Below are 119,349 nucleotides of genomic sequence, written 5' to 3'. Positions count from 1 at the left end.
TTCAGATTTCATATTTGTAGAAAATGGAACTAGTTTGCTCGTGGAGAGCTAACGCCTTCAATTTCCTGCTTTTCTTGCATCAAGGCATGCGTTTCGCCTCTTAGGATGTTTGTTCAGTTGTCAACTTCTTATGCATGCTGTTCTTGTTTTATTTTTTTCCACGGTGGCAAATTTCTATTCGCTAGAAAAAAAAAATGATTGCTTAATGTGCAATACGTTTACTTCCTGGGACTAGATGGTTAATTATTTTTAATACAATCACTTACACAATGGGTACACACGCCATCCAATTCATATCTGTGAACCTGATATCATGGACGAGGGAGGAACAGATAAGCCATCCTGATTCCTCTATTCAAGTGTACACTTTGTGACATTGTTTTATCAAAGTGCTGCCACATAAAAATCAAAAAGTTTGATTAAAATAATGGTTGTGTACTCGACAAAAAAATTTCATTTTTTTATAGTTTATGCTAATTTCTCTTGTTCTTCAGTTTCACACCTGACTGTAATGTTTATAAACCTCTGGAGACCTTTGTCATTTCCTTCTTAAGAAAACAACAACAAACTGCTCATAAAATGAGAGATGGATGTTTTCTGAGCCCCAGATCGTCCCGAGGAGCCATTATTTTGTTTTTAGTTTAGAAATTATGATCAGAAATCCTTGATAAATGGCTTTAGTGACATTTTTGTCCTTAGGTCAAAGTTTTCAGATACTTCTGGACATCCAAGATTGAAATACTTTTCGAAGAAAGTATCTTAAAGCTTGTGATAAACAGTCGATGTTTCTCAGATGGCAAATTACGGCCAAAGTACTTATGTAATTTGACCAGTGCGTAAACAGTGCAAGTGGACAGTTGGATTATTTTTTTCCAGTAGTGCCAGAAATAAAAGTTTAATGTTTCTAACTCACTGCCAGTGTTCCATGTTTTGGTGTAATATATAGAAACAACAAATCTTCTTATTGAGCCTAACGAGTCCTCCAAATTAGATTAATCATAAATCATTTTTTTGAAAATCTTAGCTGAGCGCTCACCATAAATGATTGTTTGTTATTTCACTAATGCGTTCAGTTATGTTTAACACTGTTACGTGATATAACTCAAAAACGTTGAAACGTTATTGTCGAATACAATACAGAGAAGTCGCAGCGTTTGTAAATATAAATACTGTTAGGAGGCGTCTTCATGATATCAAATAAAGTAGCTCATTCCATGTGTATGGTGAGTTGGGTTCCCCCAGATACAAAACAAACATGCTTAAATGTATAAGGTGTGACTTCACTTATCAAGGTGTTAACAAAACTGAATTTAATAAACAGACGTAATATGTTTGACATTTCCCATTAATTTAAATAATAGGTCTTCTTAGGCGCTACTTTTTACTACCAAGAGTCTAGTGTTTAATATGATTTATATTGTGCTAACCTTTCTGTTTATATATACTTAAAATTTATGTAATAGTTTGAAATGAAAGTGTAAAACCAAAGCTGTTTCTATGTATGTAACAATGATAAGGTAATACTGTTTAACTGTTTCCTTGAATTCAAAATACTTAAGAACATGTATACAGAATAAAACTGTTTAAAAATAGAGAGTTAATGAAGAAACTGTTTAATACGAGTCAACTACAAGTATTTTTAACTCTTTGGACTCATTGAGCTATAAAAGTACTCATACCAGCTACTTATTAAAACAAAACCTGTTACCAAACGAATTGTGCGAACATCTGTTAACCACACACTTTGTTTTGCTGCATTATCAGAAAGTTGTAAAACATCTTTTTATAAGAGAATTTGTGTTAGCACTTCCTTAGAAAAAGGTGGAGATGTCTTTTGAACTTTAACCCTTCTCCTGTATTCCTCACCAGTTAACACACACACAGATTCGTGTCCGAAGTTTTGTCAGAGTCTCATGAAGTGCTGAGGCTTGCTAAATTTTACTGTTCTTATTAGTAGAAAAGAAACGATGAATAACACGGGAATAAACGAAACAGTTTAAACTAAAAGAAATAAATGGATATCAGAAACTATTAAGAGCTTGCATGCCTATGATACATTACAATGCAATAACATCGTGAATCCAACATAACTTTATATTAAAAGGAATAAAACAGGTTTAAAAAGAGATTTTGAGTCTTTAAAACTTTAACATCCTTGTCATGTCCTTTCTTTCATTACAATTCATTATCTACAAATAGAAAAATAAACTGAAAACTGTCAGGAAAATATAAATGTCAATATTAAAAGAGAGCTGTTTAGGGGAAGATTTAGAAACAGATTATTTTTTCTTTTCATTCTGACGTATGGTGCTGCGCATGCGTACTTTTGGAACGTTTGTTCATCCGTTATTTCTGGCCAATCACACCAAACGAGTCGATTTCAGGTAAAATTGAAATTTCTGCTGACGATTGGATAGTCTAACTTATATTCTCACTTGACCAAGAAGTAGTAAAATAATTTTTTTCGAGAAATTAAATTAACTTTTTATATAAAACTAGTAAAACTGTTTCTGTATTCTGCCTTTTGATAAGGTTTAGTTTAGTTTGTTTTGAATTTTCGCGCAAATCTACACGAGGGCTATCTGCGCTAGTTGTCCCTAATTTAGCATTGTAAGACTAGAGGGAAACAAACATGAATGCCTTCTGGATATAATTAATAATATAATGTAATTTAATGACAACGAGACATGTTCAATAACATCTCATCTTATAAAGTTTGTTAATAACTAACTGAAGAGCAGCATAATAGACAATTTGCACAGTGTGCGTCGCAGGAATCAAAGCCAGAATCTTAACACTATAAACTCTCATGTTTATTATTGAGCTGGGCTCGGCATGGTCAAGCATGTTAAGGCGTTTGACTCGTAATTCGAGAGTCGCGAGTTCAAATCACCATCGCACCAAACATGCTCGTCCTTTCAGCCGTGGGGATGTTATGTGGCGGTCAGTTGGTCGATGGTAAAAGAGTAGCCCAAGAGTTGGCGGTGGGTGATGATGACTAGCTGCCTTCCCTCTAGTCTTACACTGCTAAATTAGAGACGGCTAGCACAGATAGCCCTCGTGTAGCTCTGCGCTAAATTCAAAACAAACCAAACCCAAAGCGTAGAGTGCGTTTTTTGTGGCAAGAGTTGGGTAACAATGACCATCCTTCACAAATTAAGCCTGTTAATGACTAGCTACTCACCTATCCCTCACAAGAAAGGAGGAAACACTCAGAGAATTGTCTTAAATTGACACCACTTCTCAACCAGAGCTTTGTAGAGAACTCAAAGAACACTTCTAGCACTCGACTGATAAATACGACAAGTTTTCACACACGTCACTTCTCTGAACGTTTGGATAATAGGTGTCAACCAATGAGCATTTCTCATTTAATTATGGACTATGGTTTGTTGAAAACAGTCACAGTGATTATGATGAAACTGAATAATTATTGTACTTGGAAGTTGTGAACGTATACACAGAAAGCTACTGTTAGCCAAAACAAAATGAACCCGCAGGGCAGTCTTATTGGAGAAGAGAGTGAAACCCAGAGGGATATTGAGGAATACCCCTCAAGTGAATTTTTGTTCCACAACACACGGATTTTTTATTTATCATCAGCTTTTGACGATTTAAAAAAGTAGATTTCCTGGCCATTGTGTGTGTAGGGGGAACAACTGCGCTACTGCTACTACAGAAATAAAACTTGGAAACTATTAACCAATTTATAAACTGTTAACCAGTTTAATATCCAGTTTCTGGAAATAACTCGAGATGTCAAACTAGTATACAGTTACCCGAAATAGATTTACGCGTAGTATAGAAACACTTGAATGTACGTATATCTAATGCGTGAAAAACGCATCCAGAAAAAGCTAAATACAGCTTTTGAAATCTACATATACCTTGAAGAAAAAAAATAATCTATCTATGTATTAAATGGAGAAAGTTTCAGTGGCCTGCTGTTTGACCAGCTATTATAGAGCGTTAATCTAAAGCTATAAGGAGTATATTTGTTAACTGTATATCAGTACAATTGTCCTTATCCTAACACTATAAAACTTATATATATATATGTAATGCTCATTATCAGTGACTTGTTTTGATGTTAACCAAAACGTCTTATTTTAGTAAAAACACTATCTTCGGATCAAAATGTATTCATTGATATTATAAAGGCTACAAATCGTAAAGTCTTCATTAGAAACATACTTTCTTAACTTAATAAAAATCGCATTCTTCAGTTTGTAAGCCTTAAATCGATGATATATTAAGGTTTTAAATATACGTAAAGTTTGTGTAACAAAAAGTCGTAAGCAAAACGAATGCATTGATCGAACACTTAGATAAATAATTTACACCAATTTATCCAACTATTTCTAACAGTTGGCTCTACAGCAATCTTCCCTTGATGTATCTGTTATGATAAAGCATTTGACAATATAATTATAAAATATAGCACATTGAAAAACATCTTGGATGGACTTTGCGCGAAATTAAAAACAAAAATTACTGAGCTGCCGGAAGGGGCGTTTCTAAAACAAAGTTGATATATTTTTTATTAAGTTTTTGTAACTAGCCATCTCTTTTAGATGGAAAATATTATGTTGCTTTACAGCCTTCCTTCCCTTAAAACTAATCTAACTGTCTGTACGAATACCTGAACGAATGAGATTCTAAATAGAAACACACAGAAGAATACCAAACAAAGTGTCATTAAATGATATCATAACAAAGTTTGTTTTTGGAATTTCGCGCAAAGCAACACGAGGGCTATCTGCGCTAGCCGTCCCTATTTTGGTAGTGTAAGACTAGAGGGAAGACAGCCAGTCATCACTACTCATCGCCAACTCTTGGGATACTCTTTTACCAACGAATAGTGGGATTGACCGTCATATTATAACGCCCTCACGACTAAAGAGGCGAGTATGTTTGATGTGACGAAGATTCGAACCCGCGACCCTCAGATTACGAGTCGAACGCTTTAACTCACCTGGCCATGCCGAGCCCTTAATGGGAAGTTAAAATAAAATGAAGTTGGAACAATTTTTGAAGTTAACTAAAGTTTGGAAGACACGTCAGTTAGGTTAGAATTACCAATTGTCACGACTTACCTACATTTGTAATAATTATTAAGCCTATCGACTTGAGTTAATGCGAATGAACTAAAAAGTCTTTAGTGAAGAACAAAACTCAAAATGCACATGCGAAATTTTACTATGTATCGGAGGTCACTGACCTACCAACATTCCCAGTTTTTCTCTAATGATAATTTATCTCTACAAAGCAGAGATATACTTTCAGAACAAAAATATGGTACTACTCAAAGAAATATATATATTCATTCAATTTCTACTATCTCATCTGGTGTATGTTTTTTTTTATTAATGCCCCTGGCTAGAAACTAAGTATCAAGCGTTAATTAAAAGACTACTGACTTACTGGAGGTTAGTTAACAGCGTATTACAACAGTTAATTCGTTGAGACTGCACCGACCCACTTGCTGGAGTGTACCACATAACTTATTTGATGGTCACTTACAACTCAAAACTTGCTAACTAACAACATATTAGCAATTTAAGTAATTACGATTGAATCGGCTCATCTGTTGGAAGCTATTGTTAAGTGCACCAGGCCAACAGGTTATAATTATCTGTTAGATAAATCTATACCAGCTCATCTACTGACAGCCCGGATAATCTAGTCATTACATTATGATTGGGTTATTCGGATGAATATACGTTGGAGACTATTTGTTAGCAGAGAAGTACACCAGACTAATTAATAGACGATAATTACACATTACGTGAAGATGTACGAGTCCATATATCTAAGTCATTTCTTAGCTTATGGTGTACAGAATTAACAACTGATTATTGAATTCCACTTTAAACTGTATCAAATTGTTCCTTATCAGCTTTTAAATATCGTACATTAAAATATGCAAAAGCAAAACCAAAAGGTCGTACTCGCGAGATATCTAAGGACAGTTGACACAAGCAGTTACTTCAGAAGATTTTCAATTCACTATCTCAAACACTGAGACCCCCACCCTCATCCCCTGTGAAAAGTCCAGATAACTGTTTTCACGACACAGATATTGTCTACAAGTAATTATATTTTTCACTCTTCTTTTTTCACGAATGATATAAGCAGAATAATAAGAAAATCACATGTGTGAAGATTTCAGTTACATGACCGTTAGAAATTTTGGCACGTTGCCAAAAAACGACCTTGGCTGAAACTAAACGTAGTTGCTTACCTATTGCATGTGAAGTGTAAACTGGAGGAGGTATCTAGGGTGGAAACACCTGTTGCTATGATGCAAGCAAAGGTTACTGCCCCAGTTAATATACGTCCGACAAATTTTCCTCATCTTCAACACAGAGGTGGAAGATGAACGTGGGTCTGTTAAAAGGTATGGGCGGAAATCGGCAACGAGAAAAACGTTTACGAAACCTTAATTAATAATCGCAAATTTTTTATATAAATGTTTTAAAACTATATTGATTCGGTTTTAAGTTGTACATAACTAAAACACATCCATCAACAAATTCCATGGAAGAAAATACTTTAGCGTATCACATTTCGTAGATGGAATTCGAATTGTAGCTTTATTTTAACAAAGTTGTTGTTTTCGATAGATATTGAAGTGCTAACTGAGTAAATACTGTAGTGATGATGACGTGCTGAGTAAATACTACAGTCATGTTGAAGTGTTAACTGAGTAAATACTACAGTCATGTTGAAGTGCTAACTGAGTAAATACTACAGTCATGTTGAAGTGCTAACTGAGTAAATACTACAGTCATGTTGAAGTGCTAACTGAGTAAATACTACAGTCATGTTGAAGTGTTAACTGAGTAAATACTACAGTCATGTTGAAGTGTTAACTGAGTAAATACTACAGTCATGTTGAAGTGTTAACTGAGTAAATACTACAGTCATGTTGAAGTGCTAACTGAGTAAATACTACAGTCATGTTGAAGTGCTAACTGAGTAAATACTACAGTCATGTTGAAGTGCTAACTGAGTAAATACTAGTAAATACTACAGTCATGTTGAAGTGTTAACTGAGTAAATACTACAGTCATGTTGAAGTGCTAACTGAGTAAATACTACAGTCATGTTGAAGTGCTAACTGAGTAAATACTACAGTCATGTTGAAGTGCTAACTGAGTAAATACTACAGTCATGTTGAAGTGCTAACAGTCATGTTGAAGTAAATACTACAGTCATGTTGAAGTGTTAACTGAGTAAATACTACAGTCATGTTGAAGTGCTAACTGAGTAAATACTACAGTCATGTTGAAGTGTTAACTGAGTAAATACTACAGTCATGTTGAAGTGTTAACTGAGTAAATACTACAGTCATGTTGAAGTGCTAACTGAGTAAATACTACAGTCATGTTGAAGTGCTAACTGAGTAAATACTACAGTCATGTTGAAGTGCTAACTGAGTAAATACTACAGTCATGTTGAAGTGCTAACTGAGTAAATACTACAGTCATGTTGAAGTGTTAACTGAGTAAATACTACAGTCATGTTGAAGTGTTAACTGAGTAAATACTACAGTCATGTTGAAGTGTTAACTGAGTAAATACTACAGTCATGTTGAAGTGCTAACTGAGTAAATACTACAGTCATGTTGAAGTGCTAACTGAGTAAATACTACAGTCATGTTGAAGTGTTAACTGAGTAAATACTACAGTCATGTTGAAGTGTTAACTGAGTAAATACTACAGTCATGTTGAAGTGCCACTATTTTCCTTCAAAAACCAGCCTTACAGAAATCGAATGTGTGACTTTGCTATAACTTTGACATTCTTCATGACGTTATTCAAATTAACTTGCATTTTCTAGACCCTCGTTTCATTTATAAGTTCACTTTTCATTCTTCAATAATCTGTATCTTAGAGAAGTAGACTGTTTTCAATCTAGGGTGTCTTTCATTCTCGTTCATTTGATGGTCTTTGGTAACGAACCGGGTAACCCTGGTGAGCCACGAGCTCGACAATCGCATGAGAAGATGGCGTGGTCAGTACCTTTATATGTGACTATTTAATTATAGGCAAATATATTTCCTTTTGTAGTTGTATCAAGTATATTCTTTTGAATGACAATAAAGATAATTCATGGAAAATAGATCATAATAAAATAATTTAATATTTAAATAAAATAAATAACGTAGTGCCCAAAAATATCTTCTTTAATTCGATTCCTTAATCGAAAAACTACAATTATCCCAGTTCACATTAAAATGGTTATTTTTCAAGAAATTTGCTAATATAAACAGTATTTCTACCACTAATATATATCTTGTATCCCAACCGGACTTAAGAGCCCTGGTTGGTACTTTGTACTGGAAATAACAGGAACGGAATGTTTGATATATTACTGTCTATTTTTTTTTTTACTTTCATGTATAAGTTATTATTAATAACTATACTTACTTTATAATTCATACTAATCAGTATAATACCAGCTTAGTTCGAGCTCAAGCTTTTGCCCAATGACAATTATAGTAGTAAGTTGTATTTGGTTAATACAACTGCAGTTCAGATTATTTTGGAGCTCAATCCATCATCCACTGACAGTCATAAAAGTAAGTTACGTTTGTACAGTATAACAGCACCTTCACTGCAGTCAATACCACTCTGAAGTCCAGTGTTTGATATGGTAGAGTAGCTCAAGCTCTGATCGGTCGTTGGTTGTAGAATGAATAATTGTTGCTTCAACGAGTCACTTTTAATACTTGAACTGTGGTAACAACTTTAACCTCTTGCGTTTAAAGTGTTCGGAAAACATGTAGATTTCACAGTTTGAAACAACTTTACGGACGCTTTTATTTATTTTGCTATGTATGCACAGTAGTCTAAATATAGAACGCAATGCATGCGTATGTGTTGAGGGTGTGTTCGAAGAAACGAGATTTTTTGTTTGGAAGTGGGTGACCAAGCGGGAGGGATGACCTCTTACTGCTAGGTCTTACTTGAAGATCGTGACGTTTTCTGATGTTAATGGAAGTGTGCTCAATTGTTACACATCTAGAATAAGTCTTGCGGATGAGACGGAACTTACAAACGAAACAAACAAAAATAAGTGCATACGACGAAAACAGGAGTAACGCAATGGGAAACCCCACCCTTGTAATCAATCAATCACGGATAAGGTTGACCAGATAAGCTACTGGATGGCTATCAATAATTTTAATGCATTTGACAGTCATCTTTAGTCAGGTAGTTGTTGACATGGCAACCAATTATAGAGGAAAATTGCCCTACTTAGATGTGTCAAGCTGATAGATTAATGGGTGGAGACGGCACATTCCTGTGGTTTTGGAAAATGGCTAACCATGAGATATGTGAGACAATAAAAAATATTGTTGTCGCATTATTGCAAAAGGATAACAAAGAAAAACAACAACAACGCCACCAATCGGATTTTCATTCAACCTGATTAATAATCCTCTTAACTCTTACTGTTTACCAAAAACCCTAAACCGAGGTTTCACTAAGGTTATGCTGAATTGGCCTTTTCTTTATTGTATCCTAAAGCCATAAAAACTATACCAATTGTGAAACTGTAACGGATTGTGTGATGTATCTGTCAGATCAAAACTTTCGTCCTTAAATCTGAGCTTGCTCTTGTATCCCACTTTATTTTACTCAAGATCAGACTAAAAATAAACAGTTTAGAAGACATTACGTAAAAGAAGAAACAAAACTGTTTCTGTTCCTAGTCATTACGTACCTTTTATTATTGAAAAACGTTTAAAATTGCATATTCGGAAGGTAATTAATACAATATTGGACAACAGTATTTGTAGTGAAGCACATTTCTTGTGTTCTTATTGTTTTCATTTCCATAAATAGCTAAGGCCCGGCATGGCAAGGTGGGTTAAGGAGTCCGACTCGTAATCTGAGGGTCGCGGGTTCGAATCCCGGTCGCACCAAACATGCTCGCCCTTTCAGCCGTGGGAACGTTATAATGTAACGGTCAATCCCACTATTAATTGGTAAAAGAGTAGCTCAAGAGTTTGCAGTGGGTGGTGATGATTAGTTGCCTTCCCTCTAGTCTTACACTGCTAAATTAGGGACGGCTAGCACAGATAGCCCTCGAGTAGCTTTGTGCGAAATTAAAAAAAAAAACGATAAATAAATAGCGAAAGGTAAATAATGCCCAGGTTTTTGATTATAGATACATAATAGTCGCTCTTGTGACTGAACATTATTTAAATAAAGCAGTGATTGTTATGATTGAATTATTTTAATGACTTCAAAGATCTAACTGGTTTAATATGCTTCAGTTTGTTTGAAGGCGACGTTAAGCGCTACAAGGTCTGACGTAGCGTCGGTGTACCCTCTTCGTCTGAAGAGGGCTTTTCTTGCCCCGCCCAAACTCCACAGACCTTGGTCAGTATTTATCTTCCCAGTGGCCTTGACTTTAATATTTTTTTTCTGTGGAATAGGAACACTCTAGACCATTTAGTGGTTACAGTTAGTTACAAAATAAATAGAGACAAGGCAAACCAAACCTCTCTCATAATTAATAAATTCCTGGTCATGTCACCAAAAATGTCCTGTTCTCTTATGCTGTTTCGGAGACTCTAATTTATGATTTTAGAATAATGAATCCACGAAAAAAATCAAAAGTTCTCGTATCTGACAAGTTGGTTGGAAAGTGATGACACAAACTATAGAACAGCATCTACATTTATCCCCACACCCCAGTGAGTCATTAGCAAGTCTGCCCACTTATAACACTAAAACTCGGGTTTCGATACCGTGGCGAGTATAGCAGGAATAGCCCATCGTGTAGTTTTACAAATAAACATTTGATTTCACAGGCAATAATCTTTAATATTTAGTAACATGAAACAGTTAAAAGACAACTGTGTGCTGAAAAGTGAAAAACAAATGGCAGAAAATTATTATACAATGTATTTACGCACATAAACACACACACACGAATGCAGACAAGAGTACACTGGAAAGTGAACAAACCAACTGGGAACTGGATTGATTTTACTAAATTAAGCTAAACACTGAGTCTATATAATATCTACAGCGATATGAATCAATTTCTGATTATATTTAAACGTATTATGAACCAACGTAGCTAACTGGTCTGAGTCTTAACTGAGATTCTCTGGAACAAAAATTGAGTCTAAATATTGGCTTGTAAGTCAGTATTGAAATAAGTCACATTTTAGTCACGGCAACTAAGGAGAAGATGGTAAGCAACTGTTGCATCCTCCAACTGCAGATAAGTAAATATATTTTTTGTAATGTAACCACATAAATAAAGAATGGACAAGACCAACGATGTGTCTTATTTGAAATAAGCATTACACCAAGTATCCAATTTTCAGGGAAACATTATTAAAACACTTTTTGATCAGACGTATGTCATTACAGTCTATCAACAATAAAAACCAAAACTGAATATTCTGTCACGAACAAAAACTGTAGCCATCAACTACTGCTGAAAAACCGAAGGAAATGATAATTGGACAGTCTAACAGATGACGACTAAGTTTCACTTGACTAATTTCTTCAAAAGTAAATCATATCCAAACTGTCATATGGCAAGCGACACCTGATACATTATCTGTTTATTTCGGATGTAAACAGAAGATTGCAGCTTTCGTATTTTTTAGAACATATACTGTGAACAAAGGATTGTGACTTGTAACATATATTATGCATCTTTGTTTTGTGAAATTCGCGCATAGCTACACGAGGTCTATCCGCGCTAGTCTTCCCTAATTTAGCAGTGTAAGACTAGAGGGAAGGCAGCTAGCCATCCCCACCCACCGCCAACTCTTGAGCTATTCTTTTACCAACGAATAGTGGGATTGACCGTCACATTATAACGCCCCCACGGCTGAAAGTGCGAGCATATTTGGTGTGATGGGGATTTGAACCCGCGACCCTCAGATTACGAGTCGAATGCCTTAACCACTTGGCCATGCCGGGCCCGGATATTTAGGAATTTGATCTAAAGTAATCACTAAAAAATAGCTGCCAGTTGTCTAACTGAAACTTCTATGATCACGTGTTAAGGGATATGATATAAGCAAATTATCAAAAAGACAATTCCCAACTGTCCAACTAACATTTACTATGATATTCTCAGAAAGATAGTACAATAAACACTTCGAGAAACAATTCCTTTTAAAATCTTATTGGAAGCTCTGAAAAGTGATAGAAATAGATATTCTAAAAACAAGTTTCTAATGTCAAACTTGAACCAATGAGATGATCTGTAATGTGATATTAGTATCTTAGTTGCTACAAGATACAATTTCTTAAACCTATATTATCAGATATAAAGGAATATGATATAAATAGATTATCTAAGAAAACCTTCCAGATGTCTAACTGAATGTTGTAATATCAGATGCTCATAAAGGTTATATAAATACGAACTCCAACAAACAAATCCAAAGTGTACAACGTTACTTTGAATATGTGATGTTAAATAATACGGTAGTAGCAGACACCTGAAGAATTACTTCCAGTTTACTATTCCTATATTCATACCTTAAAGAAATACTTCCAGTTTGTTTTTCCTATATTCATACCTTAAAGAAATACTCCCAGTTTGCTTTTCCTATATTCATACCTTAAAGAAATACTCCCAGTTTGCTTTTCCTATATTCATACCTTAAAGAAATACTTCCAGTTTGTTTTTCCTATATTCATACCTTAAAGAGATACTTCCAGTTTGTTTTTCCTATATTCATACCTTAAAGAAATACTCCCAGTTTGCTTTTCCAATATTCATACCTTAAAGGAATACTTTCAGTTTGTTTTTCCTATATTCATACCTTAAAGAAATACTCTCACTTTGCTTTTTCTATATTCATACCTTAAAGCAATACTTCCAGTTTGTTTTTCCTATATTCATACCTTAAAGAAATATTTCCAGTTTGCTTTTCCTATATTCATACCTTAAAGAAATACTTCCAGTTTGCTTTTCCTATATTCATACCTTAAAGAAATACTTCCAGTTTGTTTTTCCTATATTCATATCTTAAAGAAATATTTCCAGTTTGCTTTTCCTATATTCATACCTTAAAGAAATACTCCCACTTTGCTTTTCCTATATTCATACCTTAAAGCAATACTTCCAGTTTGTTTTTCCTATATTCATATCTTAAAGAAATACTTCCAGTTTGCTTTTCCTATATTCATACCTTAAAGAAATACTTCCAGTTTGTTTTTCCTATATTCATATCTTAAAGAAATACTTCCAGTTTGCTTTTCCTATATTCATACCTTAAAGAAATACTTCCAGTTTGTTTTTCCTATATTCATACCTTAAAGAAATACTTCCAGTTTGCTTTTCCTATATTCATACCTTAAAGAAATACTTCCAGTTTAATTTTCCTATATTCATACCTTAAACAAGTATTTCCAGTTTACTTTCACTATGTTCATATCTTAATGATATGAGCATTCTGGAATGAATAAATGTTGGTTAAGCTTGTCTAGTAAACATACGCTATTTTTATTTTTTAAATTATACATTTTGCACAAATCCATAAGTAATTAATTTTTACTATTGTTTTTTCATCTTTTCCCATTACTTAAATATCTAATTTTGAAACTATTTATCTTTTCCATTAAGATTACTTCCTATCTTTATATAGCTTTACGATACACAACAAGACTTCCGTTTTTAATTTTATGGTATTCTCGTTTTTGTTTGTGTCTGGGAGTTTAGTTTGGTCTCTAATCGAAACTAAACTTTCCTTCAAATGGTGACATTTAAAACAAAGACAAACATGTGTTTATATGGGAAACTATTCTAGCGAATAAAAATGTTTTACCATAATGGCCTGGCATGGCCTAGCGCGTTAAGGCGTAATCTGAGGGTCGCGGGTTCGCGTCCGAGTCGCGCCAAACATGCTCGCCCTCCCAGCCGTGGGGGCGTTATAATGTGACGGTCAATTCCACTTTTCGTTGGTAAAAGAGTAGCCCAAGAGTTGGCGGTAGGTGGCGATGACTAGCTACCTTCCCTCTAGTCTTACACTGCTAAATTAGGGACGGCTAGCACAGATAGCCCTCGAGTAGCTTTGTGCGAAATTCAAAAACAAACAAACAATTTACCATAATCTTAAAATACAAGTTAAAAGTTCTCATAACGTTCTTGTATACTTCGTAAGTCGTTAAACAACATATTTATACAATATGCCAGTCAGGATAAGATATTGGCTATTGTTTCATTCCTCAGTTATTAGTTTTGGCATTTCTTTAGCACCAGATGAACCAGAATGTAAAGTATGGCTTGAACAAGAAAATGAATACTTCGTAAAATGTGTATCTTCTAACTTCTGTGCCAGGGTACAGGTGTCATGCATTGTCCTATATTCTGATACCTCCTAAGTTAAAGGTAGGTGTAATGCGGTGTCTGGACTATATTGTCCACCTAACCACCTCCAAGAAACCTTTAATTAAGCAACAGAGTACTTACTTGCAAGTTATCGCCTTATTCAAGTGAAACTAGGAACAGATAGTACGTAAAGATAACACGGCCTCCGTGGCTAGCAATTGTTGGATGCACTTAATATCACGAGACAACAGAAGGAATGTTTTTCTTTCTATTTTTTTTTTTTTTTGTAAGCTAATGAATATCAGTGTTAGTTAGTAGTTGGAGAACGAACAGGTTAAACGCGCCTATCCTGAGCTAGTCAGTGTTTGTTCATTCGGGTTTAATTGCCTTCTGGGTCCGGAAATAGTGATTAGTATTTTTGGTATATACGAATATTCACCAAAGCTGAACTCGTTACGGGCCAGTAGCTAAATTCAAAAGACTAACAAGTACAAAAGTGCAGTTTATATGCACCCTGTTTTAGGACTTACAAGGTAGCTAAGCCTTATTAATGTAAACAAAGCGATAACTTTCGTGTTTATGCAGTCTTTTTCAGGTGTTGTGGGATCCCATACATCAAATATCACATTAGTAGCATTAATGAATAATCATCACGTGCATTTAATTTTCAAATTCAAAGACAGTGAACGTATTAGAATGAATCGTATCAGAAACTCATTTTACTATCAAGTCGTTTTTTTTTCTTTATTTTTCTCATTCGGAAGAAAGGTTTGATTTGTTTTGAATTTCGAGCAAAACTACACGAGCGCTATTTGCGCTAGCCGTTCCTAATTTAGCAGTGTAAGACTATAAGAACGCCCTCCGCTAGTACAGCGGCAAGTCTACAGATTTACAACGTTGAAATCATGGGTTCGATTCCCCTCGGTGGGATCAGCAAATAGCCCGATGTGGCTTTGCTATAAGAAAAAACACACACACACAGATTGTAAGACTATAGGGAAGACAGCTAGTCATCACCACCCACCGCAAACTCTTGGGCTACTCTTTTACCAACGCAGAGTGAGATTGACCAAACATTATAACGCCTCCACGGCTAAAAGAGCAAGTATATTTGGTGCGACAGAGATTCGAACCCGCGACCCTCAGAATACGAGTCGAGCACCATAACCACTTGGCCATGCCGGACCCTCGAAAGAGAGATCTCGGAGATTTGGTTGTTTTAGAATTTTCGGGCAAAACTACAAAAAAGACAAACTAATTTTACACCGTTAGATTAGAGCAACGGATACCAAATACCAGCATCCACTGACAGCTCTTGGACTACTCTCGTACGACAGGACAACAAACAAACGAAGTAAATTTGTGGGAGGAAATTAGATTTACAACAACAAAAAAATTCAAGCCTCAAAAAAGATTTTGGGATCTGAAAGACAACCAAGGGGATGTCAGAAACTTTGTTTGTCTTCACCCCTGAAATAAAATGTAATTTGATCGTTACTCTTATAGGGCACCCAAAGCGTGATTTTGCAGAAAAGGAATACGAACATGCCCCCCACTTACCCATCCCATTCACAGTTCTGGACATTAATTTCTGGACTACTTCCTGTCATCTTCCGTTTAAACTAACTGAATGTTATTTTATCACAAACAACTGAGTTAAAGGTCAGTTTTACTTCAAAGTTTCATATCAATATCAACTGATCAAAAAAGGACAAGTCGATATAGATAATGGACTAACGAAATCCAACTCATCCACCGCCAACTTTTCTTTTTTACTTTCTGGACAAATTGACCTACTCAAAGTTCAACAACTTACTCGTGCCCGAGTTCTAAATTTTTTTCTGTCATATTTCTACAATTTTAAGTGATATTCATGCTTTTTATACCTAAAATTAAATACATATTATTTCTAAGGAATCTTTCTGCCAGCACTTAATTAGAAATTACCATATTCCTGTACACAGTTACAGCTAACTTTCCTCTTTACATAAACATTTATTTTACAAACAGAAATTCATTAGTAACGGATAAACAGCTGCAGACGAATTTAATTTTAAAACATTTCCCTCTAATTTCCCTCTAAAACATAATCAGGATGTTTTTTTAGCAAGACACCCAGTTCGGCACAGCGTTATGTGGACTTACAATGATAGAAAATACACAAATTATGAACCTTTAAGCTTATTAACAAAAGATAATGTGAGTGAAGAATTACTGACGAGTTTTTTATTAATAAACAATCGTATTTAATTTATTAGTATCTCGTTCTAATCAGTTAAACTTTTATTTTTTACAGATAATTACATTTTGACTTAGAGAAAACCCTATTTAAACACTACCTTACATTCTTCATTTTAGAAATAAATCTACTTTACTGGGAATGTTTGTTTTTTGAATTTCGCGCAAAGTTACACGAGGGCTATCTGCGCTAGCCGTCCCTAATTTTGAAGTGTAAGACTATAGGGTAGGCAGCTAGTCATCACCACCCACCGCCAACTCTTGGGCTACTCTTCTATCAACGAATATTGGGATTGACCGTCAAATTATAACGCCCCCACGGCTGAATGGGCGAAGAAGTTTGGTGCGACAGGGATTCGAACCCGCGACCCTTGGATTACGAGTCGAACGCCTAAACCCACCTGGCCATGTCGGGCCCTACTGGGAATGTAGCACTGTGTAAAAAACAGTATGATCATATGTCTGTCTATAGTTTAGTCGAATTACTAATGTTAAGATTTATCATAAATATACTAACCGCCCCTAGCCCGAAATTATAGCTTCGATATGATCACCGCTATTACCTGAACACGTATTACAAGTCTTTTTATCACGTAATAACTGTTTGCGGATACATTTTATGATCATTTTATGCTAATATCAGAGGAATGTTTTATACTTTTTTTTGTCTGAAGACAATATAATGTTAGTTTTGCTGTAAAGAACCTTTCACATTACTTTTATGGTAAAAATACCCTAAACCTATTTTCAGTCTTATCTTTTGCGTTACAATTAATAGCCTAGAGTTGTCGTTATCGTCTTAGCAGCTCATAAATTTATAAAATATTAAAATGCCATTCCATTCAAATAATTTTTAAAGAACAATATACATATATATCTTATTTGTACGGCGTTTCGATGCCGTCTCAAACGTTCCATTGCTCCTTTCTATTAGGATAATTAGGTAAATAATATAGGATTATACCAGTTAAGTGAAAATTGTATGTTTGTAATTAAGCCCAAAGCTACACAATGGACTATCTGTGCTGTGCCCACCACTGGTATCGAAACTCGATATTTAGTGTTATGAAAGTCCTAAGTGAAGATTTGAAGCTGTTTTTTAAAAGACGGTAATTAATGCTTTCCCTCTCGTATCAAATATTTCGTATTTAAAAGTTGCACCAGCAAAACTTTAAGATATTAAAGCTTCTGTAACACCTGAAAATAATTATTTAAACATTTTTGATAATCGTAGACAATATGTTTTATAACAGTTACAATGAAGATTCTGATAAATCGTAATTTTTTCTCCAGTTTTTGTTTAAAACAATAAATATATATATAAATATATAATTATACATTATTAAAGTGTTCTTCTAAGAAAGTAGTGTAATATATACAAATAATAATAGCATGATATTCTACGCTCGTGCCTTGTTTACTTTGACGTATAACTTAGGGGTGCGTATCACACCGTCGTATTCAATACAATACGTGTCTGGGTGTTAAAATTTTACCAATGGGTTGTTACAAAGTTTGCCAGTCTTGTCTGGAATTCATTATCTATATTAATAACCATGTTTTATGTCAGCACTTCACACTTTATGGTGTTTTTCCAATTATCAGTTTGATTAACTAAATGGCAGTTGGCAAGAGAAATCATTATCTGCCTGTATATTCTGTTATTGTTAATTTCTTATGCTACTTTGAATGTAACGTTTCTAGTAAAAGAAATTAAGACAACATGTAAAACCAAATACACATCTTCCTTTATTACATTATTAATTTTAATTAGAAATTATGATTTTTTCTTTCTGTACAAAAGACTTATAATGTGTAGTGATATCTTGGCAAGTTTCTTGAAGATACAAAAGTCGTATCGTACGGACGATCTATCGATATAGTCGTATCATGACTCGTATCTTATAGTTACATCGCCAAACCTTTAATATGAATCTGGGCTGATTACTGAAACGGGTTAAACTGAGAGCTAATGGTAGGGAAAAAAGATCTGGAGTTGAAATAATGCAAATGTACACTAAGCACGTGAAAAACGCTTATTACTTCATTTATGAGAGTAATAAAATACAATTAAAAAATAGCAGTATCTCATCTCAAGTGATAAATACTTAGCCGATAAATCTAAACAGATATATCTATGTGAACAACAAACAAAAGTAAGTATCTTGTCATTTGTTTTGTTGAAATTTCCATGTAAATGTCGATTGTACAACGTGGTTACGAGCCAACTGATCGTTTGTGATGTTCCTGTTAACTTGTCTTTAAGAATCAGATGGTTCGTGGTTTGTATCTCGTTATCGCAAAATCACACTTCGTACGTTGACTTCCCTCAGTGTAACAAACGAAAATTAGGAACGGCTTGTGCAAATTGGACGAAAGAAAAAAACAAACAAACTTAAACTATCTTTAAGTAAGGTTAGTCTACGTTCGATAAATAATAGACGAAATGTATTAGCTTACGAATAACTTATGAATATATTTTGGAACAGCCCACGTGGTTATCAAGTTGTATTACTAAATGTGTCCTTCCACGTTCTTTTATCAGACTCCACGCTTGCTTTGCATTATTTTGATTTGTTGTAGCACATTTATCGTGATACTCATTAGTATGATCTCCAATAATCTGCTGAAAAAAAGTGTCTCTAATAACGATTTCATAATCACATTGCTGCCGGGTAAACGCTGTATATAAAGTAAGCTTTAACTGCATCCAACTATATGTTTCAGAGCCGCTGACGGACGCCAGGACACCTGGTGTGGATGCCCGGGTGAACGGAAGTAGACCTTGTCGTTATCATCTCATCAGATTGTACTGGTTCATTGCCGTCCTGATGAGAGTAAAAGTTGGTTGTTGTTTTTTTTTTTTTAATTCTATGTGTACTGTTGTACTAAAGGATGCAGACACTATCGAGAAGAACCGACGGGAAATGGCACCTGTACTCGGGTGTGGCTGACCGTGAGAATCGTCTCAGATACTGAACTCACGCTTAATTAACTCTCAGTAGATGCATCTAAACTGTGTCTTCCAATTAATCTTTTAGTCATAAGAGAATAGCCTTAGGCCTATAAATAGAAAATTTTAAAAATATTATTATTACTGTTTTGCTGAAGAAAAAAAACGTAATAAACTGTGCATTACATTCTGGTTTTTACTTAATACATTTCTACTTTATATCATTTATTGAATTTCATTAAGTTCCCTCGAATACGGAATTATATGCTTAGAAAAATTGTTATTTAATAACAATTTATTTTTTACTTTAACTGTACAAATAAGTTATCGTGTTGTTCATCATTACACTAAAATAATACAATGTGATGAACAACTACTCTTATGTAGCACAAAACGTTTCCTAGTAAATACGACTTGAAGTTATCACGTTACATGTGTTGCTTGTTTTTAACTCTTCTTTTTGCTAATAAGTGAAAGATTTGGTTTGGTTTGATTTGAATTTCGCGCAAATCTACACGAGGGCTATCTGCGCTAGCCGTCCCTAATTTAGCAGAGTAAGACTAGAGGGAAGGCAGCCGGTCATTACCACCCAACGCTAACTCTTGGGATATTCTTTTATCAACGAATAATGGGATTGACCGTAACATTATAACGCCCCCACGGCTGAAAGGGCGAGCATATTTGGTGTGACGGGGATTCGAACCCGCTACCCTCAGATAACAAGATGAGTGCCTTAACCACCTGGCTTTGCCGGGCCATAAGCCAAAGAAATAATATTGTATAATTTCCAAAACCTACGACTAAATCAAACTGTTTAAATTCCTTAAAATTAGTTTCCAATTACTAATTGATTTTTAGGGCTGGTATTAGTTTAAAGGTGACGTCACTAGGCTAAGATAATTATATCTCACGAGTCTTTTTCGTGAAAATGATAATATCTTTAAATCTACCCAGACAATAAGTGTCAATATTGTTAAATGAAACTACACTGTAAATACATTAAATACCAACGATTTCAAGGCATTAGGTGTAAATTCTGTAACGGATATACTGTCATATATTTATTTTAATATCGATGTTTGTTTTAGTTAAATATGTATTTAGAAATGCATGTATCTTATAGTGTAAATATATGTTGCGAAATTCCTTCCTGTTCTCTAAATTTGTAGAAACTTCTAGAGTGTAAGAATCAACAATATATGTTTTACATTGTTGCCAACAGAAATTTCTAGAACCTCGCTTTAGCGTTTATAAACTAATAAGCGGAGAGACAGTATATATTGTTAGTTTACTGTAGTTGGTATACTGTAAACATCGGAAGCTGTAATTGTGATAAACGCTTATTAATCGGGAATACAGATATTTAACCAGGAGCGTATACAGATTTCGAACATTACAAAACGTTTAATTTCAGAGAATTATCTTCAAACTTTAGCATTTATACGAGGATATTAATTATTCTCGTCGGAAAAAACTCACGTATGAAGGGATAGCTAGTAGCTTCCCGTTAAGCGTACTGTACTGAAATTAACTGAAAGTAATTCGCTCATCGTAAACCGTCGATAAAATATTCAGTTTCAGACCGGATAGAATATATAGTATTGTTTGTAAGTTTGCAGACCTTTTGTATGTAAATCATTATTTGTAATAACTAGCGGTAATAACCGTTATTATAAATGTTATTGTTGTATGTATATTAAAATATGTTTGTGTTAAGATGTACACTTGGGTATATCAACACTATTGGCAAATATCATAAATTTGATACATATTGACATTCGCTTAAATTCTAAATTAAATTTCAAATTTCCGGCCATTTGAAATCATATTGTGTAACATACGTAACATAATAAACCGGAAATTCTTACGAGATTAAATATAATACGAAAATAATAAACTAGGGGCTCGTGTCCAAGATATGAATCAGAAAAAAATTGAAAATAATTCAAACTAAAATCATAAAAATATGACTTATATTTTTCAGTGCCAATAAGATTTAATCATATCTGATTATCAAAGTTTTTGAATTGCCGTTTCTCAAACAACTAGAGAAAGTGAATTGCTTGAAATTGCCAAAAGTTTAGAATTAGAAGTTAAGAAATCAATGAGAAAGAAGTGAACGGAAAAAGCGTGTTATTAAAATGATGATGATTTGTTGTCTGAGGAAGCATTAGGATAATACAATAGTGTCTCCACTAGCCAATCAGAGTTGAGTGATAAAAATATGTTAGAAATCTAGCTGAAAGGGAAACAAATCGAGCTTGAACAAGCCCGCATCGAAGATGAGAAAGAGCAAGCCTATATCGAAGCTAAAGAAAAATTAAGTTGAAAAAAATGGAAATTAGACTCAACTCCAATCGGCAAAGGTAAAATGACAACTTTGGACTTAATCCATATTATTAAAGTGCCACCATTTATTAAAAGTGAAGTTGATAAATATTTTCAACATGTTGATAAGATAGTCTGGACCATTCAATGGTATTTTAAAAACACAAGAATCTTATGCAGCTCTCTCTCTGGATGATTGTACAGCTTATGATAGCTATTCTCAAAGTGTAATTAATTCGTTAAAATAACAACGACATGCAAGACACTTCAGTGTAAATCCTGTTAAAAAGAGTATTAATGTGCAAGACACTATGGTGTAAATCCGTTAGAACAGCATCAACATGCAAATTAGTGTAATTTAAATCCGTTAAAATAGAATCGAATTTTAAGACGTAATGCTTAAAATAGCAACAATTTCCAAGGCACTATGGCATAAATCCTGTTAAATATAGTATCAAACTGTACGGCGGTATTGTTAAAACAAATTTAACTTCCCAGGCACTTTAGATATCTATCTTTTAAATCTAAACTGTTAAAGAAAATCAAAGAATCAACTACCACCTCTGAATAGAAACAAGTCTGTCAACATGTTAAGTAACAGTAAACCACGCCATTAACTGTTCAATAAAATACATAAACCAAGTCTTAACCTTGCAAATTATCATTCTGTGTTTCATTAAACAAGAATCTATACTTCAAGCTTAAACTTAGCTAGATTCTTGTCAATCGAACGATAACCCTGCAAGTCCGAAAGTAATATATATTAACTTTACGATTCTAAGTTATTCAATAAAAATATGTGAAACAGTCACGAATTTGGTGAATCGGAACTGTATGTTCCATCATTCAACTATACTATTACTACAAGTTTGGAATGTTGTACAAGTCCATCAAGTATTAATCTTGCCAGACTCAGTTGCCCTGCGAATCCAGTTAGAAGAATACCAATATTACACGTCCAAACTGTGTAATACCAGGTTTATCAAACAGGTGAAGCATTGTGATGTAAATTCCATCAGACAAGTGTACACCAATGTCAAACTTGTCAAACTAGTATCATCTTTACAAGGCACTGTTCCATAAAATAAGTAACAAAAAGTAGGCCTGATTTATAATGCAAATTCTGTCAAGGAACAATCAACTTTAAAAAGTCCGGTGTTTTAAGCCTTATGAAGGATTAACTATGCTATATATACGTCAGTGTACATAACAAGCAAGAAAGCGAAATGAATACTTATGGAGTTCTTATTTTCCGCAATAAGCTTGGCATGGCCAGGTGGGTTAAGGCGTTCGACTCGTAAGGTCACGAGTTCGAATCCCCGTCGCACCAAACATGTTCGCCCTTTCAGTCGTGAGTGCGTTATCATGCGACCGGTCAATCCCACTATTCATTGGTAAATTAGTAGTCCAAGAGTTGGCGGTGAGTGGTGATGACTAGCTGCCTTTCCTCTAGTATTACACTGCTAAATTAGGGACGGCTAGCGCAGATAGCCCTCGAGTAGCTTTGCGCGAAATTCAAAACAAACAAATATTCAACAAGGTATAAACTAATGTAGCGAATGATCATGACTTGGACACTTCTTGTGTATTACATTAAATAACTATATGTATTTATAAACTATTTATGAAACTTTTAAAATCAGTCTGCTAGCATTATATCTAGAAAATATCTAGGTCGTTAGTTTACTTAAATATGCTGAAACATTAAGTTTTATTTTCATTTTGTTACTTCGAAATGTTCCCTTTTAAAACAAAGATACGGGTGTATGTCAAAGACACTGACTTTTATAAAGAAAAAAGCTCCTTATATAAGTGTTATATAACTATATCCTAATAGGGTTAGGAAGTCTTCATAAGCCACTAGATGAAGGGTTAAACAACGCTGGCTGTACAAACGTGAAATCAATGAATAGAATCATTGAAGCATATAACCGTGTTAATTTCTGAGCTAGGGTAAAATGCCAGGCTATACGCTTAGTCAACTTATTGTACACAAAGTCAAGCCACACTACTTGCGTGACTAACAAACCGACTTAGTGATTTTATGTTGTCACTTTTTTCACAGGTGAAGTCAGCCAGCCGAGACAGCTGCTCTACTTAATTTGTTCCCCACGTGTTGTGTTAAGAATGAGAACCTCAGAACAGTGCTTGATCAGAGCACAAGGGCAGATGTTTGGTGATTAATCTTCTCCGCTCTGGCTTGTTCCCCACGTGTTGTATTAAGAATGAGAACCTCAGAACAGTGCTTGATCAGAGCACAAGGGCAGATGTTTGGTGATTAATCTTCTCCGCTCTGGCTTGTTCTCCACGTGTTGTGTTAAGAATGAGAACCTCAGAACAGTGCTTGATCAGAGCACAAGGGCAGATGTTTGGTGATTAATCTTCTTCGCTCTGGCTTGTTCCCCCTGGTTCGGTTGTTGTTTTTGCTATCTGAAGGTTTATCAGTTTTCTCTTGTGGTGGATAAGTTCAACCCAGTGAGACTGAGATCATCTGAAACTTCAGGTGGACAAGAAGATAGCTCGGTTTTTTAACGTAGTTCCTTCAAACGTATATTAATTTAGCATAAAGTATACAAATCAGATGACGTCTTAGAGGTTCACTTACGGTCACATCCTTCTAAGTGCGGGTGTAACATAAGAAAGAACTATTATATATACAAATAACAAGTTATTTTTATTGCCGTACTATAGAGTATATGTTGGATTATTGAAGAATTCACCAACATAGTGAATAACAGTAAAAACAAACAAGTTTCTAATTTCTTGGGCTCCAGAACTATTCATTTATATAATGTTTGAAAAACACCCAAAACAGCGACAAGGTACTAATATGTATAGAAAGAAAGTTTGATACAAACTGGCTTTCCTATAGACCAGTTCAAAAGAAACTACAGTAATAAGTTTTTAAAGCCTGTGAGATGAAAAAGTACAGTCAGACAGTGACTAACCCTAAAGTAAAAAAACACAAAAAAAACTGCTAATAAGTTAAAGATTAAAATAAATAAAAATTAAAAGTGATTTATTTAACAAATGGCCATTAGTCAATTGTGTGTATGTGTTTAGTGCCAGTTGAGAGATACGATTGGCTATTTAAACAAAATGTAACATAAGGAGGAACAGATTTTGCTTACAATAGATAACGTTTTCATAAACTTCATTGTTCTTGACGAGAAATAGTTCCTTATTTAACTGCATTTGAATTTTGTTATTTCGGTGTTCTTAAACACAAAGCGACAAAGTAGAATATCTGTGCTCTGCTTACTACGGATATCGAAACCCTATTCGTGGGGTTCGTGGACTCGCAGACTTACCTCGGAGCCATTATGTGGTTAAATGAATTTCCAAACGTATTATTTTTTATTTGCTTTTGAATTTCACCCAAAGTTACCAACGAATAGTGGAATTGACCCTCAAATTATAACGCCTCACGACTGAAAGAGCGAGCATGTTTTGTGTAACTAGGATTCGAACCCGCCGCCCTTAAATTATGAGTCGCGCGCCTTAACCACCTTGCCATACCAGCCCTCGCACACGACTTTAAACCATGCTTAAATAAATTATATATTAGGTTTTAGTACAAAGTTTCTACAGTATAAATATTTAACACGCACTTTCTGACTCAGCGGGACCAGTAGTCTTTTTTTTTTTTTTTAATGCTTACAGGAATATGCATTATTTTGTGAGGAATCCAGAGGATTACGCTAATCTATAGTTACACGACATTCAAAGAACTTCTATTGTTTATTTATCAGGAGAGTTTGATGAATTTTACCATAATGAGCACAATGTTTTTGTCGTTCGTTACCTATGGCACCTCACCGTTCTCGAACTTTCTGTCAGATCTGTCAGAAACTGTTAAACCACCGTCACAGAATCTCCAAGTTTTTATTTTCGTCGAGGTGGAAACGAGGTCCAATTCAAAGCTAACTTGCAAATGCAAAGTAGAAAAAAATGTCTCACGTGTTAAGAATGTAGCACGTGCGGATACAATCATGGCGGTACAACAGTTGCCCAAGAAAATTTAGCCATAAGCAAAGTCAGAACGTTTTAGTAGAAACAAGTGCTGGCAAGTGCCCAAAGAGAAAAAAATAAAAATTATTGGTGTTTTTGTTTTGTTTGAACATTTATTACGCTGACCTATAAGTGACCAGATATAGACGTATATGTGTGTTCTACTATACTGAACATTAACAAAGAAATAAAGAATGTTAATACAAAAGTATGTGTAGAACATGAGAAACAATCACTCCCCCTAAGCCTTAGTTGTTTACTCTTTGTTAGGGTTTTAAAATTATTATGTATATTGTTTGATTAATCGAGTTATCAGTTTCTGAATAAAGTAATATCCCTACGGTGATAAATATTTTATTAACAACATAGTTTTCGACTCACAGAAGCCCACAGGCAGGGATTATTTAAATATTCTACAAATAACTGATATATTTCTTAGACAAAAACATCTTAAGCAACAATTTCAGTGACGTCAAAAATTATGAGTAATAATTGTTTTTTGTACTTCCACGCTACTTCAGTTGGTGACTCAGCACTAAGTTTACTGAGTTTCAACGTTAAAATCGGGATTCATTTCCCTGCGAGATAAAGATAAACAATCATACAGTATTTAACTGAGAATATAAGAGCAACCACTTTTCTGCATAGATATTAGACAAAATATTTACCTTTCTTGTGAATTTTAGATCGGGTTCAAACATTTCTAGTTAGATCTTTTTAACTCCTTCAGTTTCTGTGTGAAGAAAAGAAACAAACAAAAATAAAGATATCTTCGTCACTCTGCCGATGTTTATCGCGTATATTAGAGACTGTTTTGAATGTGCCTCATTATGCTTGTTTGTTTTTTGTAATCAAATACTAGTACTCTTATACAGGTGGTTGGTCGTGTTTTATTTAAACAAGTTGTATATCCCAAGGTAGTGTAGTGTCCATGCATATGCTAGCCGCAACGTCATGGGTTTATGGTAATCCCACCATTCGTTGGTAAAAAAGTAGACCAAGAGTTGGCGGTGGGTGGTGATGACTAGCTGCCTTCCCTCTACTCTTGCACTACTAATCTAGGGACTGCAAGCGCAGATAGCCCTCGAGTAGCTTTGTGCAATGACCAATGAAGAAGAAAATACTTTAAAGGGCAATACAAGTTATTTTAAGGTCATTCTTATAAGTTGTAATTACCATTCAATGTAAAAGATTCATGTACTTAATAAATAACTTCAACAGTTTTACAGCTTCATGAAAATATGCCCCAAGTCGTCAGAGAGTAGTATTTCCAGTATGGGCAGCAGAACACCGCAGACAACTCTTTCTGTGACTTCGTGCATAAGACCAAAACGACCAAACAAATAATAATGAAAATATATCGACAAATGCGGTTAAAGTTTGAGGAAAATGTTAGAAATTGGAAAATTGTAAATAAAAAGAAACACTAGGCTTAGCTTATCAAATTAAGCCAAAATCTGTGTATAAGAAACAACTTATGTAGTGTGGTTGAATGAATTACAGTGTGATAAGAAATAGGTAGCGATAAATATACCGATCCCATATTTTGCTGAATGATAACATTAAAGCCACACATGATGTCTTTATTTTATAACACTATGTTATCAAATAGTGGTGATCTCAGTCTAATGACTTCAAATGCCTGATCAGAGCCGTTTCAGAAGAGTAGTCAGCCATAACAAATGACGTTACTGACACTCTGGTTTGAAACAAATAACATCAGTGCAAGTGTTTCCATTTGCTACGTTCTATATTGATCAGGGTCTTATAAATGTTAACGAATAAACCTATAATTTTTTAGGCACTTTTCACTCCACGAATGACTGGCTCATCAGAATTGAGGGGCTCATCTAAGGGAAAACATTTTTGAAATTATATATAATTTTGTTGTTATTGTTGTTGTTATCCATGAGATGTGCCACTCAAATTGTTGTGCTCTGGGTCTAAGTGTACTTTAAAAGTGCATCGGTTAAGACACGCCCATGCAATTGATATGAAATAGCCATTTACTGTAAGAATACAAAATCACATTTAGAAAATGTTCGTTTAAAATTGTACACTAAGCTAAATTACAAGTAGTATATACTTCAGATAATACAACTGAAGACCTGATAATCATAAACCTCACTTACATAAAAAATAAGTTGTTTTTTATTGGTATTGTTTTATAACAATGGTTTTGCCTTTACATTACAAATTATTTGTTTTTAACATTGTAATTATCTTACGTTTCACGCAGCTGTAAATACTAGTAAATCATCATATCCTATAATAAAACATAATTTTAAAGAAAAAAGGTGTTTCCTATTGTTATGCCACAAGTAAGTGTATTGAAGTGTTGTAGTTGAAAATGAACAGTAAATATTTAGAAACAAGTCATGTTATAAAACATGCAGGTAGTGACTGGAAACGAGACATGTTAAAAGCTGCACGCGAGCAAAAAATAAAATTCAATGGATTAGAAATATGTGATAGTAAAGAATGGGTAACAAATAATATGAAATATACTTAAATGTAGGAAATAAAACCTCGAGTCACTGAGTTATAAATAAGTATTTTTTCCACAAGTTTAGAAGACCTAACTGTGAACTAAGAAGAAGCGCTTCTCAAATTTATCGAAACAGTTGAATAAGCATATTGTACAAATTTGAATTATTACAGCGGAGTCTGATAGATTTCACTTATATACATTGACCATTCTGAAGGATAGAAGTGTAAACGATATTTGATTGAAAGAATTAGGAAGAAATAATGAGATCACCAAAAAAAAAGGAAACAAGGTAGGAATGGGCGGGTTTACATTACAACACTTGATTGTTTCTTTTTTACACGGTACAACCCCAGAATGGGTGGGACCATCGTTCCTTACTTTTTGAAAATACAACAAAACATGTATTATGGAACAGGTATGTCAAAGATAAAAGCAAAATATTTTCTTCAGAAAATATGATACATCATAAATATGAAGCAGCTAGATCCAATCGAAAAAAACAACAAAAACTTTACGATCACACAGTTCTACAGGATGTATATAACAAACCATGCACTGTTTTAACTTTATGTCTAGGAAAATGAAACGTGCTTTATTACCATATGATTCAAAAGAAAATATAAGGATATATGTATTGCGAAATAGTTCTGTTCTAGAAAAGGATGTTTTATGATAGTAAAACTGTGGAGCAAAATATCACAAGTAACGTATTATGAAATGTTTATGTTTTTAAACGGTTATGGAGCATGAAATTGAGTCTGTTATAAAACTGTATATATTATAGCTATTTTGCTATTTTTTCAACATACATGTCACAGAAAGCCAACTGTGGAAATGAATAACTATTATATCTATGTAAATATAATTGTTTAACACTAATTAACAAGAACTAATGGAAACTATCGGTACCGCTTCAGGATGGATAAAGAAGAAGATAAGAAGTCATATGGGTGAAAACGACCATAGATAGATTTTGGTTTTGTCCTTTTTGTAGACTTGGGGTTTACGTAGATCTTTTTGTGTACGGTTGTTGTTTTCTATTATTGTTCTTCTTCATCTTAACTCACTTTCTAAGCAATGGTTGTTATCTAAATTTGATAACATTTCTGTCTCCAGTTAAAGTCACTTAGAACTGTATACACCCTCCAGATATAACAGCTTTGGGATAAATACTTTTCCGATTGTAACGTAATAATTAAACCTCGCATAACGTCCTCACGTTTCCCACAAGTTTCAAAGGAATTTCTGTTTGCTCTATTGTTTTTGACACAAGTCATAAGGTGAGAGGAACTTTTGCCATTCAGGGGGTATACTAATTCAAGAAGAGGTTAATTTCTTTCTGTAGTTAGTTTGTTTGTTTTTTAAATAAATAATATGTTCCCTAATTTGCTTCCTGTGTTTAAGGTTAATGAGTTTGGTTGAAGTACGAAGTTGTTTGATCTGGTTAGTTCAGCTATGATTCTGAGGGCTCTCAACATGCTGTTTTTATAGTACAACGTATAGTTACTATTCCAGGAAGGTCTTATTCTGTAATAACTTCTTTATACATTTAGTGCATTACTTAAAAATACTATAAAACTTCCAGATTTCTCGTAATATCTAGTTTTACAGAATTTTCTAAGTTCGTGTGTATTAGACAAATATAATTCCTCATCCAGTACCCATAATTTTGTGGAATTTTAAATATAAAAGGAAAACAAATTACTAACTTTTTACTTAAGCTACCTACAGTTACTTGTAATAAATAAATTATACTTGAACCAGGAAAACTGTTGTTATCGGGGTTATTAATTATTTTAAATATAAAAGGAAAACAAATTACTAACTTTTTACTTAAGCTACCTACAGTTACTTGTAATAAATAAATTATACTTGAACCAGGAAAACTGTTGTTATCGGGGTTATTAATTATTTGATTATCACGTTGATGAAAATATTTAATCTATCATTACTTCAAAATGTATTTTTAATTTAGTTAAATCTTGTGTTTTTATTTTCACATAGGTATTATGACTTGTTTAATCCAAATAAATTTGTCATCGTTTCTCCTAGGATCGTTTTTGTTTTCGGATAATTTTTGCCCTGTTCTGTTGCAAGGCGTTTACTTATAAATATAATACCTTTTCTACAGCGGTACCTGATATTAATCGTTTAAAATAACTTTCTTCGCTCATTAATTTCTGAGTTATCTATTCATAAATACCATTCCAAGTGGCCTAACTTCTTTTTTTGTGGTGCCTTGTAATTCCATATAAGCAATCGGAATACTTTCTCCCTTCATGTTGATATTTGGGGACCTGAAACTTCGTGGACGATTTCCGCTACAGTCTGTCCTTATAGCTTTGGTACTTTTCGAATTTAACTATTCTTATTTTTTCAAATTACTAGTTTCTTCCAACATACAACATAATTTCTCGATTTACATTTCTACAAATTGTTTCAATTGGTAACCTTTTTTTTTTCTAAAACTTTTATAAATCCATGAATTTTATTTCAATAAAAATTTTATTCACTTCTTTTTTTATATAAATACACATATTTCTTCTTTGATTTCACTCAAGTTATGTTTATTTGTTTGTACGATATCAAATTTTATTTAAATCTAATCTCTGTGTTTCCGCGTACTGACTTCCTTACTTGTTTAACTGTTGTATTGTCTCACTGTACCATTCACTTCACGGCCATCTTGAGCAAACTCAGTATAAAGTTGCGAAGAAATTATCACTACTTTTAGCTTATACGGGTGTGTAGACCCTAAAAGGTTCTCTTCTCTTGTAGATTGGACATTTGTAACCTCTTCCTTAGCTTTCTATAATTTATTTCATTTACAGCTACACTGTAACAATAATATAACAATCTACAAAACACACAATCATTTTGATCTTTATATTGCTACATAATAATAATACAACAATTTACATCATCTAACACTGTACACAATTGCATTGATCTCTTATCTCGTTAAATATGCTGCATGCGAGCGACATCTCAATACACTGGCAGCCTAGCAATGGTGGAAACACCAATGACACTATCTGAACTGGTTGGTTCGTTGTTTAGGTTTATTGGCGCAAAGCAACTGGGCTATCTGCGCCAAGCAACCGGTATAAAGGTAAAAAGTAAAATGATTAAAATATGTAAAAAAGGAATAGAGTTAAAAAAAACCAATGGCTCTGAAAATTTCTAAAATACAACTGAGGTGGACAGTGTCACTATTTCTAATGACATTGTCCAACTTCAAGGGTGAACCCATGTTTTTAACCATGTTTCAAATGGTACTGTTGTTCGCGGCAGTAATAACAGCATGACAGTGAAATATGAACTATTGTGACCTGAGTGTCACACAAGCCACACATTAGTGCATCAGTACCAATTGAAAAATGCGATGAGTTACAAAACTGTGACCAATGTGTAGCTAAGCTGGGACAACATTGTTCTTCAACTCCTTATGTAAACAAGACAGCCGAAGATCAACAAATGGTTTGACCTAAAAAAGCTTGTTATCACGTTGCTCACTCCAAGTCAACTGTCAACTGATGTGGAGCCGAGCTTTGAATACAGAACCATGATCCATGTATGGGACAGATACGACAGTGATAGTACCAGAGCAGACAGACTTAGCTGCGATGTCAGCGAGCTCGTTCCCGCGAATACCAACGTGGCCTGGTATCCAGAATAACTGGATAGAAGTATATGATAGAGAGAAATGGTCCAGTCGGTTTTGAATATCGATGAGAACAGGGTGAGAACTAACGTGAAGAGATTCCAGGTCCAACAGAGACCTAAGCGAGTTGGTATAAATAATACAGCTGGTGTACTGCATTAGCTTTTACATGATCCAGGAAAAGATATATGGCATATAAGTCGACAGTGAACACAGAAACTGTAGAAGGGATTCTGTGTGCAACAACTGAATCACAACAAATCATGACAGAGCCCACAGAATCATCTCATTTCGAACCATCCATATAAATGGAAATAGAAGGATGGTTCGAAAGATATTCAGCAAATAGAAGGCGATGCTTCCAATTGGGAGTATCCGCCTTCCTCAGATGACTCAAAAAAGGCCACATTTGGGGATGATAATAAGCCATGGTGGAATAGAACGATCAGTAGATACAGCAATGTTATCCAAGATCAGACCCAATTCATTCAATATCACCTAGATACGAAGACCAAAAGGAGCAATGACGGACCGTCTATTGTGAAAACTCATGGCTCACTGAGGAAAGAAAGCACAACCCCAGGTGAGATGCTGTAGTAAAATTAAAGGTTTGAATCATACAGTAAAGAAATTTGCAAACAGCTAAGGTGTAGAGGAAGCTCATGAGACTCAGAGTACAAACTCTGAACTGGAGAAGTGTGGAAAGTCCCTGAGCAGAGCTACAGCCCCTGATGGTGAACAAGGTCCAACACCTTTAAGATCGAGATCCTGGCAGAGCCATAGACCAGAGATCTATAGTCCAGTTTTAATCAAATAAGAGCACGATAGACTTTTAGCATAGAACATCGATCCGCTCCCCAAGAGGTAGAAGAGAGGACACGGAGGATGTTCAGTGCCCTTGCATACTTGACACGTAGCTGCTTGATGTGCTTAATGAAGGCGAGTTTATGATCTAAGATAAGCTTGGCCTCAGGGACCACGGGCCCTTGCATACTTGACACGTAGCTGCTTGGTGTGCTTAATAAAGGCCAGTTTATGATCAAAGATAAGCTCTGGAAACTTTGCCTCAGGGACCACGGGCCCTTGCATACTTGACACGTAGCTGCTTGCCCAGTTTATGATCAAAGATAAGCTCTGGACACTTTGCCTCAGGGACCACGGGAAGCACAACTTATCCGAGATGAAGCTCGGGATTTGGGTGAATACCCTGTTGGCAGCAGAAATGCATGCAAACGGTTTTGGAGCGAGAAAAGGTAAAACCGTTTGCTGTGGTTTACTTGAGGGTTAAGCAATTGAGGGCAGTCTGTAGCAGCCATTTAGTAAATCTCATGCTGGACGACTGACACGAAATGTGGAAGTCGTCGGCATAGAGACCGTTTTCAACTGTAGGGGGAGAGTTGTCCACTGATGGCATTAACCTTTATAATGAAAAGTGTAACACTCAAGACAGCCCTGAGGGATTCTAAGTTCCTGTGAAAAGAACAGAAAAGTGTCGAACCCACACAGAATATGAATTACCAGTTCATTAAAAATATTTAACGAAAATGGGTAAATGGTCACACAACCCGTACGAGTGGAGATCTCGCAAGATGCCAAACTACTAGAAACAAGATGTTGTTGCTTGAGAAAGACTTTCCTGATTGACGTTTCAAGTAGAATCAGGTGGTTCATGGTGGAACTCTGTCATCGGAACCCACAGTGAATGGGTGAGGGAAGTTTATTTGAATTGAAGAATCAAACAAGACGAGCATTAACGATCCTCTCTGAAATCTTACAGAGACAGTTCCTCAAAGCAATTGGGCAGTAGTTTGAAGGAATCTTGGAATCCTTCCCAGTCTTGGGAAAAGGAGGTACAATAGCATGGTGCCAAGCGTCAATAAAGACATTCTCCTGCGAGATCCAGTCAAAAACAGTCAGATGAATAGCAAGAGAGGCAGGAGAGAGATTGTACAGTATCTTTTAATGTATATCATCAGGTCCAACTGATGCACTGCTAAACCGATGAAAAAAAGGCTTGAATTCCACCAGAGTAAACAGGCAATTATAGTCATAGAGACGATAAGCCGAAAAGGGAAGAGGCGATTGCTCTATCCATGTCTTGATGGTTAGGAATAAGAAGGTGGGGGATGAAGCAGAAGTGCTAGATACACGAGAACAGCTTTCACTGAGAGTATTGGTGATGGTCTCGGCATCAGCAACTTTCTGGCCATCAGAGAGCGAGATCGAAAGAGAGCAGAAGTATACTGTTCACTAACCTTTCGAATCTTATCCCATATGTCTTTGGAACTGGTAATAGAAGAGATGCTAGAGATGTACTTAATCCAAGATTCCTTCTGGCTTTGACGTCTGACTTGCCGAGCTTGGGTTACCTTTCGTAGGTATTCTACGCTTTTAAGCCGCATTGCATTTCAGTGGGCCTGTGCACATAGACGACTACGTGGCAGTTTCCCACAGTATCCTCGTCTATCAATGATTTACAGACAATGGCAGGATCAAGACGGCCAGTTTGTCTGGTCCAACTTCCATTGAGACACACAGGTCGAGTGGCATCGGCCATGGCCAGTCTCTCTCAAAATGATCATTGTCCCATAGATTACTGTCAACCCTCCAAAAAGTAAAAGAATAGTGAAGGGAAGGAAACTGAGAGATCAATAGTAGTAAAAGACAAATTAGGTGGATGAAAATAAGTATAAGAACCAGTAAAATCCTCAGAATAAAAAAGGAGACAGAAACTGCTCAATGAGGGCATCAATGTCTAATTGATCATAGGTCTCTTCGAAAAGTAAGATAAAAGTGAAGAGGAGCAGATAGAAAGAGCAATAGTAGTAAAAGACTGACTAGGTGTATGAAAATAAGTATAAGAACCAATATTGAAGAGAGAGGCTGTGATCCAAGAGCAGTGCTCTATGGAACGGCCCCTCCTATCAGTATCAGTAATACCTCAATACCACAGAGGGAATTATGTCCATTAAAATCCCCAGGATTAAAAATGGAGACAGTACCTGCTCAATGAAGGCATCAAGGTCTGACTGACCATAGGTAGAGAGAACAAACAGTGATGGTACGACACAAGGAAGCACGGTTGCTAAAAGCTTCCAAGGGTGTACCAAGAGGCAAAGCCAGGGTGGCCACATCCTGATAAACCAGCAGTGCCACTACCCCACCATGCACTCATCCATCATACAACCTGTTATTTCTGTACAATGAAAACTGCCGGAGGGTGTCTGTATCAGCAGGTTTCAGAAACATTTCCTATAAGAAGAGGCACATGGGATGTTAAGAATCAATTAACTTCTTAATGTCATCAATATTTGAACGAAAACGAACAAAACCCTGACAGTTCCACTGGTCCAGAGTAGCCATCTCTTTTTACACAAAGGAGAGCATGGAGGGAAGCTCTTCTGTCTTCGATCACTTTTATTCCTTTATTGGACAAAGGTCTATCGACCTCCATGTGTCCTGCCCTGAGTCAAGTCGACAGGTCTCTGTCTGTGGATAAAGATTCCATTGACTAAGAGCGTGAACGAATGGTCTTTCTACTTCTAGAAACTGTAGAAGAGGATGAACCTGAGGAAACACCCAAATCCAAAACTAAAGGATTTAGAACCTGGCAGTCACTGGAAGAAATGGCAGGGACAGAGATAGAAGCAGATGTAGATTTGACAACTCTTTTAATCATGGAGGACAAAATATTTTACTGATGTTTTGTAAACGACTTTACTGGAGGCAGGGAGTGGTCTGTCTGCACTCTCACTGTGAGAGTGGAATGGAGTGCAGAAGCATATGTCCACAATGGCGTTGGAAACAATAATTTCTGAGCCTTTGGGTAGGAGATACTTATAGTCTTCAAGGGTCGCACGTCTTTCTCCTCCACCCACTTAGAGCAAGAAATAGAGTAAGAAAGGTGTGAACCACTACAGTTAACACAGCATGGTTCTAGTTTGCACTCATATGCGTCGTGGTCCTTGCCACCACAACAAGCACTTTAAAGAAACACGACATGATGTGGATTTGCAATGATAAAAACACAAGTAAACTAATATTAAACAGATTAGGACACAAAAATTATAGTGTAGGTAAACCAATACCAAATAGATTTAAAAACTTACAATGCAATTAAATAAATTACGTTAATGATTTGCCCAATATTAAATATACGGTATTATTTAAAGATGTAAGAGTTTGGTTTGGTTTGAATTTTGCGCAAAGCTACACGAGGACTATCTGCGCTAGCCGTCCCTAATTTAGCAGTGTAAGACTAGAGGGAAGGCAGCTAGTCATCACCACCCACCGCCAACTCTTGGGCTACTCCTTTACCAACGCATAGTGGGATTGACCGTTACATTATAACGCCCCCACAGCTAAAAGGGATGAGCATGTTTGAAGATTCGAACCCGCGATCCTCGGATTACGAGTCGAGTGCCTTAACCACCTGGCCATACCGAGCGAGTTGTAAGAAACATATGTTCACGGGGGTGGTTAGTCAGTACTAAATAATTATCTTTAACAATTTATATATATTTGATAAATAGTCCTTTATACTATTGCCTTTCTGTAACTAGTATTGAGAAAAATAAAGTGGCGTAACTGTATTAAAGTTTTTTTATTAGTCCAGCAAGGTATACATACAATTATATACGTTTTACATAAGGCATCTTGTTTGTAAATGTTATAACTAAACGTTCACACCTTTATTATAAATTATCGTCCTGTAATTATGTTTGTCATCGAATATATTATCACGTGATAATACAAAATAACAACCAGAAAAATACAGTAACTAGGCGTATTCTTCCTTATGAACAGTTATAAAATACATTTTCTGGCTCTGTATGTAGATAAAACGTTTGTCCGCTTTCCTCTTGGCCTTGTGACTTGGTAAACACTGTAACAACGTCTAAACCAGGCCGCAGTAATTATTACAGCATATAGGTGGACTAGTCCGCCTCTAATCAGCGTGACACCGAGAATTTGTTTTCTGATAACGTTTATTTTCTTGTTGTAGCAATCATGCCCGAAAAAACCAAAAAAAAAACTCCCCCTCACAACGAAGGTGAAACCACTCCATAGATGAACGAAAGTGAATTAATGTGAAACAATGAAATAAAGAGTTGTAGAGACTCTGCAGTTCATGGTCGATTGCGAATAAAGTTGATGTCTCAGAACAATAAGCAAGGCTTAACAACTCCATGACCTCGTTTTGATATGACACAATGGTTTATCCAATGCATAGAATAAGAACTCTTTCCTTTTCACTAAAGCCTTGTCTGCTATAAAAAAAAAAAAAAAGCACAACCAAAAACTAGGCCTCGTTTTACTGCTGGTAAGGTGTCGCTAGTGTCACGGTTGGCAGGTCACAAGGACCTGCTGTACGATATTCTCGGAGAGAAACAATCGGCACGAAAGGTAATTAATAACAGGAAAAAAAAAACTTCTCATAACCCAGTTGATGGCTTGAAATGATAGTAAATTTTGTGAGGAGATCCACCCTCGCTGCTGATGTTAGACCTTACAAACTGTTCAACGGTTGTTCAGAAGATGTCAGCACCTCGACCTATATCAGAAGTATCCTGGTAGTACCGCTCGTGCGTCCACTGCTCGACAACTGGGTCAGTCACTTCTATGACACTCAATAACTGTTGGGTGACAGAGAACACTGTTTCCTGTTTTTCTGCAAAATCCCAGCATTATAAACACGATAAACAAAATTAGTTTACTCAACAGATGGCTGCAAGATAGACCTCAGTCAGAGGGCTTTCAGAGCAAAAGAAGGTGAGGGTAAGATACAAACATTGACAACTCCAATTCTGAGTTAACAGAAATATTGTAGCGGAAACTCTTAGGCGATAAAATAATAAATTTTATTTGTATATCTACTTCACTTTCGTGGAGTTTCACACATATTGTTTTGATTATGTGGTTTTATTTTAACTTCTGGAAACGAATGTAAAGTAAGATATCTATTATTTAAAAGTGTTTTAAGTAAACTTGTATGATTAAAGGTTACGATAATTTCAATTATATTAAAAGCGTATTTTGACTGTGTTTAAGAAATCGGTTTTGAGCAATTTGGTTTTGACATTGTATTCGAAAACATTCAGTACAAAAAATATCGACGAAAGACGTGGATATGAAACACGAAACGTTGCATTAATTTTATAGAAATAAAAGTTACTAAATACCATAACTATTGTCTGATACTGACAGTGCAAAAAGAACTTGATTAAATTCTAAACATATTTTAAATATAAATTTATTTCACCAAATGTCAATAATACAAGTAAAATAAGCTTATAAAAGGGCGTAATTAACTTGTATTTGTATGTAAGGCAAAGCCGCTGAGTATATCTACTGTCAATCGTAACTTTAAACTACTAGCCAAAGGGAATAATCTACTGCCCCCTCCCAATTCGTCTACGTTAAACAACTGATAACCACTCTTAATACCTACCAAGAGCTTAAAATGCGTGGAATTTTTTTTGTATTATTGCGTGAATTCAAACTAACTGGGTCTGTTCCCCTCAGTTAACTAGAAAGATAAAATTCTGATTATCTAGAAAGATTTATGTTTTAGTAATATAATGTACTATTTAAGTATATAATAATGTATAATATTTTTAGTGTCATCATTATTGAAACTAATTTTAACTTTTCTTTACAGTACTGTTGTCGTGGATATATTGTTGTTTTGTTAATATCGGATTTATTGATTTATTTTCATTTATTGAATAATGTATGCTTGTTTGAACGATTTTGTTTCTCATCTCAGAGAAGCCTGAACTGGTCTACGTTAGTCTTACTCATCTCGATCAAAAATCAATGTTGCCTGCTCGCCGAAATCAAGTTAATGTATTTTAAAATATAAAGGTCGTGCAAAACCTTCAACTATAAACTGTTTGTTACGATGTTAAACCCTAGCTGAAATTTACTTAATCTCCTTTAACGACAGGTCAAAGAAGAATATTTTCCATCTTTAGAACGGAAGCGACATTACGTAAGAGTTCGTGTTAACTTAATAGTTTGTTTGCTTGTTTTTGAATTTCGCGCAAAGCTACACAAGGGCTATTTGCGCTAGCCGTCCCTAGTTTAATAGTGTAAGACTAGATGGAAAGCAATTAGTCATCATCACCCACCGCCAACTCTTAGGCTACTCTTTTACTAACGAATAGTGGGATTAACCGTGACATTATGACGTCCACACGGCTGAAATGGTGAGCATGTTTGGTGTGACGGGAATTCGAACCTGAGACCTTTAGATTTCGAGTTGAGTGCCTTAACCACTTTATTTATAATTATAATTATTATTCTTTCTTGCACTAACTTAAAGTAGTGTCTTTTCTCTTTATAATTATAATTATTGTTCTTCTTTGCATTAACTTAAAGTAGTGTCTTTTCTCTTTATAATTATTGTTTTTTCTTGCACCAACTTAAAGTAGCGTGGCTTCTCCCTTTGTACAACTTGTATAGTCTTAATAAATGTTTTTGTTCAGAATTTTTGGACTAGTCATTTTCCAAATTTTTCTCCACAATACGATTTTATTCTCATTAGACGTGTCTACTGTAAGTAACGATAGGTGTAACAGAACGGACTTGAAAACTTATATCAAACTATTTTCAGAATATTATTATTATTATATATTTTTCGCGAACCTTCCTCAACATACATTAAGACCATGATAAATATTTACTAATGGCTGTAAATAAAATGGCAAATACGATTACTTTGGAGACACTTTATTTTTCGTTTATTAATTAAAGTAATCGCCTAATAAAAAATCTAGTACGTCTAGCAAATTGCTTTCATGCGCATGGACACAGAAATAGAAACTGAGTAAGTTAAAGCACTTTGAAGATCAGAGCGCTTTAGCAACTATTCTTGCTCTGTTCGAACAGTGAATCCTTTTAGGACACTCATGGGTAAGTCTACAGCGGTAAGTCTATGGATTTACAACGCAAAAGCAGGGGTTCGATTCCGCTCGGTGGGCTCAGCAGATAGCCCGATGTGGCTTTGCTATAAGAAAAAAACAAAACACAGCAGTGTATTATTGCTGAAGGACGCCTACTAGCTGGATGTCACTAGTATTTGGCATGCTCGGATTACGAACCTGTGGGTTCATAATTCGCAACCCTTTGCCACAAAAACAGTGTTCTATGAAACTTACGAACAAAGTCTACTATTAGATCAAACAAAAATAGTCTCAAAATTGGAGATGAGCGCTATTGACTAGTTGTCTTTCTTTTTGTCTTCCAGCTATCTTTATGTTGCTTTCCAAGGAATTGGTAATCACAAAATTAGAAGACTCAACGTTATGATTTTTATGTATATAGATCTCTCAGTGGGTGATTCCCCTAGTATATTAGCAACCTAAGAGGTATGGGTTATAGGAAAAACGTTCCCATAATTCATCGTTTATACTTTCACATACGGCCCGGCATGGCCAGGTAGGTTAAGGCGTTCCACTCGTAATCTGAGAATCGCGGGATCGAATCACCGTTTCATCAAACATTTTCTCCCTTTCAGCCGTGGGGGCGTTATATAGTGACGGTCAATCCCACTATTCGTTGGTAAAAGAGTAGCCCAAGAGTTGGCGGTGGCTGGTGATGACCAGCTGCTTTCCCTCTAGTCTTACACTACTAAACTAGGGACGGCTATTGCAGATAGTCCTCGTGTAGCTTTGCGCGAAATTAAAAATCAAACAAACAAACATAGTTTCACATATCCTGTGGAAAGGACTTTTTTTTATCTTAGCAACTGATATTACTTTAATTAAACCTTGGAAATTTGTGTCTCATAATTTAGAAATCATCACTAGTGTTTTGACAATGTAAAAAGGCCCGGCATGGCCTAGCGCGTAAGGTGTGCGACTCGTAATTCGCGGGTTCGCGCCCGCGTCGCGCTAAAAATGCTCGCCCTCCCAGCCGTGGGGGTGTATAATGTGACGGTCAATCCCACTATTCGTTGGTAAAAGAGTAGCCCAAGAGTTGGCGGTGGGTGGTGATGACTAGTTGCCTTCCCTCTAGTCTTACACTGCTAAATTAGGGACGGCTAGCACAGATAGCCCTCGAGTAGCTTTGTGCGAAATCCCCAAACAAACAAAGACAATGTAAAATAAAACCAAAACAAAAACATCATGTGGATTTATATTTTAATACAACTGTAATTCGAATACATATTGAAGGAAAAAGTAACATAAACCATTATTCGTTTAACAGTCCAGTTCTTGCAAATATCAAACTTTTTGGGACCATTTATTTCCTTATGCTAGTTTTATGGCGAAGAATAGAATGAACTCTCTGGGAAACAAGTTCATTTTCAACACTCAACTCCCACCTAGGGTAAAAAAAAACTTCAGCGTATCTCCCTCCTACTGCTAATGTTACGTCATAGACCACCAGCACACAGCACGAGAGCGCGAGCATTCTCATATCTCCTCTTAAGAAATGAACTATGTGTCATTGCCGTGACCTCAAGAAGATATGTGTCAAAGGGTAGGACAGAAATCCTGAAGTAATGGCATAAGGTACCTGTTCTGGTGCCTCCTTTGACCAACGGAGAATACAAGTAATTTTCAATATGGTATGTTCTGTCAGGTGCAACCCAGGGGTGGTTTCCAAATAAACACTGCTATTTTCTCAAGTGATCCATGAGATTTCTGTCTGTTTCCCATGGACGGGAAACACCAAGAGCGACCTCCCAGGTACGATAAAAATTAGGGATCTAAAACACTTCTTTAAGGTTCTTGTGAGTGTGACGTTTTCGAAACACACCCCCGTATTTCACCATGCCGATTACCTGACAAACATAACTCATAACCACGAAGTGGTTACGATGTCACACCCCTTATCTATAAATGATTCTAAGACTCAGTAATATAGATCTGACGACATGGTGTCATTTATATTATTTCGGGTTATTAAGATGTTATTATAAGCACACCTTTTTTTTTTTCAAAGTTAATCCCATCAAATTAGGAGTCGGCCGGTATTTTTGTAAGCCAATAAGTTTTACACCCTCTTGACTAGCCCAATCAACAAACATAAAGAACGAACATGCTCAGTGACGTCGATTCGAAGTCGCGACCCTCACATTGCGAGTCGAACGCCCTACCCACTAGGTCGTGCCAAGGCCCTCATATGTACACCATATCCAAATAATACTGCACAGGATATTTAGTGTTATGTTTAATGTTTTATATCTTAGTATAATTTAATTTGTATGTTTTAACGTATGTAATATGTTTTAAGTTAAGCTATATCTGTTTGGTTCCAAAGCAGCACATCTTTTTGCCAAGAAAACGTGCTCCTCACTTTGGGATCTGGAATAGGGGATGGCATAATAAAAATCGCGCAAGAATCAAAAGAAACAAAGTCCAAGAGGTGGTAGTGAGTGCTGTCGACTAACAAACTTTACTACAGTCTATCAGCTCAAAGGGACGGCTGTTCTCCAGATAGCCTTTTATGTAATTTTGCTCGAGCAAAATAATACCTACAGGGGGCGTAGAACAAAAAATGGCCCCTTGAAAATGTTAATTTGTTATATCTTTGTCAGATAACAGAAAAATGTGTAAAACTATGTGTTTTTAGAATGCACTCGACGAGATCTGTTCAAATATGATCTCAAATTCTGATTTTAACACTGGTTTTCGTAAACACCTGAATTTTTCATGATTTTGGTTACATTTTATCATACAAAGTGTTGTGCCCCTGCTGTAGTTTCTTAGATATTCTTATGCCAATTAACCTACAAAATGATCAGACAAGTTCCTCTGCGATAACCGAACTTAAAAATGAAACTCTAAGTAACACAAACCAGTTTCGCAAGTTAATATTTAGTCAGCATTCTCTTGGATTCTAGTATTGCTTCACATCAACATGACATGCTTTCAGTAAGTTTATACAGATATTCCTGAATGAATGACTGCTATACTTCTTTGAGTACTTCAAAAAGTTCATCTTCCATATTTGACTTGTGATCTTTTGTTAATCGGTTTAACTCAGTCCATAAACATTCAATTGGATTGATATCAGGTGATTGGCCTGGCCATTCCATAACATCAGTTCTCTTGTTTCTAGGATATATTTAATGAATCCACAATTTGATTATTTTGTAGTCTAATAGGAATAAAGAAATCTGAGAAACTACAGCAGGTTTACTACACTTTGTATGATAAAATGTAACTAAAATCATAAAAAGTTCGGGTATTTACGAAAGCCAATGTTAAAATTAGGATTTCAAATCACATTTGAACAAATCTCGTCGAGTGAATTCTAAAAAAATATAGTTTTATATATTTTTCTGTTATATAATAAAAGATATAACAAATTAACAACGTTTTCAAGGGAGGGCACCTTTTTTTACGTGACAATTTCTCTTACGTGACAAATCAATTACTAGCATAATTTTTGTTTGTTTTGTTTTTTTCCAAATTGCCCTCATTTCATTACAACTGTAAGAACATTATATTAGTTGTTGACATCAATGGCACTGTGGACTCCATACGAAACGTTTTAAGTTATTTAAAATAATGTAATATCAAACAAATATTTTGAATTAATTATCCATGTGTATATGTATAAGTGTGTGTGTTTATGTTGCTTCCCGAAAAAACAGTCTGCGTTAACACAAAGAATAACCACCCAACCATGCTGTCATCTAATACTTTTAATTTGTAGTCGTTTTCACTTACACAAAAGTTCCTCGGGTACAGTTTACATCGTCAATGCCTAGCGTAATTAATTGGTTGGTTAAAACTCATTACCTCACTATATATTTATAATACACACACACGTATGTATATATATATATAATTCTTATTTAAGTCAACACTTATGGTAATTTTTCAATCTGAAAAACCTAATATATTTTCTTATATTGAATGATTTTGACATTAAATGACTATTAGTTTTTTTTAAGGCTAAAATACACCTCAATCACGCATTGGATATTTACCCTAACGAATAAATTTAAACCTTGTTTGTTTGTTTTTTTGGTTTTGGATTAAACCTATATACCATTATCTAGAATTTTACAGTGATTTAGTGATACCATTACCTTCAAAATCTGAGGAACATTATTTTGATTGCTATGAGTTTTCAATCGTATAATGCGGCAGTTGAGCTAATTTAAAATGCAGAATTAACAATTCGATTATTATGATAATTTAGAATTTCCTCACACTACTTACGATATAATTCATCACCAGTGACTGCATCATCTAATTTAAAGGGTTACTGTCACCTTCCTTAACATACTGAAATATCTAATCACGCGTCATAAAATATGAATTTCAAACCCAAACTGCACTAATTAACAGTATTATATAATACAGTTAGCCATACTTATATTTGTTATGTATTTTAACACGCTTAAACAGTAAAAACTTTTAATTTACAAGCAACACACACACACATATATATATATGTATTATGCACTGCTGGCTGTAGTAAGTAAAACTAAATTATTGATAATGTCATATATTTGAATAAATTTGTTCAAAACTAGCTTTTCAATTTATGCATAATATTTCTATAAAAATAAGCGCGTGTGTGTTGTCAAAGTAAAGCTGTATTCAACAAGAGGAATCAAACCCCTGATTTTAGCGTTGGTAATCCGAAGATTTACGGCTATCCTACCGAGAGATAGATTGGTTTGGTTTGGTTTGAATTTTGCGCAGAGCCACTCGAGGGCTATCTGTGCTAGCCATCCCTAATTTAGCATTTTAAGACTAGAGGGAAGACAGCAAGTCATAACCACTCACCCGCCAGCTCTTGGGCTACTCTTTTACCAACGAATAGTGGGATTAACCGTAACTTTATTATGACGCTCTTACCGCTGAAAGGGTGAGCATGTTTGGTGTAATGGTGATTCTAACCTGCGACCCTCAGATTACGAGTCCAGTGCCTTATCCATCTGGCCATGCCGGCCGGGCCTTTAGCGTTGGTAATCCGAAGATTTATGACTGTTCCACAGAGAGATAGAAATAAGCGAGATAAACTAAATGAATCACTAAAAAAAATTGAGTCGCGGAGTCGAATTACCGACGCACCAAACATGCTCGTCCTTTCAGCCCTGGGGGCGTTATAATGTTTCGGTCAATCCCACTATTCGTTGGTAAAAGAGTAGTCCAAGAGTTGGCGGTGAGTGGTGATGACTAGCTGCCTTATCTCTAGTCTTACACTGTTAAATTAGGGACGGTTAGCACAGATAGCCCTCGTGTAGCTTTGCGCGAAATTCAAAACACACAAAAGTAAATTGCCCTTAATATCTTGGAAATATTCATTTAATTGGAATTTAAGTATATGCATTTGTGTTTGACACCAGAGTTGTTGTTTGTTGGTATTATGTTTTTGAAAATGAAAAGTTTTGATCGCACTAACAAATTATCACAGTTTGGTATAAGTTAAAAATTAAAACACTTCTTTTAATTATATACTGTTTATTATTTTAAGAGTAGGAATTGTAATTTACAACTTGAATGTCACCTCGTGCGATATGTAAGCTAAACAACTACGGTCAAAAACCCTTATTGTCACGTGTCCATAATCTTAAACATTCTCCATAGAGAAGGCAGTCGGTCCGCAACATCCGCCTTCACAGGGGCCTTGTTTGGTTATTCGAGTCAACTAATAGACTGACTATTGTTTTATGCCGCACCCGCAGCTTAAAGAGCGGGGTGTATTCAGTGGCATCACGACTCGAATCTTGAACCCTCCGATTCGCAGCTCGACCACGTTAACTACTAGGCCACGCCTTATTATATTCTTAAAAATAGTTGCTGTCAATCTGTACTGATTTTTATTAGGAACTGGGTAATATTATAATATAAAGATATTTTGCATAAAACAATAAGCTTTAATTGTAATATATCATTTATTAATAACTTATGCTGTTTAATAAAAGAATTACGAGTGACAGAATAGACATATAACACAAAGGCAAAACTTTGATCCTTGAATTAGACTGGTTTTAACAAAACCGAATTCTTCAAATGTGTGGGTTTCTAACTTCTTTAAAAATGACTTATTTATACACTATCTAATGTAGCCTAAACAAAACTAATGCTTAAGTAGAGAAAAGTTTAATTTGTTCCTTTCTTCTAGTTCTTTCAATGTTTAAAAACTTCAAAGTGAAAACTAAATGAGTCTAAAATTTGACAATGTTACAAGATATTTAACACCAGGTTTGATGTACTGCAGGTACAATTATTTAAATCTTTGGTTACCAAAGAATTCAGGCGCTTCAAGATTATTAGTCAACGACTTGACAAAGCTATATCTAAAGTGAGTCCAGAAAGGGGGTATCTTCCATCATGGAAACTTATTTTGAGGTGTTTTTTTTTTTGCTTGTTCTGAATTTTGCGCAAAGCTACACGAGGGCTGTCTGGGCTAACCGTCCCTAATTTAGCAGTGTAAGACTAGAGGGAAGGCAGCTAGTCATCACCACTCACCGCCAACTCTTGGGCTACTCTTTTACCAACGAATAGTGGGATTGGCCGAAACATTATAACGCCCCCAGGCCTGAAAGGACGAGCATGTTTGGTGCGACGGGAATTCGACCCCGCGATCCTCGGATTACGAGTCGAACCCCTTAACACGCCTAACCATGCCGGGCGACGTCGTCTGTCTCAGCAATTGTCACGGATATCGTTACCAAGCAACTGAAAACTATGTGTTCGATAAAAATAGTTGCTGATAAGTAAACAACAGTAAACAAATCAATATTTCTCGCTTTAAAAAATGAGCGCTTTACGAAGTTTCGAAAGTTTTGAAACAACGTGGTAGCGAGTAAAACAAAAAATATAGTGTTTAGTGGAGTTTGTGGAAAGTTCATGAACTTTATTCTTTGAGAGCTGTAACACAAATTCCACCCAAAATTTCAATCAATGTTTGACTTTGTTCACATGGGGCTAGCATAATGGGCTGCTTGGTGTGTGTGTTCAAACTATAAATCTGAATATTCATGATTCGCTTCCAGTTATTTTAAAAACGTGTTCCGCACTTTAAGCCCGTGGCTGCATTTTATGGGTGTCAGCCGAATACCACTGGCTGGTCAGAGAACAGTTAACGGTGACTACTGGTGTTTGATTATCTGTTTCTTCCCTGGCCTTTAAGATCAAAATTAAGGAGGGTCATGTGCAGCTAACCTTTTATGTAGCTTGTGTGACAACACTGAAATAAACAGTGAGAAATGTTTTATGTGAATTAAAGCGATTTGTTGTTCCTTTTCTAAACTGGTATAACTGTAGTAACACTTGGGATGGGAAATATTATTATCCTTTGAATCACTTAGTAAGATAATTAAAATATCGTGTTTTTGTGTATTCTGAGATTGTCAATATTACAACTGGAACTGAAACATGATGTTCAGACAGATTTTGCTACTGATGTCCAGATGAGGCACTCTGACAAAAGGTCCGTTTTCTCCAAAGTGTATCTTAATGCACTTTTGGAACAAGTTGAAAACACGAAGGATACATAAAATATAATGCACTTGGTAGAACTAGTCAGGTACCATGTTTTTCCATAATGTACTTTCTCAGCACTTGATAGTACTAGTCAGATATTATGTGTTTTCCATATTCTACTTTCTCTCTATATTCTATTTGCCTTTGTTTAATTTATAAATAGATACGAATTTCTTATTCCTGAATGTGTGCTTACATTTTTTATATCATCAGCGAAGACGGGACCAGCATGGCCAGGTAGGTTAAGGCGTGCGTCTCATAATCTGAGGGTCGCGGGTTCGAATCTCTGTCGCACCAAACATGCTCGCTCTTTCATCCGTAGGGGCGTTATAATGTGACGGTCAAACCCACTATTCGTTGGTAAAAGAGTAGCCCAAGAGTCGGCGGTGGGTGGTGGTGACTAGCTGCCTTCCCTCTAGTCTTACACTGCTAAATTAGGGACGGCTGGTGCAGATAGCCCTCGAGTTGCTTTGCGCGAAATTCAAAAATGAAGCAAAACAAAAACAAACATCGAAGACAAAAAATACTTATTCTAAAAAAAATCCTTACTCGAATATATAAATAAATAATATTAGCACAAGTAATTTGAAAATAAGGTATTTCCGTTTCTCATTAATTAGGAATGATTATATATATATATAGTTTACGTCCATACGTAACTTTTGGGTAACAGTCACCTCGTGGAACTTGCGAAAACGTATCTTTGAATTGTACCAATTATTTTCAAATACTCTCCAGTTTACTACCTCCCCCTAACGACATGTTGCGTAAGGACCACACGTAGCTTGAAAAGTAACCACCTGTTCTGAAATATTTATTTAACGTACACTGTTTTAAGAGAGACATTAAACTGTCTCATTAGAAATTAATTATTAACCGTAGATATAAGTAACTTCAGGTTGTAACATCCTGTTTTCGTCTTATTGACAAAAAACTTCCTCAAAGACCCAATTAAAATACTTCTGATACAAATACACTTTTTATTTGTAATGTATATTTGATTAACAATTTATTTCTTTATAATATATTTTTGAAACTAATTCGTGATGACAAGAAACCTATTTGTAGTAAAAATTTATTCTCAAGCCGGTTGGTATGGGTATTATTAGAACTTAATACCCATACCAGTCGTCTTGAGAATACATTTTTAAAACTAATTACATTAAATTAGAAAACACACTTTAGATTTATTGTGAATATGTGGAAATATATCATCTAATGTTTTTGTTATCGGAGCGACGTAGCCTTTCCAGTCTTTAAGTGGTATACGCGTGTTACTCTCGTGTGGTCAAACAGTGAGATTTGACCGTTACTCTTACAGCGCACTAGAAACCCAACGTGCGGAACATGTTTTTGCAACAAACCACAAATCTTTCTCAGACTCGCATCCGATTGCGCAAACCTCTAGACCACGTCTAGCTCGAAACATGCGATCTAAACATGTTGTTCTTCTGAATATTAAAACATAACCTAACTAGATTTATTTGAAAGATATATTTATTTCTTTGTTTTTGTTACGGAGAAATAGCTAAATACACTTATTTGAATATAAAGAATGATCAAAAAGGTTGGATAAATAACACACCAGATTAACTTCACAAAAGCAAAAGGTTAAATATGTCACTATTATTTTAATTGTTTGTATGAAGATAAACACAAAACTACACCATGCGCTATCTGTGATCAGCCAACCACGGGTATCGAAACGCAGAGTCTAGTATTGTAAATCCGCAAACATAACGCTATGCCAGTAGAGGGAGCATTACTTCAATTAAATTGTTTGTGGTTTGAGAGTAATTTTGTCTTGTGTGTCACAAAGAAAAACGTTTACCCTTATTCAGAATAATAATTTAATCTAATGTTTGTTTAGTAATGAAGTTATAATCTAGATAAACTTAGCTACTAGATATATATATTTTAATTTATATTTAAGTGTGAAAGTATAAGTTAAATAGATTTTCAAAAATCGGTTTTCCTTAATTTTCTTCTTAATATAGTTGTAGCAATAACAACACATTTAAATTATCCAATGAAAAGAGTAACCTGGTCGGTCAAACTCATGCTTGAAACTAAAATAACTACAAAACGAGAACTCGCTGTTTCGCTTAAGTTAATTGTATTTCCAAACAAAATGGATTAACAAAAAAGTGAACCAAGTTCACCAAATCTACATCCCAGTGTTGGCAGGTATTTGCACTATTAATATGCCTTGTTAATAAGTTTCTTTTTATCATTACATTAGCAGTTATTTGCTTCAAAGGAAACAAATATTACAAAATAGATATAAATAGTCAGTAAAAAAATTAACCACGTTCGCAAATATTACTCCATAATTATTCCGAAATAATTTAATATTTTCTGGATGTTTATATCAATTGCTGTAGAGACCTTAAGCTTTAAAAGGTATATCACAAAGTTAAAGTACTTACTATTAGTTGATATCTCATTAAAGCACACAAACATAGATAACATTTCAACAAAGACTCTGTGTATTGTATTACCTCATAAACAACGTGTAACAACAATGGTGGTGTAATAAACATTGTATTAATACTATTGTCATGCAACATCTACTCTATGACTGAAAAATTCTTTAGCATACAACAAATAAGGTAGAGATGAAATACCACTAAATATTTTATTCTCTAGACACCATATCGTGCATCAAACAAACATGCTATTAGAATTAACTATGAACAATCTTTTAGATTTCTTCCGACACTAAATTTTTGTATTGTTCTAGATTTAGATCTAGAACATACTCAGTTTCCAAACGAGTAAGAAATTAGTGATTAGTATTAAACTTTTGCCCACGGGCTACGTCCTCCCTGAAAACAAGTTTCTTTATAGAAGTGTCATTTCTCACATCGCTTTTGCTCATTGTTTTCATTATTGTACAACAAACGTAGGCCACTTATAGATTAGGCCTGAGCTAAATGACGTCAAACAACCGACACTTTATATTTATTGACATTGTCTAAGGTCATTAACGTAGATTTACTGACACAGAACCATTGTGAATGAACTTTATTCACATGACAACAGAGAAACTTTAAAACATTGATGTTCTGAAAACCATCGTTTGCAGACCTAAACTACTTGAATTTATCTGTACTTCCATTAACTTTTATATTTAAGCCTGAAGTACGTCGAATATCGGTGTTGTTCATTCCACTTTAGTAGCAAGTATTCTGCAGACTCTTTCACTGGTACTTTAGCTGCAAGGCAATAGAAGTTTGTCGTCTCATCTACCGTTGTATAGCTTTACATTTTAATACTATAAACTTCACCATCATCATGAATGCGATTAGTTTAATGTTTTTGTGACAGTTAAGAGCACATAGAATTATTAAGCATCGGCGTTGTTTCTTTGCGTTTAGTTATACATTCGTAGTAGTTGCTAGCCCTAGAATTCATCACGTGTTATCAAGTTAAGCAACTGATTAATTTTGTATCATTTTCAGGCCAGCTCTGTAAGAATATATAAACTAAGTGAGCCCGGCATGGTCAAGTTTGTTTGTTTTTGAATTTCGCACAAAGCTACTCGAGGGCTATCTGTGCTAGCCGTCCCTAATTTAGCAGTATAAGACAAGAGGGAAGGCAGCTAGTCATCACCACCCACCGCCAACTCTTGGGCTACTCTTTTACCAACGAATAGTGGGATTGACCGTCACATTATAACGTCCCCACGGCTGGGAGGGCTAGCATGTTTGGCGCGACGCGGGCGCGAACCCGCGACCCTCGGATTACGACTCGCACGCCTTACGCGCTAGGCCATGCCAGACCCCACATGGCCAAGTGGGTTAAGGCACTCGACTCGTAATTCGAGGATCGCAGATTCGAATTCCTGTCGCACCAAACATGCTTGCTCATTCAGCCGTGGAGGTGTTATAACGTGACGGTCAATCCCACTATTCGTTGGTAAAAGAGTAGCCCAAGAGCTGGCGGTGGATGATGATGACTAGCTGCCTTCCCTCTAGTCTTACACTGCTAAATTAGGGATCTCTAGCTCAGATAGCCCTGGTGTAGCTTTGCGCGAAATTCAAAAATCAAATAAGCAATAAACTAGCTGTAACTCGTTATCATTATGGAATTAAACCATCTCAACAGTGAAGCCTGAAAAGCCCAGATATACTCACGTTCTTAATTTATCCCAATCTTTCCTTTAGAACCTTTCTAGGAGTGTATAACATCCAGTTATAATTCCAGGCCAATAACCACAAGATATGGATACTCGCAACAACTCGGGCCTGAAGGTAAATTAAATTTTATTATAGATCCGCTTTTATAGAATATGATACTCGTTGAGCACCCATTTGGAGTCTCATCTAAAAATAAACAATCTAAAGCAAATACATCAAATCTTCAGCTAACGGTCGCAGGTATTTAGACCTTGCGAGTTGCACAAAATGATGAATATAATTCATACCATGTAGGGACTGAAGTAAAATGCATTCACGAGATAAGAGCATGTATGGAGAATTTGGTAGTTCGATTTCATTCTTGAGGTCACACTCAAAGAATTTGGATTAACATTTGAAATCATCCACCCAGAAGATAGGAACTGTTGGATTGTGTAGTAGCTTTTCATTCAGCCAGTATAAGTACTTGGAATTAATTAATTTTGTTTGTCTATATGTTAAACACAAGGCTACACAATGGACTATATATGCTGTGCCCATCACGGGGATCGAAACCCGATTTTTAGCTGTTTTACGTCTTCAGGCTTACTGCTGAGCTACTAGTGAGAAGCGCTAAGGTTTAGGTTCAGAAACTTATGACACAGACAGCATTAATGACGTAAATCTCCTTTAACGTGAGAGAACATGTCATCATTCATTGAACTGCTTCTTAACTTACTGTTAGCCAGCCCTACTAGTTCCTTAACTTTTACAATGGTTCATTGTGTTTAGAGTGCTTAAGAATCGGCGTTGGTGTGCAAATAGGTTTACGGTCAACTCCCATCTAGTCTACTCCAATGCAATTGTATACTAAAATAAATATTTATATTTTTTTTCTCTGTAAACTTGGTGTACCACTTTAATGTAAACGAAAAAAACTTTGAAGCAGTACTAAAATCTCATGGTAACAAGCTGGGTTTTATTATATGACATATTTGTAGTATATATGTGAATGCATGTTTTTAAAGTCTAGTGCACTAATTTTATAAACAGTACAAGTACAAAAAATCCTTGTTTCTAAAACAAAGCGATTTTTATACCTTAACCTTATTCTATATTTAACAACCTGATCACTGTATTTGTTTCAGAGGTATATTCCCATTTAATGTATTGCCATTTAGAGTTAACAAACTAGGATCTTTCCAAGTTTAAATGCTAGGTTTTGCGAGATTTTTTGGTTTTTTTATAATTAACTCATTCAAAGGTCCTGTTAAAAAATCTAAAGGGTTATAGTACGAGCTTTTAACTATTCAAATAAAAGCACATTTCCGAGCTTGGCCCAGCATGGCCTGGTGGGTTGAGGCGTTCGACTCGTAGTCCGAGGGTTACGGATTCGAATCCCCGTCACATCAAACATGCTCGCACTTTCAGCCGTGGGGGCGTCATAATGTTACAGCCAATCCCACAATTCGTTTAAATGTACCAAACTAATACTTTTTTTAAATAATATTTGAAATACACTATATTTTCTAACATTGAGCTACGAATTGTTTAGCGACGAAAATTCTGATACTTTTGTTTGTTTGAAATTAAGCAGAAATATACACAGTTGGCTATTCGTGCTCGGCCGTCCACGGGCATCGAAACCCAGTGTTTATTGCAATAAGGCGAAATAAATACCTCTGTGCCACATGGGGGGGGGCATTACTTTAATAAAATTGTTTATGGCTTGACCATAATTTTGTTTGCTGTGTTACTAAAATTTTTTTACCCTTATTTAAGATAATAATTTAATCTTAATGTTTGTTTGCCAATGAAATTATAATCTAGATGGACTTTATAATTACAAGTTATAAAATACTAAGTATTTCATTATTATAATTTACTTTCATTGTGACACTTATTATTAGAATTTATATTTGATATACTATAGCTTTGATGATATACGCTTTATTTTCTAATATAAAAATGCCACATTAAGCTATCTTCTATGTTACCCATGCAAAATCGAACTCAGAATCATAGCATTTACACTGGATACGTTATTGCCGGTGAGGTCTTTTCTAGAGATGACTCACTATAATGAAATAATATAACGTATAATATAAATGTATACTTGTATCCCCTAGTTCTATAATTCTCGCTATAGTTCATCACAAATACTATTTTTATAACTCTCTTCTGAACCCTTTCCAATAATTCAATGTTTGCCTGAGGTAAGAAGCTTGAGACTGAACACAACCCTCCAAATATGGCCTAACCAATGACCTACACAATGAAATTATAACATCTTTTGACTTGTATTCAATATTTCTGTAGAAACATCCTAAAATCCTATTTGCCCTACCATTAGCAACATTGCACTGCTTAGATGGCTTAAGAGACTCGTCAACCATTACACCAAGATATCTTTTTGTTCATGACACTGTTAAGGTTATTCCCATCCAAATTATGCTTATAATTCAAATTATGATAACCTGCACGCAGTATCTTACACTTATTGTAATTAAAATCCATCTGTCATTTATTTGCCCAACTCAAAAAATGATCTAAATCCATTTGTAAATCAGTAATATCCACTTCACAGTTAGCAACACCCAAGACCTTGATATCATCAGCAAATTTCAGTAATTTATTGACCAATCCTTGTTCTATATCACTGATGTAAATCAGAAAAGAGTAATGGCCATAACAATGAGCCCTGAAGAACACTACTTGCAACATTAATCTAATTTTACTGACTCCATTTAAAAAAAAAAACCTGCTTTCTTTCATCAAGCTACTCTTCTATCCAATTAGTTAACTTATCTCCCACACCTACAGAGATAAGGTTCTTAACAAGTCTTTATGTGGTACTCTGTCAAATGCTTTATAAAAATCTAGATACACCAAATCTATACCATTACCCTTATTTACATATACAGTAACATTTTCAACGAATGTCTAAAGATTAGTAAGGCACGATTTACCCTTAGCGAAACTATGTTAACAATTCACTAAAATACTAAACTTTGTAGGCCTGGCATGGCCTAGCGCGTTAAGGCGTGCGCTTCGTAATCTGAGGGTCGCGGGTTCGTGCCCGAGTCGCGCCAAAACATGCTCGCCCTCCCAGCCGTGGGGGCGTTATAATGTGACGGTCAATCCCACTATTCGTCGTTAAAAGAGTATCCCAAGAGTTGGCGGTGGGTGGTGATGACTAGCTGCCTTCCCTCTAGTCTTACACTGCTAAATTAGGGACGGCTAGCACAGATAGCCCTCGAGTTGCTTTGTGCAAAATTCCAAAAAAAAACAAAGAAACAAACTAAACTTTGTTAAATGACTTTGCAAGTATCTTTTATTAGGCTTACTAAAACGTTTCCCAGAACTGACGTAAGACTAATATGCCTACAATTACTGGTACAATATTTGTTGTCTCCATTGAACATAAGAGTGACATTAATTAAATTCCAGTCTGTGATGACGAGAAAACCCACTTGTAAAGAAAAATATATATGTAAAAACGGCTGGTATGGATAGAGAAAGCTCTGTGTAGAGGAGTGAACAACGTTGTTTGCTCCTCTACATAGATATTTCTCTACCCACACCAGCCGTTTTTACATATATAAATTTCAGTCTGTTGGTACTTGTCCACCATTCAAGGACTTACAAAAATTCGTGGCAAGTGGCTCACACATCCAATCCTTGACTTCCTTTAAAATCATTGTGGAAATATTATCTAGCCCAAGAGTCTTATCATTCTCTATACTTCCCACTTTTATTTTAATAAGCTGAGAGTTTATGCAATTGACTTATTCAACTTTGTTTACATTTACCATTTGCTCAAGATGAGGAATACTGCTTAATCTTCATTATTTAAAAAAACTAAAGGAAAAGCAAAATTTATTAGCCTAGTTATTTTATAACCATCTGATACAAACCTTTATTTATCATCTCTCAATGGTTCTATTCCGATTCTAACATTTTGTGTAGCCCTAATGTACTTTAAAAATCTTTACTTTCACTTTTTATGTTTTCAGCCACAGTTTTTCACACATCATTTTGGATGTCCTAATGTTCTGTTTGATAGACTTTCTTGATATTCTATAATACCAGTGAATTTAATCTTTTTTTTAAATTTGTCATGCTTTTCTTTGATTTTTTTGTAAACCCACCTGGATTTTTAATTGCCACTGCCCTTTCTTTATGAAAGGAATATATTTGTTTTGAACATTGAAAATGTTTTCTTTAAGACTTTTCCACGTTTACTCAGTGTCTCTAAGTAACTCAGCTGCCCAATTCACAACGGATAATTCTTATTGTAACTCTTCAAAATTTGCTTTTTTGAAATGCGGAGTCAAAATTCCATTATTCTTGAATTTCATATGCAGCAAAACATCAAACTTAATACAGCAGTGATCACTTGTACCTATGAATTCCCCTGCTTTCAGCTTCTCAACCATTTCTATGTTAGAAGTTAAAAATAAATCTAAAGTAGCATTATTTTTTGTAGGTTTATTGACCAGTTGGTGATGAAGTCCATCTTGAACAGTTCCCAGAAACTTTTCTCCTTTATGGTGTGACTCTAGCATTTCCCACGAAATTACAATAACCAGTAATTATGATTTCATGAACAATTGAAACATTAATTTTAAGTTTCTCATTAGCTTCATCAGTTTCATTTGTTGGCCTTTAACAAATTCCCACTAAGAGCTTTTTCCATTGATATCCGCTAACGAAAATCCAAATGGATTCAACCTCCTTGCTATAATCCTTAATATTTTCAGCTTCAACAGGATGTAACTCACACTTTACATATAGAACCACTTCTTCTCCTCTATTTACTACTATGTCCCTATTAGATAATCTATAACCATGTATCTCAAAGAAATTTTTGTCGTCAAAATCATCTATATTTAATCATGTTTCAGTTATTCCTATTATATCAAAATGTTCTATTCCTACAAGTTCCCTAAAGTCATCTATTTTATTTAAGTAACAGTTAAGCCTATTATTATAACTACTTTTATACTAATTTCCTATGCCAAAGTTTCCTCTACATTTCAGTTGTGTTTCATTTACTTTATCTCTGCCCTTACCACTATATAGTCCTAGTTTACAACTTCCCTTACAGCTGAGTTCATAGCCCTTGCAAACATGTCAGACACTTTCTAAGTTCCCTTCTCCCACTGAACTGATCCCACAGGTCCAACCAACTAACCTGAACATCCTCACATATTAATTTCAGCCTAGCCTTTAGCCTTAGAGACCTACTTAAAATTCCATTTTAACAATTTATTCTTGGCAGTATCCCTGGCACACTTAATGTATGTCTTTATCTTTAAATACCTTTATAAACCCCTTGTACTTATTAATTAGTACCTCTGACTCACTCTTCCCTGTATTGTTAGCCCCTGTATGCATAACTAAACTTTCCTCCAAATTACCCCACAGACAATTCTATCCACATGCCTTAAGAAATAATCACCCATAACCTCTTAAGTTCTTAATCCATATCCTTCTTATTCCTTTTGTTATTCCTTCTCTCCAGTGGTTCCTGGTGTATATAAGCCAAGGGCTGAAATCTGTTACTCAATAGAATAGGATCTTTATAATTAACTTTATTACTTTTAACCATAATACTACCCTTTTAACTTCCTGAATATCATTTTAATCTTAGGTGATGTTTTTCTTACACATAAAACCTTAAGCTCCTCTTGAAGTCATGATGTAATTTCCCACAGATTGTACTTCTGTTTACCTATTTCGCCAACTTTAATTACGATAGCCTCCAATTTTCCATTCGATTTTTAAACTCTCTATATAAGTTGAGCATCCTCATTGTGTTTCCTTAAAAGTGCGTAGTAGTCTGGTTTCCAAATAAAACCCATTCACTGCCCCCATCGCACTTAATAAACTGAAAACGGTTCTTTGTAGCTTGTTGCTAATGCTATTAAGCCTAAATTTGACAATGAACTTGTTTATATACTGTATTTATTAAATAAAACAATGTATTTAATTTGTATTACAATCTCATTGCAATGTGAATTATAACTGAACCAAAAGAACCGTTATGCGTACCAAGCCTAATCTAACGTTATACTACACATTACGCTATTAACATCTAAATTAAAAGTTTATACTTACTATTTCAGTCACCAAACTTAATAAATATATTTATTTTTTGTTTTTCGATTTTTATTTTTGAAGATAAAAATAATAAAACCAAAAACATTAAAAAATTCACAATATTATAAGTTTGAATTGGTTTGTTTTGAATATCGCTCAAACCTACGCGAAAGCTACCTACGCTAACCATTCCTAATTTAGTAGTGTAAGACCAGAGGGAAGGCAGCTAGTCATCACCGCCCTCTGTCAACTCTTGGGCTACTATTTTACCAACGAACACTGGAATTGTCCGTCACATTATAACGTCCCCACGACTGAAAGGGCGAGCATGTTTGGTGTGACGGGAATTCTAACCCGCGACCCTCGAGTGCCTTATCCACCTGCCCATGCCCGGCCCAATATTATAAGAACTTAGCTTTTTCACGTATTTGCTTTTGAAAAAGCGCCCTCTATGTTAGTTTTTACGGAGAGGATTTATTTATTTGTTTATAGTTAAGCACAAATTTGCACAATGGACTATCTGTGCTGGGCTCACCATAAGTATCGAAATCGGTTTTAAGCTTTATAAGTCTCAGCAAACTTTCCACTTTGCCACTGGAAGGGAAGGAGTAATCTTACTATAATTTGAGAGAAATTTGTTTGTTTCCTGACTCCTCCCAGACCTTTGCGTTTGGATCTTTCAATTACAGTTTAATAAACTAGGAATGATTCGGAGTGTTTCAAGAAAAAGTGATTTTTATTTATTTATTTTTTAAGTCATAGATTTCGTAGTTCCAATACAAACTGAATATAGATCAGACAGTATGGGTGGCCATTAAATACACTAATGAGATTTTTCCAGTTTCAATTTTTACCACGTGAGATATACATATGGAAAACAAAACAACTTTCATAATCCTTTCACCATGCATCGCAAGGATACATCTACTTGTTTCCAGTACGTGACAACACCAAGGATACATCTTTGTTATGTAGCTACATAATTATTTAAGAAGTTTCATTGGAAATATACTATAGTACGACCTAACATGGCACTTAGGTTAGGTACGTAGGACAGCAGAGTGAAGAAAGTCGCGGGCTCCCCAGTGACACAGCGGTATGTCTGGGGAACTTATGACGTTAGAAATAATGTTTCCATGCCCGTGGTGAACAGAGCACAGATAATCCATTGTGTTGCTTTGTGCGTAATTTCAAACAGCGTCTCGTGACCACGGACACCAAACTGCTCATTTCTGTATTCTTGTCGAAGTAGGGTTGAATATTATTTTACTTTAATGAATTCAATGGTCACAGTAATCTGTTATGAATGTCATTCAGTGTATTTATATCATACGAAACTGAATCGCCCCACTTGTTTAAGAGCTTTCTCACAGTATAGATTTTCTCTACTCGTCTTCAGAAAAAAAAAAAAAAGAGAAGAAATCATTGACTTCTCAGCGGTCACCAGCATAAATAACACAAACTACCAAAACAACACTATTTGAATGATAAAAAAAAGAAGGGTTAAAGGTCAGACCATCAGTACTGTTCACTTGGAAACACCACAATACGCCCTCTATACACGCACGTTGGTATTGTTTATTGTCGCACGACTCGACTTGCGGCTAACACGTCTACCAGCACACGATGCCGATTTTGATTGCTATTGTCCAGTAAGCTATAATTGTACGTCTACAACTATATATTCATGTCATTGGGTGGACTCTGTATTGTACCGTAAAAACTGTGAGATATTAAAACATATTTTAAAAACTAAGGAAATTAACAATCTTAGATGTGTTATGGAAATTTAAAACAATTTGTGTTTCTTTCTGGAGATAAAATAAAAACAATATTAATAATCTTCATGCGTATACACCCCTATAAGAAAGTATTTTACATAAATCAAAACACTTCTAGTTGGAATGTAATGTGTAACCTACAGGAACATAGCGTTTGTGTTAGTGACTTTTCGTTCTTGTTGTTCTAGTATTGTCACGTGTATTTTTTAATCTGTTTTTTTTAGTTTCACTGACATGCAACACCCTTTAGGTTCATAAACTTATTTATATTTCAGTTTTTTAGGAAGCTCAAGAGAAATATTGCAGTCTCTCATTCAAATTTCAGTAAAATATGTGATGAATAACTCTGTATATGTCTTCAGTCTGCTCTTCACCTAGTAGATAAATGCAGAGAACCGTTTCTATGAGTCCATTCTAGAGATAATATAAAACTTTCCTTGTCAGCTTTGTTTGCCTAATGTTAAGGGCATTCCCGTGTTGTTGTAAAAGCAAATACAATAGGGAGCAACCCTTTTATCGTGTGAACTTCAAATACAGCAAGCACGTGCTGGTATTTTTACTTCGTGCATGGATATCGTACAACCAATCAGAAAGTGACACGCCAGCATAAAGCCCATAAAACTACTGACGGTCATACTATGCCCAGTAGTAGTAGTAAAAAGTGAATAAGGTAACAGATTTCAGGAAATAAATATCGCATGACAAATTTTAGTTGATCAAAGACACTCCATGTTTTCTAGAGAGCTGTGCGCGAAACTCTGAAGGAGCTACATGAAATCGGCAATGTTAATAATAGAAGTGGTCGAGGTAAAAAGAGCAAAACTCTTTACTGAGTTTTCTAGGTGTGTTATTTACGAGATAGATGATAGTCAACTACAGGTTTTTCTAGTGACCTTGCTATAAATAGCAGGTGTATATGTTTCCGCATGGACTCAGTGGGCATGTAGGTGCTGAAAAATCGATGATGAAAAGAGGTAACCCAATTAAATTGTTGAAATGGGTATCAACCCATTAACTGTGGACTGAGCAGCTTAATAAATGGTAGTTTGTTTGATGGCAGAAATGGGAATGGTTTTGTAGTTACTGTAAAACATCTGTAGTAGAGCACGGTGAGGGACCAGTACAAATTTGGGGCTACTAGAAATTCGTGGCACCCCTACCGGTGAGAAATACAAACATCTTTCAATCCATCTGAGGAACTTGATTAATTGGACGGGATTTACTTTCCAACAAAATAATGATTCCGCGCATACCACAAAGGTGGTGAAGTGATGCCTTAACGGTCAAGAGGTCGATTGAATTCCCAAAGTTATGACTTGGCCTGCTCAAAGTCCCGATATGAACATTCTCGAAACAGTATGTAAAAACTGAAAAGATAAAAAGCTGACCAGTCATCTTTGCTGTATTATGAATAATATCCAGGACATTTGTAACAGATTTTCACGACTGAATACTTATAAGTGTATGAGAGCATTATATCCAGATGAAATTCTCTGTGTAAGGCAAAGATTGTTGTTATTTGTTGAACTTTCTGCAAAGTTAGTAGAGAGATAGCTGAGCTGACCGTTCACAATTTTGAAGTGTTAGATTAGAGAAAAGTCAGCTTCCACTTGGTAGGTTACGTTAATTGAATGGCGGAATTTAACAGCTTCTCCTATAACTCTTCTGCAGTTTGAAAGAGCGGAGCATGATTTTATTTTGGCAATGGCAAGATGCGAACCACGGTACTTCGGATTCACAGTTCGGTACACTAACCATATAATCTAATGGTCCACGTCCAAACTACTAGTACATTGTACATGCTACAAGTTTTTATTTTCTGTGATACTGTTTTACACAATCAGTAAATTTACCATATACTTGTCATTACTAGTTCATGACTATTGTATATTTATATTGGTAAAGCGAAAGAATCCTTCAAAGCAACGTCCCCACGTACGTTTACGGAATTACACAGCTAAAATCCAAGATTCACTTCAGTAGATAATCTAATGTTGGCTTTGCTCTAAAACAAACAAACAGAATAAAAGTTACGTTACCGAGAAATGACAGGGAAAGTTTATTTTCGTATAACGATGACACTGCGTATACTTAGGTAGGTTTATTTAACACTGTTTAGAAAAAACTGTGCCGAATGTCCAGTAATGGTCAGATGAAGTAATATCACTTTATTTTTATTAAAACAAAAGGACTTAGATCTTCATACTCTGTGAGCGCCATAAAATAACATTGAAATTATTTACTTTTGTTATTTACTCGTAATAAATGTTAGCTGAAAGGCTGGACGATTTTTGAACTTTGTTTTAATTAGAAGTGAGTTTTTGAACTCTGTTTCGGACTTTGTTTTCGTTATAACACAAACCTATATTTAAATAAGCTGGTCGTTTGTTGTTAATATCCTTTTAAGAGCTCGGCATGGCCAAGTATATTAAGGTGTTCGACTCGTAATCTGAGGGTCGCGGGTTTGAATCCCGGTCGCGCCAAACATGCTCGCCGTGGGGGCGTTATAATGTTACGGTCAATTCCATTATTCATTGGTAAAAGAGTAGCGCAAGGGTTGGTGGTGTTGACTAGCTGCCTTCCCTCTAGTCTTACACTGCTAAATTAGGGACGGCTAGCGCAGATAGCCCTCGAGTAGCTTTGCGCGAAATTAAAAAAAAACAATATTATTTTAAAAATTATTTTGTAATTTTAATATTAATGAATGAGCTCGTGTTATGCTTTAACGTATTGACAAGTTCTGGTTTAATTATGCTCTCATCAAACTAACTTTATTTTTCAAGTCATACGGAAATGTATTAAAAAGAAATACAAACAAAAACTCTCCATGGATGTATATTACAAGTCAGCCATTCATGGAGATTGATTGACGAACAGACCATGTCATTTCTTCACCCAAAGTACAGTTTGTTTTAAAATTTTAAAGTACCTGATGAAAGGAAACTTAAAAAAAACTTGACATTCGAGTGCGAAAGCTAAGTTACTAAGGTCGTTTAAAGCGTATTTATACTGATTGTTTGTTTCATTGTTTTTAAATTTCGTGCCAAAGCTACACTAGGGCTATCTGCGCTAGTCGTCTCTAATTTAGCAGTGTAAGACGAGAGGAAAGGCAGCTAGTCATCACAATTTACCGCCAACTCTTTTACCAACGAATAGTAGGATTGACTGTTACAGTATGATGCTCTCACGGCTGAAAGAGCAAACATGTTTGATGTGACGGAAATTCCAAACCCGTGATCCTCGGATTATGAATCGAACGCTCTTACCCATTGGCCATGCCGGGCCTATTATACTGATGGAAAGGCTAATGTTTTAATGTAAAATAAACCTATAGGTTGTTGTTTTCATGCAGAATAAATATATAAGCTATTTCATGTAGAATAAATCAATAGAATGTTTTTATATAGAAGAAATCTATGGATTGTTTTTTATATAAAATAAGTCTATAGTCTTGTTTTATGTAGAATAAATATATAGATTGTTTTCATGTAGAATAAATCTATTGGTTTTTTTATGTAGAATAAATCTATAGGGTGTTTTTATATAGAATAAATATATAGGTTTTTATGTGCAATAAATCTACAGAATGTTTTTTTATATAGAATAAATCTACAGGTTATTGTTGTGTGCTGCGCTAAACAATTTAAGGAAAATTAAATGTTTCCATATTAGATACATGGCAAGATTAAAACCACTATTACACAATAATGCTATTATCTCACAACCTTAGTCGATTGGTATGTAAAACAGATGATAACTGTCTTGTGATTGGATAGTTCAAGCTCAGCTTATGATATATATATATGTGTGTATATGTAGTGGTCTCAACTGTTTGTTTCAGTTATAACTCGAAACCTAATTACAAGGATCAAAGTTCATGAACGATGGCTAGACTCCAAAAAATATAGGAAAGATAAAATGTGCTAATCAGATAAATGTGTTAACGCCTGACTAAAGATGTCTCAACAACTTGTAACAATTGTTACATTTCAAATGCATGCCAACAATACCTTTCATATATTCCTTTTATTTTATGAAGGAATGAAAAAAAAAAGCCTAAGCTGATATTATTATTTGGGAACTAGTAATTTTCTAAAATTTGGCTATGAAACATAAGGTGTTGTGAGGACTGTACCTAACACACTACCTATTGTAATGTAAACCTTAATTAACTTCATTATAAATCGTCAGCTCCGTACTGGGCAATTCCAGGTTAGTACTTTGGTTTGTTTTGAATTTCGCGAAAAGCTACACATGAGCTATGTATGCTAGCCGTCGCTACTTTTGAAGTGTAATACTAGAGAGAAGGCAGCTAGTCATCACCGCCCACCGCCAACTCTTGGGCTACTCTTTTACCAACGAATAGTTGGATTGATCGTCACATTATAACGTCTCCACGGCTGAAAGAGCGAGCATGTTTGATGTGACGTTGTTTTGAACCCATGACCCTCGGATTACGAGTCGAGTGCCGTAACCACCTGGTCGTGCCGGACCCCAGATTAGTGCACTATTACATTAGGTCCTTGTGATTAATAGTGCCATTTAAGTTACACGTTTTAATCGCTCAGCAATTTTTGTGTAAGTAGTACAAATTACTTTTCTGTTGCTGCAATGTTAACCGTCAAAATATTCATAACGCAGAAACCAATGAATAAAATTATTAAAGAAACGACAAAACAAACATTAAAAAGTTATTTAATTAAATAAAAACAGAACAGAAGACGACAAGTTGAAAGTTTATCTGAATAAATGAAACTTATTCCAATGATGCTCAGATGGTGATATAGAACACTATATTATTCGATCACTCATAATTTAGATTTTAAAATATTCAAATCAACTTCTACAGTGAACATCTCAACCATAATAATTATTAGATTCTCTTGGAAGACGCCATATAAATCACCTGAAAGTTTCACATTAAAAAAGATTAGATGAATATAATTTCCTTATTATATCAACACGTTGACGTGTGATGTTAGCCAAGGATATTCTAGCAACGACTGGGCTATGTGTGGGAGATTAACCATCAGTGTATGCATTGCAAGTCATGAAGATTGTTGAACAGAGAGGTTACCTGTGTCAGCTGAGCTGTCTATACACACCACGATATTAATATTCATGGATGGTGATGGTTAATGTTGTCGTTTTCCATATTAAGTATTAAAACTATAAACTAGCAACATTGTCTTATTTTTATGTGTAGTTTTTTTTCATCTTAGCCTAGATTTAAAAAAGTTGCAACATAAATGAATTGGTGAGCTATGAAATCGGGCGTACATTAAGCCTACTTTATACTTACTAATATGGCGTTTCAGTCCTATGGGCTATCTGAATAGAAAGCTTTTCCTACAAGTTGACACTTGAATTGGCTCCACAACTTCGTTTTCACAACCTACAACAATATACAGTGAGAGTGTTTATATAAATCACAGGGTATTAAAGACATTCTTACAATACAAAATTCAAAGAACTATATCCTTCTGTTATAAAAAGACATACATATATTATAATTAGGCTATACAATTTTGTCAGAGAGAACCTTGGATCATGATCCAATAATTACATGCAAAGAACATCACCTCAGAAACATCACCAGATCCAATATTCTACCGAAATCAAATTTGGCTTTCGACGTATAAGTTCCACTTATAATTAGTTTTTCCTAGTAAATTATATTAATTCATAGGCTTTCACCTGAATACGATGACACGTTGATTTTGCAATACTGTCGTCTTTATATAAAATCACGCGGATTAGAAACTCCATAGTGAATTTGGTTGTTCATGTCTTCATACTAACCCATTCGTTTATAATTACTCGCACTATTTAATATGCTAGCGATCAAAACGTACAAGTTTAAAAGTAATAACAACACGATAGAAGTAAGTTAGGATTACTAAAAAATTCTGCTTGCAATAACATAACTTCTAATAGAGATTTATTCTTTGTTTTGAAACCCAAGCTATACATATATAAACTGAAAATCTCACACACAAAAACCATCATGTTTCGTCGTTACTATATATAGAATATCACTCATAACTTGTAAAAAACTTCATGTGTAAATATAGAGCAAATATACATCGTTATTTCAATTCAAATAGTTTTTTAATTCTGTAATAAAATGCTGTGTAGATTATCTCAACGTTTCATATAAAAAAGATGGACAAATATAATCCCCAAGTTATATCAACAAAATCATAACTGATTATGTTGAATGGGTAAATAATTCAGGCCTTTTCTTGAACATTTGATTGTTATAAATGAACATGACTTAATCAATCATCTTTGCACAAGCATTTACATGATAAAACCAGTAAGTCTAAAAAAAACAACGGGAAAAAATTTGGACTCGTGCTACCTGGTTCACAAGGCCAGTGTCATGCTTTTAAACCATCTTCTCTGTTTACGTATGAGATTTTACACTGTGAGTATGATAAAAAAAATAACTATCTTATAAGTGAGTAGAATGTGAGATGGATTGTGTTTTTGTTGACTTCTTTATCTAAAGGTATATGTTGAAAATTGTTCTTTCAATAGTTATTTTAAATAATCTGTGTCGTTGCTTAGCGATGAAGATTTTTTTTACGTAGATACTAGGATATTTCATATGGTACATAATGTTCTAATTAATTTCATGTTTACGTTTTTAACTGGACGTATTAAGTATCAAAGATAAGAAGCTATAGGTAACGTAGTTCTCAACTTCATAGAAATCATATAGGTCTTTTGTACCTTCTAACCTGTCTTCTAGTATAACACTTTCTTGCCTTTCAAACTATCTTATAGTACACCACTTTCCTACCTTTCAACTTATTTTCTATTACATCACTTTCTAATTTTACAGCTATCTTATAGTACAGCACTTTCCTACCTTTCAACTTATCTTCTATTACATCACTTTCTTACCTTTCAAACTATCTTATAATACACCACTTTATTATCTTTCAAACTGTCTTATAGTACACCACTTTATTATCTTTCAAACTATCTTATAGTAAACACCACTTTATACACCACTTTATTATCTATCTTTCTTATCAAACTATCTTATAGTACACCACTTTATTATCTTTGAAACTGTCTTCTAGTACACCACTTTATTATCTTTCAAACTATCTTATAAACTGTACAGTACACCACTTTCTTATCTTTGAAACTGTCTTCTAGTACACCACTTTATTACCTTATCTTATCTTTCAAACTGTCTTATAGTACACCACTTTATTATCTTTCAGTACACTGTCTTCTTTCAAACTATCTTATAATACACCACTTTATTACCTTTCAAACTGTCTTATAGTACACCACTTTATTATCTTTCAAACTATCTTATAGTACACCACTTTATTATCTTTCAAACTATCTTATAGTACACCACTTTATTATCTTTCAAACTGTCTTATAGTACATCACTTTATTATCTTTCAAACTGTCTTCTAGTACACCACTTTATTATCTTTCAAACTATCTTATAGTACACCACTTTATTATCTTTCAAACTATCTTATAGTACACCACTTTATTATCTTTCAAACTGTCTTCTAGTACACCACTTTCTTATCTTTCAAACTGTCAGTACACCACTTTTATTATCTTTCAAACTATCTTATAGTACACCACTTTATTATTTTCTTTCAAACTATCTTATAGTACACCACTTTATTATCTTTCAAACTATCTTATAGTACACCACTTTATTATCTTTCAAACTATCTTATAGTACACCACTTTATTATCTTTCAAACTGTCTTATAGTACATCACTTTATTATCTTTCAAACTATCTTATAGTACACCACTTTATTATCTTTCAAACTGTCTTATAGTACATCACTTTATTATCTTTCAAACTGTCTTCTAGTACACCACTTTATTACCTTTCAAACTGTCTTCTAGTACACCACTTTATTACCTTTCAAACTATCTTATAGTACACCACTTTATTATCTTTCAAACTGTCTTATAGTACATCACTTTATTATCTTTCAAACTATCTTATAGTACACCACTTTATTATCTTTCAAACTATCTTATAGTACACCACTTTATTATCTTTCAAACTGTCTTATAGTACACCACTTTATTATCTTTCAAACTATCTTATAGTACACCACTTTATTATCTTTCAAACTATCTTATAGTACACCACTTTATTATCTTTCAAACTATCTTATAGTACACCACTTTATTATCTTTCAAACTATCTTCTAGTACACCACTTTATTACCTTTCAAACTGTCTTCTAGTACACCACTTTATTACCTTTCAAACTATCTTATAGTACACCACTTTATTATCTTTCAAACTATCTTATAGTACACCACTTTATTATCTTTCAAACTATCTTATAGTACACCACTTTATTATCTTTCAAACTGTCTTTTATTATCTAGTACACCACTTTTTCAAACTATTACCTTTTCTTTCAAACTGTCTTCTAGTACACCACTTTATTACCTTTCAAACTATCTTATAGTACACCACTTTCTTATTATCTTTCAAACTATCTTATAGTACACCACTTTATTATCTTTCAAACTATCTTATTTCTTATCTTTCAAACTATCTTATAGTACATCACTTTATTATCTTTCAAACTATCTTCTAGTACACCACTTTATTATCTTTCAAACTGTCTTATAGTACATCACTTTATTATCTTTCAAACTATCTTATAGTACACCACTTTATTACCTTTCAAACTATCTTATAGTACACCACTTTATTATCTTTCAAACTATCTTATAGTACATCACTTTATTATCTTTCAAACTATCTTATAGTACACCACTTTATTATCTTTCAAACTATCTTATAGTACACCACTTTATTATCTTTCAAACTATCTTATAGTACACCACTTTCTTACCTTTCAAACTATCTTCTCAAACACCACTTTCTTACATTTCGAACTGAAAATATGGAGCATCAACCCAGACAAGTACTTTTACAAATACTTGCGAATAGTCATTAGTACAAAAAAACCGATAAAGTATGCAGTTTCCTAAACTATAAATGTTGATTTAATCTGACTAGCTACATAGAATAATAAAAATGCTGGATATTTTAGAATCATCTTTTACAAAACCTACATTTAACTGGAACACAAGTTTGACACTTTTAAGTATCCCCCTGGTGTTTGTTAACTTTAACATGAAAATCCTTTCTATGGTAATATTCAGCATGTGTTCGCACATACTTCCTCCTCCTCCCCCCCTCCCCCGAGGATTCGTGTGCCAACAGCATTGCCAAATTGATAATATATAGATATAGGGCAACCCTTCGAGGAACTACATTAAAATATAAATAAAGAGTCGAAGGTCATGGCTGCTAGAGTTCGTAACTTGTCACGCTGAGTTAAACTGATAAAAGGATGCATACCTCAAAACTATAAGTAAGGTTAAAATCACTAGGATCAAAGCAAAAACCTTTTACAACCTTCAGGCTTAGCTCTGGGGCGGTGGTAGAGGCTGATTCGAGTTTATAGGTGTACCAGTACCTATCGCCGCTTCTTTTAATTCTAAAGAAGTTCTATTATCATGCTAATAATAACAACTTCGGAGGTCAGGGTGTCTCAGGGAATCTTAATTGGGGAATTTACCTTTGTAATTTATGCACACCACCTATATTTGATGACCTCTGATTTGGGAATTTACCCTTATAATTTATGTAATATCTATAAACCTATTTTTATCCAATGTTTCCTTAACAGAAATAGAGGTCACTCCACTGTTTGCGAAAAAGTCTAATTTTCTACAAAATAAGAGCTTTAAAAAAGAGTCAAACTAATTATTATATAATTAAATACCTTGAGCTGTTGGAAAATTTTGACTTGAAACTTGTTCTGTCTCACTTTGTTTGCATCATTAAGTTGTTTTGCATTTACAAAATAATGAAACAAAGCCAATAAAGACTCGATCCATAATACGTTTTGTCTTTATTCAGAGAACTTGTAATATTTGTATATTTTTTTCCTGAAAAGTAGAGGTTTTATCACCTACACAAGAAATCCTTGTCTCTAATTTGGGTTCACCTTGTTTCATTTTTTTGCCTCATTGGTCGTTCATCCAGCTTCCTTTACTATTCCTCTTGGCATCACTCTGTGGTTACAGTTCTAAGAAAATGTTGATAATAGCTTACAGTTCCAGTTTCAAAAACACGTTTTATTTGCCTCAACTTATGTTTTGTGTTTGCTATATCAGTGGGGTCTGCTTTTAAGTTTTGTGAAGACCTTCTGTAAATAAAGAGTGAATAACTCAGCTTTTATTTTTTTAATACTTTCGTTTATTATACGTGAGTCCTGTGTTCCGATTAACTTTTACTTTTTCAAGTCAAACAACCTACGAACATTGGTATCTCTGTTTGCTCAAGCTGTATAGGTATATATATATATAATTAAAAGAGTAACATGTGTGCGTGCACAGGAGTTTTTTTATAATTCATCAGGTTAGGCAAAAATGAAATTATAAGTGGAGAAGAACGAATGATGTAAAAATATGCGAAAAGGAGATATGTATATGTAGAGGTTATTATGTATTAGAAAGGAAAAGGTGTTTGGGAAGTGGATCTATTATTCTTCAGCGTCCCATCTGATACAGCAATGTTAATGTGGTTTTGTGTGCGAGGTTCTTCATCTGTTTATAGACAAAAATAGTATCGGTGTCGTGACCTTGTTTAGTTTTAATATTTGCTCCCTTGTACCCAGGTTTTGAGAGTATTGCTAGTTCTGGTGTCTCTTACTAAACAAGTCTGTCGGTTTGTCATGTTCGCTTACACCAGTCATTTCAGAATGCTTTTCCAACCACAAATGTTTGGTGGGTGTCACGGGTTGTTTAGCCTCGTATCAATTGAGACCCCCGTCACGGCCATCAAATTTGTTTTTACAACTCTACGTATCTAACCTCGTACGTGAGCACTCTAAACCGGTCACTTAGTTGTTTTAATTACTTTACTCATACAGCACTGACTTTACATTTTATAAACTTTGTGAATTCAAAGTACCACAAGTTTACCCTAGTACTAATAGTAATAACAAATAACCTTTAATTCGGCCCGGCATGGCCAAGTGGTTAAGGCACGAGACTCGTAAATCTTAGGGTCACACCAAGTATGCTCGCTCTTTCAGCTGTGGGGGCGTTATAAGGTTACGGCTAATCCCACTATTCATTGGTAAAAGAGGAATTCAAGAATTGGCAGTGAATGATAATAACTAGCTGCCTTCCATCTAGTCTTAAGCTTCTAAATTAGGGACGGCTAGCGCAGATAGTCCTCGTGTCACTTTGCGCAAAATTAAAAAAACAAACAAACTTCTAACTCTATTTTTATGTGCAGAGGGCGCTATTTATCAAATATCTTGAGTAAAAAATTTGATTTACACGAGATAACAGTGACTGTGATATAAAAATCTCATTAAAAAATGTTTCTCCAGTCGTTTGATATAATTAGCAGTATGGAAATAGCTTGGAGAAAGACAACATTTCTTTGTTTAATACATCATATATTAAACTGAATTCCAAAGAGTGATCACGTGTGCTACAGTGGTTTTATTTGGGCAATCTGGATCACCCTTTATGGATTATTCAAGTTTTTTTTTTTTTATATAGAATCACATCCGGATTTTGAAGATTCTTTTCGCACACGCATAAACTTTTTGTAATTTCGTTTTGTTTTAGTTTAAAATATATCACTACTTAAATACCGTTTCGAATATTATTTGTAAGGGCTAGAAATAAAATGAACTTTTTCTGATGGTTACAGCGTAAGTGTTTAAAAATATTGCAGTTTCTTTGATAGTTATTATTTGTAATTTGTCATACTAGCTCAGGGATAAGTATTCATTTTAATATCAATATCTTGCTGATGACATGATTTCCGTAGATTACTATTAAGGAAAGATGAAAACATGTGATTTGATTTTTATAACATCGTATATGATAATTATATCTGACATGCTCCTCTTTTCCTAAACTATACGAAATTTATAGGAAGAAAAGTATATATATATATATATATTACGGCCAATATAGATAGATAGATAGACGTGCTTTGAAGTCTACATGAGATTGAGGAACTGGAAATTTCATTAGCCGTGATCAGATTAGCCTAAATGTTTTTTCCAAATAGGTAGAAAGTCTAAATCAAGATGTTTTCGTAATGTTTAAGATTCTTATGACTGTTGGTAAAGTAGGGTAACAAAAAAACAAAATGTCATTGTTACTCGGTTGTCTATATATAACACAAAACAAGAGTGCTTTATCACTCCATTAACACCGATTATGGAAACATCGGGATAAACCGGTGGCCTCGATCTGACAGCCATTCTTATGGCTCTCGAAGTAGTTTCGTTACAGTCGTCCTTGGGAAGCTCTTCTATAGCGATTATGTCAACACTTTTGTTACTCAACCTTGGCTGTTATTTTTTTATTAATATCAAACAAGACCGTACACAACCTGACCGAGGGAAGTGGTTGATCTGAGAAGAATCTAAGGTGGGCATTTCGAGGCCAATTCACATCTGACCTTGGGTGGTAGCTACACGTACGTTCCTCCAGAAGGTCAACCGATATCAGCTGGTTCAGTAAGTCACGAAATATCATAGAAAAAAAAAATAATTCAGCTATGTTTTCCGATTCAGAGCCAAGTAGATGTACGCATGCGTGAAAATAAGTGTGTGCGTATGTTATTGCTATAATAACTAATCACAGGAGGTATGTTGCCCAGAAACATAATATTAGGTTTTCACAACTTCTTACGTTTCTTGGAACGATATTCGAAAAAAAATAAATTGCATGTTAGTTTGGCTCAAGCACAGTTCATAAGATTGTTCAAAGTTCTGCCAAAGCATTTCGTTTCTCAAAACAATCATGGTCTTGAGTATGATTTGTTAAAAGGTCATTTCTTGTTTACTGCATTTGTGTGGCATTAAGATTGCTCGTTGTCTTGCAAAAACATTCTTATACTGGAAACTAGTTGCTCAGACTAGGCTAATCAAAACGTCATCTTGTTTGCCTATGTAAAACAACTTGATCTTTAATCTGTAGCTGCTATTGGAGGATGTTAGATTTATTTGTTATTCGGAGTTTTGTCTTTAATAAAACCGACTACCGTTATATGCACACACTGACAGACTTACTCGGTTGTGATGTTTTTGTAATTTTTTTAAATATTCATCTTTACACAACGAAACAAAAGAAGCTGAATGCACTACGATCTTGTCTCACTTTCCACTAGATTTAAACAAAAATAACTTTTAAATTGTGTATAAGGCGTTATAATGTGACGGTCAATCCCACTATTCGTTGGTAAAAGAGTAGCCCAAGAGTTGGCGGTGGGTGGTGCTGACTAGCTGCCTTCCCTCTAGTCTTACACTGCTAAATTAGAGACGGCTAGCACAGATAGCCCTCGAGTAGCTTTGTGCAAAATTAAAAAAACAAAAAAACAAATTGTGTGTGTATATATATATTTAATAGGAAGTTAGGCCTGGCATGACTGCGTCACCAGACTTATCGACGTCATAACAACTTTGAGCCTATACACTTGTACGCATGTCCATGTCGATTGTCATCCTTGAGAACGTGAAATGAGGGACAAATCTTGAGTTCACAAAGTAAATCAATTCATGATCAATTTTTATTTGTTTTTTCTTGTCATACAATTAATTAATATATATATCCAGCAGCCATGATAACCTTGGTACTTTCACCACTACACTTACTTTGTACTTGGGTTTTTGTTTCATGACAAATGTGTGGGAAAATTTTAGTTTATTAGATGGATCATTGACGATACCCTTGAATCTCTCGTAGTTATTATTCTTGACACTTGTTTTTCTTTCTCAATTTATTGTCAAGTAAAGTCATAATTTAAAAAAGCTTTTCCACGTAATTTACGTGTGTGAGTTTTTTTTAGTTACTTCTTTTTGATGTTCCTAAAAATTATATTGTAATGTTTCACAGAAAAAACCTCAAACAATTTCCTATATTATAATTCAATAGATTTTCTAGTAATTTCCATTCTTCAAGTTAATCCTTATATGTTTTACGCCAAAACAGGCATAACTAGTTTTGTGTTTCCTTACTTCCAAGGTCCGGCGTAGCTAGGTGTGTTAAGGCATTCGACTCGTAATTCGAGGGCCGCGGGGTCGAATCCCCTCCGCTCCAAACATGCTCGTCCTTTCAGCTGTGGGGGCGTTATAATGTTACAGTCAATTCCACTATTCGTTGGTAAAAGAGTAGCGCAAGAGTTGGCGGTGGGTGGTGATGACTATCTGCCTTTTCCCTAGTCTTACACTGTTAAATGAGGGACGACTAGCGTAGAGAGGACTCGTGTAGCTTTGCACGATATTCAAAAACAAACATTACTTGTTTGGTTGCTGATTTTCTCATGTAAGTAAACTATTTCAAGCAGTCCAGGTATAACGCTTTTTATTTTCTCGTTACATCTTTATTTGATTTAAATCTAGACCAATAGACACTCTTTTATAACGTTTTTAATTTTGTTGTTGTTTTGTGCCCAGTTACTTCTGTTGATTTGTTTGTTGAATTTCGCCCAACGTTACTCTAGGGCCATCTGCGCTAGCCGTGTCCAGTTTAGCAGTGATGGACTAGAGAGAGAGCGGATGGCTAATCAACACCATGTGCCGTCAGCTCTTGGGCTATTATTTACCAACAAAAGATTATATTAACCGTCATATTATAACACATTCATAGCTTACAGGACGAGCATGTTCGGCGACAGGATTTGATCCCGCGAGTCGCAGGTCTGGAGTCGATTGTTCCAACCGCTAGGCTATGCCAAGTCCGAATCTAAGAATTTGGTTTTTATCGAAAATGAACAGACAAAAAATCCTCTTAATACATAACCAGATATAAAAACTGGATCTGAACAGTCCAGAAGTGGACCATATAAAACGGTAAGGAAAAGATAAAAGGTAGACTTTGAAAATATTTTAACGGATGATAACAACCACCTTGAAATATCTTGCTTGGAAAGCGAACGATTCCGGTTATTCAGCTTTATAATTTATTTTAGCATTCAATTACCTAATTTTAGTTAAACAAGTGCACTAACACTATATCTCAGAAGGTAATATAATATTTTACCAACCAGCTGAGGACCAGTTTTAAACAATATTAGGTGTCTGTCACCAGTCCAGTTAAACACATTGTTGTGGTGAAGGCTTTCTATGCAAGTCTGATTTCTGATGTAAAGTTATTGGTTGAAAAAAAGAAGAGAATTTTTGGTTGAATCAATGTAATACGTGGATATGTATGAAAGATGAAATAATAACCAGAATACGTCGTTTTGTTGTCGTTTTATTTGTTCATTTCATTTTAAGTCTTTGAAGATTTTGTAGTGATTACATAATAATCTTATTAGCAAAAGTAAAGACTTAATAATTGCCCATTTAGATGAGTCACTTGTTTGCCTGACAGTACTGTTAGAAAACAATTGCCTGAGGAACACCGCTTGAATGGCTGGTTGAAGCCGGTACCACAAGGATGACAGTTGTATTTAATTCTTTACTCAAACTTAACCAACTACTTTGGAATCGTGAAACGTGGGTGAAGTGTAAAAGGCTTCTTGCTGTTGAACACGATGTGAAAATTCGCTTATGGGTTGGTTGGTGTGTTGGTTATAATTAATCGCATTGCTATACAAGAAGCTCAGCCCATAAAGAATATCATAAGCCAATTTCTAACAATGTGAGTTCGCAGACATGCCACTGTGCTACTCTGGTGGTGGTGGTGGGGGGGAATCGCTTATGGGTGCTTTATAAAAATGAGGGTCAATCCCGTTGTTTGGTTCAGTGTGTGTTTTTCATATAGCAAAGCCACAAAAAGCTATCTGCTCAGCCCACCGAGGGGAATCGAACCCCTGATTTTAGCGTTGTAAATCCGGAGACATACCGCTGTACTAGCGGGGGGCGTGTTTGGTTCAAAGAGCAGAACAAAAGTCTGGTCAAGAAAATTGCTCCCGTCCTGTCTTTTTTTCCTTTTGGTCAGTGGTACAAGGTTAAGAACCCTAGAATAGTCAAAACTAATTGTTTAATTCTCGTGTTCATAAGTGCTGATAATACAGAAAGTTTCGATTTCTTTGTGATTTTCCTTGATTCTACGAACACTGGATTATTGAAAAACGAAAATTATTAGCTGCTATTGTCTTCGTCTCTAGAGATTTCTCTTCACTAAGTTGTATATATTTATTTACTGTTTTAATTTACGGCCTGGCATGGCCAAGCGCGTAAGGCGTGCGACTCGTAATCCGAGGGTCGCGGGTTCGCGCCCGAGTCGCGCTAAACATGCTGGCCCTCTCAGCCGTGGGGGTGTATAATGTCACGGTCAATCCCACTATTCGTTGGTAAAAGAGTAGCCAAAGAGTTGGCGGTGGGTGGTGATGACTAGCTGCCTTCCCTCTAGTCTTACACTGCTAAATTAGGGACGGCTAGCAGAGATAGCCTCGAGTAGCTTTGTGCGAAATTCCAAAACAAACAAACAAAAGTTTTAATTTACATGTTTATCGATGGTTAACAAAAAGCATACTTACCCCTGTGTAGGTTTTAAAATATTAATTTGAAATACCCCAGACAAATTCATTTAAAGTTATTAATATCACAACTTTGATCATTTTTCCTTTTAATTGCTTCCTCTGAGCACTTCTAATACTAAAATTGAATTTCAAAACTCACTACGGGTGAAGCAAAGATAGCTCATTGTGTAGCTTTATCTTTAACAACAAACAACTCCATTTTCTTTTTTGCATTAGAAAAATATGTATCTAGTTATACGTTTTTATAAATCTGGATGAAAGATAATATAACCCCTTAAAATCTTTCGCTTTTCTGGTCTCCTTTCTAATAGATTTTCTATAAGATAGATTTCATTAAACGAGAACATAAGCAGAAAGTTTACGTTGGAAAATTCAGAATATAAAATAAACTATAATCGGACATTTTAAAAGGTTTTCTCACACTAGGTTTGCATTATCGATTTTTCGTTTGTCATCTCTTGTGAAAAAAAATATCGTGTCTTTTTCGTGTATACAGAAATACTTAAAATATATAAATATAAATATTTGTATTTTTAAGTTTAGATTACTCTAGCTTAGAAGTACTGTATAAATTCGGTAATCACAGTCGAGTGAATAATTTAACTTTTATTAATTTTAAACTAATCTGTGTCAACTCATCCTGCTGAATTACAACAAGTTGCATCACATGTACCGTTGTACAGTGTAACATACCACACATGTACCATTATACAGTATAATAGACACACAGACACTATTGTACAGTACAACAGACCATCTGTGTACGGTTATACAGTATAAGAAACCACACAGACACCGTTATATGGAATAACAGACCATCCACGTACCGTTGTACTGTATAACAGACCACGCATGTTCCGTTGTACAGCATAACAAACCACACAGACACCGTTGTACAGTAAAACAGACCACGAATGCACTGTTCTACATTATATTAAATTACAGAATTGTAGTTGTAAAATAAATTCAAGTATCTCCACTCGTAATGCAGTTATTAAATTCGAACAGCCGTCGACTTCAAAAGATTATTACTCACGCCAGATGAAGAAAACTGAAACAGTTTTACCTGTAGCTTCTATTACTTTCACTCATTGTTTCGTTTTCCAGCTATGTTATCATAGTTACCACACATCACGGCTTTGTTCGGTTGTGTATTGGGGAAAGGCCAGCATATTATGTTCATCCTTAGTTAGTGGGAAGTATTTCAAATTAAACTGCAGAATACACAAATATACTAATTCCTTGAAAATTTAAACACGAGAGAACATACTTAGCGCATAAATAACCAGGTACTTTCGTTTTATTGCCACCAGATGGCAATAATTATAATTATTGACATAAAAACAATGTTAAATTTAATGCAAGTCTATATTAGAAATACATTACAATATTTACTTACAAAATAAACAACACTCACAACAAAGGAAACATTTTTTTTCAATTTCTGGTAACTTAAGGATGGACATCCAAAAAATTGCTGAAACATTATTTAATTTTCTCTGATATTTGTTATACTTGAGCAAATATTTAGGACATATCCAAATCATTCACGAGGTGGCGTACAGTCGACTTTATCTCTTGACTAGATTTTAAAGAGTATTGGAAAAACTAACTACTTATGTAACAATGAAGCTTCGCTAAGCACTTTATGGCCTTTAGCCGATGGCAACTTAATAAAAACGAGGTTTTCTACGCATGTTGCAGCTTACTTGGTGCAACATATATGTGTCTAACCTCAGAACTGTATTCAAGGTATACGTTTGTATGCGAAGTTATTTTTTTAGCTACATTACAACACGTTATGCGACATGACTAGGTTTTACAATGACGCTATATACGTTACGTACGAATGAACAGTTGAATTAAAAGGCGCATTGCTTGTCTATTTTCGCGAATGTATACGAGCAATCACATTTTACGAGGTCAACACGTAAATCGTTCTTACAGTGCACATACGAGACGGGAAAAGAAAAGTGAAAATTTTATCACTTACGTTTCTGATTCATGAAAACTGTTCTTGACAATCTCAATAACAAACTGCCTCAAAAGAATATACTTATTGCTGGAATTTTATGACACAGACAATAAGTTGTTAGAGAATTATTCGTTTAACGAAACTATGAGCTGATGAAAAGTCAATGACAGGTACCAGTTTATAGCATACTGAATAACAACACCAATGGAAAAACAACATACTCAAAAGCGGAAGTAATCAAACCCATAGAGTGATAACAACTTTCCAACAATGTTCAAGGAAAATAGTTATTATTATCAGATTATACGGTGTTGCCTCTGACTTCACAATAAAGCAGAAGTGAACGACAGGTACTATCAGAAGAACCTATAAAACAAAATATAGTTTTGTTTGTTTTTTGAATTTCGCGCAAAGCTACTCGAGGGCTATCTGCACGAGCCGTCCCTAATTTAGCAATGTAAGACAAGAGGGAAAGCAGCTTGTCATCACCACCCACCGCCAACTCTTGGGCTACTCTTTTATCAACGAACAGTGGGATTGACCGTTACATTAAAACGCCCCCACGGCTGGAAGGGCGAGCATGTTTGTTGCGACCAGAATTCGAACCCGCGACCCTCGGATTACGAGTCGAACGCCTTAACTCGCTTGGCCATGCCGGGCCAAAATATGGTTTATCACACTCACTCACAGGACTACCGTTAGGATAGGCAAAGTATGCAGACTTATGTTTCGAGAAATATTTCCTACTTGCAAACGTAAACCAAAAATAAAAAAATTAAAAGTCTAAACCAAAGCAAAACCATACTCGTTTTTCAAACAAGAAAAGTATGTTTTAAATAATATATTATTTTTTGATGATCGAAAATTTTATCTAAAACTTGTTATGAGGTTATCAAGTTGTAACACGTCAAGTAATATGTTGTTTTTCTTTTAGTGATAATTTCAATCAGTTGGAGAAAAAGCTGAAAAGCTAGTTCGATGTTATATGACACCTCACAAACTAGATACAGTTGTTTTAAAGGTGGTTCAACACGAAACCTGCTGACATAAGTCCTCGAAACTCCTCTATCCTTGACATAGCTCTATTTACATGTTCTTTGGGTGAGGAAAAAAGAAGACATTTTATTGTACTAGCTCATAAATATTCGCTTTGATATAATATTTAGAATAAAGAAATACTTATTGAGGTCGTGATAGGATGATATATTTTTAAGTAATTTATTCAACACCCAGAATAAGTGTAAAATCTGAACTACAATATATTTAAATCTTAAGGTACAAACTTATTCTAAACAAAACTGTTATGAATTTGAAAATGAGCTGAACTTGAAAATGAATTAGTCTTACCAAAAGAGGCATACCTTTTGTTTGTCTGTAGCTAAGCACAAAATTACTCAATTAGCTATCTGTGGTGTGCGTACTACGGGTATCGAAACGATTTTTGCTTTATAAATTTACATACTGACCGTTGAGCCACTAGGGGCGAAGGCACGCTTTAAAAAGCGACATCAATTCTTGAATTAACGTGTGGGTTTTTGTATCTTTGTTTTCGAAAACGTTTGAGCTGCTTTAACTGTTTTAATTCTATTATAAAGTTTTAAGGTTAATTAAAAATCTTACATTAATTAAATTAAATTAAATTAAATTTGCTTTCCACTATTCTCCAGGAAAAAAAACTGTTTATTTTTTCAAATGAATAAAACAACACTCGGTTTATTGCAGTAATAGACTATGGTAAAATGACCTAAATCTCTGCACCTGATAACATGACGATATTTTACTCGTATAATTAATTCTTCAGCTGTAAAAAGGTCAATTAACTTCAATTTTTTAAACACTCGTTAGAAGCGATACATCGATAATAATTAAAGTGTGCTAAGTGTTTAAACTTTAATACACCGACTAAAATGTTGCACAACTAAACTTTGGTTATGGTGAAGTACAACCAAAAGAACATTATAACAACAACAATGGGTAGATTTCTTTAAAATGAAGTTTGATAATTTATTTGTTTGAATATTATTTATATGTGCATTACTTAAGAAACAAAAACACCTACTAAACTATTTTCAGATAGTGTTTCTTCAGATATGTGAAATTTGTCACCTACTAATAACAGTTAGGCTACAAGATACGTCTTTGTATTGACAGTTAGGCTACAAGATACGTCTTTGTATTGACAGTTAGGCTACAAGATACGTCTTTGTATTGACAGTTAAGCTACAAGATACGTCTTTGTATTGACAGTTAGGCTACAAGATACGTCTTTGTATTGACAGTTAGGCTACAAGATACGTCTTTGTATTGACAGTTAGGCTACAAGATACGTCTTTCTATTGACAGTTACGCTATAAGATACGTCTTTGTTTTGACAGTTAGGCTACAAGATACGTCTTTGTATTGACAGTTACGCTACAAGATACGTCTTTGTATTGACAGTTAGGCTACAAGATACGTCTTTGTATTGACAGTTACGCTACAAGATACGTCTTTGTATTGACAGTTAGGCTACAAGATACGTCTTTGTATTGACAGTTAGGCTACAAGATACGTCTTTGTATTGACAGTTAGGCTACATGATACGTCTTTGTATTGACAGTTAGGCTACAAGATACGTCTTTGTATTGACAGTTAGGCTACAAGATACGTCTTTGTATTGACAGTTAGGCTACAAGATACGTCTTTGTATTGACAGTTAGGCTACAAGATACGTCTTTCTATTGACAGTTACGCTATAAGATACGTCTTTGTTTTGACAGTTAGGCTACAAGATACGTCTTTGTATTGACAGTTACGCTACAAGATACGTCTTTGAATTGACAGTTAGGCTACAAGATACGTCTTTGTATTGACAGTTAGGCTACAAGATACGTCTTTGTATTGACAAAGTTTAGATCACGATAATCAATGGTAGAAGATTACTTTCAGTAATCCACTGAGGAAGGTAACACTAGTTAGTTTTATATGTTATCATCCACTGAGAAAGGTAACACTAGTTAGTTTTTATATGTTATCATCCACTGAGAAAGGTAACACTAGTTAGTTTTATATGTTATCATCCACTGAGGAAGATAACACTAGTTAGTTTTATATCCTATCATCCACTGAGGAAGGTAACACTAGTTAATTTTATATCCTATCATCCACTGAGGAAGGTAACACTAGTTAGTTTTATATCCTATCATCCACTGAGGAAGGTAACACTAGTTAGTTTTATATGTTATCATCCACTGAGGAAAGTAACACTAGTTAGTTTTATATCCTATCATCCACTGAGGAAGGTAACACTAGTTAGTTTTATATCCTATCATCCACTGAGAAAGGTAACACTAGTTAGTTTTTATGTGTTATCATCCACTGAGGAAAGTAACACTAGTTAGTTTTATATCCTATCATCCACTGAGGAAGGTAACACTAGTTAGTTTTATATCCTATCATCCACTGAGGAAGGTAACACTAGTTAGTTTTATATGTTATCATCCACTGAGGAAGGTAACACTAGTTAGTTTTATATCCTATCATCCACTGAGAAAGGTAACACTAGTTAGTTTTTATATGTTATCATCCACTGAGGAAGGTAACACTAGTTAGTTTTATATGTTATCATCCACTGAGGAAGGTAACACTAGTTAGTTTTATATCCTATCATCCACTGAGGAAGGTAACACTAGTTAGTTTTATATCCTATCATCCACTGAGGAAGGTAACACTAGTTAGTTTTATATGTTATCATCCACTGAGGAAGGTAACACTAGTTAGTTTTTATATGTTATCATCCATTGAAGAAGGTAATGCTAATTAGTTTTTGTATTCTATCCGTTATCCATTAGGCTAGATTAAACCTTGCCACATGCATTTATGATAATCTACTTAAAAGACACGAATCGAATGAATACACTACTTGAATCGGGGCAGCATATTACGTATGTTTCGTACTTGGGGTTATGTCACGGACTTCAAGTGAGTTACGTTACGTAATTCACTTGGCATACAGGTTACATATATACCGTCAGAGGTAAACTACTTATAGTAAATTAGTTTCTCTGAGGTACATAACAGCAGAAAGAATTATAAATTTACACATCAAACGAAAGAAATGTTGTTTGGCTCCAAAAAATCTCATACTTCAGCTATGGCTCAATTGGTTATTTATTTACAAAATGTTAACAACCTGCCTAACATGAAACCATGGAATGAAAATTCCATTCTGATCAATGGCAAATCAGATGCAAGAAGAATGATAAAGAACAACCCAGTTAGTTTAGCCAAGTGGAACCTGGGTTGCATCTGGCAACAGTCTTGGGTGACAGTAACAGGCTGGTTTGGAAAACCTTGGGGTTGGTATCATATTGTGTATGCCGATAATTATACAGAGGATAAAATTCAACTAGGTCTTGATTATAATCAGGTGCTCTGTAATAACGTCACCTCTTTGGACAATTAACAAAGACATTGTTATTGTGAATGGCAACTAGCCAGACGCTAGTGAAAATGCATTTGACTTCATCCTTTCATCGTCTTACTCCAAACGTAACAACTTTTTTCTAATCTAGATATACAGACATTACTATCTTAGGGATCTAGTGCTGACAATGTCAATCAGGTTTTCTTGTGTTGGGCTACGTTTTTAGCCAACAAGTAGTGTGGTTCGATCTTCACATTATAACGCCCCCACGGCTGAAAGGACGAGTATGTTTGGTGCGACGAGGGATCGAACCCGTGACCCTCAGATTACGAGTTGAACGCCTCAACACACCTGACCTTGCCGGACCAAATTTGATAGTAAAATTGTATTTCACCATTTAGTTGGATAAAATTCTGATGTTATTTATAAGGTACATAATTTTAGACCAATTCTTCACTTTATATTTCAAATATTTGCAATAAAAGTAATGTTGTTGTTGTTTTTTGCGTCAAACACATTTCTTGTGTTATAACCTAACACTGAGTAAAGAATGATCCATGTAATTTTTCTGTTGGGTAACATTATGAATTTTGTTATTTTATAATTTATTTACAATGACTTCGAATTTCAGTTTTTCCAATTAAATTTTTTTAATATAACTGTGGTAAATTTAATCTAATTTGAATCAACCTTGAGTTTCAATGATATTATTCGAAATTATTCTATAAGTTAAGGTCATTATTCTAAGTGTATTGCTTGGAGTTTTCTTTTTTTCTTTTAAGCTGTAATATTATATTGTTATTTTGAGTTTTATTTTCTATGTAGTTTCTAGTTTGTAGGTAGTGCTTTTGTATTTCCATTTGTTGTCTTTTCCGTTTGTGTCTCTGTGTTATCTGAAAGAGAAAATTATTAATTATATAACTTGTATTTTAACATATAATTTTGTCATTAGTTTATTCAAAGGTTCTAGTCTGGAGAATCCTGGAGTTAAGGAAGGAATTTTGTTTGTTTGTTTTGGAATTTCGCACAAAGCTACTCCAGGGCTATCTGTGCTAGCCGTCCCTAATTTAGCAGTGTAAGACTAGAGGGAAGGCAGCTAGTCATCACCACCCACCGCCAACTCTTGGGCTACTCTTTTACCAACGAATAGTGGGATTGACCGTCACATTATACGCCCCCACGGCTGGGAGGGCGAGCATGTTTAGCGCGACGCGGGCGCGAACCCGCAACCCTCGGATTACGAGTCGCACGCTTTACGCGCTTGGCCATGCCAGGCCCTAAGGAAGAAATACAAGTGTATGTGAGAAGTTAATGTCACATTCACTTTTTAATAACTAATATGGAATGTATCTTTATGTGGATACATTGATATATTTTCTCAAAAATATCGTTCAGTTGCTTCATGTAATTCAATATTCATATCAACGTTGATTGTAACATGTTCTTATCCTTTTAAACAGAGGAGCTTCCATACTGTTTTGTTTGTTCTTTAATTTCAAGCTAGTATGCACTTATTTTAATATAGACTTTCAAAGAAGGCAGTCTAGTCAAACAAGTAATACAGAAACCTGTACAACCCGGCTCGGAATGGTTTGGACTATGTATATATGTACGTATAGCAATAGATGATGTATGTAATCTAAGGATTGTGGGATACCGCACTAGGACCTTACTCTTACAATGTGCAATCTCCACATATGTAACCTTATTTTGAGCGCTCCTGCTCTACCAGCTGTCTGTGTGCAAGATAATTATCTTTGTAACACCTTGACCTGTTACCTACTGTGTTTTTACGTTGTGTATTGAAATTACCAGAAAACTTAATTATAACTTTAGTCAGTGGATAGGGCGCTCGACTCGCAATCTGTGAGTTGCGGATTCGAATCTCCTTCACAGAACAATTTCGCCCTTTCAGCCATGGGAGAGTTATAATGTGACGGTGAAAAATGTAGCCTAAGAGTTGGCGGTGGGTGGCATTAATTAGCTGCCTTCTCTGTAGTCCATCACTGCTAAATTAGGGACGAATAAGTTTGCACGAAATGTAAAATCAAGCTAAGCCAAGTTATTTGTCTTTGCTGTTTTATCTTTCAAACATATTTCATTAGTATAATCAAATTAAAAGAACTATTTGGTTAAAACAAATGAGTTCCAATACTTTCATGTGTTGTGATTAAATCTAGTTTTGGTATACCTCTTTATTTGACTTATACTAGAGATTTCCAGTCAGAAGATCATAATGGCATCTCCTTCCTTTACTGGCCCTATATTACAGATTTTCTGTTAGAAAAACATAATGGCATCTCTTTTCTTTACAGGCCCTATACTATGGATTTTCCGTTAAAAGAACATAATGACATTCCAAATGCATGTGTTATGCACAGACGAAATCAAATCACTATTTATGTTAAAATAGCTCTTAAGATACAAATTATTATTTATAGTTATAAATTTAAAAGTAAACAAATGTTCCTTTATTATTACACTTGTCACGACATAAGACTGAATCAGATTTGTATTTTGTTTTTGAAAATTATTTTCACAATATTAATTAGAAATCGAATTAATACCAACTTTATATACTTGTCTGCTTGGTCGGAACGATTTTGTATTGGTTAGTTTAATAACGTTTTATTTCCCTGTACGAAACTATGAGAGAAATGCAGTATTCCTTTTATATCCATGAAAAAAGTGAAATACGTAAAACGTAGCAGTAAACTTCATTTTTTAAACACGTATTAAAAACTGAAAAACGTGACTTTTCAGTAATTGAATATATCTTCTTTTCATTAATGTAAAGCAAATACTTTTAGGCCTTACATAAATTTTCTTAGAAATGGTACCGATACAAATGTGGTTTAATGGTTATCCAATTGAAAATGGAACTATGCCAAGCTATATAAGATTAGAGACCATAGCTGGCGTTTTAGTTGCTGTGTCAAATACAACATAAATAATGAATATTAAAAGTACAAAAATCACGTTTTCTGGATTTCCCGGAGTTGATTACTTTGAAAAATGAATGCTTATATCGCTTTTCCTTTTCGTTGTGCAATTTGATTTAGTCAACACTTTCAATCTTTTGTTTTACTAAATTAATCCTAAAACACCCGGAAGTGATCAATATAATACCATCTTCTAGTCACATCTCCAAAAGACCCGGAGGTGGTTAGTTTAACACAGACCGTTGCTAGCAACGTCTCCAACTCTCCGCTACCAGTTCTCAGTATAAATACGTAGAGACTCAAACACCGTGACATACGTGTTCGTTATAATTGATTGCTGTTAACGAGTTTTCCTCATTTGATTAAACGATGAAATAAACGATGTATACCTTTTCCATTGATTATTTATTCTCATATTCAAAACTTCAAAACATTTAAAGGTCGATATTTCTCATATAGATATCTTTCATAACATGAGCTCTCATGCATATCTTAATTATTACAAATTATCTTAAGTTATCTACATGATGAATTTGTGTTACGGTGATAAGTTTGTTTTTTTTCAACCATGCTTTTACTGACAATAACACTTTCAGAAACCAATGAATGATGGGAACTTTTGCTTTTTTTGTGACAAGACTTTTCGAGGTCGTGTGTCACCTGTTACACTAACAGTACTAAACCTTTTGGGTTTTTTTTGTACATTTACCTTTGAAAAATGTTGAATTTTTGATAGATACATGTAAGGTTGTGAAACTGTATCTGTTTTGTTTTTTTACCTTTTGTATCTGTGGCAAAACTACTAAAACTACCTGCCGTCGTCCCTAATATTGAAAACCCGATTAGAGGGGAGGCAGCCAGTCAGAAGCACCCCTCCAATCACCGTTCAAGCTAAGAGTTTCACTGCTACGCTTATAACGCTCCCACATATTCAAGCACGGAGAGCATTTTCTAGCATCGCACGGGCTCATTCAAAACAAATTAACAGTTCCAAAATCCAGAACTCAATCACATGGCGTACCTACACCCTGTATCATTGATCGAAAATGTTTCGGCACATCTTGTATATTTAGTAAACACTCATTGTTTTATTGCTTCCTTAAGAAAATAGGCCAGATGGTCAGGGCGCCTGACTCGACATCTTAGGGTGTGGGTTCGACTTTCCGTCACACCAAAAACATGCTCTCTCTTTCAGCCGTCGGAGCATTATAATGTGACGGTCAATCCAACTATTCGTTGGTAAAAGAGTAGCCCAAGAGTTGGCGGTGCGTGGTGATGACTAGCTGCCTTCCCTCTAGTTTTACACTGCTGAATTAGGGAAGACTAGTGCAGATAGCCCCCGTGTTGCTTTGCGCGAAATTAAAACAAAATAAGGAATCATTACAGGACACTAGTACGTCATACTGTAATCAGAGTCATAACAAGAGAATTGCCATGTTAAGCTGAAATTAAAAACACTGTATGCATAACAGTTCACCTTCTACAGGTTCGGTACAACGTGTCTTACAAACCACAATTGAAATCGGAAGCAGTTTTTCATTCTTACGTAGCTCCATGTGCATCTTTGCCAAAACAGATAAAAATTAAACCTCGTTACCTTCTCTAAAACTTTGGAAGGTAACTCAAATAACGTATGCTTTCTTGGCTTTAAGCCATGTATATACGTTTCTTTCCTCTAAAATCTTTTTTTAATGACAAGAGCTCAGAAACTCGTTCTTTTATTGTAAAACAAGGTCCGTGATTTTCTTGTTATAAAGTCACGTAAAACTCTTTGAGAATAAAAAAACAAAAAAAACAAATTATGTCACTGTTTGGCAGTGAGTGATTCTAATGATTAGTTGCTATACCAGTGATTTTAAAACAACCTTTAAACGTGTAACGTTAGGACACAGATCGTAAATTATGAATAATGTTTTAATGATTATAAATGAAACTACGGTTTAAGTCCTCTCTCTTGTGATATTATATATTCAAATATGTTGTAATTAAGAAAGGACTGATGATTAGTGCTCTACAACTGAGTAAATTTAAAGACCATTCAGTCATGCTGTTATGATCTGTACCAGTCATCATGCTTCTCTCCTGAGTTTGAGAATAGAAGATCGAGAACAAGCCTAAAGTGTACAGGGTGGCCCGTAAGTCCCTACCCATCCTTATGTTATAATGTTATATTCAATTACGCATGTTGTTATAAATTCATTTCTTTTTTTCAGAGACATATGGCCGATGTAAGCCCGTTTACACTTAAAGAGCGTATTGTGACATGGCGTCGCATAATATTATGCAGCGAGAATGAGGGACAGCACACAGATACACTGGATACTTGACACATATGGATGGGTAGGGGCTTACGGGCCACCCTGTAGATTGACGACTGTGTCCTAGCGCACGTGGTAGCTACTGAAACTTTTAAGACATTGTACTAGAAAGCTACTGACACGTGCATGATATTGTATTAGCTAGCTGTTCTATTGTGTAAGATTGTTACAAAGTTTCTGTTTTATTGTATAAGATTGTTACAAAGTTTCTGTTTTATTGTATAGGGTTGTTACTAAAGTTTCTCTTCTATTGTATAAGGTTATTACCAAACTTTCTATTCTAGTGAATAAAGTTGTTACTAAAGTTTCTTTTCTAGTATATAAGGTTATTACCAAAGTTTCTATTTTAGTGTATAAGGTTATTACCAAAGTTTCTATTCTGTTGTATGACATTGTTACTAAAGTTTCTATTCTATTGTATGACATTGTTACTAAAGTTTCTATTCTATTGTATGACATTGTTACTAAAGTTTCTATTCTATTGTATGACATTGTTACTAAAGTTTTTGTTTTATTCTATAAGATTCTTACAAAGTTTCTATTCTAGTGTATAAGATTGTCACTAAAGTTTCTATTCTATTGTATAAGGTTATTATCAAAGTTTCTATTCTAGTGAATAAGGTTATTACCAAAGTTTCTATTCTAGTATATCAGGTTATTGTCAAAGTGTTTATTCTAGTGTATAAGGTTATTACCAAAGTTTCTATTCTATTGTACGAAATTTTTATTAAAGTTTTTGTTCTATTCTATAAGATTGTTACAAAGTTTCTATTCTAGTGTATAAGGTTTTTACTAAAGATTCTATTCTATTGTATAAGGTTTTTGCTAAAGTTTCTATTCTATTGTATAAGGTTTTGCTAAAGTTTCTATTCTAGTGTATAAGGTTTTGCTAAATTTTCTATTCTAGTGTATAAGATTTTTGCTAAAGTTTCTATTCTAGTGTATAAGGTTTTGCTAAAGTTTCTATTCTAGAGTATAAGGTTTTGCTAAAGTTTCTATTCTATTGTATAAGGTTTTTGCTAAAGTTTCTATTCTAGTGTATAAGGTTTTGCTAACGTTTCTATTCTAGTGTATAAGGTTTTTTCTAGTTTTTATTCTCGTGTATAAGGTTTTTGCTAGTTTTTATTCTATTGTATAAGGTTTTGCTAAAGTTTCTATTCTAGTGTATAAGGTTTTTGCTAGTTTTTATTCTAGTGTATAAGGTTTTTGCTAAAGTTTCTATTCTATTGTATAAGGTTTTTGCTAAAGTTTCTATTCTAGTGTATAAGGTTTTTGCTAAAGTTTTATTCTAGTGTATAAGGTTTTTGCTAAAGTTTCTATTCTAGTGTATAAGGTTTTTGCTAGTTTTTATTCTAGTGTATAAGGTTTTGCTGAAGTTTCTATTTTATTGTATAAGGTTTTTGCTAAAGTTTCTATTCTAGTGTATAAGGTTTTTGCTAGTTTTTATTCTAGTGTATAAGGTTTTTGCTAAAGTTTCTATTCTAGTGTATAAGGTTTTTGCTAGTTTTTATTCTAGTGTATAAGGTTTTTGCTGAAGTTTCTATTCTAGTGTATAAGGTTTTTGCTAAAGTTTCTATTCTAGTGTATAAGGTTTTTGCTAAAGTTTCTATTCTAGTGTATAAGGTTTTTGCTAAAGTTTCTATTCTAGTGTATAAAGTTGCTATTGACGAGGTTCTAAAAGAAAAAAATTATGCAAAGTGTTTTAGAACAATTAGTGATGGTTTTCCAGGTTGAAATATTGTTCATTTGTTCAAAACAAAGTTTCTAGTGGTAGTAATCTTCCTTCATTTTGTATGAACTTTGTAACAAGATTCAATGTTCCTAACCTGTCTAACTAAAAATGAAAATTAATCTGTTTTATACAGTTAAAACATCTCTGCAAGCAGTCTCTTTCTAAATACTTATATCTCGTTACAAATTACTGATTTCTCATAACTTCACAAAATTACGAATTGCGAGAAGTCTTCCTCTATACGAGAATAAATATACGATCGGAGGATTAGTTGTATAAATATAACTTAATTGAAGGTTTGGAAATCTGTGTATATAAAGAATTATTATTAGATTTACCTGTAAAAATAGTTTTATTTTTATTATACGAGATTTATTCAGAGTATTGTTTGTTATCTGGACCGCAAGAAACTAATAAACACAAGATATGCGTTGTCATTTAGCCCTAAGGGTAACAGCATTTGTTGAAAAAGACTATAACTCAGCCAAATATTTTATTAAAACTTATTGAAATTATAGCAAAAAAATAGGGAAACTCCTACGTAAGTACAAATGAGTACAGAAACACCGGTTTTGTTCATCTCAGTATTAATAATTTAAAAAGAAAATGCTATTAGAACATTAACTAAACTTCGCGTGGGCCAACTGCGACACTTAACTTGTTGTTTGTTGTCTTGTTGTTAACTGATTTGATGGTTTGTCTAATAAAGCAATTTCTGAACTTAAGGACATTTCATGAATACCAGTTACATAAGACATCTCATGAATATCAGTTACATAAGACATTTCATGAATATCAGTTACATAAGACATCTCATGAATACCAGTTACATAAGACATCTCATGAATACCAGTTACATATAATGTTTTAGCTACTCCTTACGACACAGACAGAAAGTATACAAGAACTTGTCATGGCTGAAATTCAAAGCTAGAGTTTGAGCAAACTGTTCAAAAGATGATTAGATTTTATCTTCATATCAAACTCAACAAAGGCCTGTCGGTTTACTGCCAACGATAACAGTTCCGTGTCACTGTTAATAGTTCAGGCACAGGTGTTCTAACATTTGGTTATGACGCCGTCACCCCCTTACACACAAGTTTATTAATTTAAATTAACTGAAACTTTTTGAAAAAAAGACACAAGTTTTATGCATCCTATTATGAAATATCGTAATGCATGTGTTATATTGGAAATACAGTTATGGGTCGGCTTAATGTGCCGAACTGTGAGTCTTTACCACAAGAAGCGATTACTGTTTGGAATGTGAGTGACGGTGAAATTCCACTATTCAGTTATACCAGCTTAAGATTTGGAAGTAGATGCAGTTCAGTAGCTGTTTTTCATCTTGTTTGTTTGTTTGTCTTGAATTTCGCGCAAAGCTATATGAGGGCTATCTGGGCTAGCCGTCCCTAATTTAGTAGTGTAAGAATAGAAAGAAGGCAGCTAGCTACTCATCACCACCAACAATCAACTCTTTTACCACGGATTGACCGTTACCTTATAACGCTCTCACGGTTGAAAGGACGAGCATGTTTGATGTGATAGGGATTCGAACCCGCGACCCTCAGATTGCGACCTGGCCATGTCGGGCCGCTTTTTCCTCTGTGATTTCAAACTTAGGAATGGCTATGTGTAAAAAGCTTTTGTTTAAATTTGTGTACATTTCAGAAAATATAAGACTTTATGCACGAGTAGAGGACTGCTTTTGAATTTCGCACAAAGCTACACGAGGGCTATCTGTGCTAGCCGTCCCTAATTTTGCAGTGTAAGACTAGAGGGAAGGCAGCTAGTCATCACCACCCACCGCCAACTCTTGGGCTACTCTTTTACTAATGAATAGTGGGATTGACCGTCGCATTACAACGCCCCCACGGCTGAAAGGGCGAGCATGTTTGGCGCGACGGGGATGCAGATAGCGCAGATAGCCCTCGAGTAGCTTTGCGCGAAATTCAAAAACAAACAAACAAACAATCTCTCACTATTCAAATATGTGTTGTCATGTTATATATGTTTGAAACGACACTTGTCTCTTAGTGTATTCTTTTGATTCTAATTAATCGCTGATGTTGTTTTACTTTAAAATAAGTATTTTATTTGTTTGTGATTAAACACAAAACTACACAATGGGTTATCTGTGTTCTGCCCAACACGAGTATCGAAACTGAATTCTGGCGGTGTGAGTCCGCAGACATGCCGCTGTGCCACTAGGGGAAGGGTCAGTCATATAACGCATATCTGGCTACAGAGTGAGGAGTGATTTTGCGGTAATAGGACGCGAACCATAGACGCTAATCTGCTCGCTGGTATGCTAAACCACAAGCCGTGTCCGGCTCAGCAGGTCTATCATGAACAAACAGTAAAAACGTGTAATTTATTATTGGTTCAGTGATAAGAATATTTGAATTTTTACACTTATCGCTGCCTGATATATATTGAACAGTTACAATGATGTTTTTTCTTTCATTTCTTCAATTACGTGTCAACTAATTCGGTAGTTGTATGAGTACATGATTATTTCTGTTTTAGACCTGAAGAGGGCGTTTTATTATTCTGTCTGATACGAACCAGTAAGCCTTTCATTTTGTCTACGCTTTAAAGTCGGCTTTTCACATTTGGTTTCAATGTTATATAACAGACACATAAAAAACAGTATTAAACCAGACAGACAATGATGCCATTGAAAAGGTAAATTGAAGTTTCCACCTTTTTCATCTACACTTCTTCAAGGGCTCGTGCTCCACTTTCTCCTTGAGACAAAATTTTACCTTCAGTTCTCCAATTTTCAAGGCCAGTCGTCCGTGTCCAGGGCCACCGTTAGAATAACAGCTGGGACTACGCTAGGTTTTACTTTTCATCATTTTTACCGGTTTTCCACCTGCGATGTGTGTCCCGTAATATCTGAGAGCCTTGGGAATGTTGTGTGTGCGTACCTCAAATATTGTAAATTTTAGCCTCTCTATAAGAAAGCCCCTTTTAAGTAACCGAGCGTTAAGAACACGTGGGAAAAATGTATCGTTCGCCGAAATCCAAGTTACAAATATCTAAGTGTCTATACATATTTCAATCCTCTTATCTGTGATCACAATGTGATTGTTTCCTTCTACAATAAGGAAAACGGGCTGTCAGACAAGAAAATCCATTTTATATGTTTATTTATATGTTAAAAGGTGGTGCACTTATATGAATATCTTAAATTAGAAACTGGCCATAAAAATATACTTCTTTCCATTCTGGCTTGCCCCCCAGTGGCTCAGCGGTATGTCTGCGGAATTACAACGCTAAAATCCGGTTTTGATACCCGTGGTGAGCAGAGCACAGATAGCCCTTTGCGTAGCTTTGTGCTTAATTCAAAATAACAACAACATCCATTGTGTTTTACACTGTTTAGCTTATGTATAAATGTTGTTGTGTACTTTTAATAAGACTTCAGAAATACTCGATTCCATGATTAAAAAGAACACAATCTCGAATATCGATGATTTTGAGTATACATTTATAAGGTAAAGTAAAAATAAGCGATATTGTATACTTTCACATAAAACAATACCCTTGAAACTAACAAGCCATCAAGTCGAAAGATTTTCGAACTATCTCTGTTCTTGAAACTAACAAGGCATCAAGTCAAAACATTTTCAAAGTATCTCTTTACTTGAAGGTAATAAGCTATCAAGTCAAAACATTTTCATATTATATCTGTACTGGAAGTTAACAAGCTATTAAATCAAAACATTTTCTCTTTAAGTGATTAAATCGCAATTCACACTATACAGTTCATATTTTTGTATAAAAATAAACATTTTTTGAGAACGTTAAAGGTGAGAATTATGTGACTAAGCATATCAGAATGAATAAGTTGTTATAAAAGTTACCTTACAAAGTAACTATTTTCTATGTTCATTGTTCTTCCGCCCTCACTCTCAGTGACTCAATGACTTGTTATAACTAGTGTTATAAACTAGATGTCGGTATGAATATAGCATGGATAAGTTTGCGAGTAAAAGAAAACAATAAATATTTCCTATATTCATTAAACTTACATGAAATATTAAGCCTGATTTTGCTTTCTTGTTGTCATTATTTGCAATAAGCCTTCACGAATGACAGTCAAGACTTTCTTTCCACCATGTTATTCCTACTAAGCTTTAAGAGTTCACAACAAATCCTAACTTAATTATTTTCTAAGACCACGAAAAGCAGATTTTTTAAATGCTCAGAAATTCACAGTTATTACCTTCAAGTTAAAACTTGAAATACGAGCCTACAGGAAATTCTTTTTTCAAGATTCTACATATAGATCTACTTTTTACACGTTCCTGTCGGGAAATCTAGGGTGTTTCTTCCAACTTATACATATCGTTTTAACATCTAATCACAGTTTTACAAAGTGTAACATAATTTATTCTTTTGGTATCTTGATGAAGTCGTTCCCCTTCCAAGAACCATCTCAAGGTAAAGTTAATTAACCACAAAGCTAAAAATTACACCCAAACTTACACCCCTGATAGTTTTCATCTATTCATAATAAAAGTAAATATAAAACTTAAATTTTCTGAGCATGTAGTGAAAGAAGGTTTAGAGCATTCAACATAAGTTTACAGTTTCAATTAACTCCAATAAGATGTTTTGTTTGTTATCCATCAGTAAACGTGTGAGGGAATGTCTACCTTTGTGCAAGTGTATTATATTAACAGAAGTATAGAAAGTGCACTGGGCCCGGCATGGCCAGGTGGTTAAGGCGTTCGACTCGTAATCTAAGAGTTGCGTTTGGTGCAATCCCTGTTGCACCAAACATGCTCTCCCTTTCAGCCGTGGGGACGTTATAAGTTGTGGTCAATCCCACTATTCGTTGGTAAAAGAGTAGCCCAAGAGTTGGCGGTGGGTGGTGATGACTAGCTGCCTTCCCTCTAGTCTTAAACTACTAAATTAGGGACGGCTAGCACAGATAGCTCTCGAGTAGCTATATGCGAAATTCAAAAAAAAAAAAAAAACATGGAAAGTGCAGTGTCCTCCGGTACTTTTTGTAACCTTTACAAATAAATCACAAAACATTAAATAAAAGCGAAGTGCAGAAAGAAAAAGAAAAAATCATTTTGAAAATCTTGTACAAAAGGCATAGTACCCCGCTGGTACAGCGGTAAGTCTACGGATCTACACCGGTAAAATCAGGTGTTCGATTACCTCTAGATGGGCTCAGTGGATATCTTGATGTAGCTTTTACTATAAGGAAAACACACACAAATATGAAAGGTGTAAATAATTCATATAAACAGGTCAAAACTAATGTAATGTATTCATTATCATGTACGTCGTTATAATTGTATTAATTTCGAAACACGTAGACGATTGGCGGTGATAACTAGGTGCATTCTCTCTAACCTTACACTGCTACATTCAGGTCGGCTAATGCAGATAGCCCTCGTGGAGCTTTGAGCGGAATTCTAAACCAACTAGTCTATCAACATTGATAGATGTTTAAGGGTGCACCACAGTGTTAACATTTTTCTAAATAAATGAAAAAATTAAAACTTGTTAATTTTTAAAATAATATTTCCTTTCAACCAATCAAATGTAAATGAGAAAGAAGTAAAAAATTACATAATTAAAATTTTTAAAAACATAGAACGACACAGAGTTATTAAAATAATAATATTTTTCTTCTATTTATAACTTACTTGAAATTTAAAAATTAGTTTAAAATATAGATATTTTAATACTGCAGCACTCGAGGTTTACCTGTTTTCAAATTTTCCACTTCTCAATGTTTGGAGTGCTTGTTTTGTTTGTTTTTTGAATTTTGCACAAAGCTACTTGAGGGCTATCTGTTCTAGCCGTCCCTAATTTAGCAGTGTAAAACTAGCGGGATGGCAGCTAGTCATCACCACCCACCGCCAACTCTTGGGCTACTCTTTTACCAACAATGATGGGATTGACCGTCACATTATAACGCCCCCACGACTGAAAGAGCGAGCATGTTTGGAGCGATGGGGATGCGAACCCGCGACCCTCAGATTACGAGTCGCACGCTTGGCCATAACGGGCCTCAATGTTTGGTAAAATTATAGTATTTGTTTTTATCCAGCTAAATATAAGCACTTTGAATATTTAACGAAGCGAAAAACGTTATTTGATTGTATGCGTTATATAATGATTACGAAATCTTTTCACCAAAATTACAGTGTTTTCTAAATCCATGTTCAAATTGAAGGTATTAAAGCTACTCGTCCTTCGATCTTTCAAATGAATAAATTTAAAGAAGTGATATCTCTTTGTGATTTATTTTTATTTTATATTTGAATAGATTATTTTTTCTACAAAAAGTAGAGGGCGCTTATTATTTCTCGTTTTCTGTAGACAATTGTATCATTTGTTGTTTCACATAAGGAATAAAATATATCTAAAAACTTATTGAAGGTTAATTTGCATTTCACATGTACTATCATTATTCTTTCGTTTCTTCGTGTAGGGGCTTTAGGAACCAGCGTTCCGGGCTGTGGATTGGAGTGTCCATGGTCTGCACGAGACGAAATTGTTCTCCACACTTCTGGGACGGTAGATGAGTTATAAGAGTGGCCACCAAATGCCACTATCGATTGGATTAGGCGGTGGATGCTGAGAATAAGCTTTCTTTCTTCTACTCTATCAGTTCAGAATTAGGGAGGTCAAAGCCCTTATACAGCTTTGCATGAATATCTGAAACGAACTAAGAAACAAACCTTCACTTAGATGATTACAAGTGATAGACTGACATAAAGTTGCATTAGGCAAATATGTTATTCTATAAACGAGGCCCGACACGGTTAGGTGATTAGGGCGCTCGACTCGTAATCTTAGGGTTGTAGGTTCAAATATCCGTCCCACCAAACTTGTTCACCCTTCCAGCTATGCGGACGTTTTAATGTGACCTGTCAATCCCATTGTTCGTTGGTGAAAGAGGAGCCCAAGAGTTGGCGGTGGATGGTGATAACTAGCTGCCTTCTCTCTAGTCTTATACTGCTAAATTAAGGAAGGCTAGCGCAGATAGCTATCGTGAAGCTTTGCGCGAAATTCAAAAACAAACAAACCTATAAACGACGAGTTTTGTCTTGTATATTACAATTTCTACTTATGCGCAGTATTTTCCCTAAAGGTAATTATTAAGGATCTAGCCTACATGGTCTTAGAATAAATATAGTTGTAACTATCAGAGACGACCGAGTGATGCTAATTACAGGCGTTCGGACAATGAAGAATATATAAGTAATATAAATTTTAAGAAAATGGTAAAGCTTGCATGCATTTTTTTTCTTCTAAAGCCTGCAGGTACCAAAAGTAGGCTTAGTATGTCTTCCATGGTTGATTGGAGTTTTCTGCTATTGAAGTAATCTAATATATTGAAAGAAATTATTCATGTTAAAATCGTTTGTTTATCTATATTACTACTCAATGTTTTCGACAGAAACATAAAAATTCATCTGATATTTTTAAACTTTGACGAGAGAGAAAATAGATTTTGTTAGTTTAATGACGACACAGAATAATATTATTTCTATCGAATATTAGTGTTATTAGACACACGTTAAAACTTTTGCACAGGCGCGGTATGCAGCTTATAGAAAGATTTAGTCCAATTAAGAGCATCACTCAACATGACGTAATATGTTACTATGATTTGAAAGATGTACAGCTTATGTCAGCCTCTCGGTTTGCTGATTCTTTTGTTTGCTTTTGAATTTCGTGCGAAGCTGTACGACCGTTATCTGCGCTAATCGTCCCTAACTTGAAGCGAAAGACTAGAGGAAAGGCAGCTAGTCATCACCACTCACCGCCAACTCTTGGGCTCTTCTTTTACCAACAAATAGTGGGATTAATCGAACATTAAAATAACCCCACGGCTAGAAGGGTGAACATGTTTGGTGGAACGGGGATTCGAACCTATGACCCTCAGATTGCAACTCAGCCATACCACCCATTTTGACGAAGGGCAGGTTTTGTTACAAGTGTTTCATTATTTAGCTAGATAGTGTCAAAATATTTTTCGAAATAAGATGAAAACGCTTCATAGTGATAATGCTTAAAGATGCAAATAAATTACATTTTGTTTAATCTAATGAATGCTTTAAGTTGGCTGTCAGTTTTCACAGATTAAATCGTGAGTTCAATCGTTAGAATCCATAAGAACTGCAAACTCTTGCTATGAAACTACGTGATTAACTGCTATAATGATTAAAGTAGAAGAAAACAGGCGTGCAATTCAGTTATATTTTAAAGAACGTTAATGCATATTAATTTAATTAAATAAATAAAGCAACTTAAGCTTATGGTTGAATTATATACATTATTAAAAACAGACCACACAACAACTGTGTAACAACTAAAATGAGAACTGTAATTTGTAACGATCCTATTTCTTTCTTATATCTAGACTGTTTTATGAAAGAACTGACTTGAAAACTATAAATCAAAGAACTTTGTTGGTTCTTCCAGCCCCTCAGTGGCACAGTTGTATGTCTGTGGACTTATAATACTAGAAACTTAGTTTTGATACCCATGGTGGGCAGAGCACAGATAGCCATTCCTGTATCTTTGTGGTTAATAACAAACGAACGAACAAACACATATTTATTGCAGCTTACTTAAAAATCAAGAAAAATACGTGATGATGAGCATTACGAGCTGATTACATAGTAAAACAATAAGTTAAAACGTAATTTATATGTTCAAAACTAATACAAATAAGTCCACATACGTAAAACGTTACGTGAGAAACAGAACACCATCTGCAGTAACATAAAATAAATCGTGATAACAACGGAGCAGCCACGTATAGGTTCTCGAGCGTTCTTTGTGATACCACGATCATAAAACAGAAGAAAAATATAAAACTAATAAAAATATATCTCAGAAAGGCTAATTTACGTATTTTAACATGTTTAGTGATAAGGAGTGAACAACGTTTCGACTTTCCTACATCACCTTCAGACTAAAGTGTTAATACCCATACCAGCCGTTCTGAGATACAATGAACTTGGTAACTCCGTATTGTGGTATTTAAAGATACACCAATAACCCCATATTCAACTTAATAATTTCATATGATATTTGTTTTAAAATCACACCAATAATCCGATATGCTACTTGCTATTAAAAAAAGAAGTAATACAAGAAACTGAGAGAGAGTATTGTAACATGTTGAAAAACGAAAGCGTTTGCATATTTACTCTTAAAGACAGAATGTGTACAACGTGAAGATTAAATTACACATCACTTGAGACCTTTTACCATTCTAGACTGCCTGGCATGGCAAGGTGGGTTAAGGCGTTCGACTTCTAATCTGAGGGTCGCGGATTCGAATCCCGGTCGCACCAAACATGCTCGCCCTTTCAGCCGTGGGAGCGTTATAATGTGACGGTCAATCCCACTATTCGTTGATAAAAGAGTAACCCAAGAGTCGGCGGTGGGTGGTGATTACTAGCTGCCTTCCCTCTAGTCTTACACTGCTAAATTAGGGACGACTAGCGCAGATAGCCCTCGAGTAGTTTTGTGCGAAATTCAAAACAAACCATTCTAGTCGAAACCGTTTCAATGACGAGCACACATTAGTCTTGGCAGATGACATGTGTTTGTGTGTTTTTCTTTTAGCAAAGCAACATCGAGCTATCTGCTGAGTTGTCCGAGAAGAATCGAGCCCCTGATTTTAGCGTTGTAAGGCACACTACGAAGATGAAAACATTTCTAACTGTGAAAATAAACGAAGTACTTTTTTTATCAGTAAGTTTGTTTTTCATAGACGGTTTTGTTTTGCAACAGTCTGTTTTCTTTGTTTCTTATTAGACACAAAGCTAAGCTAAATAATGGTCAGCTATCCAAACCGTTCCTATCACTAGTATCGACAACTGATTTTTAGGGTTGCATTACGTCATGCTTACCACAGAGCTTACGGAAGGTTTTTGAAGTAACTGCTTGGTTTGGCAGGGATTCGAACTCGTGATCCCCAGATTACGAGTCGAGAGCCCTAACCAACTGGCCATGCCGGGCCAAACATGCCACGAAATGTAAATCCCAAAGTTCATGGCTTATGACCTATAAAAGCCCTTAAGTAGTCTGATTATGAATTAGGAATAAAATTTATTATATCTTAAGAATAATTTACTATCTTAAAATTTCCAAAACCGCGTTGATCACTTTCGTCCTTTCAGCCGTGGGGGCGTTATAAAGTTACACTCAATCTCATTATTCATTTGTAAAGAGGAACCCAAGAGTTGGCGGTAGATGGTGTTGACTAGCTATCTTCCCTCTATTTTAATCTGCTAAATTATGAACGGCTAGTAGAAATGCCCTTTGAAAGCAATCATATAGGTTGGTTTCTCGATGTCTTACTACACATTAACGTTTTCAAGGGCAACCGGTGAGCATATAAAACATATCCTTATATTGAGTTCGCAGTTCGAGCGGCTTACGTTTCGTTATCAATTTCTTACAGCTTAAGAAAGAAAACATTTGGTTTCTGGGAGTGTTCTTGTTAGAAATGGAATGCTTCAATCATTCTCCACTAACGCAACCGGTCTCCTGACATTAAATATAACAACATCGAACGTGGATAGATGTATAGAAGTTCTTCAAGGCAAATGTATGCGAGATGGGCAACTTTCATAAAAGATTTGTTATTATTGTAGTTAAGCACAGAGATGCAGGATAGGCCATCTGTGATCTGTCCACAACGAGTATAAAAACCCAATTTTGGGCTTTGTAAGCTTTTAGGCTTAGCGCTGAACTATAGGGGATACATAAGAAGAATACATTTGTTTATGAATAACAGTTTTACTGTATCATAGTTTTTAAAGAGTTAACGAAGGCAGAAGCAGTTCTGACCATTGTAGTTCAGCCTCCACTTTCATAACAGAAATTAATGACAAATAAATTTCATGTATTTTTCATTTTTTAAGTGGCTAAAAATATAAACCTTTAGCTGTGAGTAAAAAGAAACTATTTATTTGTTTATTTCTTTTTGACCACCTGGCCATGCCGGGCCAAACATGCCATGAACTGTAAATCCGAGAGTTCATGTTTTACTATAAAAACGCTTAAGCAATTTGAAATCGTGAGTGTATGCTGCAAAAGTGACAGTTGTATCTCACTATTAGGCCAAATGGAATTAGTCCAAGAGCTAATAATTCGTGATGTTGACTAGCTGCTAACACAGAAAGCCCCTCGTGTTGCTTTGCGCAAAATCTAAACAAACATATCATCCAGTCAAGCAAGACGAAAACCTTTTGAGTAGCTCTATTCAAAAATTCTGAAACAACCAAACAAATTTGCTTTGAAACAAAATTTAATAACAAATAGCAAAATTGGGTAAATACAAAACTGTGTAAAAAAAATAAGAACTGATAACAATTTTAAGGTTAATTATTCAATACTGGAGTGAAACATTTATAAACAGTTCCTAATTTATTGAAGAAAATGCTTATCATAGATTTTACATTCTTATATTTTATTTATTGATAAATCAACTGCTTATTATTTTTTTTGTATTTGCAGCAAATGTTTAAATGTTTTATAGGACAATTGCGCAGCAAGGTATACTTATAGCTCTCCTACGGAATCGTTTGAGAACAATGAAAAAGTAAGACTTGTTATACCTGCTATTTGCGTTCAGTGACACGAGGAAAATTGTACAGTTATAATAAGAGAGAGCGGCTAATATTTTACTGGACGTATTTGGTATTAATCTTTATTACGAAAGTATAGTTTTGTGGATTTTCAAACGACTTAGTGACTTTTTTAACTTTGATTAAACTAAAAATAAGCTGGTTAACTGATTGTAAAAAAACACACAACCAGATCGAACGAGGGAACCAAGAAATCGGGATATGTTTAGTTTTAGAATATATTGTATTATATAGAGTCAAAGTAGTCACTGCTCCGAGTGAAAAGTGATTTTTATATTAAGATTAAAAATACATTTTTCCATTTAAAATTTAACAATCTAGTTTTGTAATCACTAAAACCTCCGAAAGAAATTTTCAACCTTTTTCAATAAAACTTTATAATATTTTATCTGCTATATTCACTACCCTAATTTTATATAAAGTCGGTCTGTTTTACCAGTCTCGTAACCACTATAAAAGTGCAAAATAAATCCAAATCCTTCTTTTTCATTCCTAGAAATTCATTAAGTTGTAGCAGAAAATCCCATTTCCTTGCACTAAGTATCATAATACTCTTAACATTTTATATCTGTTTTTATAATTTTGTTTTGAATTTTCGCGCAAAGCTACTCGAGAGCTATCTGCGCTAGCCGTCCCTCATTTAGCAGTGTAAGACTAGAGGGAAAGCAGCTAGTCAACACTACCCACCGCCAAATCTTGGGCTACACTTTTACCAGCGAATAGTGGAATTGACTGTCACATTGTAACGCCTCCACGGCTGAAAGGGCGAGCATCTTTGGTGCGATCGAGATTCGAACCCGCGAATCTCGGATTACGAGTCGAACGCCTTAACACGCTTTGCCATGCCGGGCCCGTATCTGTTTCTAATCACGTTTATTGTTAAGATTGTCAACTTTGTAACAAACCATTGGTAAAACTTTTGTATTTAGATACGTATTGCATCGTAGCATCAATATCTAGATACGTATTGCATCGTAACATCAATATCTAGATACGTATTGTATCGTAACATCAATATCTAGATACGTATCATATCTACTGTAGTATCGCATCAGATTTAGTTTTCATATTATTTACTTCTAACTCTCTAAAGAATCATACTGAACATCGTTATTTCTTTAGTCATTGTAATAAATATTTATAATGTTGCTTTTATGGTATTTATGTATAAGTTTATTTTAGTATCAAGCCTGCAGTTATTGCTATGATGATAGTCTGTTGTTTGTTATGTAAGAATAAAGGAACACAATACGCTATCTGGTATTCACCCACCATGTCTATTAAAACCAGATTTTTAACAATATAAATCCACAGACATGCCACTGAGCCACCGAATTGGGTGGGATAATCTGTTTCAGTTTAATTAATATACAATATAAACAAAATATTTTTAATAATTAATTTCAAAATTTATGAATTTACTCATATATTTGTAACAGTCTAAATATTGTAAACATATATAATTTTAATGAAAGGTTATTTCTTTTAATAACGTATGTCGAAAAACAGCTTGTTTGAATTTTGAAGTTTCGCGCAAAGCAGTACAAGGGCTATCTGTGCTAACCGTCCCTAATTTAGCAGTGTAAGACTAGAGGGAAGGCAGCTAGTTATCACCACCCCTTGCCAACTCTTGGGCTACACACCAAACAAGCTCGCCCTTTCAGCCGTAGAGGGGTTATAATGTGACGGTCAATCCCACTAATCGTTGGTAAAAGAGTAGCCTAAGAGTTGGCGGTGGGTGGTGATGACTAGCTGCCTTCTCTCTTGGTCTTACACTGCAAAATTAGGGACAGCTAGCGCAGATAGCCCTAATGTAGCTTTGTGCGAAATTCAAAATAAACCAATCTTTTTTCCGATAGTAAACAATTTATTGGTTTACGTTCCATAATTTTATAAATTAAAATGTCACTCTTTTTGTTTTCCACGGAAAACGGTTTCAAATGTTAAGAAATCACATACTGCAAAGACACTTCAATCATAGTACCAATAAACCGATAGGTTCAATTTTATTCCTTGGAAAGCTAGTCCAAAACCTGGAATTAAAATTTTCAACATTTACAGTACATCATGTGATCTAAGAGATAGGCGTCCAGTTCATAGATTCCCAGAGCTCAGACATTCTACATTCACACAATTTCACTTCCCATCAAAGCAGATTTCTCATTATCACCTTCATTGTCGTCATTGAAGGCCAGAAACGTCATTATCAATAAACTATCGAAATGTTCATCATGTACAACTTCGTCACTGATGTCTATAATATTTTCATTGTAATTTCGCTGTAGTTGTTTTCGTCAACAATTTGTTGTATTATTAGTGCTTGCTCACACACTTTTTGACTACTTTTATCTACGTCTACGTCTCAAATTAGCAAACACAACAAGAGCATGCTAAATATTTCGAACATCTAGACTATTTACATCTTCAATATAAAGGTCCATTTTGAACTAGAATTGCACGTTCGATCTTCCAGTCGTGGAGGTGTTATAATGTGACCATCAATCCGACTTCTCGTTGGAAAAAGAGCAGCCCAGGTGTGCAGAGCATGGATATCCCATTGTGTAACTTTGCATTTAATTACAACAAACAAACTATTCAACAGTTGTCAAGGCAGTCGTCAAGAATTTCGACCCATCGACTTGGATAACCAGTAGGCCACAGAAGCTAAAAGAAGGCTAAATATTCATCTTTTAGCTAACGATATCGCTCAATAAAAGAAACTGGATAAAAAGAACTACTTCTGTAAGAGGTCGTCTTTTTCTGAGTGACATGAATTTATTTAATATGTAAATATTGACAATGCTAAAGAATCTAAGAAAAAATCATGTGTCGTAGAAGTTACACCTGTAAATGTAAATCACATTTAATTTGTGCACTTTGAAAGCAAACAGATAATCAAAATATACAAATATAACACAATAAATGAGGGATTTAACTTTTCTATTACGATATGTTTATTTTTATTATGTTCTAATTCAACTAACTACAGAATATTTTGTCAGTAAAACTGTACGTTAGAAAATATCACTAGTTCTTTTAAAATTCGTGGTCAATTATACAGTTCTTATTTGTTTTGATGGGCAAACTTTCATTTTAAACACACGTCCAAATTACGGTTTCGCTACTATTAACGAAACCATCAACAAAAACTTTATACGTAAAGGGACTCATAAAAAGACTCATAAAAGACAAGTCTAACTGATTTTTTTCTCTCTCTAGTGTTTCGACTTGAGTAACAATGTGTGGTATTTATTTCTGGGTAGTTTTATTTGGTGTACATTTTATCACAAGGTGCATGACTTATCAATATGGCGGATAGCCGGTACCCAGTGAACACAATAAAATTAGTTGTACTAACAATGCTACACAATCGACTACTTTTTAAAACTGTAATATTTTGGGTTCATTGTCAAGGTAAAACATAGAAATCTTCGCACTTGTTAAGCGACTATATCTTAATATTTCTTTGCGTACTAAACATTTATAGACGTCATAACTACTTGCGTATATTAATTAGCCGAAAATGACGTGACAAGATTACGAAATCCTTAATTACAACCAGGTGAATACCAACAAATATATTCACAAATTACATTTCTTTTAATTATAGGGACTCTGGTCCACAAGTAAATCGGTGGTAGGTTTAAGGGCTTAGAACATTAAAATCTATGGTTCGGTTCTCTGTGATGGACAGAGTGCAGATACTCCACTCTTTGGTTTTGCAGTTAAAACAACAAAAACAGTAACTTAAGGACCCTTGGTGCTAAAATTAGTATGTCATTTCCACACGGTGGCCAAGAAGAAGTTATAATGAGTAAAGGTTACAGTGTTCAAAGGTCAAACACAAAATTTAGTTCAGAGAAATTTCCAAGATTCCACGTGCCCATATATCACGCGCGTTAAAGCTTAAGCATTTCTAAGTCGTGAGGAAGAAAGAATTACTACTTCTGATCATTGTGAAGCGACCTCTCTAATCTTTCTTTTTCTTGTAGCCTATAATACGATTTACCTCTGGTCATGTATGCTGAACATTTCGGCGAGGAAAGAGCAGAAAGTACAGAGGGGAAAACGTGACCAAACGAACTAGACAGCACTTTACTCGACCCGCCTGCATCCTTGTTGGCATCTTTCCAAGATTTGCTCACGTCAAATCCTTGAAAACATTACCACGAACCTTCAAACCAAAGGATGTGATGTACCCATTGTTGTCGGCACTTCCTATCGTAAGTGGCTTCCGGTCGAGTTAACAATCTCATATTGAAAGACTGCCACCAGACCTGCCTCCATTCCGTGTGGATAGTGCGCGTTTATGATCATTTCTCAAAAAGGAAAAAAAAAAATTACCAGTTAATATAAGGACGAGTTTATTTAGATTCCTTTGATACTGAGAAACTTGTTAAGAAGATGAATGACGTAAGCTTAAAAATTGGCTTTATCTTACAGGGAGGCATTATTTTCTTATACTTTTCACGCTTTCAATCAAGATTAGATCCGCCCACTTGACTCTGTAGAAGTTCCAGTGTTCGCTTAATACCTGAAACAGCTAAACATAAAAAACGCAGGAAATCAATTGGTTAAAAATGACTGTATGGTATATTTTAATGCGAACAATTGAATACAAAATGTGGTAAGATAAATATGTAAAAATAATCTTATATTGTTTACAGCTTAAAAATTGGTAGATTCAAGAATTTGATCCAATAATATCAACTTTAGGACATATTGGTAACATAAATTATGCTTTATCTAAATTGATACTAAGAAAACTAACAAAAAATAAGTCAGAGTGGTTTCAATAATGAGTGCTTGCACAATTTTGACAGCTTTGAATTTTACTCACAAATATTTCGATTTGTCAGAGTTTTAAGATAGCACACAATCATGCTTGAGAGTTGTCAGAGTTTTAAGACAATCATGCTTGAGATTTGTCAGAGTTTTAAGACAATCATGCTTGAGATTTGTCAGAGTTTTAAGACAATCATGCTTGAGAGTTGTCAGAGTTTTAAGATAGCACACAATCATGCTTGAGAGTTGTCAGAGTTTTAAGATAGCACACAATCATGCTTGAGAGTTGTCAGAGTTTTAAGATAGCACACAATCATGCTTGAGAGTTGTCAGAGTTTTAAGATAGCACACAATCATGCTTGAGAGTTGTCAGAGTTTTAAGATAGCACACAATCATGCTTGAGAGTTGTCAGAGTTTTAAGATAGCACACAATCATGCTTGAGAGTTGTCAGAGTTTTAAGATAGCACACAATCATGCTTGAGAGTTGTCAGAGTTTTAAGATAGCACACAATCATGCTTGAGATCAGTGAAATCCCCATTTTACTTTTAATCCTGCTCCAAAACTGTAATTTTTTTTCTCATAGAAATGGATTATGCTCCAAAATAGTGGAAACCCTATTTTCTGGTCTGGTGGAGCTAAGTCATGGTCTAGAACAATAATCGCCAATTTTTCTAGTAGTTACTTAATCATATTTCACAACAATAAAGTTTCCATTTCCTTCGCTAGCGCAGATAACCCTCGTGTAGCTTTGCGCAAAATTAAAAACAACAACAAACATTCCTTGGTAGGAATGAGTGACGCTTCAGTAAAACCAAATACCGATTTTTCTGGTAGAAATTAATCATGCTCTAACACAGAAGAAACTCCTTTTTATCATAATTATATTTTACTTCATTAGATTGAATTTTGTTTTTTACAAATATCTTGACCTCGTTTGAAGTTGTATAGTGTCGTGAATGAATTCAAAAATGATCATTTATTTTAAGTTGAAGCGTAAACTTAAAAGAACTAAAGATAACATTGTGTAGAAAATAAAATTTCCCCAATCTTATATCCCTCCCTAGTGGCATAACGTATGTCTCCGACTTATAATGCTAGAAATCTGGTTTCAATATCCATGGTGGGCAGAGCACCAATAGCTCATTATGCTCAATTACAAACAAACTTAGTCTCATCTGATCCATAGTGAAGACATTTATGAGACAAAACTAAGTACAAAGTAACTGATTCAAATAAATTTCAGATGATGATTTGTTTAAAGTCCTATATGACATCCGATAGGTTTTATGTTCCATTCTTACGTCATCAGCAGTAAAACTAAAATTGGTTGTTTGATCAACGTAAACGCACGTGTCTTTTGTCGATTAAAGAAAAGGAACCAACACACACAACAACCGTTTTCTAATGTCTAGAGAAAGCTCCATCTCATACACCTGTTTTGTTGTTATTATTTACTGAGAATAATTAGAGATAAAGTATCTTTGTGAAAAATCAAAACTAGCAGCAAACCGTGCTTAGTTTTTCACTTTCTCTAACCCTGAAAACTTCAACCTTGGACACCACTAACAAAACACACATAGATATACATATATATAATACATAAGAAAGGTTTGGCGGGTAGATCTCAAGGTCTTCAAGAAATCAGGAGTGGTACCGTTTTCTGCTGGTTACACCTGTGTGGAGCAAACAATAAGGTGGTGTTACACAAGGTAACTTTCCAGGACCTGTTTTTTTTTTTTTTCCTGAAACTCGAGCAAGCGTTACGTAACTATACCTCGTACAAACACAGAAGAGAAAATAAAGAAATACAGCAAGTGATGCAATATTTTCAGACAATACTGGGTTTCTAAGAACGTTTAATACAAATACCTTTCTATTTATGTGTCTAATGAATTGAGTTTTAACTACCTCAGACTTTTGTCAAAGAAATCAAGACTTGAATATAGGTTAGTTGTTTTTTGTTTTTTTTAGGTTTTATAGTTTTCGACGGTGAGAATGTATCCTTAAAGACACACGTGCTTAAAACTCGTAAAAGGCTTAAATAGTTTTCAACATTAGGCAATCATATATTACATAATGTCCGTTATCGTGATTCTAAGGACGAAAAAAAAAATAAATCACAAAACAAAACACGAGTTAAAAGTTTTAAAATTTTATCGATTAATGTAAAGCAAAACATTCTCTATATAAAAACATACGGGTGAAAGAATTCTGTATAATCATAAATGACCCAATAATTTATAGAAAAACGTGTATATTTATTACTGGCGATAAATGAACTCGTAACGTTTTCTCTTTATTAGTTGATGAAAATTAACAAACAAAATGTTTCAAAACCAATAAATAATGTTCCTGCAACTGATTGGTGTATAGCGTATTACATCTATTATATTTTTTTAAAATTGGTTCAAGTGGTAATTTATTTCCGTAACTGCTCCTGCTTAATGGTTTCTCTATTTAGAATTTATTTGGTCTGGACACTAAGTTAAATATTTTAGAAAGATGAAAAACTCTATATTCATATAATAAATGACGTCAAAGATACAGGATTTTTAAGACTAACATAGTTTTAAGCCTACGCATACTACCTGGTAATTTCTTTGACCTAAAGCTTACTCCATCAATGAAATCATTTCATTAGGTTTAACCTTAACACATTTTACCATTCAAACTTACACAACTTGTATTGCAAGCACACTTGAAACTTGAAACAGAAACAAAACATAGTTTTAGAACGCCGCTGTTTAGTATGTTATTACGCCTATCCATGAGCTTAACTGTGAATGATTAAACATTTGTTGATAATTAACATAATATTCTCTCGGTGTAGACGGCATTCGTGAGTTCCACGTTTGTTATATTTAGCACGAGAGACGTTCATAAGTTCCAACTTTATTACTATATTTATTATAAGCAACACTCATAAGTTCCAGGCTTATTATATTTATTATAAGCAACATTCATTGGGTCCAGGCTTGTTATATCTATTATAAGCAACATTCATAAGTTCCAGGTTTATTATATTCATTTCAAGGTAATTCATTTTTGTATGTCTAATGTGTTATAACTTATTATTGTCCTGATCGGCCCAGTATGGCCAGGTGGTTAAGGCTCTCGACTCGTAATCGGTGGGTCGCGGGTTCGAATCCCCGTCACACCAAATATGCTCGTCCTTTTAGCCGTGGGGGCGTTATAATATTACTGTCAATCCCACTATTCGTTGGTAAAAGAGTAGTTCAAGAGTTGGCGGTGGGTAGTGATGACTAGCTGCTTTCCTTCTAGTCTTACACTGCTAAATTATAAACGGCTAGCGCAGATAGCTCTCGTGTAGCTTTGCGCGAAATTCTGAAACAAACAATCATTCTCATGAAAATAGAAGAAACAAAAATGAACCCCTGTATTCTTTGATCTTGAAAAACGGCTGATAGACATTATAAAACTATCTTCATTTATTCATCTTTTATTTTGTACGTCAATTTATTTATCCATCTAATTTCATGTTTATCCATGTATCTCTACTTTTCTATTAATCTCCCCATTTCTATCCATCTCTCTGTCCAACTTTGTTTGTTTATGTATCTCTATCTATTCATCTATATATAAATATATATATTGAATATACAGGTCAGCAAGATATCAAACACACTACCAGAACTAAATTTTAACATTTTTTGACGATTCACAGGTTGTGTGATGCCATTGAAAATTGATTGTTTTGAAGAAGGATATGTAATGGCCATTTCAAACGCAAAATGCATACACTCAGATCATAAAGGTGTGCTCAGTTAGGAATTTAGAGTTTCGAAGACGGAACTATCCTTTCCACTTAATGTTACTGAAAATCACAGAATACGGATTAACTTGGTAACCAGGACCATCCAGAATTAGACCTGTAACAAGTCGTAATCCAGCCATAGTAAGTAAGGTGCAACGTCTGCTAACAAATACGAAACCACAATTACAAGCGTCAGTGGCAAGAACCTTCTGCATATGTCAAGCAATGGTGAGCAAAACGATCAAGAAGAATCTTATGTTTAAAAAATGGCACAGATCATCAACGTATTTCTTTAATCGTCACATCCCTCAAACAGCTGTAGAATGAAATAGGTATTTAGGCTATTCTATGCGAGGAAATACGTGTCTCTCGGCGTTTGGGCTGTTTAATCTAAAGTCGAGAAATTGTCGTTATTGTACACAAAATGGTTTGGTTTGGTTTTGGTTTGAAGTTAAGCACAAAGCAGCACAATGGGCTATTTGTGCTCTGCCCACCACGGGTATTAAAACCCATATTCTAGTGCTATAAGTTTGCAGACATACTGCTGTACCACTGGGGGCACGCTAAAAGGAATATGGAAAGCTCAAGGAAAGGGTATGTGTTTGATCATGACAGCCTCATGACGAAGCCTTTACAAATGAAAAGCACACTTAAGAACTATTGTCAGGATTCACATTTTATCATATAGAACTTGACTGGACGTGATAGCATAGACTTTGAAGACATTATGATTTACAAAACTGTTGTAATATAACATATACCACTTCTGTATATGTATGTTTCCACTCCATCTATACCTCTGCATATACTTATCGATTTATCTGTCATTGATTCAAGGTTTAATTTTTGTTGCTCATTTTTAGCATTTAAGTGATATTTTAAGATTATGCACTTCACGATTCAGTGTAATTTTTAAATTTCCTTGACAACTACGTAAATATAATCAGAAGATGATGAGATGTTCCATATCCTACTAAATGTATACAAAATATAATCACACATACAGTTTGATTTTCTCTGTTTAATAAAAAATTATGATTTGCAAGATGTAGATGAATTAAAATATTGTAAATATACATTTTTCTGTGTAATAAAAGTCAAATGGAAATGCTTTAAAATACTAGTCAAAGGGGTTAGACCGAGCCAAATAAATTGTACATACATTTGTTTGTTTGTTTGTTTTGTTGGATATCGAAACCAGATCTTCATTGTTATAAATCGCCAGGTTTGTCGCTTAGTCACCGGTGATCAAATTTTGTCTGAACGGATAATAAATTCCAAGAGTGTTTTGTGTGTATTTTTCTTACAGCAAAGCCACATCAGGCTATCTGCTGAGTCCACCGAGGGTTTTGTGTCACTGACAGGTATACCAGCATGTGTGCACCAGAAAACAAATTATTAATGCAAAGTTCCTGGCATGGTCAACTGGTTGGATTCCTTTACATGGTAGGCCCCGCATGGCCAAGTGGTTAAGGCACTCGACTCGTAATCTGAGACTCGCGGGCTCGAATCCCCATCACACCAAATATGCTCACCCTTTCATTCGTGGGGGCGTTATATGACGATTAATCCCGCTACTCGTTGATAAAAGAATAGCCCAAGAGTTGGCGATGGGTGTTGATAACTAGGTGCCTTCCCTCTAGTCTTATACTACTAAATTAGGGACGGCTAACGCAGAAAGCCTTCGTGTAGCTTTGCGCGAAACTCAAAACAAACAAACAAATGCTATAAGGAAACATGTGAGAGATAACTTAAAGAACACAACAAAAATCTTTTCATTCCACTTATTATTCTGTAGTAGAGGGCAGTACTGAACGGTGCTTGTGTTCACTGTCGTGTTGCTCTAACATCTTCCCTACCACTTCTTTACTTTTCAACCACTGTAACCAAGCAACACAATAGTGTGCCACTTAAGACAAACCAGAAGAGCTGGCTTCAGCATGTGAAGAGAAACCTTGGCCTTAATTTCTTCTTTCTTGCAGCTGAACAACTGATAGAAACGTACTGTAGTCCTGGCAACAAAATCGGTTGGCTAATTTACTGCCATTACTAGCTTACTGCGCAGCTACGAAAGTGGAACCATGGCCAAGTTAAGTTTTGTGAATGACAATAGGTAACTTTACAATCTCTATCCTTCAAGTTTTGTTTCAAACTGTTCAGCACAATTTTTATGCCTGTAAGGAACATTTTGCTGACGTTTGGAGGTAAAACATTGATAATTTCCTACCGATCTCTACACCACCTTTGTACTTCTCTGCATTTATTTCGTGGGTGAGACTTGAGAGTAACGGAAGCCAATCAAACGTGTCTTTACAAAGTTGTTTCTTTCAAATACAAATTTTATATATTTAGACTCTCGTGTTTATTTTTGAAACAAAAAACAATGGATAGAAAGATCTCATTTTTAAAAATCAAAATGAAACCTGTGTAATTCGGTTGACTTCATATGAAGCACAAGACAGGGCCCGTTAAAAACATCACTGGAACAAATAGCACCAATAATATCACAAAATTGGAAGTGTAATAATGTTCAAATCATAAAGACAAGACTTGCTGTTTGTTAGCTATTGTTTTGGCCCGACATGGCCAGATGATTAAGGCACTTGACTCGTAATACGAAATACGTAAGTCCGAATCCTCGTCCGACCAAATACTCGCCCGTGGAGCATGATTATGTAGCTGTCCATACCATCATTCGTTGGTAAAAGAGTAGCCCAAGAGTTGGCGCAAAGCTACAAGAGGGCTATCTGCGCGAAATTCAAAACAAACAAGCGATCATATGTATGAAAAACAACAACAACAGTATCGTGAGTGTTCTCATTTTGGTAGAACTTAGACATATAAAATCGTCGAAATTAAAACACTTATTGACTGTTTCATACTAACTTTATTTTTTCAGAATGTGGAACTTCGTGATTTTTTTTCATACGGTTAATTCAGTTCGACAAGATGCATGTTTTTCCGAATTCATCTTTCAGGAGTTCCAGGTTTCATTTACAGATCTGAGGTTTAACAATGCTTAGGCTAATAGTGAAGAGAGGATGGAAACTGAGACTTACCAATTATTATGTTAAACTATCATTCACTTACCACGTTTTGATCATCTGAAAGCTCAAAGACTTTAAATCTTTTACTAACAACAGATTAGGGACTTTTATTTGTTATTGGGCAACTGCTTGTTAGAACAGTTACCACCTGCGTTAAATAAAACCTGAAATCAGTAGGCTTAACATTCACCATTACTACTAAATAAAAATAAGAAAAACCTGAAATCTAACAGTTAATATGTGGAGCAAGAGTTTATCGTTGAGAAAGACCAGTTGTCGTTAAAACATGAACAACTAACAGGCATTACATGAGGTTTTATAGTAAGGCAATCAATGACCAACGAAAACATGAATTAAAGATGCATTAGTTTATAATGGACAACAGACTTTTCAACATTTCTCAAAAAACAATTTTGCTATAAATAGAGTATTAAGTTCAATACTTTTGTACCATCGTTAATTAAAACCATACAAAAATAACGTTGTGTTTGATTGGACTTACGTATTTATGACTAGTAAACCAAAATCAATAACGTTTTAAAACTAAATGTATTCCAAAACGTTTTCCTTTTCAACGTATAGTGTGCCACCATCAAGTTCCACCAATGGCAAAGAAGATTTCTGATCCTTCGCACATTGGCTGAACAGCAAGTCTAAATGCTTATAATGTTAAAAATAACAAAAAACAAACTCTAGGCGCTCGACTCGTACTCTGATGGTCACGGATTTCAATTCCCATCCCACAAAGTATCCTCTCTCTTTCAGCCATAAGGCTTTTTAATATGACAGTCAATCCCAATATTCGTTGGTAAAAGAGAAGCCCAAGAGTTGGCGGTGGGTGGTGATGATTAGCTGACTTCCCTCTAGTCTTACACTGATAAATTAGGGAAGACTAGTGCAGATAGCCCTCGTGTAGCTTTGCGCAAAGTTCAAAACAAACCCTCCAAACGGTCCATGTCGCCACGTCAAATGATGCTTCATCTGAGAACAAAGCACCTAAACGCTAGAACTAAACACACAATTTAGCAGAGTAAGACTAGAGAGAAGGCAGCTAGTCATCACCACCCACTGCCATCTCTTAGACTACGCTAGTCTTTTACCAACGAATAGTGGGACTGACCGCACATTATAAAGCCCCCACGGTTTAAAGGGCGAGCATCTTTAATGGGACTAGAATTCAAGCGCTCAACCACCTGGCCATGCTTGGCCCCAGACATAATCATCGAAATATGATGACTCAATAGTACACCATTCTCCTCGGTGTAATCATAATTTTATGATAGATTAATAACACACAGAGCTTGTATGAGTAATCATAGCAGAATGATGACTCTAACACACTGTAGTTCAAGACGTTATCACAAGTGCATAATGACTCAATGACGCAATTCTTTTCAAAAAATAAAAATGTTGACAGTAATGTTCCCAGTTGTCGAAGTCTATTATTGACATTGTCTTTTAAATTCTACGAATAAAACTTCGAAAAAGACAATGAAAGTTGGTCAAGGTTTCAACCAAACAAGTTTCATAAAGTATGTTTATGTTTTTTGTAAGATGATTTGTTGTAAGAGAAGAGGAAAAATGTAAATTCAAAAATATAAAACATAATTTATACATGTGTGTGTGATATAAAACATAATTTATGCATACGTGTGTGATATGGAACATAATTTATGCATATGTGTGTGATATAAAACATAATTTATACATATGTGTGTGATATAAAACATAATTTATGCATATATGTGTGTGTGATATAAAGCATAATTTATACATGTGTGTGTGATATAAAACATAATTTATGCACATGTGTGTGATATAAAGCATAATTTATACATGTGTGTGTGTGATATAAAACAATTTATGCACATGTGTGTGATATAAAACTTAATTTATGCGTATCTGTGTGTGATATAAAACAATTTATGCACATGTGTGTGATATAAAACTTAATTTATGCGTATCTGTGTGTGATATAAAACAAACTTTATCCATGTGTGTGTTATAGAGCAAAAAACATTAAGTATTAATTTTTCTATAGGTTCATAAAAACATCAATTTAACCTAAACGAAAATATTTCCTGTTTTCTTTATTTGGTCAGAGGCCCGTCACGGCCAGATGGTTAAAACACTGCAATCGTAATCCGAGGATCGCGGATTCCAATCCCCGTCACACGAAACATGCTCGCAATTTCAGCCGTGGGGGTGTTATATAGTTGCGGTTAATCCCACTATTCGTTGGTAAAAGAGTAGCCCAAGAGTTGGCGGTGAGTGGTGATGACCAGCTGCCTTCCCTCTATTCTTACACTGATAAATTAGGGACAGCTAGCGCAGATAGCCTTCCTGTAGCTTTGCGCTAAATTGAAACCAAACAAACCTTATTTGATAAAATATTTCGATAATTTGAAGTAAATGTATAAATATTTAATTCATCCTGTCGTTTTCTAATATGATTATTCAGTTTTTATCTACAAATATCTTTTTAATCTAATAACTCATAAACTGTTTTATTTCATTGTTGTTATGTGCTGAACATGGTTCTGATCCAGGATTTTAGTTTTATAAGCCCCTAGTCTTAATGCTGAACCTTCTGGAAGGCCACAAACTTTGAATGTTTATACAATTATAATTCGATAAAAACTGAGAAATAAAAAACATACTTAGGAAGAAAACCTAAGCTCAGTTGTAGAGAACGAAATTTTTGTTAAATGGAATGCGTTCTCTCAAATGTTCGTTTTTAGATCGGCAAAACTTATCTCAAAGTAACACTGAAAATAATGTATCCATTAGTCAGCAAAATATATCAAATGAACAAATAAAAATATTTTTCGAGAAATCTACACCCGAGATACAGACAGCAGCAAAGTCTCAGTTCTATTACTAACTTCCAAAATAAAGCAAACATTTGTTCTTGTGTGAAAAAGAGACTGGATTTAATGAAGTGAACGAACGTAACAAATTATTATTCCATAATAATTAATTATCCTTTCTTTTAGTTTCTGTACAGTGTAATTGCTTCCATATCCTTCCAAGGACAGAAGGTGATGTTCTTACGTCGGTAAGGGCCCGGCATGGCCAAGCGCGACTCGTACTCTTAGGGTCGCGGGTTCGCATCCCCGTCGCGCTAAACATGCTCGCCCTTTCAGCCGTGGGGGCGTTATAATGTACGGTCAATCCCACTATTCGTTGGTAAAAGAGTAGCCCAAGAGTTGGCGGTGGGTGGTGATGACTAGCTGCCTTCCCTCTAGTCTTACACTGCTAAATTAGGGACGGCTAGCACAGATAGCCCTCGAGTAGCTTTGTGCGAAATTCAACAAACAAACAAACAAACAAACTTACGTCGGTAAACATTTCATCAAGATCTTTGGCTGGTTACTCAAATACTTTGCCAAATATATTTTTTTATTCCTTGAATATTTTCTATCCAAGTGGTGATTTATAGACCAGTTAAGGAAATATTTTGAGTGGTGTTCTATATACTATTATAACAAAAGCTGAAACTTTGAAGTTAAGATTGCCATTTTATCAATATCATGAACTATATTTGCACAGTTTTTGAAGACCACTTGATACGGGGTGTAAGATCATTTATTTATCTTTGTAAAATATATAAAAGTCCTAATTAACACCTGCAAGGACACGTCTTTTCATGGTACCGGCACGACCAACAGGTTGGATTCCTTCACATGGTAGGTTCGAATCCCCGTCGCACCAAACATGATCGCCCTTTCAGCCGTATAGGCATTATAATGTTACGGTCAATCCCACTATTCGTTGGTTAAAGAGTAGCTCAAGACTTGGTGGTGGGTAGTGATGACTAGCTGCCTTCCCTCTAGTCTTACACTGCTAAATTAGAAACGGCTAACGCTGACGACCCTCGTGTAGCTTTGCGCGAAATTCAGAACAAGCAAACCTTCACATGGTAGACCTGAGCTAACAGATGTTTCACTCTGTTTATGAAGACTATCTGATTTATTATTGTTGTTGCAGAAAGGTTGATAACACCATGTTGTGTACCACTTTGACTCTTTTATTTCCTGCTGGCTGGTTACAAGTGCCAAACGTTTCAAACGTTCTGAGGTTTTGCCATCAACATATTGTTTACGAATGATAAATGTATTTATAACTTTCTCAGTTCTTCTGTTGGATCAGTGTTTCAATTTGGTGTGCCTGGCCTGGCTAGATAGTTAAGGCATTCGGCTCGCAATCTGAGATTCGCGTGTTCGAATCCTCGTCACACCAAACATGCTTACAACGTGGGATGTTGTAAATATACCGTTACGCTCAATCCCACTATTCATTGGTAAAAGAGTAGCTCAAAAGTTGTCGGTAGGTGGTGATCACTAGCTGCCTTCCTTCTAGTCTTACGCTGCTCAATTAGGGATTGCCCTCGTGTAGCTTTGCACGAGATTAGAAAAAACAACAACAATCGATTTATTGCCTCTCCGTTATCAACATAAGTAAGAATTCTAGTTAGATATGGTTAGACGTGTACCCTTGGTGGACAGCGCTGCAACAAGCTCAGTTGTTTCTCTTGGTTAAACGTGTACCCTTGGTGGACAGCGCTGCAATAAACTCAGTTGTTTCTCTTGATTAGACGTGTACCCTTGGTGGACAGCACTACAATAAGCTCAGTTGTTTCTCTTGGTTAGACGTATACCCTTGGTGGACAGCGCTACAATAAGCTCAGTTGTTTCTCTTGGTTAGACGTATACCCTTGGTGGACAGCGCTACAACAAACTCAGTTGTTTCTCTTGATTAGACGTGTACCCTTGGTGGACAGCACTACAATAAGCTCAGTTGTTTCTCTTGATTAGACGTGTACCCTTGGTGAACAGCACTACAATAAGCTCAGTTGTTTCTCTTGGTTAGACGTGTACCCTTGGTGGACAGCGCTACAACAAACTCAGTTGTTTCTCTTGATTAGACGTGTACCCTTGGTGGACAGCACTACAATAAACTCAGTTGTTTCTCTTGGTTAGACGTGTACCCTTGGTGGACAGCGCTACAACAAACTCAGTTGTTTCTCTTTCTGCCGTCTTCTTTACTATAACTACACCTGTAAGAATAAAAAAAATACATGAAACAGTTAAGATATCGCTGTCTTCCCGAATACTTGTCCTCGTTTTTTAAATGCTTTTATGCAGTGAGATTCAGTTGTTTGTTTGATATGAATCTCTGTAACTGGTTCCACTTGTTCCGTCATCCTCCATCCTGTGATTTAAAATAAATAGCCTCATAATTATAAACTATACAATGCCACACAAAATTTACTTACACTTTGTATTCTGTTGTAAATTTAAAATTTTTGTATGAGAAACAAATTATCCAGCCCTTTCAGCTTTAACTCATAATAATGACCTATCTGACATAAATAATATAAGACCTTATATTTCTAGGAAACACTTGCTTTAAAGTACCTAATCTTTCGCTTTCAGATTCGTGGAATGCACACGAACCTTTTTACAACTGGCTAGTTTTAGTTAGAGCTCTTTAACTTTACAATGTTGAACATAAAACTAATTAAATAATTCTTACGATACCAGCGTATTTTCATATAAATCAATTGGTTTGCAAAAAATAAAATAAAATGGCGCCTACTGGAAAATAATTTATTTTTTCGCTAGTTGGCGAGTATTTTGATTATTTCTCAAGAACTAGATGATTTTATTCATCTAAAAGAAAATATTAAACTAGATGTACTTCCACAGAGCTATCAAAAGTCTTCTGTTTCAAAATTAAATAAAACCAAACCAAAATTAAGAGTAATAAATATTGTTTTTCCTTGCTTTTGATGTTAATATGTTATACTATATTGTAGCCTACAGAGAACACAATACTATTCGTGATTCATGACAATCGTGCCTTTTATTGACATCATGACAGTACAAATTGCAACATTAAGCGTCATTTATGTGACGTCATTTTAGTGCGTACTGACTGACCGACAAACAACCTACTATTATATAGCAGGGTAAGTGGTTAAAACATGTGACTGCGTTTCACCTCCTTTAGAGAAAATCGTTTAAACCTACTCTCGTAAAGAGATCACAAAATTGTATGTTCTTTAAATATTTGTTTTTGCTCAGTCTGGTTAAGTTCAAATTTTGATATTTTTAATTTCCCCAGAAATAAGTGAAGAAACACGAAAAGACAATAATATCCTACTATGAGTAATGAGTTATTAATAACTGGTAGTCTACTACTAGGTTTACAAATACTTGGAAACTGGAGACGAAAAGAAAAACACCATTCATATCAATAACTTACAATGTACGTCGGTTTGTAATAAATATTATTGTCTTGTTCTATGCCCCTAGTTGTTTAACATACCCACAACTATATCGAATCTCTTCTCCATAGGTTAACACAACTGATCACGAACATTAGCGTAACTACTTAAACCATAGCCTAGTGTTTTTCGTCATCTCATAATATGACAGTCTAAACGGAGTCATTTTGTGTGTGTGTGTGTGCATGACACAGATATGACATCACACTGTTTAGCACTAACTGATATTTTAGTGACATCTTCATTTGTTTCCAGGGGGCATCAGGCCTAGTAAACTTTTTGGCGCGAAAAACCAATGAACCTGTTCAAGGAAGACATGTTTAATCACCCTTGGCTTATGTTGGCGTTCGCTCACCTTTTTTCTCCTGATCTTAAATCATTGGTACAGTT

General features: G+C 34.9%; 2 long non-coding RNA genes across 3 annotated transcripts in view; one reads left to right on the top strand and one right to left on the bottom strand.

The window, feature by feature from the left end:
- Positions 1-37,324: 37,324 nt before the first annotated feature.
- On the top strand, positions 37,325-97,496 carry LOC143255986 (uncharacterized). Its single transcript, XR_013030953.1, has 2 exons — positions 37,325-37,782; positions 95,873-97,496. It is a non-coding gene; the product is annotated as an uncharacterized LOC143255986 (long non-coding RNA).
- A 19,431-nt stretch (positions 97,497-116,927) lies between these two features.
- LOC143255985 (uncharacterized) overlaps positions 116,928-119,349 on the bottom strand; it is an 11,416-nt gene continuing 8,994 nt past the window's right edge. Inside the window, exon 4 of one of the 2 annotated variants that reach the window (XR_013030950.1) lies at positions 116,928-117,726. This is a non-coding gene — a long non-coding RNA (uncharacterized LOC143255985). The remainder of the gene's footprint in view (positions 117,727-119,349) is intronic. The other variant, XR_013030952.1, reaches the window with a different exon arrangement.

This window comes from Tachypleus tridentatus, chromosome 7, assembly GCF_004210375.1.
Source record: "Tachypleus tridentatus isolate NWPU-2018 chromosome 7, ASM421037v1, whole genome shotgun sequence".
In the NCBI taxonomy this organism is placed as follows: domain Eukaryota; kingdom Metazoa; phylum Arthropoda; class Merostomata; order Xiphosura; family Limulidae; genus Tachypleus; species Tachypleus tridentatus.
Note: the sequence above shows the minus strand (reverse complement) of the source record. Positions and strands in the feature narration are given on the sequence as shown.